A 144,179-nucleotide genomic window follows, 5' to 3' on the forward strand; every position below is an offset into this window, starting at 1 on the left:
TTTCCTAGGTCAAGCCGTCTTTTGCCTGTATGAAAACAATGACCTTATCTTTAGTTTCTTCTCATGGGCCACTCCAATCTATTTGCCACACTGCAGTATAAGTGATCTTTCAAAACTATTTCCTAGGCCCTGCACCCACCTCCCAGTAGTAACTTCCCTCTCCTCTCTTCTCAGTGGAGCAGAAAAATCTCTAATATGTACTTGCAATCTACATTTCCTGTTTCCCATCTCCTAATCATAATCGGCCCACTCCAAATGAGTTTCCACCTCCCAGTAATTCCCTCTCTTCTCCAATTCTTCCCAGTTAAACTAAAAAAAATAAAAATTGCTCATATAATTGCAGTCAACATTTTCTCAGGATAGTTCCCAATCTTCTAATCATGCATTAAACCATTCCAAGATGGCTTCCATCCACATTGCCTGCTGAGATGTTGCTAAATCCACAGGGGCATTTTAAAGTCCTCATCTTATTTAACCTCATAGCAGCATTCCAGAGTGTGGGTCTCTCCACTTCTCTTGAGATACTCTTCTTTTTTCTCTGTCAAGAGGTTTTAATCTTATATTTTAGAAGTTCCTTTTGTCTTCATAGACTCCTCATCTTTCACCCAACAATCACGTGTTAGAATTACCATAGACCCTTTCTTCCTTTTCAATTTTATCCATTGCATTTATTTTAAATGACAGTATATGTATAACATACACTAAATTCACATCTCTAGCTCATGCTTTTTCTCTTATCTTCAGACAGATATATGCATGTGGCTACTTATATCTCATCTTGAATAGCTCAAGAGAACCTAAAACTCAACATCTTCAAAACCAAACTTACGAGCTCACTCCCGAAACCTTGTGTATTTTTATTGTTCTTTGTCAGTGAACGGCACCACTAGTCTTTGAAGTTTGCAAGTCAGAATCTTAGCAACATTTTACTGTCCTCAATTGTTAATTCAGTCCTGCATCAGGTCAGCTCAATATAACCTTCTGCATATCTCCTTAAATAATATTTTCTTTCGCAAGGCATCAGCAACTCACTCCCCTGCCTAGAATAATTCCCTGAAAACTTTTGACCCTTATGATAAATTTCAATATCCTTATCACGGCAGGCTTTTGCATGACCTGGGTCCTGACGGTCTTTCTGATCTCATATTGTATTACCCCCTTCTTGCTCATTTCTCTCTAACCACAATGACCTCTTTTCCTCTGCCTTGAATGCAATAAGGTTTTTCAGTTTCTGGGCTTTCACAATTTCCCAATGAGGTCTCTCTCTTTGCATATCTAAGACTCACTCATCTTCTAGGTCTTGAGTTAATGTCTAGTCCTCAGAGAATTCTAAACGACTAGAATAGAGTTTCTTTGTTATATATTTTCACTGCATAATTTACATTTCTTTTGTAACTCTCATTACATCTTTAATTAAATGATGATTTTAATAGTTAAATATTTATAATTATGTTTTTATATTTTTTATTAAGTGCTATGGACTGAATCCCATCCCCGCCCCTGCTCCAATTCATTTGTTGAAGTCTTAAGCCCCAGTGTGATGGTATTTGGAGATAGGGCCTTTGGGAAATAATTAGGTTTAGATAAGGTCATGAGGTTGGGCCCTCATGATGAGATTCATGCCCTTAGAAAAGAGACACCAGAGAGCTGGCTCTTTCTCTCCCACCATGTGAGGACATAGTGAGAAGGAGACCCTCTGCAAGCCAGGAAGAGGGTTCTCACCAGAAACTGAATCAGCAGCATCTTGATTCAGTCTCCAGAACTTCCAGCCCCCACAACTGTGAGAAATAAATTTCTATTGTTTAAGCCACCAGTCTGTGGTATTTTATTATGGCCGTTTGAGCAAACTAATACAATAAATCATTAAATATTATTAATTAAATAATTTTAAAATAAGATTTGCATTCACATCTTAGATATCATGAGAGCAGGGACTATATCTGTCTTATTGTTTTATACCTGTTCCCTACACCAGTGATGAGCTCATAATAGGTACTCAATAGATATTTGCTGAACAAATGATGATTTAATCTTTATAAACTGCTGTATCTTATTTGCTTGATTCCAGTTATTCTGAGAATTCCAAAATTGTCCACAAGTCTTGAACTCTAACTAGTTTTTAAGCCCTGGGTTTATTTTTTTTAATTTTTTGCGGTATGCGGGCCTCTCACTGTTGTGGCCTCTCCCATTGCGGAGCACAGGCTCCGGACGCGCAGGCCCAGCGGCCATGGCTCACGGGCCCAGCCACTCCGCGGCATGTGGGATCCTCCTGGACCAGGGCACGAACCCGCGTCCCCTGCATCAGCAGGCGGACTCTCAACCACTGCGCCACCAGGGAAGCCCCCTGGGTTTATTTTGTGATGCTGAACCTTAATCCATTGCTATTTTAGACCTACCGTCTCTTGCTGGAGTTCTGGACAGAGAATAGGAGTATAACCAGAAAAGCACTGGACCAAGAGCAGGGAGGCTGGTTCAGAGCCTGACACTGACCTAGTTAGCTTCTGAGACTTTAGTATGAGTGTTACACCAAATGAGGACCTCGCAAGTTTATTAGCATAAACTCATCCAGCTAAATGTTTTTCCTTTACTTCAAAGACTTTGTACAAAAAAATAAAAATAAATCCAGTCAGTAGTTTTGTAGATTTAGTTATATATGATCTATTCATCTGATCAAGGAATATCTTCCTTCTGGTTTTCTCAGAGAGAACAGAGCCTTTCTTCCACACAATTTTGAGTTGTGTCCTTAGTTAGCATGTGCAGCATAAGTAATCAAGGACAACTGCTCAGAAACATAAGAGGAGTTTAAAGATTTTCTCTCAGGAGCCCAGAGCAGGTAAACATTGTTTAGAGACATAAAGGCTTGAGAAGAGTGATCTTTCCAAACAGATTTGGAGTCAATAGAGGGGAAGTATTATTTGGTCTTTTGGGGAAACAAGAAAACAAAGTTACTGTAGAATTCCCTCACTGAGGCTTAGTGATTATCTATGCAAATTACAATGTTGAATGTAGAGAATGTCTGTTCTGTTCTCTAAAGTATGAAAAGCCAAGACAGCCTCTGTGTGTGTGTGTGTGTGTGCGTGTGTGCGTGTGTGTGTGTGTGTGTGTGTGTGTTAGAGAGAAAGAGAGAGAGAGAGAATGAAAATGAAAAACAGAGAACTGGTACAGTTTCATGCTACCTGTACAGATTTAGAGACATTTTCCCAGAACCATATTATTTTTTAGTTGAATATTTTAGACATTTTAACGTCTTCCATTTAGCTCCTCCAGGAAGGACAAGAAAAAGATTTTGTGGGAACTGAAGCTTATAAAAAGTGATAGTTATTTTTAAGGAAAGGATATAAGGTATGAAGGCAATTATTCATTTAGAATGAGAGGAAAAAAGCACAACTGATGATGTATTTAAAAAGCCAACAAGTATCACAAAAGTCACAAAAAACACAGTTCTGTAATACTTATTTTCTACATATTTTGGCTTTGTAATATTTGATCACTTCCTCATATGACAAAAATTTTGTAAAATCATTTTCTACAGGGAGAAGAGAAAGATAATCATTCTTTCTCTAGCTGGGTTGAACAAAATTTGTTCTAGGTTACTTATAGTTTAGACGTCTAAACCTGTGACTGCACACATATATACTTGCTACTTCTGCTACTAATCTAAGAGATACTGGCAACGTGATAAATTCTATTTCTCATGATTCTTATCAAAAAAGAAAAAAATTACATTGCATTTTTATGTGAATATGTGGCATTTGTTGTTTTCCTGACAGAAGGGAACAAAAGGAACCATATGTTCAGCATGTAATTTGGTGCATCTCACGATTAGAATTATTCACAAACTACCATTTGACTCCATACATTTCAAATATTATTTTGCTTCCACAGTCCACAAAATTCCAGTTCCAAGAGCTATCAAATGCATTCATATCATAATCAGACACATGCCTATCCATGTACAGCGCAAGGCCTGTCAGTGCAGTGACCAGTGAAGACATTCCTGAAAGGCAGTAGTGCGTTGAAGCAACTAGCAACTTAATAATACATAGAAGTGACTGTAAACCACAAAAAATAACCTGTCACCAAATCCTAACTAAATTCCCAACTCAATTTCCCCTAAGCCATAGCCTCATAATATCCATTCCAATGCTACCCAGCAGAAGAGGAAGGGAGACAAGGGAGAGAGAGAGACAATAATCCTAACTGATTTCAGCTAAAGCATCTTCCTTTTATAAAGTTTATAGCAAAAACATATAACTACATGAAAACTTTGCTAAGTCCCACCTAGATAACCTTGATATTAGTATATGCAAGTGAAAGTCTCTGAAACATACGTTTCATTAGCTTTGTGATAAATCTGCTTTTGCCCCCAGATCTGTCTCTGGTGGAAGTTTCGTTCATCAATGTATGGTGTTTCATGCAGAACGAAGACTGTGGAAAGGACAGTAGGTGGAGAGGAAGCCTGGCCTCCTGCAGAGTAGAGGTTCCACGTGGCCTCTTAAAGGGCCATTAGTCCTGAGCCTCATATTTTGTCTTCTACATCTTTGTCTCTTGGAACATCAAAGGGGAAAAATATGTTTAGTATAGCAGGAGCTTCCATTTTTCATTATTTTCATCATGAAGAAAATCAACCAAAGGAATAGGCACTGCTTTTCCAGTGATGCCCAGGCAGGACTGTCATAGAGGGAATACGTGGTCGGGCCACAATGGATCAGTATCTAGCATTCAGTTTTGTAGACCCAGAAACTCAAACTTGTTGAATCTGGAGAATTAAACCAAGCTAGTTACACTCAAAGAAGCTGGTTGGAGAAAAACACAAATGCTAATTTAGTAATTTAATAGAACATAATTACTGCTAAGGAGCTGAGACATTTGCCCTATGGGTCGATATGTTTTTTGGTTGTTTTTGGTTTTTGTTTTTTCCCAAGAGAATTCTACTTGGGTTGCAAAGGTGTTATTAGAAGATTATTTGGGCAGCACAAAACAAAACATGGTATTATAAACTGATTAGATAGAATGCCCTTCTAATAGAATCACACCTTGGTCACCATGTCTCAAATTTGAGTGTTCACAAAAACACCTCGGCCAAACAGAAGGGAAAAAATCTAAAACCACTTTGAATATAACCATTACTTCACGAGTTGGCAGTATTTTATTCTTGTTCTATGAATCAGGATGCAAATATAATGAGATTTAAAAGGGGTTCATGAACAATTATTCAAGGCAGTTTGGAATGTTTGGGATTTAAGAGCTCAGAATCATAAAAACTAAATATGTCTTTCCACATGGCCACTTGAAAAGATCATGACAGGCTTAATTAGCTGTGAGGCTGACAATATAAATGGAATCAATGGAATTTATATTTTAATTTAAAGCAATAAAAACTCTGTAAAAGTGAGTTTCTGAGATATTGTTGCTGCTTTTTTATTTTTTATTTTTGCAGTATGCGGGCCTCTCACTGTTGTGGCTTCTCCCGTTGCAGAGCACAGGCTCCCGACGCGCAGGCTCAGCGGCCATGGCTCACGGGCCCAGCCGCTCCGCGGCATGTGGGATCTTCCCAGACCAGGGCACGAACCCGTGTCTCCTGCATCGGCAGGCGGACTCTCAACCACTGTGCCACCAGGGAAGCCCCACACATTTTTTTAAAGACTGTTTTTTTAATAATGATCTAAATCAGTAATTATTAACTGAGGGTGTCCATCAGAATCAACAGTATACATATATATATATATTTTTTTTCTCGTATGTATGCCTGGTCCCCACCCTGGACTTCCTAAAGAGAAACTTTATGGTTGAGGCTTAAGCATGTATGTTTTTGGAAAATTCCATAGGGTGATTCCAATATTAAGAGTTATGGATAAACGTGGAAAAATCTGCCAGTGGTATACTGTCAGGCCAAACCAGGATATAAGAATCTAAAAACTCCGAAGTCAGGAAGTTTGGATTCTGTGGTCGGAATTCTGCTCAGGAGCAGCGCTCGTCTGCTTGTGAAAGTCATTACTATGTCACTTCCTCTGACCAGAGTCTGGATTTGGAAGAATGGGTCGAATTATGTCCAGCTTTGTTGTTCATCCAAGGTATTTTTATCTTTAGTTATACAGGATGGGAAAATACTAAGCTAGTGCTAGTTTAATGAAGTTGAAAACATTTATAAACAATTTTATTTGGTGATGAAATGGAAGTGATTTATTCTGAGCAGCTTGGTGCAAAAACCATTTGCATTTTACTAAAATTGTTTGCATTCTGGCAAGGCAAGGCATTTAATAATGGCCAGATTCTTAATTATTCACACCCTCTTCCTAAAATTATTTGTATTACATTATGAAACATATTCTTAATTTTCAGAAAACTTTAAAAAATTGTATCTTACTTTCATATAGAAATGAATAAGTTTTAAAATACTTTCATTCAAATCGTCTTTAATTTTTAAAATCACCTGGACAGTTTCAGAACTAAGAACTATCTTTATCATATGAGTAACTAAGACTCAAAGAAAAAGTGATTTCTATCCTAGTGTCATGCAACAGGACTGGATGTGAGGAGTAGCAACTGCTTTGGATAATTTCTATATGTAAATCTCATGTATTATTTTGATAACCCCATGAGAAGATTATTTTTTCTACATTTTAAGGGTGAGAAAATGAGGATTAGAGGGCTTTATTAACTTGCCCTTAGCCACATGAGAAAATAAGAGAGTTAAGACTGTCTGCCCCCCAAAACCCATGTTCTAAGGATTTACTAACTCCTTTCAGTAAAACGAGGAAACCTACATAATCTCTAAGAACTATCTGGACCTCTTCCCTGCCCACCCACCTCTTGGGCCAGTCAATGAGCCTTCAATTGGATCAAGAAAGATTCCATTGCATTTAACTGCTGAAGGAAAAATGGAGCAGATAAATATGGAGGAGAAAACAGGACTCAGTACAAGGCCTTCCTAAAAGGTTAGGATCAGAGCTGAGAGATCAATCTAGTTGATAGAAAAACGTAATCATTTTGCATCAGGCACCATGTGTTAAAGACAAATGATGTGCCATTGAGAAGTTTACTATCTAGTACGGGAGGTGAACGATGTCTGAAAAGTGTGACCAATTTGGTCTTAATTCTATCAAATCAAGATTTCCCAAGAGAAGGTAATAAATAGAATCCTCTATTGTTCAGAATAAGCTTCAGTAACAAAATAAACTTGAAATCTCAGCGCCTTAATACAGTAAATGTTTATGTGCTGCTCATGCAAATTCAGAACAGCTCTATGGTGTTGGAGGTGGAAGGCTCTGCCCACACTGTCACCCACAGACTCAAACTCCTCCATCAGGGATACAAGGTTGTCATGGAAGGGAAATAAAAGCATAGAGGACTCATACCTGCTCTTCTATGCATTGTCCTAGAAGTGACGTATGTTACTTCCCCTTAAAGCCTCTGGCCAGAACTTGTCACATGAACCTACCTAATACAGGGATCCGGGCTTTCATTACGCATTAAAATCTTGACTGCAAATTTCAGCCAGTTTTTTTGTTTTTTTTTTTTTTTGCCATACGTGGGCCTCTCACTGTTGTGGCCTCTCCCGTTGCGGAGCACAGGCTCTGGACGCGCAGGCTCAGTGGCCATGGCTCACGGGCCCAGCCGCTCCGCGGCATGTGGGATCTTCCCGGACCGGGGCACGAACCCGTGTCCCCTGCATCGGCAGGCGGACTCTCAAGCACTGTGCCACCAGGGAAGCCCGTCAGCCAGTTTTGACAAGAGTCAGGGTGGGGTGTATGGAACATCATAATCTGGGAAGTCTCTCCACAGGTTAGTAAAATGTTGATATGGGATACAGCCAAGGGGAAACCAAACTGAAACATCAGTAGGTAGAGGCCGTTATGAAGGGCATCGACTGGATCCTGGGAGGGAATGACCAAAGAAGATTGGGAACAAAATAGACAAAGAGAGCAAACAGCAGTTTCTTGAATCCCCGGGGTAGTAGCCCAGGAGGCATTAGTAAGGTAACTCTTTCACTGAGTTATGTGTAAAGAGTGGTTTATTAAGAGGAATGAACCAGTACAGACACTCCATTTCTAACTTTAAGTTTATATGTTTCTATGAATACCAGAAAGCTGTGCCTGCAGTTGGCTTTCTTTATTTGGAAAAACAGAGAAAAAACAACCCAGTTTCTAGAGAATTAACTTCAACTTCCATTTGTCTGGAAGTTTGGAAGGGAGAAGTAAATAAATCACCTCATCATGCTTTTAAATTGTTTCAGATCTAGTCCTGTGAAAGATTCCTTTGAGTATTACGAAATGGCCACAGAGATGAACAATGCAAAAAGGGATGTGGGAAACAGAACAAGAACTGAAATGGGTAGAAAAAAGGAGTAAAATCTGAATAGGTAAATTAGTTAAGCTGGATGGAGTATATATGAAGTGAAAGCACTTAGCTGCCATTCAGTTATGTCACACTTTTGTATGAACGTATCTGTAAAAAATCCCTGGCATATACTACTCATTCAATTTTTATTAGGTATCATTTGACATAAGAAAAGAATATTTCCCTAAGATACTATTTCTAGCACACCAAAAATAAGACATCGGAGCAGAAATCTTGGACATAGGGTATGTGGTAACAGCTGAGCTAAATGGAAAGTTGAGTAAATAATGAAGCACTTTATATTTGCTTATTTATCAATATTTCTGAGTTCATTTACATATTACAGAACTCCAAGGAAGTAATCATACCTGTGCTTCATTAGATATAATTAAATGAATTATATTCTATCTTATTCCCCAAAAGTGCTTGTAAAAATCTCATTTCCTTATTAATATGATTAATGGAAAAAACCCTTAAGCTCAGTTTTGTACACAAAAAAAACAATTTATGACAATGATTTCCAAAGCTTCTTAAGGCAGATAAGGATGAGAAATGGTGATTGAACTTTTTAACAAGAAGCATAGCCCAACAGGAGAACTGCCTTACAGAGTAATGAGCCCCAGTCATTTCTACTTTTGACATGCAAGCTCATTCACCATTTGTCAAGGGGATTCCTGACAAATGAAAATGTTACTGAGAATTGTACTAAAGTAACTTTTTTGAATATCTTATCCGACTGTGCTTTTACAATTTTTCCATATTTATGCCCTTATATATCGAGACTTAGAGACTGAACCCTATAAGGTTAGGGAGTTAGTGTGAGGTGAGAGAATTCTCTTTGTATGTTGAGGTATAAAATTATAATGGACCACTGCAGAATGTAAAAGACAAGCTCTTTGGAAACTTCAAAAATCAGCTTACCGTGTCTTCTTTTAACTTGAGCAATAATGAAATAGCACTGGCCCTTGGCCACTGGGAGTTGATTATTAGAAATATAGTAAGTGAGGAAGATATTTTACTGACATAAGTTTGGCCAAATGGCTGGGCCCGCCCACTATTGATCCTCATAACCATTTTGGCTTTGCAGGAGGGGGACTTAATATCTCTAGGACCATGAGCCTGTTTGTCTTCAGCTCTGTTCCCAATACCTTCAGGAGATTCCCCAATTGCCGTTTCAGATAGACAAGTAACAAAAGGAATCTGTTAGGTTCTATCTCCACTGAAGAAAGGACCTGATATTTAAAGAAACTTAAAAGTGGAACATGGAATAAATTCCTAAAAATAAGATTTGGGAGTCTGTTTAATCTGCTGTCAACAATATTTTGGGACTCTTATCATCGGAATACTTCTTAGGAAACTGGTCAATCACTTTGGAATAATATGGTTTATTTAAAATCTGAACAACCTGAAAGCATACCATGGAACGAAGACAATCTATTTTAGCCTAAACTACAAGGTTAAGGTTTGTCTGTTTTTATATACAATTTTAGAAGACTTTCTGGAATCTCACTTAATTCTCTAAACACATTTGAAGTTTCCATGGTGATTATCCCCTTTTTTTCATGGGGAGACCAAGGCATAAAGAGGCCAGGTAATTCAGTTGAACCATGAAGGACCAAAAGAAGGAGGCAGGATTGAACACAGAGCTCATGCTCTTTGCTAGTTCATGATCCCCTTTTTTTTTTTTTTTTTGCGGTACGCGGGCCTCTCACTGTTGTGGCCTCTCCCGTTGCGGAGCACAGGCTTCGGACGCGCAGGCCTAGTGGCCTGCGCGCGGCATGTGGAATCGTCCCGGACTGGGGCACGAACCCGTGTCCCTCGCATCGGCAGGCGGACTCTTAACCACTGCGCCACCAGGGAAGCCCCATGATCACCTTTTGGCCTTCCCTACCATTTTAGGTGATTTTATTCAGTGACGCGCTAGGAGAGAGGAAGGAGGCAAGGATGGAGAGGAAGTTTAATTTGGGGCTCAGTAATGGTGCCGGCTGAATAATCTTCTCAGCACCACACAAGTTAAAGTATGCCCATCAGTGTTGGAGTCTTCACTATACAATTTCTTCAGTGTCAAAGATGTCAATTGCAAACCTTGAGATGTGCTGGGAAAGAGTTCTGAGATTGCTTTTGCACGGCCTCACAACAGCTTCTCTCTCAGATTCAACAAGAATACAGAGGACGAATTGTGAAAAAAACAAAAGCAAAAACATCTTTTCATTTCTCAGATTAGTTTGTAGTGGTTTAGTTCTCTTCACAGGTTTTCTTTTAATAAAGTGCTCTTAAATCACACACTTCCAAATAATGAAAACATTCAAGTAGGTTAGAATACAAAATGTTTGTATAAATATTCCCTCAAAATATTAAATTAAACAAAAAGTATCAGGTCAAAGAAAAGTTTTGTTTTGTTTTGTTTTATGATAGAGATAATATGTTTTGCTCTGAAAATCTTTTTAAGAAAAATAAAAAAATACAAGATAAAAACCATCCACAATTCGCTGTCAGAATATAAGCACTGTTAACATTTTCTGTTTTAAATACATGTATGTATTCACACATATGTATATATGCATATGTACATACAAATGCATAGATACATGCAACAAAATATCATGAAGGTGTTTCCACATCCGTAAAAAATTTTTTAATACTATTTTGTGGCAGAATATTCCATCTTATTCCCCAATAACTAATGTCCTTGACAAGTGTTTATAATAACATAAACTTTAATGAGCATCTTCCTTTTTAGAATAAGTTCCTAAACATATCATTGCAAGTTCAAAGAGTGTGGTTCTTTAACATAGATGTGTATTGTTTTGGTGTATCAATAACCTTGATGTATATTGTCAGGTCACACCCCCCTGAAAGGTCATACCCTAAGAATAAGACAGTAACTTTCCTTGAACATTAATTAAAACTGGGTATTGTCAGAAAATATACCTAATTATATTGGAAAGGCAAAAAAAAAAAATCTGTTATCTCAGTTCTTGAATATCCATGTGTTTAATTTCTACTGAGATAAATATACTTTTCCATTTTGCTGGCCTTCTGTTTCTTCTATGATGTTGTTATTTTCAGGTGCAAAGTCATTGTTTTATTATTGATTAGCAAAAGGTCTTTTCATATGAAGGATATCAAATCTGTATTACGTATTATTTTTTCATGAACTTTTACATTTGCCTTTTCATCTTGTGTGTTGGGCCAAAAATCTTTTAATTCCTATGAAAGAAAAAAGATCAAGTCTTTCTTTTATGTATTCTGCTTTTGGAGTTATGCATAAAATGTCCTCTCTACCCCAGTTATATGCAAATAGTCACCCATGTTCTCTTTTAGAATGTTATAATTTTGTTTTTTATGTTTAAATCTTTAACATATAAGAAATTTATTTTGGTATTTGAAGTAGATAGCTAACTTTAATTTTTTTAAGATGGTTAAAAACCTGTCAAAAATCACCTATTAAATAGTACATTCTACTCATCACATTTGCTGTATATTAAATTCATCTATATCTAACCTCTCCACACACACATATGGGCAAATATACCTATGTATACATGTAGATAGATATATATATTTCTGTGTCTGTACTTTCTATTTTATACCATTGATCTGTCTCTTCTTGCAGTCGCCACTGTTTCAATGAATTCTTTTACCTTAAAGATACCCCTGATCTATTAAGATAAAGCTGACCAAATGTATTACTCCTATTTTTCCTTTTTTTCTTTTGCCTAACCATTTAAAAATGCATTTCTCAGATTTTGTTTTTATTTTCTTCATCTACAGGTCTTATCTTTTAAATAGACATAATATTCTATTATCAAGCATTCTTGGAATAGGCATCTAATGTTTTTCACGGAAATGCCTAGCAGTCAGGCATCAGAATCAAAGAAATCAAAATGCTATTGAATTCCTGCAACAATGATTGTGACCAACATCAGGACTGACCATGTGTGCTGAAAACTCCCTAGTTAAAGCAGAGCAAGGAGCAGGAAGTGAGGTAATGTGAGTGGCTCCACTGTGAGTTCATGGCCACACCCCAATTTATTTCTGGAAAGTACATGTGACATCTATTCACATACATTGCTATCTTTATACTCTCCAGGATATGACAAATAAAGTAACAGCTCCAAAGGCAGTCTGTTTTAGAAAATTACTTAGAAGAGAGGGTAAAATTAGGTTTTATACACAAAATAGACACTTAGAGGCTCTTCTGAGACTTGGTATAACTTAGGATAAAACAACCTAGTTTTTGGGGTGTTTTGATCAATCAACTTGCTCTATCCACTCTCGGAATAAGTCCTTCCCTGCACCGTGCAGCAGTGAAATGTATGTCCTCCTTATAAACAGATAAAGGTATACTTTTGGAATAGTTTTCTTGGCGGAAAAGATGAATTAGTATTGACCCACTGACACTCTTTTGTCCAGGGGCTTCATGCCTAAAGGTATATAAAGGACGATTGGCTGAGTTTAGACGTGTAGCCCGTGGCTGGGGAGAAGTGTAGAATTACTTGGCGCACACACACAGGGATTTTAGTCAGGGCTGAGGCTGCATTAGCACCATGTTTTAATCAATTGCTATTAACATCAAAGAGATCCTTAATACACAGTGTATCTTGCCTGATTGGCATTCTGGTCCAAAGACTCCATCTCTCCCTATTTCATTGACTTGTTACAAGGGCATTCCATCCCAGTGCCATTCCCATCACATTTCCTAGAGAAGAGTATCCACAGGGTATTATAAGTGTTTTTTTCTTTTCCTTCATCGAATTCCAACAATAAGACCAGGAGTGAGCCGTGAGCACTCACGGGTCTTTACTTAATTCTATTAGAAATATCCTGAAAAACCTCCCTGGCCATCAGATAAGAAGTCTTTTCACTTACTCAAGTCAGAGCATGATCTACTTAATAAAGTTTTGCACTTATCTCCAGAAGGTGGTCTTTACTAATCTGGCTTTCAAGTTGGAAAGAGAGAAGAAAAGTTGATTCTTTGTGGATTCTGCTCTCAAATTTAACCCTCAGGCAATTAAAGCCTCTTTATCCAAACCAAGTCGTTGTTTAATAAGGCCCCTTTATAAACACTCCAAAACATACTTTCAAAACAAAAGTTAGAAAGCCTGTAAGATCCATTCTGAAGAAAGATCTCTTTCTGTTCAAAACCCGTCCTGACCTTTTTGTTGAAGAAGAACAAAATAATGTAGTAACAAAAACACAAGTGGCTGCCAAAGGAAGAGAAAAAAAAAAAGTTCCTGTAAGGGACTGAAACAATAAATCTCCTCTCTGCTGAACTCCCAAAGGGAGTGTGTGCATTTCCTCCTGTTCTTTATCAGAGCCCCCGAAATAAGTAGGCATGGGCAGTGGCTGTTCAAATCCAGCACACCTTTTCCATTTGCTAAGAAGGCCCTGCCAGGCTGGGAGGGAGTCGTCCCTGCCTGACTCTGGAGGGAAGAGCCACTGTGACGATCCACAGGCACCATGAAACTGCTTCAAGGGACCATACTTTGTCTTCTTCTGTCCAGTCTTTGTAGCGGTTTGGATGACGCAGGTACCCTTTTCTCTTATTGTTCTGACGGTGTGGATCAGAAATCACTAGTGGGCGGCTCTGAGCCTCAGTTTACCTTCAGGAAGCCTCCCCTGAGAGGTAGACGCAGTAGTGCATTTGCTGAGTTGAGTGTGTGTGCGTGGACGGGGGGCTGCGTGGAGAAGGCTCCGCAGAGAGGATGTTTGTTTTCATGAAGGAAAGTGTTTGCTGCTGCAGCGGCCTTGAAGTGTGTTCCATGGCATCGTAAAGGTACCGGGAATATACAATAGCCTTTTCAGAGAGTAACAATCTGGGGATCAAATGCTGGCTAAAAATGGACTATTTCTCAAAAATGTGCTCTTTTCAGACGTAAGTCTAGAAATAACAAGATTGTCGTGTACTGGTGAAAGGCTGTAATCAGAAACAGTGCTCTGCAGACGCTGGCCTATATTTGTCCCAACTATCTTTTGGCTCTGATAAATTGAGAGGTTGGATAAAACTGCCTGGGCAAGTGAATCTTAATATCTTGAGGGGTGAGGGTGAGAATGGAGGAGAGTCACTTGATTAAAGTTTATGGATGCTTGCTCTAGAAATTAACACAGATCTACACACATACGTACAATATTTTGCATAACGTTTCAGGGAATTTATAGACATAAAAACCCTACCCATTGACTGAAGGTTCTAAAACTTAGATAAAGGATATATATGCACCTACATAAGCCCTGACTATATTAATGACCAGTTGCAAGAAATTATTACATTTGACTTTTAACCCTTCCGGAGGGATTTACTGTAAGCAATTAGATTTAATCAATATTTATTAGGCTCTCACCATGTATTCAGCAGTGCAAGGAATACAAAAATGAGTTAAGACATTGTCCTTGCCCACAGTGGCAAATGCACTATCGGGAGAAATAAGCATGTAAATCTAACGTAAGACAGATTTAATAGGTGCGAAAACTAAAGTACAAACTATCATAAAAGAACACAGTTGGGACACATTGATTCTGGCTCTGAGGAGCCCTGGAAAAAACTCAATTCTAATTTTATTGTGCATGTGCTCTTTTCAAACTTCACTGCTTACAAAATTCCATTTGCAGTGATTAGGTAGGAAAAAATAAGCACACTCCTTCTTGAACAATATTTATCATTAATTTCTCAAAATACGTATATAAATTTAGTACAAATGCCCAAACACTGCAAAATCACATACGATTGATTACAATCCATCTGGGACTTTCCAGGGTTAAGCTGAAGTGGGTATAAGACCAGAAAATTTAACTTAGATGAGTTACAAAGTCCTGATTTTTTAAAAATAAAGAATATTTATGAGATGACACAGAAATCAATGCACTAGCTTATAAGTAACTCTTCAGTTTGCATGGGAGAGATAGATACGAATGGATTACTTGTACTTCAGAAAGCAAAGTGGAATAGAATCAATAGAAGCAGCCTACAAAACCTGACTGTAAGGAAGCTGGAAAGGTGAAGGATAACCCAGAGATGACCTGGCAGATTTTTCTATTATGATCATTGTAGGAATAAAACCAGCGTTCTTTAGCTCATTGGTAATGAGCCCAACCTCTCTAATAATAGTGTCTTCTTTCTAATGAACTATTAACCAAAGTAAGATAATTTCTTTTCTTTTTAATTTATTTTTTTATACAGCAGGTCCTTATTAGTTACCCATTTTATACATATTAGTGTATATATGTCAATAGTAAGATAATTTCTTATTTGAGCAGAGACAGCGGTTACATAATGACTATCGCTTTCAACCTCTGCCAGGGAGCCTTTGTTAATTTAAGGCAAGTGTCTGTAAAATCTACCCCATTTATCCTAGAAAAAGAAGTGCTGGCTCAGGAGCATAAATTGACCATCGGAGTGAGGCCTACAAGGAACTGGAAGAGATTTTCCCATCCACGTGTATGATTTTTTTTGCACCTGGTTCTGCCTGTTTTATGTTTTCCTTCCCAGATACGGTTCAGGAAATGAAGCATTTCCTAAGCTGATTTATTAAGTTCTTTTCCTAACCCCCTGTACCGGAAACACATTGATTTCAAAGCTTTATATGTTCCCCAAGCTTAGAATGCTTATCATATCTCATCAGCAGAGTTGATTATAGGAGTACAGAAGGAGGCATTTCATCTGCCTTAAATTCACAAGTTGTCAAGAAGATCCATGCTTTTTTGCATAGTAATTTATTCCTAAATAATGATCTTTTAGAGAAACTGACTTTTCTTTTTCTGTCTGTCTTTTTTGTCAGTTTCAGATTTAAATAAATACAATATAGTTTTTTGTGCTCTTCGTGAAAACCAAGGAAATCTTTCTGCGTGGCAGTGAGTGACTTTATTACTTGGTGAGCGGTACAATATTTTACAGTTTCCAATTTGGAAAGCTGTTCTATTGAAATATGTATGGGAGGTTCTTGAAAAGGAACTGTCATTCTTTCCCAAGGTTTTCTAAATTGTATTTAAAACTGAACAGACCCCTGCGTGGCTTTTAAGCTCCTTTGGCTTTTAAGTCTAGACCGATGAGCTTTAGACTGTCAGGACTGAGAAAAGTTAAACGAAGAAGGATTCCAAGAAAAAGGAGGCCCTGGAAGCAATTTACTTTTCAAGTGCCATTTGCTTTTTGAACTTTACATTAATTTAGGAAAGATTAAAATGTTTTAGCCATCTGCAAGCAGGAACACACGTCACTTTATTGGTGTCTGAAGAAGAATTTAATTGCTTGTTGAAATTCATTTGTTAGGGATTGAACGTTCGGTGTCATGGAAAAAAAAAAATGGATTGAACATCCTCTAAGACAAACACTGTGCTAGACGCTGTAGGTTTATAGCGATCACTGTGACTCAGCCCTTGTCCTAGAAGTGGTGGGGAGAGAGGAGCGCCAAATAATTACAAGTTTGATTCCATCGTAAGTCTTAAGTGGTAAATAAAGAATGCTGTGGAGAATTCACAACTAGCTTAGTTTTGGGTGTAGGAACATCAGAAAAGCCTTCATATAAAAGTGGAAATTATGATAAACTTTGAAACTTGAGAAACAGGTTGGATGGATGGAATTTCTTGAATAGGAACTTTAAAACTTCAGTATCTTCCAGTCTAGAAATGTAAGGAGGTCACAGATTGGACAGAGGTTAAGGGTTGGAAATATAGCTCAGGATATGTTGAATACCAGGATGAGTAATATTGACTCAGGTAGTTAATTATATTGGATTCTCTAAATGTGTTTGAGCATGGGAATTATCTGATTGGGACCATAAACTGAGAAGATTCATCTGTCAACAGGGTATAATTAGACTATTGCAGTCAGGAGAGAGAAAAGCTAAAGAAAATGGTTCAGATGTTATTCCAAGTCTGAAAGTCTGTCCATAAAATGAAAAGAAGGGTCTAGGGAAGAGCTTTAAAGAAATAGAAAGTTTGTGACGCCATATTATTGACTGGCTATGAGAGAGACAGCGACTGAGATGTAGAGTGTTATTTGAATAATAGAAGTAGGGAAATGGACTGGGACCAGACGTATGGAAAGATAGGAGGAGATGGTTTTGGGAGAAAGTGATGAACTTGATTTTGGACGTGGTGAGTTCGAAGTCTTAATAAGATATTCAAATAGAGATGTCCAATGGTAGGTTAAAATTGTCTGGTTGGTAGATGGAATGCCTCTGGAGGTGATGGTGGGGGATGAGCGTTCTTTACACTTGTCTGCCAAGAGATTTTAGTCCTGTCCTACTCACTGGAAGATTAATAACATAGCAAAGCAATTTATTTCTCTGCTGGACGCCCATATTTGTAACTCTCTTATGGCACTTATTTTCCAACTTTATCTTAGTTATTTGTGTGCATATCTTATCTCCTGTACCAGACTATAAGCACCATGAAAGTAAGGGTCATATTTATTATAGTCTGTATAGTAACAGTTCTAAGCACATAATAAGGATATAATAAGCTGAATGAATGCATAAATGAATGATATAGTTGCCTATCCATTTTTAATTTCTTCCTCTGATAATCACTTTTTGTTTACTACCTTATCCTTGTGAAAGAGTTGTGGACAGGTATGAATCACAGAACATAACATGAAAACAAGTGGAGTATTTTGATTCCTGTCTATGAAAGCGCGAGCCAAATATATGGAAAGGGGCTTCTTATCAAAGTAAGTCAATTCCCAAACTCCAGCAGAAGAGATGTTAGGGGTAGGTGGACAACCTAGTACCAGGTGACAGTAATTTACAGCAAACCTGGACGAATAAACTACTCTGACTATAATCATTGGGAGGAAGAATATCTAAATACAATTGATTCTACTTCTCCTTTTTTGGGTATCAAATACTTTATGTAATATCTTCTATGGTTATAAATATTCAAGGAGAAACCTTATTACCAACCAATTTCTCAAAAATACAAAATGGCTTTTTTTCTAAAAGCAAAGTTCACATAAGAGAAGTTGGAAAAAAATTAAATAAATATCGTACATCATTAATTCATGTGTTATTTTAAGTAACATATGTACTGCTTCAGAGCAGATTATCTTACTTGTTACTTCCTCTTAGCTTAGTCACTATCAATAGATCTTACCTGAAGTGGGTGATCTACTATAGAAAGAGTGAATCAGTGTAGAAACAAATTCAATGGGAAAAGTTTCCAAGCCTTTTATTTAGCATACTTTCCTTACTACTCCTTTTTTCTTCAATGATCTTTAAAAGTAGAAGTGATCATTCTAGAATTCTTATTTTTAAGAGATTCGTAACAGTTGTCACTGGCAAATTGGCAATTTTATCTTGCTGATTGTAATTATTCAGATATTGAGAAAAAAAGATGAACGTCTGAACGTTTCAAAAAGCTTCTAATTTACTGGATAGTTGCTCATCCTTTCCTTTTCATTGATGACATTATATTTCAAGCTCCAGGTAAATATTATAACTTGTGAATAATTATCTAGTCCAAGTTCCTTATATTCTTTTTTTCTTAGTCATCACTTTCCAACATCCTCTTTACCTCTGAGAACAATTTGAGATGTGTTTTTCTAAACCTTGAATGTCAAAGCAGGAATTTACTCTAAACGACATTCCATTCAATTCCTGTGTAGTAAATGTCTCCATTCCTGTTACTGAATTCCTGTGGGTCGTTATAGCTCTGTCAGGTTAGGATAATAATGCCTGTTGAGTGTTAAAAGAAGCTCTTTTAGTTAACAAGTAAGATCGTTTTTCCTTTTCTGCTGTTGCACACAATATCAATAGTAGCATGGGAAACATTAGTGGTGTCAATCACATCTAGAAGGGCCACTATATGATTCCCAAATTTCGGCAACCATAAAAAAAATAGCTTTCTAAACTTGAATAGAGGTTTTGTGTCTTGTAGAATGACATATCAGTGGAGATAATCATAACTAGTCTCTAAATAGAAGCAGCCACCTACATCCTCTCTGGATGCCTTTAATCTAACCATTGCTATGGCAACCTCTCAGGTGTAGCTTGACAGTATCTTGTCTCACGTGAATGAGTATCTCTTGCTTTCCTGTCTCCTGTTCTCATACTAAGGCATGCTTCACCTACAGAAACCCACCTGGCACTGTTGTGTATCTGAGCTAGAAGTGCAGGAGCCTTAGCACTCTATGAGACAGGCTTTGCCCAAAAGAAGAATGGGGCCAGTGAATAAATGCTTTCCTCTTCTATTGCTGCTCCATTTTCACTATTTTAGTTGTCTACTCCTTTTCTTGAGATCACTTTCCTTTACAAACTGCATACAAACCCTTGTCTCAGGCTCTGCTTTTTGGAGAAATTCAGGATTGATTATTTTCTGATGGGAACATTTTGGTTTGGATGATAATATATACATTATACCAGAGTTTCTCTGATATTCTAATTGATATTCACTACCTCTCTTCCTCTTCATTTCAAGAAAAAATTCGATAAAGCTTTTGTTGAATAAGTTAAACAATATTCTAAGCAGGTCCTTTCCTAAGGCAATCATTTGTCTGTATAGAGTCAATAAGGAACTATGTTGTGAGGCTGGCAGTCAAAAATGTCAATGCCATTGATTTCATTCTTAGTGTGCTGCTCATCTGAAATGTAAACTGATTTTTATTCTGTTTAATCAGTCATATTCTGGCCTAAACCTAAATTAGTTGTGTCAAAAAACAGAGAATGGAGACTTCCCTGGTGGTCCAGTGGTTAAGACTCCACACTTCCACTGCAGGGAGTGTGTGTTCCATCCCCAGCTGGGGAACTAAGATCCTGTAAGCTGCAGGGTGTGGCCAAAAAAAAAAAAAAAAAGAAAAGAAAAGAAAAATGGAGATCACAACTAGGTCTGGTCCAAGTTAACCAAGATATGTATTGTTACAACATCTACTGACATCTACCATGTGTTGTACCTGGCACTTTACACACATTACTTCCATCACAACATTTCAAGGCCAGCTTTGTCATTCCCATTTTACTGATTAGGACACCAAGGCTTGGAGATAGTGTAAAGTTATCCTAGAGTGACAGTGCTTAAAATCAAATCAGAGAATATTATTCTTCAAAATCTTCCCTTCTAGCTTGCTATCTTCCAGTGCAGTACAACTGCAATAAGTTGAGTTTTTCTGATCAAAAGAATAAGGGTAGAGACGTTCCACTTGAGTCGTCTGGAAGCACTGCTGCCTCTCATAGCCCCTTCAGCACCTCTAAATGGCAAACTAAGACCACAGTGCTATGAGTGACTTTCTCCTTAGTGCTAATTAGCCACTTAATATCCTGGATTCAATTAATTATTAGGGGATGGGTTAAAGGAGTTGTAGTCATTTCCCTACCTACTCACTGTTATGTTGGTTGGAAAAAAATAATGTTCTTGGCTCTGATACAGATGTCAGTGTAGCTAATATGGGACTTAGAAGAGAAGGAAAGAAGCAAAGAGGAAATAACTATTAGTGAAATAATTACTTAGTGTCACATCTATAATTCTTCTGGAGCCAGACTGTCTGGGTTCAAATTCCAGCTCTGCCACTTACTATCTGTGTGAACTCGGGCAAGTTACTTAACCTTCAGCTTTCTCAGCTATAAAATAGGGATGAGTACAGTCTTACCTCATAGGGGTATTGGGAGGATCGTGTGAGGTAATACACAAAAACACTGAGAACAGTGTCCAGCATATAATGACTCTATTATGTTTTGCTGAGTCTGGGAACTCAGAATCCTACAGATTGTAATATCCCATTCCTTAGACAAACTACTTTACTGCCAAATTGATTCCAATCTAGAATCAGCAAATATTTAAATAATTACAATGTTCATTCTCACAAAGAGAAAAACCAGCACATAATTTTTCACAATAGAATTGAAGTAGGAATGAAATACGATTGCCAGTTATGTTCTTAATCATAATATATACAGGCACAATTTGACATATACAGACTGGTATATTATCTAAGATGATTTTAGGTTTGTAAGTTATTTAACTCACCGTATAAACTAATCACTCAAATTAATAAGCAAAATTGTACTTGTGTTTAATGAAAATTCTAACATTTTAGTCTGAGAATAGTCAACAACCTCAAATATTATTTCTTATCTTAAAGTATTGAGCATTGCTTACTCTTAGAGGTGGGATAGGTTAGTGGAAGGAACTTTGTTCTTAATGTGAGAACCAACCAACTTTGGATCCAGCTTCTTAGTATGCTGAAGCCGGCCAAGACAATAAATGCTTGTTACCCTCAGTTTCTTTATCTAAAAATGAGAAAAATGATAATTGTTGACACAATATTGGTGTTAAATGATCATTGGAAAACCTATTTTAGATGCTCTGTAAGTCATAAATCACTATTAAAATTCAGTTATTAATATGCAACCTAACATTTAACTCACGGAATCAATAGATGAAGAGGAATGTACTTCATAATTTGAGAATTTTTCTTTACTGTCTGGGCCTTTAACTGCCAATCCATCATTGCGCTTTTAGCCATGTACCTTTACATATTTTTTTATGGCTGCTACACACTCAAGTTGCCATGTGTTGAAATTATGCCCAGGTTAAGAAAAACACACACACAAAACACAGAAAATCATTTGTATCACACATTGAACTTATGTTTTTTTCCCACATCTTTATTGGAGTATAAGTGCTTTACAATGTTGTGTTAGTTTCTGCTGTACAACAAAGTGAATCAGCTGTATGTATATATATATCCCCATATCCCCTCCCTCTTGAGCCTCCCTCCCACCCTCCCTATCCCACCCGCCTAGGTCTTCACAAAGCATCGAGTTGATCTCCTTGTGTTACGCAGCAGCTTCCCACTAGCTATCTATTTTATGTTTGGTAGTGTATATATGTCCATGCCACTCTCTCACTTCATCCCAGCTTCCCCTTCCCCCCCCGAACTTATTTTTAATTGAAGTGGGAAAAGGAACGATTTGTGTGTGTGTGTGTGTATGTGTGGTATGAACTGTGAAATCGTCCTCCTAGGGCATTCAGCAAGTATGAGGACATAAATTCTGAACTCTCACACACTTTCCCTAGGGAAGAGAGGCCACTCCTGCATTTGTCAGCTCAAGGCTATTCTGACAACTCCTCTGTCCAACAGTGAGACATCCCCCAGTTATCTCTCCCCTGCAAATCCAATTTTAAAAAGTGAGAATCACCTTTTTAAATGCACATAATTAACTAATTTAAAGGTTTATTAATGGTAATTGCATTATTGGGATTAAGATAATTAAATTATGTGAATCTATAAACTTTTTTTTTCTTTTTCATTTTCTGAAGGCCTCATTTGTTGGGTGCAAGTTTTATATCAATTAATGTTTAAAACTCTATAGACTTGCAAAGTAGAAGAAAAATGACAATGTTGTCAATCATTTAAAAAACCCTTATTAGAGTCCATTACAACCTAACTAAACATAAATCCCTTGGAAGCAAGGACAATGTATAATTGATCATTGTTTTCCCCATGACCTATCTTTGAACACATAGGTGATGCTTACCAACTGGCTCTTGCTTTAATTTGGAGAACTGTATTTCTTCAAAAGTCAGTAGAGTTGAAAATACCCCAAGGCATTCCTGGCTTTGTTTTCAGTGACTTGAGGACAATATTCATTCATTCATTCATTCATTCATTCATTCATTTATTTTGCGGTACACGGGCCTTTCACTGTTGTGGCCTCTCCCGTTGCGGAGCACAGGCTCCAGACACGCAGGCTCAGCGGCCATGGCTCACGGGCCCAGCCGCTCTGCGGCATGTGGGATCTTCCACGGACCGGGGCACGAACCCGTGTCCCCTGCATCGGCAGGCGGACTCTCAACCACTGCGCCACCAGGGAAGCCCACAATATTTATTTTTATCCTTGGCCTGGGTTGTGGAGAAGCTGTGAGTGTCATTCTCTTCATTGGCTGAACTTATTTGATTTGCTTTATGAGGTTGACCTGTCTTATATTTGTATGAATAGCAGAAACATTGTTTACATCAACTGTCCAAATCACACAAGAATGGCGTGATTATCTGAAGGCAAGTGTTGAATCATTCCTGTGTCTCGCTCACAAGAAAAAATTGGTATCCTTTTATTCCAGGCACTGAACGTTCATCAGGTAATCCTGAATCATTTAGCTCAGAATAATCCTTACCCCCACTAGAACAAAATGTAAAATTATGGAAATTCAAGACATGCTGATTACAGAAGTCACCTCTCTGTTCCTGAAGTCTTGGTTCAGAAGGTCGAATAAATAACTTTATCCTATCTAATCCTGTTCAGAAGTAAAGGTATCCAATAATTCAATTATTCCCAGGTTTTAAAATTGTCACTGATCAATAAATAATCAAAATGCCATCTGGGTAGTTGACATGGGACTAACAGCTTTTTCCTTTGTCAAATAAAAACACAAAAGTCCTACAACGCATGAACCATTTTACGATCGTATTACATAAAAGAAAACCTGCTGTAGCTCCTTCCATATATTTGGAATATAAGATGCTCTCTTCCCTTCTTTTCGCATTGAGCTCTGGCTGGTGTCACAGACCAACGCTGTGCACCCGTGTGGGGTGCGCCGTCCTCTGAGCCAAGACCCTTTGGCTTTCGTCACCAGCAGCCGCAAGCTTGCTGTGTGACTGAGCTAAGCAATTTTTTTTTAACCTCTCAGGACTTTCATTTCTCCATCTATAACATGATGTGGTTTGACTAATCGATATTGAAGTTTTCTCCTGGATCTACAATTGTATGATCTTCCTGGAGCGAGCAATTTCTGTACATTTCGCCCATTTCGCCTCAAGTTATCTTGCTTCATTTTCATTCTGTGATTCCTAAATATGTTCATTCTGGAGCAAGATGTTCAATTCTGTTCCCTAATGTTTACCTCCTTTGGGAATTTTCAGATAGGGCTGTTAGAACGGAACTTCTTTGCATGTGAAAAAGCCAATTCTCTGCCGTGAGCAACATTTCTCAGAGTACGTACCAATGAAAGATATTTTTTCCATTTTTCTACATGGCATTATTTGTATTTGGCTTGGCTGAGGGAGGGGTAGAAAAAAGGACTGAGAGAGAGAGAAGGAAATTTTCTGACATCAGAAAAAGATTGAGAGGAAAAATGAGGTTAAAAGAGATGGAGAAAGTGATGGAGGCTGATAGAGAGACAGGCTCTCTGAAGGGGCTGGGATGGAGAAAGGTCAAGAATGAAAAGTGGAGGAAGGCTGATAGAGAGATGGGGAGACATTCTTTTTCTTTTTAACATCCTTATTGGAGTATAACTGCTTTACAATGGTGTGTTATTTTCTGCTGTATAACAAAGTGAATGAGCTATACATATACATATGTTCCCCTATCTCCTCCCTCTTGCGTCTCCCTCCCACCCTCCCTATCCCACCCCTCTAGGTGGTCTCAAAGCACCAAGCTGATCTCCCTGTGCTATGTGGCTGCTTCCCACTAGCTATCTATTTTACATTTGGTAGTGTATATATGTCCATGCCACTCTCTCACTTCGTCCCAGCTTACCCTTCCCCCTCCTGTGTCCTCAAGTCCATTCTCTACTTCTGGGTCTTTATTACTGTCCTGCCCCTAGGTTCTTCAGAGCCATTTTTTTTTTTTTTTTTTAGATTCCATATACATGTGTTAGCATATGATATTTGTCTTTCTCTTTCTGACTTACTGCAGTCTGTATGACAGACTCTAGGTCCATCCACCTCACTACAAATAGATGGGGAGACATTCTAAATGCTCTAATGATTTGGGAGGAGCTTTCCCCATCTGCCCTCTAGCCACTTTTACAGATCCAATACCTTGTAGATTTCTTTCTTATCATTAAATCTCTTGCCAGTTCATTCCTCCATCCATTGCTTTGGCTGAATGCTGAATTTTTCAAAGCACTTTCACTGATCAAATATCTCATTTAATCCTTGACATTAGCCAGGGGATTGGCCAAGCTGGTGTTATCTGTGCTCATTATCAGAGGAGAAAATCCCAAGGACTCGCACTTAGTGACTCAAAGCAGTAGCCCTCAATGTTAAAATATCTATTAAAATATTTTTTCCCAGTGATCTCCAGGCCGCTCCCTTTCAGTAAAACCCAGAAAACTATTTTTCCAGCAGTTACTGCAGATAATTTTTATATATTTGTACATTGAAACACCCTCTGAGAAATCCTAGACTGGACTCAAGTTTGTGACTAGTCATCTGAGCTCTTTTCAGTGTCCCATACCTGCAAGATAACCAGAGGTGTCTGGAGGTGTTTATCTTTCAGAAAAGTGCTAGGGTGTAGTGCCTTCAGGGAAAATTTTGGTATTAATTCAGTATAACCTAATTTCTTCTTTTCTTTTTTACTTATACTAGTTTAGGATAATAGGAAACTTGATTTGGCCAAGACAAATATTAGTGGAAACGTTGAAATCTTCCTAGTCACATAGGCTTAAATTCCAGCTTTTTTTGACCATCTCTTTATAAGGAGAGAGTCTTTACTCCCTATTCATTGTAGATCTTATTGATTGCTTTCCATTCTGCTATTAATCTCCCTTCTGTTTTCATTAATACCAAAAGACCATGAGCCTCTGCTGTATAGGCTGCTCAAGAAAATTAGCCACCTTGAATAATGGATTGATTAGGGAAACAGCTATAGTAGTCCTATCAAAGTTTCAAGTGGGGTCAGGATGTGTTTGATAATCCAAACACAAGTATTTCTGGTTCCCAGAGAACTGTTAAGAGCCAGAGGAATTTGAGAAGGTAGGGAGGATTAAATGATTAGCATTTGAGCATGAAGAGAAATGGAGAAGCGGTGAAGTTATGAATCTGGGCAATATATACAGGAAAACCTCCAGTATTAGAAAATGACAAACAAATCTGTAAACTGGTCATTACCCTGCTATTTCTTAATAAACCAGGATAAGATAAGTTTTAGAAAGAAGTCAACAGCCTCTCTTCCAGAGTTTTACAAACTAGAAACCTCTGATATCTAACTGGCCAGAAGTATGTTGTTTGGCCACACAATGTTTTATGACTACAGGCTACTATTTAAAAATCAGCAAGTTTCACAAAACAACAACGGCGACAGAGAAAGAAAGAGAAAATCTTATTTTCAGCTCCTTTGGCAACTCTGGGTTTCATATTTCCTCACAGCAGCACTCGGTTAAACCTGAGTAATAAGTGCCCCCTTTAAATTGGGGAATGTTCTCATTCCTACAAAAGTATGTGCACTTCCACCCAATCTGACTCTCTCATTTGCTGCTTTGCAGATGTGGGCATAGGGTTAATCCCTTCACCTGTAGGATTTCATCTAAGCATTACGTGTGCAATTTGCAAAGCTATCGCCGTGTGCGTGGTGGTTCAATAGATTTTTGAAAGGACAGGGTTCTGGAACAATTTTCTACAACTAACTAGGCTTGCCAGCTCAATCTCAGAATTTTAAAGACATTCCAGTCACCATTTTCTTTTTTATGTTTCATAAAGATTAATGTTTTTATTACAATATGCTATAAATAATTAACTTAGCCCTGATTAGTACTCTTGTTTCACAGTCTTGAGAAAGCATAAAATTTAGAAAATAATTTAAAGAATTTAGAAACAACAAATCATAGCATACAATTAAAATGTTACTTTATTTTTCTTTCCCATCACCTCTTTACAATTTATTTGGTGAACATAAACTTCCTGCCCTTAATAAAAATATTGAAGCTCCATGACTTTTTGCTTACTCTTAAGAAATGGACAGTTCTGTGGACAACAAAATTTGCAGAGGCTATCAATTTAAAATTAGAATATATGATACAAAATCATAACTGAAAATTCTCTCCTGTAGCTCATACCTGTGTCAGATGGAATTCTACAAGTGGCTTCTTTACAAGCTCTCTATTTTCTGGTTCCCTATTCCCTCTCCAGCCCCTTTCTGACCACTCCACATTGGGAGCAGGGTAAGAGAGGAATGAGACAATTGAATGAAACTTATTACTTGACCTGGCACCATACGTAGTGCCCAGAGCCTGGAAGATGGTTAAAACCAATAACCAAATGGTGCATTTTCATGGGTTCCACAAAGGTGTGCTTTTGGACCTGTCTCCCCATGCAGCAACTTGGATCCTAGGATGGATCCTAGTCTGGGAGTTCAGTGGTTACTCCTTCCAAAGCACTGGTAATCCTGTGTTACCTCAGAGCTTCTTGATGCTAAAGTGTCCAACTCTCCACACAGTCCCAAGGAACAGGACTCAAAACAGCCCACTCTTTCATTCTCGCTCTTCATTTGGTCCACAGGAAACAGTCTTATATCTCTTTCTCTAACACTCCTTGCTCAGGTAGGCTTATTCTCAACATAGTAATAACCTTCCTGGTCCTACACCAAAGCAGCTAGGCAGCAATCCTTCATTCTCTTGATTTTCCTGGGGTAAATCAGATCCAAGGCCACTATGCCTTTCAGCTGTAGGGACCACATAGTAAGGTAGGTTTGAATTGCAGGGGGACAGACGAGCCTGGCTCCTTAGGGGTGAAGGAAGTTGGAATGGGATTCAAAAGAAGTATTTGGCAAAGATGACCTCTACTCAAATAATATGTATATATCTCTCCACACTTTTATTCTTTTTATGTTATACAGTGGGTAAAGAGATTCAAGGGTTCACAGACAGGTTTCGGATATTTTATTTGAACTTCTGCATACAATGATTTATCCCACCCCTTTGTAATTTTACCTATTTTGGTACCTGATTAAAACTTTAATGTTCACATACTGTGCCAGATGTCTTACACCAACATTTCCTTTGAAACAGCTAAAGATCTGGATGTGTATTTTCTCTGAGTTTATTGTAATCATGCTATAAACCAATATTATAATTAGAACAGTGAAATTTCTGTATGCTTAGAAATGAAGATATTCATTTATAAAAACCTATGGATATAGAGAAAAGAATCATGATAGAAATTAGAACAATATTTTGAATATGAAGGGAAATAAAATATTTTATAAGAGTATATGTATGATACAGCTAAACCAGTAATTAGAAGAAACTTTATAGTCTTAAATGCACACATTAGAAAGAAAATAATTTTTAAAAGGCTAAAGTAAACCCACATAAAGTATAAGGGAGAAAATAATAATAAAAGCAAAGTTAATGAAATAGAAAAGAAATATATAATGCAAAGAATTCATGTGTATATTAATAAGATTGCTAAACCTCTGCCAATACTAATCAAGCAAAAGGAGAAAAGAAGCAAATCAATAAAAATGAAAAATACAGGATCATCTGAACACATGCAGGGAACACACTTTTAAGAATTCAACATTTCTTCTTGATAAAAACATTTAGGAAACAAGACTATAGGGGATTTTCTTAATCTGATAGGGTACCTTCAAAAACGACAGCAATCATTATACATAATGGAGAAATGTTAGCTTTCGCTTGAGAATGAGAATGAAACAATCTTGCCCAGCAATGCTACTTTTATAAAACACTGTACTAAATATGCTAGCTAGTTCAGTAAAACAAGAAAAATAGATAAAAAGTAATCAGAAAGGAAAAATAAAAGCTGCTTATATCTGAATCACTTTGCTGTACACCTGAAACTAATATAATATTGTAAATCAACTGTATTTCAATAAATAAATAAATAACTATCTTTTGTAAATCATCCTTTCGAGTAAAAATGGTATTCTGCAGAAAAAAACAGGAAGTTCACTTTGTAACTCAAGCTGCATAGGTGCTTTTCCTCGAGACACCATTGTACTTGTTATGCTGCAGAAGTGTTTTATGAATACTTCTTGTTTTGTCACAGATAACAATTAAAAAGTGCATTCAAATAATATTTAATAACTTTTACTGTCATTAAAGAGATCCTAAGAGAAAAAAGAGGAAACCTTAAGAAATACCACGAAAAGTTATGGAGAGAAACGTGAGCAGCCTTCAGAAGCATTTTGTGACAAGAACAATCTTGTTTTAGCAAATCAATCCCTATTGTCATTAATCATACACTATTTGCAAGTTCCCCATTTCCCTCACATCTCTGGAACAAATCCCTTATGAATAGGGAAGATACTGTGTACTTTTTAAAGTTTTAATTTAGCTATTATTGATTTCCTCCCAGTCTCATTCTGTTATTCTCTTACTGCAGGTTGCCATTCACCTTTACTTACTTAGGGTCAGAAGCCTTTCACGTAAGACTTGCCTTTGCTCAGGTTTGTCCTCTTGCATTGAGGTAGCCTTTTGTAAGATGTTTCTACCTGGGATTATCTAGTAGTCAGAGGCATTCATCATATTTAATTTGAGTAGTTGATTTGTAAATCTGCCCCACTAGACTGAAGCCTGACCCTTATGTTAGTGTACCTCAAGATCTCTGGTCTCCACCAGGTCCTTACTGTGAGGCTAAGACCTGCCTTCTGAAGTCTAGATTGAAGCTTGCTTTGTATGCTTCTTGGTGTTTCAGATAGGCTGTCATGAGAAGGAGCAGTGTTTAATCCTCCTTAGGACTTTAATTTCATTCAGATTCGACTTTCTCCTATCTCCATCTAACTCAGGGTAAGAGAAGTACTTTAAAATTTTTTTACCATATTTAAAAACTGTTAAAACATTTATTAAAAGTACTTATAAGCAAAGCCATGTGCTTTGTTTTCTATAAAATCGTTTCAACAAAGTGGCACATCTGACTTTATAATTTAACAATAATGCCATATTTGCATATTAATTGAGATTTTACAAAGTACTTTTACATACATTATCTCTACAAAACCCTAAAATGCAGGCAAACTGGTATATGTTAACTATTTTCAATTTATAAATAGAGTTTTAAATACTTAAGGGAGTTTAATTAACCAAATATATAAATGGGATTAAATGTTAAAGAGACCCTAAGTGATTGCTAAACTTTCTATATTAATAAGTAGAATAATAACATTTGTAAACTGAACTTAAAAACTTGAGAAAAATAGACTTTTTATTACATGAATTAAAAAAAACCCTGAATATTAACTTCAAAACTAAATTAATCTCTACAAAACCTTTTCTGCACACAAAATATATACTTGGGGACATTAAAAAAAAAAGTAAAAACACATTTAACAACTTGAAGAATATACTTGCAAAACATATATTAAATATCAGTATCATAAATATAAGATATATAAGTGAATTATTTGGACTCGTAAGGGAAATAAATAATTAATTTTATGCCATCACCTAGCACAGTCCTAGAACATAGTAGGCATTCAGTTATCATCTGTGTTAGATGAATGAAAAGGGACTCATTAAATGTTCAATTGTGTGATTTAAGAATTGCATATTTAGAAATTCTGAGGAGAGGATAGTCACTGTAGATGCAACTAATAAATAAGGATTCATGCAGATACTACAGCTTCAGTTGAACTTTAAAGAAAAAAATTATCCATGTTCTATAAAAGTTTTATTAAATAAAGAAGAGGGAGGAACAACACGAACAAAGCTACAGAATAGGAAATAAAAACGCCATGTTTAAGGGATAGAAAACCAGATTATCTATTGGGGAGTAATGGGAAATTTGAGTGGGTAGATTCAGATTTTAAACAAAACTTTGAAGTTTCTTCCAGAATACAAAAATTTATTTTTTTTAAATTGAATAATCTTTGTACTTGAAAGTAATCTAACAAATTGTAAGTAATGTGGTAGCCAGTCTCCAAGATGGCCTCCAATGATCCTTTCCTCTTGGTATTTAAGCACTTGGGTGGGCCATTCTCACACTTACTTAGGACTGAATTGTGTGAATCCTGGAAGTCAGTGGAAGTGATGTGTGATTTCCAAAGCTAGGTAGTAAAAGACACATGGCTTCTACCGAGGTCTCTCAGATTGCTCTCTCTGAGGGAAGCCAGCCATCGTGTTACGTTGTGAGAACAGTCAGGCAGAGAGACCCAGTGGAAAATAACTGAGACCTTCCACTGACAGCCAGCACCAACTTGCCAGCAAGGGGAATGAGCCACCTTGTAAATGGATTTTCCAGACCCATCAAGCCCTGAGCTGACTGCAGAAACTGTGAGAGACAATAAATGATTATTGTTTTAAGACACATGCTTAGGAATAATTTGTTGTGCAGCAATAGATAGCTAATGCAAGTGTCATCACATAAAATTTGAAATACATTTGAGTTTTTGACACTCAGATGAACAGAACGAACATCTTGTATCAAGGGAATTTTTCTAGATTGCAAGGTAAATTCTTTTCTCTTAAACTATATCCACAGTAAATATTCGATTAATATTGGCAACATCCTTGCCTATTAAATTCATAAAGTTGAGAGCCTTAATTTACCATTGAAGAACTGGTGTAGATAGAACTAGAATGATGCTTTATTACCTTTTGTGTGATACTATATTACTACTACCAACAGTAATAAATTTTATAAGCATATAGTTTTTTCTGTTCTTCCAACATAGATAATTAAAAAGTTACACATTCTAATTATGGAAGTTATCATGTTATTTTCATGGCAGATATATTTTACTAATTAATTTGGTTTATAGTTACCATTTGCATTTCATGATATGCTTACATGAGAATTAATTTGTTAGTGAACTGTATTTGTCCATTTATTTTCTCTGCACATTAGTAAAATAATTACCGAATTTTTTCATCTAATGAAACAAAAGGGTGAAATTTTTAACTTTCATTCACGTATTGGGAAATTAAGGAGACAAATAATATTAAAGAAACAAATTTAGAGAGGATTAAATTAGTTTCAGATATTATTTCCTCAGATTAAAGAGTAAGTCATTCCAACTCCTTTTTCTTCTCCTCCTGGAATTCAATTTACCTCTTTACTCACATAAGTTTCTGTTCTTTGACAATTTTGCTCCTATTTGTTTAAACTGCAGAGATGTAAATTGAATTCATGTTATAATGAAAATCTAACCACTACTGAGCAAAACAGCAATAGTTACTTCTTAGTTGTATAGCACGATCTCGTCACACAGTTCCATTTGCAAGTATAATTTTATAAAATATATTTTATAATATGATAAGTATCATATTAATTATTCATTTCTTGCTTGGAGTTTCCTTTGCCTTTACACCTTTTTCTGATGTACTTATTTTTACCCTGTTTTACTAAATTTGCACATTTTTTGCATTTGCTCTTTTGTTGTTTACTTTATATTTATTCCTACTAAACTTCGTCCTGTAAATGAATAATAATTATTTTTATATTGCAAATTTCCTTACTATTATCCAAGATATTAAAAATGCAGCTCAACACACTCTCCTTTAAAAACCTGATTTAGATTCTAACTGGATTATTGTAGGTCATATGGCCCCTTTTTTTTATACAGTTGATCCTTGAACAACATGGGTTTGAACTGTGTGGGTCCACTTATAGGTGGATTTTTTTAAATAGTAAATACTACAGTACTATGCAATTGGAGGTTGGTTGAATCCATGGATGCAAAACCTCAAATACAGAGGATAAGGAAGAATTGTGGAGAAGGAGGGCAGACTATAAATTATGTGTAGACTGCACAGAGGGTCAGCACCCCTAGCCCCGATGTTGTTCAAGGATCAACTGTATAACATTTTCTCCACATAGGTATTTGAGACGTTAGATAATTATTGATCACCTATTCAGCCCTTAGTTTCTACCTGTATTATCAGTCCCTTAAACAATACTAAGCTTTGGGCTGCTTTGACCCTGATTGTTAAAGAAAGATGGGAATAACGCATAGTGGTATGAGATAAAAAGGGAAGGATAAAAACGGAGTTTGGGCTGACGTTCTGTCATATGGAGAAGCTAAAATTTAGGACATTACAAGGTACTTTAAAACTTACTGAGTGGGGACTTCCCTGGTGGTGTAGTGGTTAAGAATCTGCCGGCCAATGCAGGGGACACGGGTTCAAGCCCTGGTCCAGGAAGATCCCACATGCCACTGAGTAACTAAACCCATGTGCCACAACTACCTAGCCTGTGCCCTAGAGCCTGTGAGCCACAACTACTGAGCCCACAAGCCACAACAACTGAAGCCCACGCACCTAGAGCTCCATGAGAAGAGAAGCCACTGCAACAAGAGAAGCCACTGCAATGAGAAGCCCACAGACTGCAATGAAGAGTAGCCCCTGCTCGCCACAACTAGAGAAAGCCCATGCGCAGCAACGAAGACCCAACACAGCCAAAAATAAATAAATAAATATATATATATTTTAAAAAAAGACTGAGTGGCCTTAAAAGGCTCTCACCTAAAGCAGTATTTCCAGGGTGTGTAATGGGTACAACTGGTTGTACTTGAGATAATTTTAGGCATAAATGGAATTAAACAACATTGACTCAAATCTCTATGATACTTACAGTTATACAAGTGTATGTTTGGTGTTATGTCTTACTCTGCTATAACACTCATTAATTTCACTTTTCAACATAGGGAGAGCAGGACTCAAGCATGGAACAATCATAGTCAATGATATCTTTATAGAATATGAATTTTGTCATAGTATTTATTTATTTGCAGTACGTGGGCCTCTCACTGTTGTGGCCTCTCCCATTGCGGAGCACAGGCTCTCGACGGACAGGCTCAGCGGCCATGGCTCACGGGCCCAGCCGCTCCGTGGCATGTGGGATCCGCCCGGACCGGGGCACGAACCCGTGTCCCCTGCATCGTCAGGCGGACTCTCAACCACTGCGCCACCAGGGAAGCCCCTACAGTATTTATTTTTATAGTTAATTTTTTAAGTGAGTTGATTTTAAGAAAAAGAGTAAGGAACCAATAGCAGATAGAGTAGAGAATATGAATAAGCTCATAAAACTTGTACAGGAGTGAATGAAATTTTGGACACACTTTACTAGAGATTAAACCTTAGGAGGCTGCTATAACCAAATATGGCGTTTCCTTTTGCCAGCTTTTCTTTTCTCACTAGGAAGTTGCTAAAATGCACAAGAGTTTTAAAGACACTTTTATAGTTGGTAAGTGACTCTTCTGAATTTTAACAAACATATTTCACTTCAACCTTTATCACCCAGGAGAATAGGAAGTGTAATCCTTTCAAATGTTACAGAAGTCTCACTAGAAATAAGAAAAATGCCCAAAACATAGAAAATTCCCCATAAATTCTTCCCAGATTTTAAAGTGACCCATATATCAGGAAAAAATCATAAATCCAAGTTTATGCAGCATTCAACACTGTTGAGTTCACAAAAAAAGCAGAGAAATGTTTACAAATAGTAATAAAGCATAAAGGAATAATGATGCAGCAACAAATTTAAACTCAGAAATCTTATTTCAGTATGAAGTTTCAATAGTAGATCATACGTTCAATATAAATTCAACCCAAGTTTGTATTTTCTATTTTTAGTTTAAAGTGATAGATTAATTAAAATAGTTTGAAGATTCTGGCTATTCCAGTAAAACTTATATTTAGCATATAATAAACAGTTAATAAACACCTATTGTCAAGCACTAGTAATGGGAGATACACAGATAAATGTTAATGCTATTAGAATTGCTTGAAAATTGATTATTCTGGTATATTTTACATAATGATTCTAAACTAATAAAAATGTTTAGTTATCACTAATCAGTAGAGAAATGCAAACCAAAACTGCAATGAGTTATCACCTCACACCGGTCAGAATGGCCATCGTAAAAAATCTACAAACAATAAATGCTGGAGAGGGTGTGTGGAGAAAAGGGAACCCTCTTGCACTGTTGGTAGGAATGTAAATTGATACAGCCACTATGGAGAACAGTATGGAGGTTCCTTAAAAAACTAAAAATAGGGGCTTCCCTGGTGGCGCAGTGGTTGAGAGTCTGCCTGCCGATGCAAGGGACACGGGTTTGTGCCCCGGTCTGGGAAGATCCCACATGCCGCGGAGTGGCTCGGCCCGTGAGCCATGGCCGCTGAGCCTGCGCGTCCGGAGCCTGTGCTCCGCAACGGGAGAGGCCACAACAGTGAGAGGCCCGCGTACCGCAAACAACAACAACAACAACAACAAAAAACTACAAATAGAACTACCATAAGACCCAGCAATCCCACTACTGGGCATATACTCTGAGAAAACCATAATTCAAAAAGAGTCATGTACCACAACAATCATTGAAGCACTATTTACAATAGCCAGGACATGGAAGCAGCCTAAGTGTCCATCGACAGATGAATGGATAAAGAAGATGTGGCACATACATACAATGGAATATTACTCATCCATAAAAAGACGGAATTGAGTTATTTGTAGTGAGGTGGATGGACCTAGAGTCTGTCCTACAGAGTGAAGTAAGTCAGAAATAGAAAAACAAATACCCTATGCTAACACATATATATGGAATCTAAAAAAAAAAAAAAAGGTCCTCATGAACCTAGGGGCAGGAAAGGAATAAAGACCCAGACATAGAGAATGGACTTGAGGCCATGGAAAGGGGGAAGGGTAAGCTGGGATGAAATGAGAGAGTAGCATTGACATATATACACTACCAAATGTAAAATAGATAGCTAGTGGGAAGCAGCCGCATAGCACAGGGAGATCAGCTCAGTGCTTTGTGACCACCTAGAGGGGTGGGGTAGGGAGAGTGGGAGGGAGGGAGAGGCAAGAGGGAGGAGATATGGGGATATATGTATATGTATAGCTGATTCACTTTGTTATAAAGCCGAAACTAACACACCATTGTAAAGCAATTATACTATAATAAAGATGTTAAAAAAATGTTTAGTTATACAGAGCACCATGCTTCTCAGGCATACTGGATAAGAGAAACTAAGTATGTATCAATAATAATGCGAGATTACATCTATTGGTTTTCTCTCATTAATATCGCTGTTAGGAAAGTAAATTTAATTGTTCTGGCATGAATTCATCTTCAAAACCAGAAAAATCAGTTTACAGATAAATGTCAACTGCGATCTAATGGTAACCTTCACACTTAGAAAACACTTCATTACTTAATAATGGTGGTATCTCAGATTTAAGTAATTATCGCTGCTGCATTGAAGTGCTTGTCCTATAGCTCCGTAGTCTATTTGTTTTGATTACCCATCCTGCCATATTTGTGAAGCAAACAATTTATAGCCAACTCTGGAATAATTTGCTATAGAGCAAATTTACAATTATCTTCTGCAGCAAGCACGTAACTGTGACTCAGCCAATTTGATTCTGAGTCTGGTAAACAGCGTTTAATAAAATAAAAATAATTTTATATAATTCAGATAGCTACTGGATATCTCCACCTTTAATGTAAAAACATGTTCAGATTATAGACTTACTTGCTGCTCTGGGAAAAAGCCCAATGCGGCCCATTTCTTCAAATCTTTCGTGGTGGAGGGAGGATTGAGTTCTCATGTTCACCTTTCTTTCCACCTTCTTGCATCCTTCAAATTTTGTACTCCACTTGGTTTCTTGTGACATTTTCTTTAACTTTGCACTGGCAACAACCAAAATGTAGTTCTCCTTTCTTTCCTGCATGCCCAGAAAGATCCACTTAACTAAAGTCTTGCTGGGTATTTGCAGACTGCATGTGGAATAGGTGACTTTACCGAAGGAAGGGAGGTTTTACAACAGAGTGGTGCAAAGTTAAGAATGTGTTTTAGGTATCTCCGTTCTTGAAAGTCTTTTGGATGCTTTACCTTCTTTCTTGGTCTATTCTCTCTCCTCCTCCCCCAAATCTTCTGCTCTCTTACCCTCAAGGGTAAAAAACAACAGATCATTTCCATTTTCTTGGGCAGAACAATTCAGTTCTCTCGAGCTCTTTATCTTACATTTCTTATAGTTTTGGACATCCTTTTGAATTTCCAAAATCACTCTGACAAGTGTACACCTGACTGTTTGCTCTTAGATAAGAACAAATTTTCCATCCTAGTCGTCATCTTGGCATTTGGGAAGGGATTTTGGAATGGTTCTTTCTTCTAGTTAAATTTGAATGATATTATGCGAGAGGGCACTACTTTTAAATGATGAGGCAAATTTGAGTTGATTGAGAAATAAAAGTATACAGTCATCCTTCTCTTTAAATATGGATTTCCTGATTTCTTCCATTGTCAGCAGAGCTGAATGTATCAGAAAGATACTTTCCAACCAGGCTTTGAAAACATATTCTGTAAACATGTCTGTTGCCTACTATTAAATAACAAAAATCTGTTGCAATGTTCAGTGTAAGCTCTTTCTTTTTCCAAAGGCTGCATCTGTCCCACAACACGCAGAGTTATTTTTAAATGTGTTAGATTTAATTAACCCATCACAAGTGACTCTTTGATGGCATCCTAAAGGTATGTTCAAAATATTTTTAATTTGGAAAATATACCATATAAAAGCTAGTCTCCAAAATCAGAAAGTAGATACCATGACTTCTTCTCTGTTCTTATATAAATACATTATAGGCTTCTACTGGGCGTGTGGTTCCATCTGAGCAAAACAGCAGTTTTTCCATCTCCAGTGTGGAGAAACCGATTCACAGAAAGTAAAAGTATGCTTTTATTCTAGCACTTAGAGCCGGCACATATTGGAAACAAAGAGCTATAAATCCCCTTCTCTGTAAGTCGCTGCTTGTTTGTTTCTAATTAAAAAGTATGAGTCATGGGTGTTTAAAGACTGACCCTAATTATTTGCAGGGAATGGATAAGACAAGATATCAAATTCCGGCTCAGTTTGTGAGGCTATATAAAGTCATCAGTCAAATAAACAAAATTGTACTGTTATTGACATACTAAGATCCACAAAGGAGTGGTCCCCCAATGTTTTGAAGTACCTCATTTACATGGAAATTGTGAACCCCTACCCAGTAAGATAATAATTGCACCCACTAATTGAGAAGACAGAATGCTGCTAAATATTTAGCAATTTTTAAACATTTGTATTTCATTAATCACAATAGAAACTATATAAATTTTAAAATGGTAGCATATATGTGTGAATCATTTTTTTTCAATATGCAGACAATATTTACTTTGAATATAGATTCAGCGATCCCTGGTTGAAACTCTGTAGATCCCAATAGTACTATGCCCACCACATGGCAGCAACCATGGACCTATGGAACAGCAACATGGAAAACCTCTTTCTTCTACTACATGAAACTGACTTTCATGTTTTCTTTATTCTATCCTGGAATCTTTCTGTTCCATTATTATAATCACAATTTCTTAAAAGAAATGGTATAAGGATATCAGAAAAAGATAATACTAAAAATAATTTATAAAATCTGGCAAAGTTGTTGTCCAAGTTAGGATGTAATTGGGAGAATCAGGTTATGATTTAGGGAGGAGCTTACGTTTTATTTAGAAAGACTTTACTAGCTTGAACTTACTGACTGTGTTGGACATGGCACTGTACATAGTTAATCAAGTATTTAGGGACAGTATAAGCAAGAAACATCAATTTGTCTGACCTATTGGTAGAGCTCTAAAATGTATCTCATGTCATTGACTTTTTTTTTTTTTTTTTTTTTTTGGTACGCGGGACTCTCACTGTTGTGGCCTCTCCCGTTGCGGAGCACAGGCTCCGGACGCGCAGGCTCAGCGGCCATGGCTCACGGGCCCAGCCGCTCTGCGGCATGTGGGATCTTCCCGGACTGGGGCCCAAACCCATGTCCCCTGCATCGGCAGGCGGACTCTCAACCACTGCGCCACCAGGGAAGCCCGTCATCAACTTTTTAATCAGGATAAATTCAAGTGTAACCTAGATGTTAGCTGCATCTCTCAAGCTTTTATATATATTAATGTTTTGCTCTGCACAGAAACCCTATGTTTCTATAATTTTAAAAACAGAGGCTAAAGAGATTAAGTAATTTGCATAAGGTCACATAGCTGGTAAATTGTGGAGACCTGCGGTCACCTACTTCCTACACTACACTGCCCCTTGTTTTATTCTGTGCTAAGATATTTTTTTCATTTATTTAGTGTCTTTTCTTGCATTCACAGGAGACCCTGAATATATATGCTAAAAATAATTTGATGCAAATGAAATAAAGAAGGCAAAATAGTTCTTTGATGTGATCAATGTAAATTAATTGGTGATTTTGCTGTAAAAGTGAGACTGAACAATAATATATTCACTATTTCACTGTTGCTTTACCCCAAAACAAGAAAGGAAAAAAAATTTTTTTTTATCATTTCCCTAAATCCAGAGCTAACAAATAAAGGACACTGAAAAAAATCATGTCTTAGAAAGCCCTTCATAAATTTTCTGAGTCATATGATATTACAATAAAAGTTGACTTTCTTACTTTAAAATTTTTTAATAAAGTTGTTTCACACTAATATCCTATTGATGAACAAGATAAGATATAACTCTGAGTGAAGAGATTTTGCTCTGTTTTATTTAATAATCCCTGATGGATGATGTGACTGGTCAACAAAAACAAAAATTGGAGGTACTACTGATGACAAACGCTTTCTACTTTCAGTAATTTACCTTAATTAGTTTCATTTGTTTTCATAATTATTAGCAACAATATGAGAAAAACAATTGTGCTCTAAAGTACTCTAAATAATACCAAATAGTAGCACAGAAATACTGCAACCACAAACGTGACATTGCAGTTCTAAGACTAGCCAATGTAGAGGAAAAGCACATGAAAGATGGGATTAGAACATCTGAGTGTAAACAAGGCTCTAACATCTTCCGCTGCTGCAGAAGGTAATTGTAACTGTGACTCTTGGCAAGTCACAATCAGACCTCAGTTTCTTCATCTACGAAATGAAGATAACAGTATTGTCTGTTCTACTGTTCTATGAAATTGTTAAAATCAAATGATGTCAGTGAAAGCAATTATTGTTACGCATGTTTGCATTCTTGGAATGTCTGTCATTTATAAAGTTTTTTGTCACTTCAAATAATTCTTTTTAGGGCAAGAAAAGATTGTCTTTGACTTTTCAGAAGATAGAAATAACATTTTGTCCTTTTATTTTACCCCTTAATAACTGAAATTACCATCTTTCAACAGATACAAATTAAAAAGCATTTAAAATCAGAGAGTTTTTCTTTACACTTAGAGAAGACAAAAATAGAGTAGATGAGGTGATAAATATGACATCTCAAAGTCAGCCAAATATCATTTTCTAGCTTCAAATGCAATACTGTAGACTTTTTTACAAACTCAGCTGTCACTCATTAAATGTAGACATGAACACACACACACACACAGACCTACACATACACATTGCTGAGAAGGAGCTGTCTAGCTTATTGTATATGAGCTCTATTCATTCACGTAGATGCTAGTTTACCTATATAAAATATTTCATCATTTGTTCTGCTATGTAAAAGAAAAGTTTCAGGCTTCCCTGGTGGCACAGTGGTTGAGAGTCCGCCTGCGGATGCAAGGGACACGGTTTCGTGCCCGGTCCAGGAGGATCCCACATGCCGCGGAGCGGCTGGGTCTGTGAGCCATGGCCGCTGAGCCTGCGTGTCCGGAGCCTGTGCTCCGCGGCGGGAGAGGCCACAATAGTGGGAGGCCCGCATACCGCAAAAAAAAAAAAAAAAAAAAGTTTCAACACAAAGTATTCCAAATACCTATTCCAAACTTTGTCTTTCACATTTTCTCTATTTCTGGGTAGACTAACACCCTAAAGGGAAATACATTTTGTCCAGTTAACATTATCAGATTGCAAATAAACATAATCATTTTCTCCCTTGTAATACAGAATGCCTTTTGGGGCTTAGATTTCTCCCAGGTGATGAGTTTATAACTCTATAAAGCCTTTGTATATAACTGCTAAAGTACAAGCCTCCTTCTTGGTATGTAGAAACGCAACTTACGCTCAATTATTTGCCATAATGGATATTTACATTGTAATTTAATCTTACAGGTAATATAATTTTACAGTCGAAGAGATTTTGTTCAACAGACACTTTTCATAGAGAGGAAACTGAGGCCCCAAGTGGTGAAGTGGCCCACACAGCTACATAATTAGTTGATGTCACAATTGCCAAGGCTGTGTGTCCTTCCACCTCCCGTGGTGTCATTTCATGTGTGTCAATCACTCTTCTAATGTCACTGCTGGTGGAAAGTGTCTAGTGAGACCTTCCCTGTTCCTGAAGAAATGCCAGGAGAGCCTGTAGTGAAGACCCAGGATTTCAAGTGGCGACATTCTAAGCTCAGAGGAAAGCTGGGGGCGCCATTAGAGAGAGAAGAGGACCACCTTTTCCTCCGTTATCACTGCCCCTGTATGGAGCCCAGACAAGGGACAGAGCAGTGCTGTTCCTCCCAGGACTGAGAGGGCCCTTGATTGATCCTCTTCCTGAGACAAGCCCAAGAGACTTGCTTGTAAGGTTTGCTGGTGCCGACAAGAACCTGCAAAGCCTAAGCATCTTGTTTCCTGGGAAGATGCTTTTTGAGCCATAGAATCACAGCTCCTCTCTGGGGTCAGAGCAGAGCATGGTAGGAGGGATCTGAGGATGGTTGATCTAAGAGCCCAGGAGTATGGCCAGGTCACTCCTTTCCCCTAATACTCCCACTCCTATAAATATTAAATATAACCTTTGCTTTTTTATACCTCAAAGAGCTGAAACTTTCCAAACATGATACAGTATACAAAAAGTCCCCTTATAATAGAGTCCACAATCTCAAATATCTTGTTATTATGCAACCTGAGTTTTAAAGAATCACAATTATTTTGTGAAGGAAAAATACCTGCATTGCCCCATAATTTCAAACCTGACACGTGGGTGAGTGGAGGAAACTTGCCTTGGGAGGCTCCACCTGTGTGTCAGCCAGAACACCTTGGATTCTCAGGTCCATTTTGCAGATATTGTTGTTTTCTGTTTAAGAAACTCGCCAATGTACTGCTGCCTTCCCGTTCTCCCCAGAGGGGCCAGGTGGCTGAGACACCTGTCCATGCTCGAGCCTGCCAGGCCTGGCACTCCTTCCCCACCTCACAGATGGCTGGCAACCCGAGGAGATTCGTCTTTAAGGCATAGCTCTCTCCCACTTACCTGCATATTTTCCTCTCTGTGAGAGATGAGATCTTCTTCTTTTTATTTTTATTTTTTTAACATCTTTATTGGAGTATAATTGCTTTACAATGTTGCATTAGTTTCTGCTGTATAACAAAGTGAATCAGCTATACGTATACATATATCCCCATATCCCTTCCCTCTTGCGTCTCCCTCCCACCCTCCCTATCTCACCCCTCTAGGTGGTCACAAAACACCAAGCTGATCTCCCTGTGCTATGTGGCTGCTTCCCACTAGCTATCTATTTTACATTTGGTAGTGTATATATGTCCATGCCACTCTCTCACTTCGTCCCAGCTTACCCTTCCCCCTCCCCGTGTCCTCAAGTCCATTCTCTCCATCTTCGTCTTTATTCTAACTTATCCCCCAAATTCATTCCACCTAGGAAAGGTAAGCATTCTAAAACCTTTTGTGCTCACTACAGTATTTTGTTAGCTTTAATCGAAAAAGTAAACTTCAAATCCTTTTTTTTTTTGAGTTGCCACTAGCTCTGATGTCTTCATTGAAAATTAAATTTTTCTGTCTTCCTCTCCCCAAAGATTCTATTTTTAAGTGTCTAATATCCCCAAGGCCCCATTTCAGGCCTTATGTTATATAGCCTCTGTTTTATTTGGCACTATTGTCTTTGCCCTTCTCTTTGAATATCCTTTCTTCTTTTTCTACCATGAAGCATGATTTTTCTTTCCTTCTTGTGCTCATTTATCTGATTCCTTTTGAAATCTGTTCCACGGAGAAAATGATTCTCATTATCCTAGACACATAGAGAGACATCACCTTACTTTGATTTCACTTGTATAGAATGAGCTATGCATAGCATTAATTATACAGCACCATTTTTATATGGCACCTTAGCATAACCTTATAGGTGTTCCATGCATGTATAGCTTGAGTATCAAAATAAAGTCTAAGATCCTCTAGGAAAAACATATTTTTAATTTTTGCTTAGGTCTTATTGGAATAGATGCTTAGTAAACGTTTATTGAGGTATGTTACTCATTGGCTAGTAGTTTACTTATACATTTCATATAAGATATCATGAAATTTTTAGATCAATGCAAGTAGAAGTCATCAGGAATACATCATCATGTAATAATTATTGTTTTATTTTAATTGAGGAAAAAAATTAACTTCATTTAATTTGGTTGGCAATGAACCAAAGTGACCTGTGCTGTATAAAAGAGCAAGGATCACCATTAATGGAAAAACGTGTTGCTGTGACACTGATAGCCAAGAGGAGTTGGTGCCTTGTCTTTCACAAAGGCTCTCTTTTGATGGGAATATGAAAGTGGTATCATATTTCATTTATTTATTTTTATTATATTACTATAGAAATATATTTTACTTATATATAAATTTTGTATATTATGCTATGTAATTAACATTTTAATATATTTTTAATGGGTGAGGGAAAATTGAAATTTTCCACTTAAACTCTGCTAATTCTTTGCTACCTCTTTTCTAACAAAGAAGATATAGGGTATATGTTGAACAAAAATTATAATGCTAGCAACTACTGACAAAGTACTATGAAAAAGGACCTTCTCACTATTTATAATACCCCAATTTGTGCATTGCCATCACATACAAACGTTAAGAAGTGGATCTCTATTCACTATAAGCCATGATACATAGGGGAGAAGCAACCACAAATGACAACTGAAAATTGACAATTACTTTATTTCAAGATAAAATCTGTATAAAGTTCCTAAAAGCCTAAGGGGTGGCATATATGGGAGATGGCATTGCATGAAGACAATATGAAGTAGTAGAAATAGTATGTTGTAAGCTATTGAAACATAAAATTAGCTACTTTACCATCAATTCCATAGAGCAGCTGATCTAGGTGATGAGATTATTACCTAATAATGGTACTTTGAAGGTTTATAAGACCATTTAGTAGTTAGCATTTTGAATTTACTGTAATTATATATTTCTAAAGAAACCGTTCTTCTGTTTCCTTAAAGAACTTAAAACCTTCTTCTGAAATTGTGTTTATGGTTAAAACTAGCAAAATAAATATTTTCAAAGGGAAACTTCAGCACTGTCTCTGCCACAGTTGCATTCCATGTACCCAAATGGTAGAATTAGAAAAAAAATCAACTTTTTTACTAATTGGTGCTATGATCTTTTGAAACTACCTTAAACTCATACATTTTCTAAGCTATAAAATGTAGGACTTCTATTACATTAAGATCTTTTAGAAAAGTTCTTTCCAGATCTCAAGTTCTAGAATTCTAAGTTACTGTCACGCAGTGTTGGTGTTGATCTAGAAGAAGGAAGATCAATCTTCTTTAGTAGTGGATTTTCAGTGGACTTTAGAATTGGTAGGAAAAAGGAAGCTGGAGAAGCAATTGCTCCTTATGAGGATGGGTGAAATTCTAACTCTTAGAGACTATTCGTGAGTTACCTCTAAATGTAATTACAAAGCATGTCTGAGAAGACTGGAGTCGATGACTTGATCATTTGAAAACAGGAGAAAGTATGAATCTTGGTTTCTAGCCATAAACTGAATTCTCAAAGTTCTTATGATTTTTATAATTAAAATAGTTATTTTATTAAAATCCCAATAATGCTTCATCCTTTCATAGCATAGGAAACTGGTGCTATGGCATCCCTTGTGCTCTCTCAGTTGGAGTGTATGGATATAGGGTAGAGTCAGGATGAAATGCCATCTGTTTCTCCCAAAAGCAGCACTATCTGGTTTGGCACAAGCAAAGCTGTGAAGCACAGGTCTCCTTGTTAAATTATTATTTAATCACTTTGGAGATAAAGAGAGGGGAAATGCTACCTCACAGTGTCCTATGAAAACACTTCAGAATTAACCATTTTCCTCAATGGTTTATTATGAGATCAAATCAGACCTGGAAGAGATTTACAGATAACACAGTAAAAGCATAATTGATGGTTACTTGAATCCTGGTCAATAAAACCTTCAACAGTGGTAGTTACAGGGAATAATTCTTTTCCACCGTATGAGGAGAGAAAGTTTCTATTTGCAGAATTTTTTTAAACTCAGTAAATCTCTATTTTTATTTTTCAATTATAAATAGTTTTAAAAGATTGGAAATATTTTAAAGCTTTCAGTCTACCATGGAAACATTTTATATGTGTGTTTATGTATAGGTACACGACAGTATGAATGCTTGTTATTAAAAAAGAAAAAAAACAGTGAGGTGTTTTGTCTGTTTCCTCATCCTAGGCACGTAGAGGTAAAACATCGGTGCATCTAGTCACTTCCACATTTTTAATATCACACTCCGTCAAAGGCAGAAAGCAGGTGGGGCAGGGGCTTGGCATGGAGCCACCTTCCCATGGCCAGATGTGTGATGCTTCAGGGTATCTTCTCCGGAGTCAAAGGTGTCTGGATTCAAATTCCAACTGTATTACTTCCTATAATATGGACAAGTTGCTTACCATTTTTGATCCTCTTCTGTAAAATGGTGATCTAAGCGTATAAACATTGTAGGGTCTTAGAATTAAATGATATAATCCATGGAAAGTATTCACATACTACCTGGCGCATAGTGACGCTCAGTATTCTTAGGGGTTGTTTGTCAGTCCTTGCCAAAAGAGGGAATACTCTCTGTTGAACAATCTGAAGAACTAGTAATGGAGACATTGATGAGTGCTAATGGATTAAGGTTTTACTCAGGGAAATCCGTGGCCAAATGCGTAGAAGGGCGGTAAGGAGGAGAAGCCTTACAGCACATTTCAGCCTTACCACATAAGTAGCTAGAAATGTGTCTTGTTGTAGTTTGCCTCAAGTCATTGTATGGATGAGAACTCACTGATCTCACATGATGACTTCAAGAGGGCCGACCACATTGGTAAACATAAAAATGGCGGCTTTCAATTCTGTTCCACTGGTATCTTCTCATTCTCTGCCCCACTTATTTCCCCATTGTGTTTCCTACGGTTGAATTTCCATTTGGTCACTTCATATGTCTCCCCACAGACTCGCAGATAAAGTCCCAAGTCTCTGGCTTGGTGTTCAAAGTCCTTTACAATCTGGTCTCCAGAATTTTACCAGACACATCCACCATGTCCTGTCATAGTACACAGCAATCCAGCCAAACAGAGCTCTTTGCAGTGCCCTCAAATATGTCTCACTCTCCCACTTCAGACCTTTACTCATGCTCTTTCCTCTTCCTGTGTCACCATATTACGCACTCTTCAAGCTCCAGCTCCTACGTCAACTCTCTCATGAAGTATTCCTTGCTCATGCCAGCAGGGTGGTCATTTTTTTTTTTTTTTTTTTTAATTTTGCGGTACGTGGGCCTCTCACTGTTGTGGCCTCTCCCATTGCAGAGCACAGGCTCCGGACGCGCAGGCTCAGCGGCCATGGCTCACGGGCCCAGCCGCTCCGCGGCATGTGGGATCTTTCCGGACCGGGGCATGAACCCGTGTCCCCTGCATCGGCAGGCGGACTCTCAACCACTGCACCACCAGGGAAGCCCAGGGTGATCATTTTTTATCTTATAAATTCTTGCCCCAACTTTTTCTTGCCCCACAGTTTTCACATTTTTAGCTGGAATCACAGTAAGAGATACATTTTGCATTAACACACATTTCATTCTCAAACGCACACACACACAATGCTAAACTAAAGCTTCATGAAACAATACTTACCCTCATTATTTGCAGTATTAATCTAATATTGCCTCTTTTCTCTTTCATTTGGAAAAAAAAAGCTCTGGCTGCAATGTATTAAATAGACTTAAATTACTCTTTAATTGTATCATAATCTGAAGTTTGAAAAACACTGGTCTACACAACTCATACAGAATATTCTTTATTATTTATTGTGTATAGGCATTATGTTCCCTATCAGATTAAAAGCTACTCAAGGGTGATACTATGTGGTGCAACATAGAGTCTTTTGCAGTATCTAATCATGCTTTTCATATTAGTTCCCCAATAAGTATGTGTGGAGGCAAAAAAGGAAAGAAAAAAGTAAGGGAGGGAGGAAAGAAATATGAAAAATATCTCTGGAGTTGTTGATTATACTCAGAAATTAAGGTTGTTGCTATTTAGCAAGTCAACAGAGAGAGATCATTCAAGTTATTTACTGGTGAAATTTCCAGTCCATGGGGTATATGCCTCTTCAAATAACTTCTTCTTCAATCTCAGTTTAAACTTAGAACTTAATGTTACCTCATGGACTCTAGGACAGAAAGAAAAATAGTGAGAACAAAATGACTAATAGAGAAAAGGTAACCTCATACACGCTGTGTTCCTTTTCTCTGCTGAGTATTGAGGGGAAGGAGAGGATGGGAGTAAGACCAAGGGTGTGAAGTGTTTCTCCAGAGGTGAAAAAAGCTTTTGACTTGATTTCGGTAAAGCCCTTGAAAAAGCAGTTCTGTCATTCCTGTATATGCGGAACACATCGGTTACACATTGCATACATCAAGCAATTTCTGTGAGCTGTCTGTAAACAAAGTCAGCGCTAAGCACAAACACTCCCAAGGCCCTCAAGTCTATAAAATAAAACAGGAAGTACACTCTATCTCATGACATCTCAAATATTGCTTTTCAATGACTTGAAAGATTTTTGGGTTTTTTTTCTCAGATTCAAAGAGGAAAATTTTGGATGAAATTTAAATTTGAGAAGTCATACAAATGACATACAATTACTCTAATGACATACTCAGTTTGACTGGGATTTGAACATGAGTCTTTGTTATTCAAAGTCCATCCTCTCAACTACCTGTTGTACTGACTCTGTATACAACTGACCCTTAAATAGCATGAGTTTGTACTGCGTGGGTCCACTTATACACAGATTTTTTTCAATAGTAAATACTACAGTGCTAAAATCTGAAGTTGTTTGAATCTTTGGATGCAGAGAAACCTTGGATAGGAAGGGCCACATATAAGTTATACCTGGATTTTCTATCGCATGGAAGGTAGACACCCCTAACCCCCAAGATGTTAAAGGGTCAACTGTTCTGTATGCAAAGCAACAACATAAAAATAGTGCTTTCCATGAACAGGAATATTTTTTCCACATCCTTTGTAAACATTTGTTTGCTGTTTTTTGATCTGCAACATAACAGTAAGTATACAGAGGCCAGTCCAACAAATGCAGGATTAAAAAAGTATATAAATGTCAATAAGTTACAATAATATTATATGAAACAAATCTTTCCATAGATCACTGAGAATTAAATCCTACATACTTTACTTTTAAAAAATAACATTGCAATGGAAGTTTTAAGAATTATTGTAAGATATTGGCTTTCTATTGCCAAACAATAATTATTAAAAATAAATATAGGGCTTCCCTGGTGGCACAGTGGTTGAGAGCCCGCCTGCCGATGCAGGGGACACGGGTTTGTACCCCGGTCCGGGAAGATCCCACATGCCGCGGAGCGGCTGGGCCCGTGAGCCATGGCCGCTGAGCCTGCGCGTCCGGAGCCTGTGCTCCGCAACGCGAGATGCCACAACAGTGAGAGGCCCGCGTACTGAAAAAAAAAAAAAAAAAAAAAAAAAAAAAAAAAATATATATATACACACACATATATATATATGTATATAAAATATACATAACAATGTATTGTCTTCACTTCTGTGCCTTTGAGAGAAATAAGTCATTTGAAAAGGCAGATTTATGGTGGCTCTATTCCCAAGAATGTAGGCTTGTTGCAATTGTTGAATTTCTTTAAAATTTATTGTCTCTTTAGGATATATATGTAGTATATGGAGAGAGAGAGAGAAATGCTATGTACCAAAAAGAGAGGCACTAATACTGAGATTTTAGTACTTAGTAACTTTAACATGCTCTAAAACATTCAGTAAAATATCACTGCCCAGAGAATGCCTATTTAATGATTTCATCGGACAATGTTAGTTTAGTTGGATTAAAAATATTGTTAAGCTTCAAACTCATACATTTATTCCTCACTAGTTTTGTCAGATATTATTTTGTTTCAGAACCACAGACTGATTCTGCCAACCATCTTAAAAATTCACGCCATTGGTGAGAAGCAGATGGAGTTAGTGAATGAATACAGAAATCAAGGCTGAATTCATTACAATTAGAAAATTAATTCCAAAACCATAGCCGATGCAGTAGTATACATACAGTTTACTTTGTTTAAATATACTAGGCTGTTGATTGGCAAAATAAATGTAAATTTTAATGCAACTGCTTTAACACAATTTACTTTTTTCAGAAGTCAAAGATACAGCTGCTCCTGTATTATCATCAACTTCTGCAACAAAAACATCTGTACCAACATCAAACACAACGTCATCACCAAATGTTGCAGAGAAATCAACAGTTGAAATATCTGCTAAAGGTAGGATTAACTCTTCATGACACTTACCTTAACAAATTAAATTAGTAGCACCCATATAAATTAATCATAGGAAAATAATTTGGGAATCTCATATCTGTGTTATGAAGGTCTAGGTTATTTCACTATTTTGAAACTCATGTGTTATTTTGGGTTGAATACAGAACCGTGAGATCACAGTGGGCTTCTTCGATGATATCGCTTTGGGTCACTTCCTGTTTGGGAACGATACTATTGTGATGGTTACATATACAAAGTTTATTTTTAGAGAAGAAAAATTGTCATTTCTCAGTCATAAAAATATCTTTCTAAATATTCCGGTTCCCTACTTAAGCAGCACAGCTCACAAGGTGAAACTGTATTAATAACAGAGCTGCTTGTATATTTTGGAGATTAATCCTTCGTCAGTTGCTTCCTTTGTCAGTTGCTTTGCTTGCATAGCACAGGGAGATCAGCTGGATGCTTTGTGACAATTTAGAGGGGTGGGATAGCGAGGATGGGAGGGAGGCTCACGAGGGAGAGGATATGGGGATGTATGTATACACATAGCTGATTCACTTTGTTGTACAGCAGAAACTAAACACAACATTGTAAATCAATTATACTCCAATAAAGATATAAAAAAATAAAGTACTAGGTAAACTGTGCAGAGCCAAATATCTCCTCCCTCAAACATAGCATGTGTATATATAAGAACCAAGATGTTATGAATGTCACATAGTAAAAATAGAACCCTTGCCCTAATCACAAAAGGACATTCTAACATGTTTTAAGAGAAAAGGGAATGCTACCATGAGTAGCAAATCAGTAAGTTGTGTTCACGACTTAAAGCAGATCTTTATCCTTCTGTTGGTCCCCCTGTCCTGTATGAGCGCCATCTTATCTGAAACAACATTTACTACATGCTCACTCTACGCCAGGAATTATTCTTCATACGACGAAGATTAAAAAGATGACTAAGGGCCAGTCGGAGCGCGTGGCAACTGCAGGGAGCGGGGGAAGGGGCATGGGGAAAAGAGGTGACTAAGGGTTAGGTACTGCCCTCAGAAGCCTAGGAGAGGGCTTTGTGCAGAGTGGGAAGTCAATGCATTGTTTCATAAATGAAAAAAATTAATTAGTTACAGGAGTTTGCAAGTTCCTTTATTATTTATGTTTATTGGAAGTTTCAAAGCCACAACTAAATCAACAAAATGAAATCTTATTTTGGGAAAAAAAGGCACATTACTCCCAGGTCCTATTGACCAGGTAATTTTTCCCACTGGGAAAAATAAAATGATTTTAAATAATTCACTTTTAAAGAGACCTAAGTAACAATCTGCAGTAGAAATTTGCTTTTGGGACCCCTCATACAAAAGTGTGTGTGTGTGTTTATCGGGCCACCCAAGCATTCAGTACTTACATTCCTCACCTTGGACAAAAGAAGCTGGAAAATGGAAAAATAAAGATAGACAAAGGTTTACCCAGTACCTATAGAAGGATTTTAATTCACCTTCAGATTTGACTTACTTTTCTTTACTCCATGACAGGTGAGATGAAATTGTAATTAATAATAATGTCATATATCTAGGAGCTACCAGCAAGGAACCCTTAGAAACATCTCTGCTGTCAACACTGTCTTCAGTAACCACAGCAGTTAATGGTGAAGGTGAGTAATGTATCTGCTTTGCAACCATTTTTCTTTTATGTATATCATCATACCATACCATAATAGTCACCCTTTTAAAGTATTCAATTAAGTGGGTTTTAGCATATTCACAAGCTTCTGCACACATCTGGGACATCTTCATCACCCCCAAAAGAAACCCTACATCTATTACCAATCACTCCCCCATCCTTCCTCTAACCCCTGGCAACCACTACTTTCTGTTTCTATAAATTTACCTATTCTAGAAATTTCATATAAATGGAATCATATGATATATGATCTTTTGTGTCTGGCTTCTTTCACTTAGCATAATGTTCTTAGATTCACCCATGCTATAACATGTATCTGTAGTTTATTTTTTTCTATTACTGAATGATATTTCATTGTGTAGATAGACCACATTTTGTTTATCTGTTTATTAGTTGATGGACATTTGGGTTGTTTCTACTTTTTGCCTATTATAAATAATGATGCTAAGAACAATTATGTACATGTGTTTGTGTGGCCATGTGTTTTCATTTCTCTTGGGTATTCTCAAAAATTAATGAACAGAAACCTCAGTATTTTAAATAGAGTTGATGGGCCAGAAGAGGGAGCTCTCACACCCTGAGACAATAGCAGAGCCCAACAGGAAGCAGAGACTCTCTTCTTTCCTGGCAAGGACTCAATCAATGAAAAGTCAGGGACTCTTTGTTTACTATCGCCCTCCCCTATCGCCCTCCCCACTTCCTTTTCCCCTCTATAAAAATTTCTTCTTCCCTTGCCATGTGGGAACTTACACATGACTTGCCATGGTTGCAGACCCTGAATTGCAATTCTCTTCTGATCTCAAGTGCATCTTGGCTGGAGAAATATCTGTCAGTCCATTGGCTTCAGGTCAACAATGAATAGGAATTGTGGAGTCACATGGTAACTCTATGTTTAACTTTTTGAGGAACTGATTTCCAAAGCAGCTTCACTATATTACATTCCCACCAGAAAGGTATAAGGGTACCTTCTCTGTACTGATGAGTCTGTCTCCAGTAAAAGGAAAATTTATATCCTGCCTTTAGGCAGAAAAGGGAGGTATTTTTATGCATTTGCTACTTCTTAATTGCATTCAGTTTAAAATAATTTTATATCAAAGATGCATATTTTGGGGTGACATATTCTGGCTTCCTTTAGTAGTTTATGCAGTGGATCAAATCAGAGAAATACTTGCTCAACTCAAGATCACAAAGATTTAGACTGTTTTCTTCTAAGAAGTTGATACTTTCAGCTTTTAAAGTCTTTGATATAGTGTGAGTTAGATGTCCAGCTTCATTCTTTTGCATGTAGTCATCCAGTTGTCCTAACACCATTTGTTGAAAAGACTATTCTTTTCCCACTTGAATTATGGTAGAACCCTTGATAAAAGTCAGTTGGCCATAAAGGTATGTTTTTACTCCTGGACTTTCAATTCTAATCCATTTATCTATATATCTATTCTTATGCCAGAATCATACAGTCTTGGTTATCAAAGTTTTGCATTAAGTTTTGAAATTGGGAAATGTGAATCCTCCAACTTTTTCTTCTTTTTCTAGATTGTGTTGACTATTCTGGGTCACTTGAATTTCCATATGAATTTTAGGATAAACTTGTCCTAACTTTCTGCAAAAAGTCAGCTGGGATTGTGATAGGGATTGAGTTGAATCTATAGATCAATTTGGGAAGTACTGCCATCTTCACAGCTGTAAGTCTTCCAAATCATGAATACAGGATGCCTTTATTTAGGTCTTCTTTAATATCCTTTGATAATGTTTATAGTTTTCAGTGCAGAAGACATTCACTTCTTTTGTTCGATTTATTCCTAATATTTTATTCATTTTATTGCTACTGTAAATTGAATCATTTTCCTCCATTTTGTTTTTGGATTGTTCATTACTACTGTATAGAAATACAATTTATTTTCATATACTGATATTATATCCTTCCACCTTGTTGAACTCATTTATTGGTTCAAGTTGTGTGTGTGTGTGGTGTGTGTATTCCTTAGTATTTTCTATATATAAGATTTATCTGCAAGTGGAGATAGTTTTACTTTCCCCTTTCCAATATGGATGTCTTTTTATTTTCTTGCCTATTTGCCCTGACTAGAACTTCCAGTTCCATATTGAATAGAAGTGGTGAGAGAGGGCTCCTTTTCTTGTTCCCAATCTTAGGGGAATGCTTTCAGTATGTCACCATTAAGTATGATATTATTGTAGGTTTTTCAGAGATGCCCTTAATCAGGTTGAGGAAGTCGTCTTATATTACTAGTTTGCTGAGTGTTTTCATCATGCAAAAGTGTTAGATTTTGTTAAATGCTGTTCTTAGTGTATTAAGATTATTATGCGGTTTTTAATCCATGTTATTAATATGGTATATGACATTGATTTTCATATGTGGGACCAATCTTGCATTCCTGTGGTACATCCCACCTGGTGATGGTATATCATGCCTTTTATATGTTGCTAGATTTGTTGTCAATTATTTTGTTAAGAATTTTCATGTCTGTATTCATAAGAGATATAAGTTTGTAGTTTTCTTCTGTTGTCTTTGTCTGATTTTGGTATCGGGTTAATAATAGCCCCATAGGATGCACTGTGAAGTGTTTTTGTCTCTACTAATTTTTGGAAAAATTTGTAAACAGTTGATGGTAAATATTCTTTAAATGTTTGGTAGAAGGTACCAGTGAAAATCTGGGATTTTCTTTGTGGAAAGCTTTTGATTACTAATTCAATCTCTTTACTTGGTATAGGCCTTTTCAGATTTTCTATTTCTTCTTGACTCAGTTTTGGTAGTTGATGCAACTGGGGTGTTAAAGTCTTCTATTATTATTGTGTTATTGTCAATTCTCCCTTTATTTTTGTTAATATTTGCCTTATATATGTAGGTGCTGCTATGTTGGATGCATGTATATTTACAATTATTTGATCTTGTGGGTTGATCCCTTGATCATTATATAATGTCTTTCTTCATCTCTTGTTGCAGTCTTATTTTAAAGTCTATTTTGAGTAACTCAAAGTGGAGTAAATACTGCCAGAAGTTTACATTCAAGAGTTCAGAATGCTACTCCCACTGGAAGGGCTGTGTCCTGGCAAGCTGCCCTCTGCCTGACTTCCTAGAATGCTCTGGACGGTGCATTTTTCTGACCAACAGTCAGAATTAATTACTTTTTCAATTGCTAAAATGTGGGGGCCAGAGCTGTGTAGACTTAGATGAAAGGGAGGAAAATATTTCGATTTTGCAACTCCAGCCTGAATGGGCAATATTGCACGTTGCTCAGCTTGATTTGTTTGTTAATTCAATTAAGCTCAACAGCCCACCTACAGGGGTTTGGTTAAATAAATTATAATACGTGGATTTAAAAAGAAGTAAGTAGCTCTAAAATATACCATCATAAAAATGTGTCTAAGGTATGAAGTGTTTAATGCACTTTGAGCAATCATACCCCAATAAAGTGGTTTTTTAAAAATAAATTTAAAGAAAAGTCTAAATTGTCTGTTATGAGTACTGCTACCCCAGCTTTCTTTTCATTTGCATGGAATACCTTTTTCCATCCTCTCACATTCAGTCTATGTGTGTCTTTATATCTGAAGTGAGTCTTCTGTAGGCAGTGTATATATGGGTCTTGTTTTTCGTTTTGTTTTGTTTTTTTAATCTGTTCAGCCACTCTATGTCTTTTGACTGGAACAGTTAATTCACTTACATTTAAGGTAATTATTGATAGGTATGTATTTACTTTCATTTTGTTAATTGTTTTCTGGTTGTTTTGTACTTCTTTTCTGTTCCTTTCTTCTTTTGCTCTATTCCCTTATGATTTGATGACAATCTGTAGTGTTATGTTTGGATTTCTTTCTCTTTTTTGTGTGTCTCTATTATAGATTTTTGGTTTGTGATTATCATGAGATTTATATATAATTCTCTCTCTCTATATATATATATGTTTAATGTTTTTGACATCAACATTTACATCTTTTTGTTTTAGGTATCCCTTAAATACTTATTGTTGATCTAAATGGTTTTACTGCCTTGTCTTTTAACCTTCCTACTAGCTTTATGTGGTTGATCTACTACATTTACTGTATGTTTGCTTTTACCAATGAGATTTCTACTTTCATAATTTTCATATTTCTAGCTGTGGTCTTTTCTACTTCACTTAGGGAAATCCCTTTAACATTTCTTGTAGAGCTGGTTTAGTGGTGCTGAACTCTTTTAGCCTTTGCTTGCCTGTAAAACTCTTTATCTCTTCTTCAAATCTGAATGATATGTTTTCCAGTTAGATTATTCTTGGTTGTAGGTTTTTTCCTTTCATTACCTTGAATATATCATGCCACTCCCTTCCAGCTTACAAAGATTCTGCTGAAAATTCAGCTCATAGTCTTATGGGAGTTCTCTTGTATGTAACTAGTTGCTTTTCTCTTGGTGCTTTTAAGATTCTCTTCTTATCTTTAATATTTGTCATTTTAATTATGTTTCTTGCTGTAAACCACTTTAGGTTCATCTTGTCTGGAACTCTCTGTACTTTCCAGAAATAGATGCATGTTTCCTTTCCCAGCTTAGGGGAGTTTTCAGCTATTATTTCTTCAAATATGTTCTCTGCTTCTTTCTCTCTTTCTTCTCCTTCTAGGACCCCTTATAATGTGAATGTTAGTACGCTTGATCTTATCCCAGAGTTCTCTTACACTGTCCCCATCTTTTAAAATTCTTTTTTTCTTTTTTGCTCAGCTTGGGTGATTTTTCACTACTCAGTCTCCAGTTCACTGATCGTTCCTCTATATCATCTAATCTCCTGTTGATTCCTTCTACTGTATTTTTTATTTCAGTTATTGTATTCTTCAGCTCCGTTTGATTCTTTTTTATATTTTCTAACTCTTTATTAACTTCTCAACGTGATCATTCATTCTTCTCCCAAGTTCACTGAGCATTTTCATGATCATTACCTTGACCTCTTTATCATGTAGATTACTTATCTCCACTTCACTTAGTTCTTCTTCTTGGGTTTTGTCTTGTTCCTTCACCTGGAACATATTCTTTTGTCTCTTCATTTTGCCTATCTCTATACATTTATTTCTATGTATTATGTAGGTTGGTTATGTTTTCCAATCTTTGTGAAGTGGCCTTATGTAGGAGACATCCTATGGGGCTCAGCAGCCCACATCCTTCTGGTCACCAGAGCTGTATGCTCTAGGGGTGCCCCCTGTGTTGACTGTGTGGGCCCTTCTGTTGTGGTGGAACCAACTACTGTGGGCACACTGGTAGGCAGAGCTGGCCCCAGGCCAGTTGGCTGCCAAACTGTAACTCATATGGTGACTGCCAGCCCACTGGTAGGTAGGGCCAGGATCTGGTATGGCTGGCTGTGTGACCCAGCAGGTGCTGGAGCTGGTGCCTTCCTGTTGGTAGATAGGACCAGGTCCCAGTGTGGCTGCTGTGCAACCTGGGGAGTCCTAGGGCTGGTGACAGCGTGTTGGCAGGTGGGGCTGGGACCCGGAGCAGCTGGTGGCAGAGCCCCAGATCTCTAGGGACTGGTGCCTGCCTGCTGGTGGGTGGGTAAGCCCCTGGCACTTCAAGGCTGGAGGGAGGTTTCCAAAATTGTGCTTGTCATCGCCAGCATCCTCATGGTAGAACAAGCTCCCCAGAATGTTTGCTGCCAGCATCTATGTTCCCAGGGGGAATCCGCATTGCTTCCTCTCTCTCTGTGAGGCTCTCCAAGATCAGCAAATGAATCTGACGCAGGCTCCTTTCAGATTACTGCCTCTGTACTGGAACTCGGAGCATGTGAAACTTTGCGTGAGCCCTTTAAGAGTGGGGTCTCTGTTTCCTATAGCCCTCTGGCTCTCCCATTACACAAGCCCTACAGGCCTTCAAAGCCAGGTGTTCTGGGCACTCATTTTCCTGGGAGTGTAGGACATGCAGGTAGCGGGTCCCAATGTAGAATTCAGACCCCTCGCTCCTTGGGGAGAACCTCTGGAATTGTGATAATCCTCCCGTTTGTGTGTCACCTATCTGTGGGTGTGGGTCTTGACTCTACTACATCTCTACCCCTCCTACCTGTCCTGTTGTGGTTCCTTCTTTGTATCTTTAGTTGTGGAAAATCTTTTCTGCTAGTCTTCAGGTGACTTTCATAGACAGTTTTCCTGTAAATAGTTGTAATTTTGCTGCACCTGTGGGCAGAGTTAGCTCAGCGTCTTCCTACCCCATCATCTTGCCTACACCTCAGGATATATTATCATTTTTTAAAGATTATTTTAAAATTGTTCAAAAACCGAAAAACTGAGTTTCAGAGAGCTTAAATGACTTAACAAAAAAGCACAAAATTCATAATAACAATTTGGAATTTGAAAGTTGGCTCTTTAATTTTTCTCTCTATTGAACTAATTCATAATCAACTATTACTTAATGAGTATTACTATTTTAATCTCAACTATTTAGACTTCACTATTTAATAGTGAGCCCCTCAGGTTTTAACAGTGCTTATATAGCACTTTTCCTTCCTACACAAAATAGTCACAGAATTCTATAACTTTTTGCCTTTCTTTTCCCTTTTTGGTGCATGTTCTGGTTCTTTCCCTGCTTTTAGGCTATATTTTGGGTGAGATTGCCAGACTGCTATGAATGGTTATTTCTTTCAGGTTGCTCCTTTAAGTGGAAAACACATACACACATAAACACACACAACCAACTTGTTAGCATTGTGTTTTAAAAAGAGTAAATAAGTCCAAGTGAAAGGTGATATTCTTGAGCATAGTATAGAAACATTATTAGCACATGATTTTCACAATAACACAAGATCTTGTTATTTCTGCCTACTCTGTTGTTCATCTTACTTTCAGTGTGGTCAGATAATGTCTGATTTTAGGACCCTCATAATTAATGCAATTAGTTGTTGTCTAAAATTGTTTGTAATTAGCAGAAACGTTTCTCATAAAATCTTTTGCGAAAGTCCAAAATGTGAATATATCAGATAAATAGAAGTTGAACCTCCCAGTTTGAAGCAGTGTGGTGGTATGTGCAGGGTGGACTGCTAGCCATTTCTCTCTCTTACCACCAAGCCTGTGAGGCTTCCCTACTGAACCCTTAGGACTTTAGTAGTACAGTTAAAATTTACTGAAATAAGTCATTATTCTGTTTAGTTAAATTCTATTCATAGTAAAATAAGTAATGAATGTGTTCTACAACTGGAAAACAAACAAAGCAATTCTTTTGCACCCTCCATCTAAGCTGGGAATAACCTCATCTGTAATTGTTAATTACAGTTTTTCCAAAGGGGCAGCTCAAATGTTTGAGAAGCTTTTAATGTCCCCATAAGCACTGTTGCTGATTTTTCCTATGTAAGAATTTATGGGTAAATAGGATCAATTGATATGAGAAAATAAAGAAGAAGCTCCTACCAATATTTGCTCTGGCTCCAAGAAACACTGTTAAAATAGATTTTAAGGAAATAGAAAGTCAACATCTATTTGTTAGTGACGTCTCTAAGAAAGAACGAAGGGATTAAAAAACTACTACATTGCTCCGAGGGCACCAAATACCTCAACCCACTTGATTTGGGGGATATATAATGCAAAAAGCCACTCTAAGTACAGATATGTGTTTATTCATGACCTAGGATCAGTCCCAAGTTCCTATATGAGCTTACCTTGGTAAATTGGGTTAGAGAATTGATAAATCTGGAGACACCTAAACACCTTATTAGGCCAGGCCTAAACAGCAGGGAGCTCTCAGCAGTCTGCTGGGGCCTACTTTCCTGGGGTCATACTACACGGTACTTGATGGTTTTGCAAGAGGTAGGACATTGCTAAACACCCAATTCCAAGGGACCCTTAATGCCTACCTTAATCTACCCTCTAAATAATATGGAAAAGAAAAAGGAAATTTAAATCTATATAGAAATAAAACTTTCCCCTCTTCTTGTCTCCCACTGAAAGCTATAGTCCTACTTTACGTACATTCCTTCACCAGCACCATTTTGCGCTTCTCCAGAGCCTCTGGGGACACCGGGATAGTCTGGTTGCATGATCTGAGCTCCTCTTCCTCAGGAGTGAGTACTGGAGAGAACGACGTCTTACGTTCTCTTTGAATTGTTCAGGTATTTGGCCGACATTCCTTCACATCTTTTTCCCTTGGGTTTAGCATTTTAACTTATTTACATTCTGAGGTACTGCTTTTCACTCCAATGGAGGCGTTCAGAAGAATCTGAGCAAAACCTCAAGCAGCTTCTTTTCCATTCTTTGCCACTGCTTTGACACATCTTCCTAGGATCATTGGTATAAACATTTAGGCCCTTCACAGTCTTTCTATGGGCTCTTTAATATTACCTCAGAAGTCACTTAAATGAATCAGGATATTAAATAATTTTACCCCAGACTACCCTCATTGCTATGGGTACATAATTTCTATGAAGCACTAGCCCATAAAATGATGCCTGAAAATGGAGCTACTTGGGCAATTGTTTTAGAAAATACTACCCTCAGAGGGCTTTACAATGCACAATAACATCTGTAAAAATTCTCAGTAATCCTAACACAAAGACATTCATTTGATGTTTTTTCAGAAACTATGCAGCTCCAAATAATTTGACTATAAAAGTGTTTTTTAACATAAACAAAGTAACTTACCAAAGTACTAGTATTCTATAGCATATGTTTTAGTAAATGTTGATTTCGTCAAAAAGTCACTTATCCCATATTCTATTTTTGAAGACAAAGTGACCACACAAGAAGCTTTTGTTACGCATATTGGACAAAACAATACTGTAAGTCAAATTATGTAATTTCAAAGGAATAAAGCTGCTTAATCCCCTTTGCTTCGCAATTTAACTCCATAAATCCTCCCTTTCAAGTCAGTCCGTTGTAAACACGCCTTAAATTCCTAATATAATTAAAGTTCACATTTGTTGCTTACTCCCAAAAATTTAACCTCCCAAAACATACAACATGAATCTCACATTGATAATACCAAGACAAATTATAAAACAGCCCATATTCCTCATTCTGCTTAGTTCTAGCCAATGGTTCTAATTAAGGGCTCTGGTTGGAGTCAAAGTCTCTTCTCTGCATTTACACTCTGGTATCGATGAGACTTTCTCAAGCATCTCTTGTGTTTGATTCTTTATTTCAAGTTCAATATGGTTTAAAAATTCCTCATATTTTGTCTTTCATACATTCCACCTTCTTCTAAGACTTAAAAGAACATAAATTTCAAAAACACAAGTCCTAAAGGTAAAGCCACTATTATCTTGATGCTGTGATTTAAATTAGTATTGCTCAAGCAAAATAATGTTTGTCAAATCTAATACATATATTATTACCTAGACTTAACAGTGTGAGTCACACCTGTAGACCACTGCTGATATATAGTGTTTTCTGGGGGAAAATGGCCAGACAGAAAAACTGAAAGAGAGCAAACCATATAAGTTTAAAGAACAGCTTTGAGATTGGTTTCCTTTTGCTCTGAGGTGTCAATCACTTCTTGGCAGAAGTCCAGAATCTACTACCTGTGAACCTGAAGTGCAATTGGGAACATTTTCCCAAGAAGATGTTAATATAAGACTATGATTCTCATATTTTAATAAATGTAGGTTACTCATTTTCTTTTCTTCTGAGATTAGGATTTGAAATATTTAGTACACCAGTAAAGTTTGAAAGTTTATGCCTGTGGCAGCATCAGTCTCCACATTTTTCATTCTTTTCACTTTTCATTCAATACATCTTTCATTCTATTCTATTTTCATAGTCCACCAGGAATATTTCTAAATATTTGGATCACTTTCAAAACATTCCTGTCTCCTTCCATGGCCTAATTGACATGTGTAATTGACAACCTGTCCTGAATTGAGTGTGGGCTCTAATTCTATTCTCAATTGTGAAGTATATTCCACATTAATAATAAGCAATTCTCTAAATAAAATTTGGGGGGTTGTACCCCCAGCTACTCCGTTATTCTCCTTTTCTCTTTGTATTTTCGTAAACTGGCAGCTCCTCGCATCTTCCTTAGCTATACATTCTATTTTTTCCCATCACCGAGACTGTTGAGTCTGCTTTACACAAGGGAATTCTTTAGCCCATCAGGATAGCTTTTTCATGGTTTCCAATTTTAGCTCAGCAGAAGAATTCTTCTCTGAAGATTTCTGAAGAAGAACTCCTGTTCTGATGTTTTCAAAGCATATGTTCTTGGAGTTCCAGTGAGAAGCAAGATCTTTATCCCCACGTTCCTTCATCCTCAAGTGTTGAGTTTCTGTAACTTTCCCACTTCCATACTATTACAAAGATCAATTTCTGCTTTCCTTACATAATAAGACATTTCTTTTCTTCCTCAAGTATTTCCCTCTCAATTTAATCAAGATTCCTCTGAAGTTGGTGACCATTTTCACTCATTCTTTCTCATATGCAGTGTCAATCCTGTAGCCTCTATTCAAATTTATTCACTTTCTTTAGCATATCAATTTCTAAAGGCTTTTTGCCTGAAGACATATTTACCCACTGTCTATGAGGTCTTCCTGCAAACTATAAACTTCTCCAGCATGAATCTCTCAAGTGCACTAAGAATTTGCATTGCACTATAGATGCTTATTGCCATAGAATGAAAGCTCATTGGCACTTCTGGAAGGCACCAGCAGTTCAGGCTTCCAGACCTCTTTGTGGTAGGAGTCTATTAAACTGTCTTCCCCCCATCTCCAGCCAACATCGTATCTAGCTAACACTAAGTGTGCACTAACCAGCATGCCTATCTTTTCTTTACTAACTCAATGTTCCCCATGCTAGACTTTGAAAAGACTGAAGGTCATCAATCATTTTGTTTTATAATATTTGTGCAAATATAGATTATTTAAAGTAATCTTATTCCAATGCTATTTTTGAAAACTCAGCTTATTTTTTCTTTGTTGCTGAATTTCCTTTTTGCCCCCCCAAAATGAACTAAATACAATTAAAAGTTTATTCTGTTTACTTCTTGTTATCTCTCTCCTCCCTGCTATTCCACCTACCTGAAAATTCTCTCCTAGACAGCATGGGAATCATACTACCACTTTCAGCTACTACCACTGCCTTACCACCCCCTTTCTAGGGTAGCTGCTACGTTTTACATCAGAAAGGTTTGGCTCTCTGTGACTGTGGGAAAATTATATAACTTTTCAGAATCATACGTAAAATTGTGATAATTACTACTTAATTCATAGAATTACTGTTATGATCAAGTGAAACAACCTATATCAGACATGTAGGAGAGTCTAATGTCCCTCCACTTTTAAAAATGTAGTTAAATGACTCACCAAAAGACAGACATCAAAACACTGGATTTCTGTATCTTGATCAGAGGACTTTAAGTAACTAATCTTCAAGTTGTAACTGGATGTTTATGTTAATATTAATGATATGATCTAGTGATTGTTTGCACCCCTGATGGCTACTCATTCTTTTTTACATAATTAGGATCTACAGCCAAAGGTGCCACGAAGACTGAGTTCATCACTACAAGAACAACAGTGATAAATCTTCCACTTCCAAATGCTATTTCAACATTACAAAGTCCCCAATCCAAGAGTAAGTACAAGGATTTGTGCTGAAATGTTAAACTAGTATATTGGATAGAACTAAACTCAGAATGTTTTCCAGCCCACAGCTACCAAAGAACAATGCCTTACTTATATTCTCTCCTAGTCTCTACCAAATGGGACAACCATTTAGCGACATTGCTTTGTACAGTGATACTCTATCCCTCCATAGCCACAAATGAGTGGATGCCAAGGAGGATCAGTCCAAGCCTGAGCAATAACCCATGATATCACCTGGCACAAAAAGGTGAGCTTGGCCAAAAGATTAGACAACTTTGATGAAATGGAAAAATTCTTAGAAACAAATTGCTAAAACTGCCTCAAGAAGATAGGAAGACTGAAAAGACCTAAAGCAATTTAAGATTCTGCATTAGAAATTTAAAACGGGCCCATGGAGAAAACTCCAAGCAGGATGGCATCAAGTGTGGATTCTATCAAAATATTCACAAAAGAAGTAATACTAATTCTTCTCAAACTCTTTCATGATGTAGAGGAAACATCGCACAGATAATTATGTGAGACCAGTATTACCCTAACACCAAAGACAGAAAAGAATGAAAAGAAAACACAAATAAAGAAAGCTACAGACCAATATCCATCATGAACACAGATACAAATATCCTTAATAAAATATTACAAAAAAATCTGTAACATATGAAAAGTGATATAAAGAATGAACAAATGGAATTTATCCAGGAATGCAAGGTTGGTTTAACATATGAAAATCAAGTAATGTAATACACCATATTAGTAGACTCAGTAAATGCAGAAAAAGTATTTGACAAAATATAACACCCACTCATAATTAAAACTCAATTAAATATAAATAAAATGGAACTTCCTCAAACTGGTAAAGGATATCTATGAAAAATATACAGCAAACATCATACTTAACAGTGAAAGACTTAATACTTTATTCTTAAGATCTGGAACAAAACAAAGATTCCACTCTCCCCAATTCTATTCAAAATTATAACTAGAGGTTCTAGATAGTACAATAAGCTGATAGATAGATAGGTAGATAGATAAATAGATAGATAGATAGAATCATTCATTCAGATTGGAAAGGAGGAAATAAATGTGTTTCTCTCAGTAGACTGCATCATTATCTATGTAGAAAACCCAAAGATTTCACAGTAAAGCTACTAGAACTAACAAAGAGTATTCTATACCAGAGGATACAAGATATGCACAAATAAATCATACTTCTTTATGTTAGCAATGGCAATCCAAAAATAATGAAATAATTCCATTCATAATAGCAACAGAAAGAATAAAGTATTTAAGAGTAAATTTAACAATAGAAATGCAAGATTTGTACACTGAACTATAAAACACTTGTGTGAGAAATTAAATATATAAATGGAAATTTCTGAGTTGGTGAACATGTGAAGATTTGAGGAGAATGGTGCACTAGGAGAGGACATGGAAGCTCCACGTCCTTTCTCCATACCTTGTCCTGTGCATCTCTTCCATCTGGCTGTCCCTGAGTTATATCCTTTTATCATAAGCCAGTGATCTAATGAGGCAACGGAGTGAATTATCAAGAAAGATTTGTCCCCATCAGTAGGGCTAGTGAGTACCAGAATTAACACCTGGGCATATCTGATTCCTTGCCCTGTGTTCTCTTCTTTATTGCATGCTGCCACCTCCCTGAGTTTTTTGTCTTAAGGCAGATAGTCATATGAGTATAATTGAACTAAGTAGGACTAGTCAGTGATACCCTGGCACATCACCTGGAGGGGCTCTAGTGGGTGTCTGGGACCCTAAAAAGGACACATCATGGAGTTAGTTTCTAGGCAAGAGGAGCAAAAGAACTAAGGGACCCCCAAAGCCAAAGCAGAGCTGAGCCTATTCTGATCACATGCTCTGGACATTCACAATGTGGAGCCTGGTATCAGAGCACATCTGGGAGATGTGGCAGGTGTGAGCCAACAGGCCAGACACAGCAGAGCAGGGAGCGAAAGGCAATATATGCATTTTTAATGTAATGCACACACAATTTAAATAATACATTTATTTTAGTATTATGTGAAAAGACCACTTGTTAGTTTTAGTGATTCAGACAAGCCCACTAAGGATCAAAAATGAAAATTTTTCATTAGTACAATTACATCTGGTACTTGAGCAAAGAAATCAGACTTTAAAACATTACTGCCGGTGGGAAAGTGCTAGTGAGATGCAAAAATGACATCATTTTGATTCTGACTTTAGCCACATGAAGCCATTTCAAGGGTTCACAAGAAAGATGGAATCACGGGGGAAAGAAAAGTAGAATATGAGTGTGTTGCTTCTGTATGTTTAAAAAATTTTAAAAGCCAATGATGAATGTTTTGAACATTTGCTTCCTTAGGTTTTATACTGTAATAATCTACCACCAGTTTTCATAACAAATATATTTGTTTCTAAGTATATAACCATCAACAAAGACAGAAATAGCAAAAGTTAAATGCAAACAGAAACACTTTACCTAACCATATATAAAATTGTTAAAAAAGCGCACAAAAAGAATCCAAGTACTTTAAACAACGTAGTCTTAACTGCATACCCTCCTCAGTAGAACAGATAAAAAGGGGGAGAGAAAAGGAAAACACTGCAGAGAAATCCTGAAATTCACTTGATGAGTTTGTTTTACTGAAATGAATATAGTGAATCTAAATACTTGGTACTACAAGATTGAAAAAACATATAGATGTGTTCTCAATGTGAAAAGGGGAGATACAAATACAGAATGGGGGAAGGAAAAAAACACTGCATTATCATATCGAAACCAAAGGCATCAGCATAACCTCACGATTAAAATTCAAATACGTATTTAACATTGCAAAGAATAAATAAATAAATAGACAAACATTACATGTTTATGGATTGGAAGACTTGATATTTTAAGACGGCGGTTGCTTCCAAGTTGATCAATAATTGATAAAATAGTCAGTGCAATCCCTATTAGAATACCAGCAGGTTTTTTGCATAGAAATTGATAAACCAATCCTAAAATATATATGGAAATGAAAAGGACCTTGAATAGTCAAAACACTTTTGAAAAAGAACAACAAGATTGGAAGACTCGGACACAGCCAATTTCAAAACTTACTCTAAAGCTATAGTAATCAAAACAGGCTGTGGTTAATGTGTTAAGAATAGAATGATTCATAATAGTCAAACACTGAAAATAATCCAAATGTCCATTAACTGGCGAAATAGAATATCTCATTTGATTTTCCATTTGGAATTCATCTGTAATATTCCAAAACATGGGATATCTGTATAATAGAATACTATTCAGCAATTGAAAGGAACAAAATACTGATACATTCTGTAATAGCATGAATCTGAAAAACATCACACAGTGAAAGAAGTCTTTCTCAAAATACAACGTATATGATTCCGTTTCTGTGAAATATCCAGAAAGGATATTTTTATAGGGACAGAAAGCAGATAAGTGGCTGCCTACACCTGGAGATGGGCCTGGGGATTGACTGCAGAAAGACCCAAGGAAGTTTTTTGTGTTGAAGAAAAGGTTCTAAAATTGTAGTATAGTGATGGCCACACAACCCTATACATTTACTAAATATTATTGGGTTGTGTACTTAAAATGAGTGCATTAAGTGGTGAGTTTCCAAATAAAGATTTGTTTAAAAACAAAAAGAAAGAGAATGTTGATCTAGGCCAATAAATTCCCTTCTGGGTAATCTGAACTAGAAAACCCAAAGAAACCAAAAAGTCAGAGGAACTGTAGTGGCAAGGTTTTAGTAGAGTGAGTCTGAGACAGCCACGGTGATTGGTGTGTATGCCTGCGGCATAAGGAAGCAGGTACTATGAGTAAGCAGAGTTGGTAGAAGAAGAATGGAGAGAGACTATGTGCGGAAATAGAGAGACCCCGCGAGCAAGATGAAGTTGTTCAGGCGAGACAGAGAGAGTAGCAGTTCTGAGAGGTCCCCTGATTCCTGACAGTTTTCCAGTTCCAGTCCACATGTATCTTCACAACAAGGACTTTCCTTACTCTGGCCTCTGTGACTGGAAGTAATCAGTACTTTTAGTCAAACTATCCTGAGTAGAAAAGCTAGCAATCTTCTGTAAGAGCCTTATCAGATCCCGTTCATTATAAATACAGGATGTACTGTTGGCATACCCATAGTCCTTAAGACAAAGCAGCTACAGGTGACTCACAGTCTCCAAGTCTCTTCTTGGGAGACCTCTAGGGTAGAATGACACAGCAAGTGGGGACTGTGGACGCCCAAGGCCCACTGTTGTCTAGAAACACATCAAGAACCTCCATTTCCCCGCTTTTTTATTGTAATCATCTTAGGCACGACATAAAAAAGGTTATCTAGAAAAAGTTGAATTTCACACCATAATTGTAAACTAATCATTTTATTTAATTAGTCACCACATAAAGGAACTTAAAGAAGAGGGTAATTTTTCCTTCATAAGAAGAACATTTTTTTGTGGTAGTGTTTTGGGCTCTGATGAGTAGAACCTATTTTGTAGGCAATATATGTCTGAAAAGTACCTTTGGCAAACCAAAACCTCATCCATCTCATAATATGACTGCACCCAAGACAAACATGAATAAAAGTGAATACGCATCTGCAAAATGTGTAGCAGTTGAGGATTAAACTCAAATAATTTGTACTTTGCCCTGACACCCACCCAGGCAGTGCCTGATGTGGAAAATGTCATTCAAGAACCATGGTTTATTAAAATTAGCACTTAGAAGTCTGTGGTCAATCCCATGGGTCACTTGAGGTTCCTAATTCTGCCTTGATTCATGCAATAAAATGCCCTCTGCATCTCAGTTCTGGAGACTCCTGTATTTATTTAGCTTCTAAACACAGTCTGAAGTGGCTTTCTTCCAAGTAGTTTAAAAAATACACCCACAAAATCATTTCTTGAAAAATGAAACACCCTGGAAAGCAAGGTAATGAAAGAAGGGTACTTACTGCTTCCCTTTGCATTTGCCATTTGATTAACCAGTTCTATGTTAAGTCCTTTAGAAATTTTATTATAAAACTCATTCTTTGGGCAGCCATCCTCCCTAGATCGCTCTCATTCCTCAAGGTGCTTCCTGCTAAGCATGGACTCCACTTGATATAATGAGTTTGCACACATTTCCATCGGTGCCTGATGAGACCAGGAGTCTGCCCAGATTCCTGGTTAGCAGGGCAATGCTCCCTTTCCATCTCCACCCCTCACACACACAAGCATTCAAAATTAGTGGAACCAAGACAGAGAAACAGAAGGAGAACAAAACAATCTATAGGCAGGGGAAGGTTGAACACCTCTTAAACATATGGGCAATGGGTCCTCGCAGAGTGACTCTCAGATAAAGGCACTGTGGGTACATTATCTCAAATGCAGGCTTGTTTTAGAGTAGAGCTATTGAGGTCTGTTGCTTTACCCCCTAGAAAGGTGGAATGTAGATCAAAAAAGCATGTTCTCCAAACATTTCTAATCGTTTCCCATTCTCTTAAAGTTGTGTGCATTTCTCCTGTTTTATTCTTTTATTCTGTCTGTAGAAGACAAATTTCTAGAATACTAGGATTTTTAAGATAGAAATCCTCATTAATTCAGTGATCTGACTTTATAAAGAAACGTGGGCCCTTTGGATTAATTAGTAACTTAATTTATTCACTAAAAATCTTTTGGAGAGCATCGGTGACCTGACATGCCCCCTAGCTTCTGGAAATTGCCAGTAATTCTCTGCATTCCTTGGCTTAGAGATACATCACTCTAATCTCTGTCTCTGTCTTCACATTGTCTTTTTCCCTGTGTGTCTACATACGGCCTTCCCTTCTGTGTCTCCTCTTCTGTCTGTGTCTTCTTTTTTTATAGAGACAATTTCTTGGGATTTGGGGCCCACCCCAATCTGGAATGATTTCATCTCAAGATCCATAATTACACTGGCAAAGATCCTCTTTCTAATAAGGCTGTATTCACCGGTTCTAGGTACACATATCTTTCCAAGGAAGTCAGGGGGAGGGGGATGTCACCATTTAACCCACCCCAGACCATGTCCTGAATTTACCCTTGTTACGCCTAGATTTCAACATCCATGCATTTGTCACTGTCCATTGGTAGGGCTACCTCACGGGGCACTGAGGAGTGATTCAAAGAAATGTCAATCACAGGAGTCCCCATCCTCCAGTATCTAAACTGTGGGAAAATTGGACGTAAAACTCTGTTGTAAAATTACAAATCTTCTCTTTCTGAGTTCCCTGTTTCTGCCAGTGGCTTAAAAATGTGGCATCCTCTCTGACTCTTTTCATTTCCTTTGCATACCTGATGGTTTCTGAAGAGAGAATAGAGAAGTAAAAGGAAGATGGAGGGGAGAAAGCAAAATAGATGCTTTTCTTGCTGGAAACTTAGTCATTCAGATATCTATAACCAGATTTGAAAGCAGGTATAGTTCATACTGTAAGAGATTGACAGGGAAGGAGAGACCATTGCTCTTTCTCCCTTTAGTGGATTTTATCTTAGCTGAAGAGAGAATGTGGAATAAGGTTATAGGTAGAACACAAATTGAGATGGGCAAATGCCAGGACATAACTCTACTAAGGCAAGTGCGTGGATAAAAATACTTCTCAGGTTTTTGCCACTTAGAGCTTCTGCTACCACAGCATATACAATATTACAGACTGGAAATCTGAAGGGAAAAATCTGACTTTTGTTAAGTAAAAACGAGTAACATTTATAAGTAATCAGTAGGTTATTTAGTCAGAGTTAATAACATTTATATGTAACAAATAGTTTATCGTATAGGTTTCCTTTTTGCATAATTTATCCTAGTTTAGTATGGAGTTTGTTTAACACAAAAATCATATATAATTGTAGTAATCAAGTAGCCACTTCAGATATACTACTTGTTGAACATGAGGATGGCCTCTGCCCAAGCCTGTGCTTTTCAAGGCACCACAACCTTCTTAAAATTAAAAAAAAAAGGGGATCTACAATCATGCCAAGAGGAAGTTAGCTTATTGGTTACAAACAATGATTCTGAAATCAGATAGCTTAGGTTCAAATAATAGCACAACCATTTATTTGGACTGGGGCCTTTGGTAAGCTCCTTAACTTCTCAGTTTCCTCATCTGTAAAGCAGTTGTAATAAGACTACACCCTTACAGGATTCATGTGAAGATTAAAAGAGGTAAAAATATATAAAGCTTAAAACAGTGTCTGGAAAGTAAATAACACATTTTAGCTATTCTTTTATTAATGATAGTCCTTATAAAAGCCAGGCAAAGTTGGTATTTATGATACCAGTTTCACAAATAAGGAAACAGGTTCAGAAAGACTAAGTGACTTGGCCAAGGTTAAATTAAAAGATGAAATTCAGACCCTGTTTTTCTCGCCTCAAATCCCATAAAAGTCACTATACCACACTTGTTCTCATTACAACTGTTTTACGTAAGGTATCTGAAGGAATTAGACAACAACTAGCTTTTAATTGGGTGCATCATATGCTTGACGAGTAGGAGTTCAATCAATATGAGAGACTGACGGACTGACAGGCTGGTTGAATATAAACCTGTGATTCTCACCAGGGTGGTTCTCTTGCTGTTACCAGATTTATTCCTGACTGTAGTATTTGTTCATGCTGCCCTCCTCATCTGTATGGTCCTTCTTTCAACCCCTTGTCCTTCCTCCACTTACTTATTCAAATTCTACACAACTATCAAGAGCCTCTGCAAGACGCTACCTCAGTATTTCCCACAACTTAATGAGTGTTGCCAGATATGCGTACCATCTGCACTATTATTTATTTAGTACTTTCTTTCAATTGACGCACTTTTTATTCTTAAATTTGTTTGAAAAGTAAACCATCATAAATGAAAAACCAGTCTGACTTGGCATAAACAGAAGCTAGAAAGTCACTATGATGTAAGCAAAATAAAACAAAATTCTAGTTAGATTTTGTTGCTTGCCAAAGGCTCTGTTGCTTGTCCTTGTTTAAGAAAATAAATCAAATACTTACCTGGAAGGGGAGATACCAGGATCATGAAGGTGGTTTTCCCCCGTCGAGGCTTATCCATAGCACTCTGGATGTGCTGTGCTGACCCCTGTGATTTTCCCAAATGTGGAAAACTCCACTGAATAATTTGTGATTGTTGGGGACTGCATTCTTCCCGCTGTGGGGTGAAAAAAAAATGATAAGCACATGCTACGTATTAATGACATATTTGCATCAAATTAAAATTTTGAAACTTCGTCATTGAAACAAACAAAAAAGCTGAGAAGAAAATAACTTTCTCATTTAGTGTTTCAATCTTATTTAATGCCACTTTCCAGTACTGCCTCATAGAATCTCTCTTACAATGCTATGCATCTCATACTTTGGAAAACACTAATTTATCTGATCACCTATCCTCATTAGTTCTCTTGTGAATGTCACCATTTATCTATGACATTTATTTGGGAACTTAATTACAATGTTTCTTACATGATATTTAATTAGTTTGTATCATTTCATGTGGGCTGATAAAGGAGGAATACTCAGGATAACAAGGTCTTAGTCACAAGTCACAGTTTAGCCAAACCAGAACTCATCTCATGTACAGTGGCTCAGTCAATGCTTTGTTTGGAAGGGGGTGGGGGGTGGAAATAAGAAGGAAAATCTGAATTGGTCCTAGTAAATTATTTTTAAGCAAATCAGAAAAGAATTATATATGGGAATGGCTGTATATATTTTTTCTCCTGGGCCTGTTAATGATAAATCATGTTCTGTGTGTAATTATATACAGCTATATATAGCTGTAAATATAATGGCCTTCATAAGATAAGAATATTTAGCAAAGTTACTTGTTGTATTATTGCTTATTATTTCTGTTTTAAAAGCTGACAGTTTAAGCAAAGTTTAGCTTTGTATTAAATTGTGGATTAAAGTTTAGCATTTCAAAGTTCATTTGCATTTCATAAGACTTCAGTTTCATATTAGAGACAAACTCAACCAAGAAATTTTAAGTTGCCAGCCACCCTGATTAAGGATTTGGTTTTTACTAAACATCTAAGTTTGAGACTAGGTTACACACTTATTTGCTATTTGACTTCACCTACTTCCTTTTCTTAAAAACACATTTGCATTATGAAATTTATAAATAAAAAAAAAACAAGAATAATACTTTAGCCATATTCCATAGGATTCCTCTCTATTAAGATTTTATATCCACAGAACTGAATCCAAATTTGAAAATAGTATGCCATATGAAAACACTTTATTATCTTCAGAATAATACTTCCTTGATTTTAGGATAAAAAGGTATGTGTATTCCAGTATTGATTAAATATTTAAGATTTACAGAATTTTGTCCTTAGAATAATAATATATTCATTCATATATAAAAGTCTGGACCTCTTAAGATTCAATAAAAGGATTTTGAATTTTTTTAAAATAAATTTATTTATTTTTTCTTTGGCCACGTTTGGGTCTTTGTTGCTGCGCGCGGGCTTTTCTCTGTTTGCAGCGAGCAGGGGCTACTCTTCGTTGCTGGGAGTGGGCTTCTCTTGTTGCGGAGCACCGGCTCTAGGTGTGTGGGCTTCAGTAGTTGTGGCACACAGGCTCAGTAGTTGTGGCTCGCAGGCTCTAGAGCGCAGGCTCAGTAGTTGTGGTGCACCGGCTTAGTTACTCTGCAGCATGTGGGATCTCCCTGGACCAGGGTTTGAATCCGTGTCCCCTGCATTGGCAGGCAGATTCTTAACCACTGCGCCACCAGGGAAGGCCGGATTTTGAATTGTTATATGTTATTTTTTTAATATTCAGCTACATCTTTAAGGCACAGTTATTTTTCTTTTGCGTGATATGTCCCTCTAAAATCATTATGCATTTTTAAAAACATCTTTATTGGAGTATAATTGCTTTACAACAGTGAGTTAGTTTCTGCTGTATAAAAAGTGAATCAGCTATACGTATACATATATCCCCATATCCCCTCCCTCTTGCGTCTCCCTCCCAGCCTCCCTATCCCACCCCTCTAGGTGGTCACAAAGCACCGAGCTGATCTCCCTGTGCTACGCGGTTGCTTCCCACTAGCTATCTATTTTACAACTGGTACTGTATATATGTCCGTGCCACTCCCTCACTTGGTCCCAGCTTACCATTCCCCCTCCCTGTGTCCCCAAGTCCATTCTCTCATTATGCATTTTTGAGGGATGAAAAAAATGCAAAAAAGGCTAGTCAGAAGGTTTTGTCTGATATGAGTTTAAAAATTTTTCATTCTCTGTAAAGTCTATCAGCAAGAAGGTTATGACCTGATATTAAAAGCAGGAGGAACAAAAGGTTTGGATTTCATTTGTATTCTAATCCTCTGGCAGCTGATAAATATTTTAACTGCAACTTTCAAATACAACATTATGCCATGTCCAAAAGTATTTTAACTAGTTATCAAAAGTAGGAATTAATTACATAAGCTTTCCACTCAGAACAGTTTAGTGAAAGGAAAAGCTGTCTCTTTGAGTAAAAGAGAATGGACCTTAGAACCAACAGACCTGAATTATAATCACGGTCCTCCCTTTGAGAAAGCAGTTTCACTGCTTTCAACTAATATTTGCAGATCTGCAAAATGGAAATAATAATGTCTTTCTTGTAGACATCAGCAATTAATATATGGAACTGATCATAAGAGTTGCTTGAAAAATAGTAGCTGTGATTATCCAAGCAGGAATATTAAGTAAGGCATTCGTTTTCTCTTAAAAATTGAATTCAAAGAGGTAGAATTAGGTTTATTATTATTACTTTCTACTGTTATTCGTTCATTCCTTATATTTTTACCAGAGACCTGGTAGTAGGCTCTGCGATTACAGCTCTGAGTAAAACAAGAAATCTTTGTCCTCCTGGAGTTACATTCTAACTAACAACAAGCATATTTTTAAAGAATCAATGTCCCTGGAGTGATAAAAGTACTGTTGAGCAGATGAGGTAGAGTGGTGGACTAGAGTGGAGGGAAATGAGGCTTGTGCACCTGGGAGACAATTGTACCGTGCTTTGATCTAAGATGGTGAGGGCAGAGGTGGGTTTGAGGATGCTAGTCAAGAGTTATGAATGGGTAAAGAAGATGTGGTATATAGATACAATGGAATATTACTCAGCCATAAAAAAGAATGAAATACTGCCATTTGCAGCAACATGGATGGACCTAGAGATGATCATGCTAAGTGAAGTAAGTGAGACAGGGAAAGTCTAATATTATACTATTGCTTATATGTGGAATCTAAAACAAAAAGATACAGATGAACTTATTGACAGGAATAGACCCACAGGAATAGACCCACAGACATAGAGAACAAACTTGTGGCTACCAAAGATAAATTAGGAGTTTGGGATTAACATATACATATTACTGTATGTAAAATAGACAACCAACAGGGACTTACTATATAGCACAGGGAATTATACTCAATATTTTGTAATAACATATAAGGGGAAAAAATCTGAAAAAGAATATATATATTATATATATATATATATAAACTGAATTACTATCACTGTGCTGTACACCTGATATTAACACAACATTATAAATCAACTATACTTCAATAAAAAAGAGTTCTGTTTCAGGCATGTTAAATTTGAGATGCTGGTGAGACAGTCAAGTGAAAATACACAGGAAGCAAGTGAATATTTTTAAACTGTCATTATTGGGCTTCTATTTGTTTCAATTTTTTTCTATACTTTTTCATTTGGCAAATCTTGGTTCATGGTGCAAACACTCCAAGTTGTTGAAGTGATCTTTGATTATAATTCTCTCAGGTGATGTTATTTGTAGAAGCTCTTCTGAGCTATATTTACTTTAGAGGAATTCCCTAAGTTTCAGAGGAATCTGTATGAACCATTCTGAATCTTCCTCAGGTCAGGAGATGCACAATATCTTAGTAGGAATATGACACATGGCAGTGCCACTCATGAAGTACCTACCAAAGTTTCGTAGTTGTCTGTGTTATCTAGGCGTATTCAAGATGTGGGGTTGTACTAGGTGCTCCAAAAGAGGATTCAGCAAAATACAGCTCACAGGCCAATCCAGACCCACACCTGTTTTTGTAAATAAAGTTTAATGGGAATACAGCCATACATATTCTTTAGGTATTACGTATAGCTGCATTCACACTACGATGGCAAAGCTGAATAGTCACTAGAGACTTATGACCCACAAAGCTTAAAATACTATTTGGCCCTTTAAGAAAAAGTTGGCTGACCCCTGCTCTGAAGTTTCTTCTAATCAGGAAGCCTCTTGATTTTATGATTTGATGAAAGTAAGTCAGAAATGAGCTAAGATCTATATCTATTTACCCCCTGAAATAATTGTGAGAGTACATTTGATATTCAACATTTAATTTTAGCAATTTTCTTTTCTTTCCTCTAAAGCTGAGATTCAGAGTTCAATCAAAGCCACAGAAACACCAGGTAAGTTAATTTTCTTTCTCTGAAAATATTCCCGGGTAAAATCCCAAGAAAGAGACAAAGTAGATCAATCGGTCTGAGGACAGAGTGAAATAGCACAAAGGAAAACATTACATGGCAACTAAAATATTTAGGAAATCTTGTGTTAAAAAAATGCAGTCCCGGAGAATATACAATGATGTGCCTCAGTGCTCTGGGGCTGGGATGAGTGGAACCAGTTCTGGTAAATGCATAAAGCCTGTGGAATTTTCCTCTGCTCAGAACCTACTGTTCCTGGTCTGTTTCTGTGGTCAGCTTGCCCTCTCTCAGAAGTATAGAGTGTGTGTTTGCTGTCTTCTCTACTTTCTAACAAAGCCTGGTCCTGGCATCCAAAGAGATGATGTTATAAACCACAGTTAACAGCCTAAAATGTTATCACTTAAAGAAGTGCTCATGCTTTGCCATCCTTAGTTTTAAACTGAATAAATTTTGGATGCTGGAGCAACAGAAATTGAAAAAGATTATTGGGCAGAGGAAAATGATAATGTTGAATCTTCCTATTGTTTTGAAATTATAATTGTTTGGGGGATTTTTACCTTCCTACATCCTACCTGGTACTTATATACATGACAAATCTCTTAGGTTCTCAATAATAACCACCTTTGGTATATATAAAATGAGAAATACATGAAGTAAACTTGTAAGATCATGTAACTTTTTAAAAAATTGGAAAAATAAAGCCTTGAAAATTATGAGTGACTCTGATAACATTTTCACAGCAAATGTCCTAAATAATCATCATAGTTTACCTTCAAAGAATTAGAAATGAAAATTATTATGCTTTTAACTTTTCATCATTTATCTTCTACATAATAGATCAAATGAATAAAGAAGTTATTTTTATATTGTTAACTCTATTTCACCTTATCGCCATATTTTTTATTCTTATTTCCATCTACATAGTCTAGAAATGCAACAGAAAAAACATTGGGAAAAACAAAGCAAAACAAAGCATAAATATAGTACATCCAGGCAAAGAGGGTAGCTTTACATTGGCTGGTGCTTTGCACTGTTCTGGAGAAGTCCTGTCCCCCCGCTTCATGGATTGGTTATCAAGGAGAAGTTACAGATGAAAGACAATTGGGAAGCTGACAAAGTGTCAGCTCGTTTTAAGGGGAGACTGAAGCATCTTTTATTTTGTTTAAAATAATGGTATTAACATAATGCCAACTTTAGCTATAATTGATTTTTAAATGTAATAAAAAGCCCATTTAGACTTTAATTTTGAATTATAGAAACTAATGCTCCTAACACAAATAATAGACAAACCACTGATTTGAATAGCAGACTAGAAGGAAATGAGGCTGATTCTATCAGCTGTAGAAAAGTCAGTCTCAAACTTCAGATGTATGCTTTGGCTGAAGACTAAATCCAGATACACTCAAAAAAATTCACAAATATTCACCCATATGATCAAGGAGAGGCATCGTCCTTAAAATAATTAGCATTTTTCTTTTAGGTAAAGTTGAGGTAGACTTCTTGACCACAGAATTATTAGTACTGCTTCCTTCCATAAATATGAGTTAAATATACATTTAATTTTTGACTAGAACATACTGGGTTCTCATGTTTGATACCTTCTTTCAGATTATGCATCTGACTTTAATTTTCTTGAAAAATTATGTTTTTACCACTCTCTTCAAAAACTATTTTTAAGGATCTAGAAATTGTTGATTGTTTTATGTAGGATCTTTTTTTGGAATTCAGGATAAGTAAGGCAACTATATATAAAATGTGAATTATAAGCAACTATACATAGATATGACATTCAATTTTATGTAATAAAGATAAAAGAAAGATAGTCATAGTTAGATGGAAATGATCAGTCAAAGTCAGAAGAAATGTCCATTCATCCCATTCAACAGAGCAAAGGTAGTATGAATGGACAACCGAGTTTAACAATGCTAAGCATGAGGAATTCATGGCCAATATCTAAAGCATGTGGGAAAGTCTAACTTCACCTGACCACTGTAACATACCTGGTGAGACTCCAAATTTTGTATAATCTCCTGCCAAATATACAGAATGGTATATTCAATCAATCACCACTAACTGAGGCATTCAATAAATATTTGTTCTGTTCCATCACACATAGCACTAGCTAAGAGTTTGAGTGTTACATGGAGCCTGCCATTAGGGGTTACTAAAGACTAGTCAATATTATAAATAACTATAATCACTCCAGCAGTCATGTAGGTATAAAGTGATGTGTCATAGATGAGCCTCAGATAACCTTATGCTAAGATCAGAGGAGGAAGAGAGTTTTTTCCCTTTAGCTGCTTTTGTGGTATACATTGGGTGGGAAAAAGCAGGTTAAGAAAGATGAGGAAGGGGTTCATGAAAAAAGCGACCTTCTAGCTGCCAGATTTTTCTACCTACTCATTTTTTTAGCTCTGAATTCAGAGCTAATGAGGAGATAGAAAGACCCACTAAAAAGTGATGAAAAACTGTTTATTCCCCAGAGATATATGCAGCCATCATGTGGCCATTACAACAATTTAAAGCAATGATAGAATTCACTTTTCTTTAGCCTTATCATTTTCTCACAGACAGGCAGAGCTAATAATTTGTCCTTGAAAATGAACCTCTTGATTTCTCTGATAAGAGATCTCAGCTCCAGAGAAAAATGGAACAATATGCCTCAGAGTATTGGGAAAGGAATAAACCATCTGCCCTTAACTTTCTGAAAAGACAACTATATTTGTCAGGGTTTTCCAGAGAAACAGAACAAAAGGAATATATATATATATATATATATATATATATATATATATATAGTATTTGTATATATGCATGGAAATCTCTAAAGAGACTGATTATGAAGAATTGGCTCACGCATTACAGAGTCTGAGAAGTCCTAAGATCTCAGTTGGCAAACTAGAGGCCTGGAAAGGTAGGAGAATGGATGGTATAGTTCTAGTCCGTCCAAAGGGCTGGGGGCCAGGAGAGCAAATGGTGTAAGTTCCAGTCTGAAAGCTGGCAAGCTCAAGACCCAAGAAGAGTCGATATCTCAGTTCAAAGGCAAAGGAAACACTGATATCCCAGCTCAAGGCAATCTGGCAGAAAGAGTTCTTCTTACTCCAGGGAGCCTTTCTGTTCTATACAGACCTTCAACTGATTGGATAAGAGCCACCCTAATGGAGGGTAATCTATTTCACTCAGTCTACTGATCTGAATGTTAATCTCATCCAAAAACACATTCACAGGCACACCCAGAATAATGCTTGACCAAATATCTGAGAACCCCATGGCCAAGTCTAGTTGACACATAAAATATCTCACCACAACATTCTCATAGTCACCAGCACAGCTTGTGAAAGTTCTCATTGTACCCATCTTCTTGACTTTCTCAACTGTGTTTCAGGACCTCAATTGTATTGTAGACATTAATTTTGATGGAAAATCAGAAGCCAGCACAGATAAAAGTCCCATCAAAACTGACTCCTGGCCTTTGGAAAGGAGGGTGCTCTGTCTTGGTTCATTCATTATGCTTGACATCTTACATAATGCCTGGGATTGGTTACTCATCTCTCAGAATTCATATAATGTGAAGCATGAATTATTTTTATACAGAGGATTACTTACCTGAATGTTTGAACTTTGAATGACAGAATCTTTGTTCAGGTAGAACTTTGTTCGGGTAGAACTATTGACAGATACTATTGTTCACGTAGAACGTACTCAAACTAGAAATATACCCATAGCGAAGTGATATCCAGAGTTGTTTTTATTAACTTGGAAATTTTATGCTGTTTGAAAATTAGTTGAGAATAAAATAACTCAGTTATGGAAGGAAAAATATATCAATATTTATGTGATAGGGTCTGGCATAAACTTCCACTTAGGAAATTGTATGAATCTATAAATCTAGGTATGGCTATGTGGGTTCTTCTCTAGTTCAGGGATCTGATAACTCTCTAAGAAGTGCTCAGCCCTGTTCTTGTGGCTCTCTAGTCTACACTGAAAGGTCATAAAAACTCACAGTCTCAACTGATTAGCTAGCCAACACTCACTTTAAGAACCAACACATTTCAATGATATTGCTAAGGGTGTGAGCCCTTCCAATGAGCTCTACAATGTGCTTTATTTAATACACTAGGAATAATTCTGTCTGCTTGTATGTATATGCAGAGTCTGGTTTGGCCTATTGAAGGAAGGAGGTGTTTAGTTTACCTTGGTAGGAAGAATACCTTCTCAATTGGAGCCGAAATTGAAATAGATAATATTTCGTGTAACAAAAATAAGAGGCATGCACTTATAACTCATTCCGACTGAGGAGCAGAGGCCTAGGCAGCACAGAATTGTGGTTGACAGAACAGAGTCTAGAGTTTGCATTCAAACCCCAGCTCTGTGTGACTTTGAGCAAATTATTTATACTCTCTGGGCTTCAGTTTCCACTTTATGGAATGAAAATATTATTAATACAATAGTGAGTGTAAAACACTTAGAACGATGCCTGGCACACAGTGTCCCGTAACTTGAAAATAAAGTCCTTTTTAACATTTTCATGTCCGTGTTTTGGATCGCTTATGCTCACATTCTCAGAAAGCATACGGCACAGGAAGAGTTACACGTTGAAAAGCTTCTCAGTGTTTTCAGGTCGTACTATCCAAATTGTGAATTTCAGGTAAGATGATGTATATATTTTGGGAGAGAGACGAGAACATTCTAAAACTTTCAGAATGCTGAAAAAAAATTTCACTGGTCTCATTGATAATGATACCATTAACAAGTAAGATGAGCTCAACTCACTTGAAACCTGTTGGTTGCACGGCATAATGGAAAGGAAACAGATAGGGTTTTGAGTCATACTTGGCTTATGTCTTAGCCCTTCTATTTATTGCCAGACATGTTACCTTATCTCTCTGAGCCACAGTATCTCTCATCTTTAAAGCACATAATAAAAATGTTTAAGAATAAGGTGAGTTAGCACATATGGAAGTAATTAGCAGTGCCCCATTCATTCTTTGGGCGTTGTATATAATTTTCTGGAAATTAATAACTATTTATATTAAGTCACAAAAGAAAAATATGCCCTCCTTCTTCAACGTATATTTCTACAGAGTTACCTAAAGTAAACAAATCTCTAGTCACAGTTATTACTGGGTTAGAGGATGCTATTACTTCTGGTTAGTTATGCTGATGGCCCAAAGCAAAGTGAAAGAACTTTGAGATAAAAATTGTTTTTGCATAGTTTGAAGTGTACAACTAGGTCAGAAAGTTCAGGTCTGATGAGAGCAGAAATTAATTTTTATCATGTGAAGGCAGAAAAGTTTCCTTTTGTCATTTTGCTCATTAAGTAGATGAGGGGATCCCGTTAAAAGTGAAAATGCAGACTAGCTATAACAAAATCTGAATTGAAAGGAACCCTGACAAGAATCTAAATCTTAAAGCTAGAAGAGACCTCAGGGATCATACCAGCATCTTCCCCTCCCAAAACAGAGAATGGGACCAACCATACTCATAGCATTTATTGACTGGGCCGCTGATGTGCCACTTACTTATATAATAGACCATTTTCCACTCTGATAATGAAAGCCTAGAGTAAACCATGCTCCCTTTCCCTGAGTGTCAGGATGCTGAGAACCAATTCTTATGGCCAACACCAGCAACCATATTGATGCTTGGTATTAACTCTTAGAAGGAGCTTATTTGTTTCTTCCAGTTTCCTTTGTTCTGATTTCTCATTTTTATTTTATTCATCTTATGGCCTATATCATTGCTTAAGCACCTCTAATTCTTTCTGTTAAGAATTAATTTACAAGTAAAATTCAATTAACAATAACATGGTATCTCTTATCTTAATCCTTGACATACTGTTTGTTTTTTTCACATCAATCAACTTTGTGCTGTTCACCTTCCCTGTGAGAGCTCCTTAAATGAAATAACTATCTGATGTACTCTGTTGTATTTCCTTCAGCATCTACTGTTGGACCCAGAGTAGGTGTCTATTTTTTTCTATTACTTCAGAATGAATGAAAAAAATTAATGAGAATGATTTTAAATAAGTACCCATCCTAATATTAAGGCAAAAAAGGAAAACACATGAATTCACTTCCTCCTCAACAATAGTCGTGTCTGCTGCCAAAAAATTTGTTTGTCCGTTCAGCAAAACTTATGGTCGCTACTTGTACACACTCTCTAGCGTTTGGGAAATATCAGTGAGCAAAATAAAGATTCTTGCCCTTGAGGATCTTATATTCTAGTATAAGTATAGACAAACTATAATCAATACACGTATTAATTAACCAAATTATAAAGCAAGGTGGGAGGTGATAAGTGCTATGAGAAAGAGAAGATGTAGAACAGTGTAGAAGGGAGGGATTATGAGTGCCAGAGAGGTGGGGACCATTTTCAGTATTGAAAAAGTGGTCAAGATAAGTCATAAAAAAGGTTTGAGAAAATACAAGAAGGAAGTGAGCCACCTAATACGTGGGGGAAGAGCATCTAAACAGAGCTACAACTTGAGGAGAGGACTGGTGTGTTAAATAAACAGGGCAGGGAGAAAGGCAGGGGATACACCAGGCAGATTACCTAAGATTTGGTGGGTTATTTCAAGGACTGTGATTTTTTTCTGTAAATGGAATGGAAAAACACTGAGGATTTTAAACAGAGGGGTGACATGATCTGACTCATGTTTTATAAGTATAACTCTGATTGCTGAGGAGAGACTGTCAAATGAAGCAAGACTATCTTTTGCAAATTTTCGAGGAGAGAAATGATGGTAGCTTGGACCAGTGTGGTCATAGGGTCATAGGGTGGCATGCAATCTCCAAATTCCAAATATATTTTGGGGATGGAGCCTATACATATTCTTGATGACTGCATTTGGAATAGTATAGAAAGAGATGAATCAAAAATAACTCTGAGGCTTTTGGCCTGAGCAACTGGAAGGAATATCTGCCATCAGCTAAGATAGAAAGGCTGCAGATAGAGCAGAAATTCAAGTTTGGACATGTTGAGTTTCAGATTTCTATTATTTGCCATGATTATGAATCTGAAATTTAGGAAAGAGGTCTAGGCTGGAAGTATAAATTAGGAGATCATTTGCACTGATATCCTATTTAAACCTTGAAATTGACTGAAATCACCAATGAAATTAGTGTAGTTAGACATGAGGACAAAGGACTGCATTCTGGGGCCCTCCAAGACTGAGTCAGAAAGAAGAGACGAAACCAGCCAAGGAGACTGAGAAGAATAAGACATAAGGTAGGAGAAAAACCAGCAGTGTGTGCTCTACTGGAGCCACATGAAGAAAATGTGTTAAGGAGGAGTGAATGAGTTATTGTGACAAGTGCTGGAAAGTTCTTTTTAAAAGTGAGACATGAATCCATCAAATTGCAGTTAGAGACCAGTTCCAATTATTTATAAATAATGAGAAAAATGAATAAGCATTCCGTTCAATTGAATTTAGTCCCTCAAACACATATCAAATGCGTACATATCAAAAAGAAGAACAGGAAACATGGTGAAATGAAAATAGAACACACAGTTTTATTTTCTTTCTCACACTAGAATATTTTATCCTCTACGGCCTCTCACACTTTTTCTCCTGTTAATATCTGTGTATGGTATGCCTTCCTTTAAGGAAGGTTTGAGAAGGCCATCAGGGACTCCTCCAGCTCAAGTCCCTCCTCAGGGAAACCCACGGTTCCCAGGAGCAGACCTGCTTTCATATACTTGCCAGGCTCAATCACTGGCTGGGAGCAGCCCGCAGAAGGTATGGCATCAGCACAAACACAGTGATGGAATTCAGAGAGCAGGTGGGGAACCTCGGTCAATTACACTGTAGTTCGCCTTCCATGAGGTGCATTCTCATAACCACCAGAGGTACCCTGGGACATCAATAAGGTCTTCTGTCTTTAAAACTTCCAATGATTTACCTAGTAATTGGTTAACAGCAAGAGCCAAATGTGTTCCACTGTCAGATGGCAATAGGGTAAATTTGTTTTTTTTTTTTACTTTTTACTTTATATTGGAGTATAGCCAATTAACAATGTTGTGATAGTTTCAGGTGCACAGCAAAGGGACTCAGCCATACATATACATGTATCCATTCTCTCCCAAACTCCCCTCCCATCCAGGCTGCCACATAACATTGAGCAGAGTTCCCTGTGCCATACAGTAGGCCCTTGCTGGTTATCCATTTTAAATATAGCAGTGTGTACATGTCAATCCCAAACTCACTGACTATCCCTTTCCCCCATTTTCCCCCCGGTAACCATAAGTTCGTTCTCTAAGTCTGTTTCTGTTTTGTAAATAAGTTCATTTGTATCATTTCTTTTTAGATTCCGCATATAAGGGATATCACGATATTTCTCTTTCTCTGTCTGACTTACTTCACTCAGTATGAGAATCTCTAGGTCCCTCCATGTTGCTGTGAATGGCGTTGTTTTCATTCTTTTTAATGGCTGAGTAATATTCTTTTGTGTGTGTGTGTATGTGTGTGTGTGTGTGTATATATATACCACATCTTCTTTATGTATTCCTCTATCGAGGGGGATTTAGGTTGCTTCCATGTCTTGGCTATTGTAAACAGTGCTGCAATGAACATTGGGGTGCATGTATCCTTTTGGACCATGTTTTTCTCCAGATATATGCCCAAGAGTGGGATTGCATGGTCACATAGTAGCTCTATTTTTAGTTTTTTAAGAAACCTCCATACTGTTCTCCATAGTGGCTGTACCAATTTACATTCCCACCATCAGTGTAGGAGGGTTCCCTTCTCTCCACACCCTCTCCAGCATTTATTGTTTGTGGATTTTTTGATGATAGTCATTCTAACTGGTGTGAAGTGATACCTCATTGTAGTTTTGATTTGCATTTCTCTAATAATTAGTGGTGTTGACCATCTTTTCATGTGCCTTTTGGCCATCTGTATGTCCTCTTTGGAGAATTGTCTGTTTAGGTCTTTCCACTTTTTGATTGGGTTGTTTGTTTTGAGGATATTAAGCCTCATGAGCTGTTTGTAAATTTTGGAGACTAATCCATCAGGTAAATTTGGGTATACATTATTACAATAGACTTGGTTCTTCAAGTCTCTTTATTACAACAGACTTTATTCTGAGGTCTCTGCCTCAAACAGCCTACTCCAATTTCTGGCCTGAAGTTTGCAAATTAAATTTAAGTCATAACATACCATATCTGCAATTCAATCATCATTACAATCACCAAAAGTCAAGGTCTGAGAGCAAACTGATGTCATCTAAGAACACCATATACTCCAGTTTCTCCAGTTCCTGACTAGATCAAGGAAGCTTCTGAAAACATGTTAAGTGTCTGAAGAGTCATATAGCTTTACACTTAGAATACCTGAGAAAATTAGATAAATTGACTTTGGTGAAAGACACAACTCTCTATTGTAGGTGCCTAATCACAATATAACAATAGGATATTATTATAAAATAATATATAAATTAACATAATTTTATAGTAATTATATATATTATATCCATATCAGTATCCACACTTCTAAGCAATTTAAATTTATTTTTACTCATTTAATTTTCACAATACTATGATGTAGAAAAATTATAATCACCATTTGTAGATGTGGAAACTCAGACACAAAGAGTTTAAGTGCCTTAACTAAGATTCCACAGCAAATAAGTGCTAGAGTCAGATTTGAGCCCGCATACTCAGTCTTCAGAATCATGCTCTCAACCATCCACTGCACCTCTCCTGTACCTCCTCTGCCAATGCCGCCTTAGTAGAACGTGGCATAATACAGTCTCAGTGAAATCCACAGAAATCATAAGCTCTGAACATACCATGGCTCCATCTTAATTGCAGGAAGAAGTACATTAAACTCACAATTTATGAATTCAGCCAAGACCTGTAATTTCATCAATAATAGACAGGGTTTCTCAAACTGTAAGTTAATTCCCATTAGTGGGTCATGACTAGTATTTTTTAAAATGAAGTAAAAGAGACTAGAAAACACCAGAAATCATTCAATGTAATAGAGGTGAAGTGTGTGTATGTGTGTGTGTGTGTGCTGGTTTCAGAGGTGATTTATTAACTAAAGTTTGCGGTTAAAAGAAAAAAAATAAGTCTTTGTTCAAGGAGCCAACCAATCCTCTTTTAAGAAGGGTTAATTCTATTGCCTCCCTGTGGATCATTAGTAATAATGGCACTGGACAGTCAACACGTTTTAACCTTTTAAGGAGGAAAGCTTGGAGTTTCATCTGAACCAGATAGATTATACTCAGAACTGTAGCCGCCACTTAGCCTGTCTATGAGAAGGTAATAAGGTAGAATGTGGAGTCTTGAAAATTAACCCTTGGGAAATCCCACGGGAATTAATGCCATTGGTTATTTAATCAGCCATCTCATTCTCTACCAACACAACTAAAAGACCATTCATCCTCACTGGAACACTTGACACTGGAAAAAGCAACTAAGTACCGAGGTTTGAGCTAGTTCCCACTCTTGTATTTAAGATTCCTTTTTCTGCCTGCTCAGTGCACGAGCCTGACATTTTTCTTTGTTCTTACGGGCATATATCTAGCTTCCTCCCACAGATCTCTTGCCTGGCAAGAACAGAATCTTAACATTATTCTCCCCCCACAAATGTCAAAAATGCATAAGCATGCAGTGCGTGCTGGGCTGTGGGTGAAAAAGAGAGAAAGATACAAGGCAGTCATAGGCAATATCAATTTCTTTCATGCAATTATGCATGGCCTTCACACTCCTAAGGGGGCCATAACTGTAAGAGGTGCCTCTTAGTTTATCCAAGCAGTCAGCTACATCTTACTGCATACCCACTGTGGTCAGAGCTTCGTGCGGTGGATGGTGGGAATTACAGCCTTCACACTCCAGGAGCTTGCAATTCAGTGTAGAGACAAGGCAAACAGGTGTGATTAAAAGATATTACTTCATATTTCAAGAAAAAGAGAATTATTTTTCAAAAAATGTTCAAAATACAAATTACATTTTATTACAGATTCACAAGAATAAACGTTGTACACTTATAAAACATATAATTATCTATGTTTCCTTGAAATTTATGAGTTTTGAATAATAAATTTTTATTTATTATTTTTTTGTTTTAGTCCTCCTGACTAAAGATGGCAAATGTTGACTTATGCAAACAAATAATAATAATCAATTTAAAATTAACATTTGCCATGGTAAAAAGAGCATGGACAGTGGTCGAAATGCATCCAAGCAGCAGTTACTCTAGAAAAGGCATACAACTGTAAACCACTGCTGAGATAAAAAATGAAGGGATCTTCTATTATTGTTTTCCCCAGTTCTTCCAACCAAAGTCTCGATTGCAATCTTTCTCTTTGACCACTAAGAAACGTTATAAAATCTGAAGTCCTGGGTGTTTATGTCCATTTTAAGTATTTATAGTGAAAAGAATCACTATCACTCAAAGTTGTAATATCTAAACTGTGATTAGTGCTTCTGCATTGGTTTGCATTCTTATGGGAGGCAGAACTTCATGCAGTAGGTGATACAGTCTGTAGCCTAAGATGAGAAACTTGCTCACGTTTTTTTGGCCAGTTCTTGAAGGTATACTACTAACACCCAAGTTTTCTCATTCAAAATCTAATCATCTCTACAGGAGGAGATAGAATGAACTCATGATTTAATGTATAATTGTATGTATCCCATTATTCAACAATAAGCAGTTTTTTACAGATCATCAGAAATGCAAATTGTTTGAATCTGCAAAGAAATCCAGTAAGAAGAGCAAATACTATCATCTGACGCTACATTTATCATTTTCCTACAGTTAACACTCTACAACCAGATGCGTCACCTTCCAGAATCCCTACATTATCCTCAGTATCAGTAACAATTCTGGAAAACATCTCCCAGTCTCAAGGTATGACTTCTGTGTGTATGAGTGGAAGCTTGCTTCGCCTGACCCCTCCTCACCAAGAAAACCTCACCCATTTAAAAAACAGCTTATTGAGGTATAATTTATACACAACAAAACTACACATCCTCAAACAAGGGAGGGGACACGAGGAAACTTTTGGAGGTGATGACTCTGTCTAGTACCTTGACTGTGGGTATGGTTTCATGGGTATATGCATGTGTCCAAACTCATCAGATTGTATACATTAACTCCCTACCAATCTTGAGTCATGAAACAGAAATCTTTCAGAATGAGATAAAATGTTTTCACTCCAAGACTCATACCTATAAATCACAGAGGCTTACCTAAACGGGGAGTGGGGGAGGTGGGGGGAGGAGTGTGAGAATTGGCACACATTAACCAAAGGTGACTTTTTTTCTTTCTTAAAATAATAGGCACTGAGAACGCAAAAAATGCAAGCTCTTCTTCAACCAGCCCCTCTTATTCCAGTGAGTAATACGTGCGTCTTCATTCAAGGCAGTAGAACTGCAGAAAGTTTGAATGTTACCAATAAGGGAAGGGATTCAACTACAGACAGCCTTTTCTCAACTTTACTGAACCTGCAATCCCATTATAATCCTATATAATTGCCACCTGCTTTGAAAGTTTCCTCCCATTGAGTCTGGTTTTAATAAATACACTTTGGGGATTTTTTTTTTTTTTTCTCACCTTAGTGCTAAGCAGCTACCACCAGGGGTCAAGGTGAATTGATGGGACTAATCTCTGATAAGCCAAAGTGCATGGGCAGAGATTCCATAAAAATGAATTTTCACCTTTACAAAACTTTATCTTAATGTTAAAAATGGCCTTTTAAGAAAAGTTCCATTTTAGCAAAAACATATATATGTCAGCCACTGTTTATGCTAGGACTGAATAGAGAATATTCATTAATTGCCCTGAAAATTAAGAATAAGATGAATATATATGAAGCTGTGATAATAAAAGATTATCTTAGGCTTAGGTAAAGTCATTCCAGTCAATAAGTCAGTATTGCATTTATTGAGCTGCTGATTCATGCCATCTTCATTTTGGGAGGCACTAATGATCTCATGTAAGGTCTAATATGAACCCAGCAGAACTTACTTAAAACAAATATTTAACCATAACAGTGAAGTGTAACCCACCCTACAAATGAATCTCCTAGCTATTCTCAATCCCCCGGTAAATATAAGGAGTACATATGCCAGCAGATGAGAACACCTAACTAAATAGTAACTATAACATCTATATCTCTACTTACATCCCTATGACAGCTTTTTCCTTTCTTCACTCTTGTTTTAACCTGGGAAATGACTGTCAGAAAAGAAGGCAGATGCTAAAACAAACAAACAAACAACAAAACCCTTCTTTTGATGAGAACAGCAAAAACTCACCCTAGTTTACTGTAGCAACACCACTCCCCCAAGCAGACATTCACAAATACACACATGCTTATCTTTCTTGGACCATACTGTTCCACCATGATATCCATCAATATCCACTTATGTTATTGTATGCCTTTTTAGTCCTAAGATATTTTTACAGAAAGATATTAGTGATTTTTTTTTAAGAAGCCAGCTTTATGACTAGAGCATTTCCACTAGAACCAGTAGAGGATATATATTTCTTTTTCTTCCAGTTTTATTGAGATATAATTGACATACAGCACTGCATAAGTTTTAGGTGTACAGCATAATGATTTGACTTACATACATCATGAAACTTATCACAATAAGTTAGTGAACATCCATCACCTCATATGGATACAAAATTAAAGAAATAGAAAAATGTTTTTTCTTGTGATGAGAACTCTGGGGACTTGCTCTCTTAACAACTTTCATATGTAACATACAACAGAGTTAATTCTATTTATCATGTTATACATTAAAACCCTAGTTTTATTTATCTTATAATTGGAAGTTTGTGCCTTCTCAATGCCTTCATCCAAGCTATGTATTAGTAACTTCACTATAAACTAGTAAAGAATATAAAGTGTGAATATGGTTCTGACCATAGTGGACAGCTTCTTCCCGGCCAGTCTCCCACCTCCTCATTCCTTCAGTCACCAGGAAAGTGGGAACTGTCTTCCTTAGGTTTGGAGTTTTATTTCAGAAAGGCTACAAGACTGACATCAAGTGGATACATCAGAAATGACAACTAAGGCAAAACCCAGGAATCAGATAATTATCTTCTTTGCTTAAAAAAAAAAATCTTCTTTTAAATAAAATGATGTTTAAAGAAGAAAGGAAGCATACATGCTTCTCCTCAGTTCATGAATGATTTGTTGTGAAATTCAATAGCCACTCTAACTGACAATGTCTCCAATACTTTTTAGGTATCATTTTGCCTGTGGTTATTGCTTTGATTGCAATAACACTTTCAGTCTTTGCTTTGGTGGGTTTGTATCGAATGTGCTGGAAGACAGACCCAGGTAGGTAACAGTGTCTTGTTTCATTTTGTTTTCCTAAAAGGAGAATAAACATGCTCAGTCTAAACTTGAATTTAAACTCTTAAGAGGAGAGAGGCATTATACACAGAAACAAACTGCTGTATTGCTTGATCACAGAGGTAGAGGGAAAGGGGCAGAGAAATCCATTGAATGCCGGTGAAGGTAAGGAGTAGAAATTAGCTACTAATGGCAGATAATATCAAATATGGACACATTTTTTTAAAATGAAAAGGCCCTGGTTTTGTGGGTGGTCAGGGGAATACGGTAGTAAAGAAGGCATAAAGTGACATGCGTTAACTATAGCGAAGATTTGTTCCATTTCCGTGTAACAGAGAATAAAGGGAAGTATCGCTAAGAATTTCCCTTTGGGACCCATAATTTCAAGAAGAGTGTTTTGTGACTTTCTTCCCTCCTGGGAGGCACAGCTTCCTTCCTATGAAGGTGTCTTCCACAACTGTGTGTTCTGCTAATTGAATCAGTTCCTCAGGATTGAACGCTATTGCAATTTTTAGAGGGATTCTAGTCCAACAATTCTTTATTATCCTCCTTAATCTCTCCATTAGCTTTGGAAAGTCTTTCTTCTTTCATTTAAAATGACACTGCCTTGTTTTACATCCTCACTCTTTTTCTTCTTTTTGCTGCTTCATCTTCTTCCCGCTGCCTCTTGAATATTTATGATTCCCATAATGGCATTACATTTTAAAGTCTTTTTTAAAATAAACTTTTAAATCTTAGGATAGATTTAGATTTACAGAAAAGTTGTGAAGATAGGTAGAGAGTTCCCCTCTACCCTTATGATTAATATCTTACATTAGTATGGTATATTTGTCACAATTAATTGACCAAAATTGATACTAAAGTTATAACTTTAGTTATAAAGTCCCGACTTTATTGAGATTTCTTTTGGTCTTTATTCAGTCTTTTTTCTGTTCCAGGAACTTGAGGTCTCTTTTTATTTCATGCTTCCTCTGAATCCCCCTCCAGTTCCTGGGAACTCGCCTATGTTATCTTAAACTTCAATCTGTCTTTCCATTTCAGACACCTTCCTGGTTGTATAATGTAGTGCCATGTATTCTGCTTCATCCATGTTATTCCTTCCCTTGGAATGTTCAGCCCCCTGCTTAACTTTTATAACACACCTTAACTTTTATAACACACCTAATCTCCATCTTATCCATTAGGATCTAGCTTAAAAACAAACTTAATCCATATTTTTTCAACACCCCATCTCTTTAAGCAGAGTGGAGTGTTCTATTACTTCTAATTCCACAGAATTTAATGATAGTATTCATCACACTATAATATAGTTACTTCTCTATAAGCCTGCTTCCCCTGAAAGTCAAACATCTTATTCTGTCCAGGCTGCTGTAACAAAAATGCCATAGATCAGGTGGCTTAAACAACAAACATTTATTTCTCACAGTTCCCAAGGCTGACAAGTTCAACCAACACACCATCAGATTTGACGTCTGATGAGCGCACTCTTCCTGGTTTTCAGATCTGCCTGTGTCTTCTTGTGGCAGAGGGGACAAGAGAATTCTCTGGGGTCTCTTTCATAAGGGCACTAAGCCATTCCTAAGGACTCTGCCCTCCTGACCTAATCACTTTCCAAAGGCCCAGCATCCTAATACCATCACATTGGGCATTAAGATGTAACATATGAATTTTGAGGGGACACAAACATTCAGTCCATAACTTGAGGCAACCCCTCCAAGTCACAAACTACGTATGACTCACATGGCATTGTGCATAACAAATAGCAGAGAGAGCCTTATGTACGCTTGTTGAGTTAAATTTTGTAATTTTCAGTAAAATAGAACCTTTCTTTTCCTCACTTTAATTCTAAACAGTTCACTAACAGAACTCTACCTAAGTCTCATATACTGTTAAAAAGTAAAAATGAACCATTTTTATGAGCCACGCTCTTCTTTGTTTACCCCATGGACAATGTGCCCCCAGGACACTAATGGATGCTGTTCCTGAGGCCAATCCCTGACTGTGCAGGGCACGGACAGTTTGGCACCTGAGCAAGACAGTGCAAGGGAAAGTAACGATATGAAAACAGCAGTGTTCATTTTAGCTCTTGCTGTAAAATAAGAAGAAAACAAATCAACGTCTTTCCCTCTGGGAGTTAGTGAATAAACTTCTTAATAAAGTCTGAAATACGTTTCCTCACTCAGTTTCCAGAGGGGAAATAGCGTTTTTATAAATCAGTTTAATTTCTCTAAGTTTCTAAAGCACCAATCCTATCTTTTATGGGAACTCACCCAATCTAGTTGAAGCCAGTGGGTGTTGAGTATACAGGATAGGGAAAAAAACTGTGGGCTAAATCCATCAGTAAAAATACCCTGTAGTGAAAAACTGCTTTGCATAGGAAGATTTGCAAATAAGTTATTTGAAAAGTTGACACTTCCTATTAAGGGGGACTTTATAGGTGAACTGGATTGTTGTTAAAACCCTACTGATGGTAGGGAAGATGAAGTTAGATCTAGTTGGTGAACAGCATACCGTGCCATGAATTAAATTCTAGGGATTAAGATTCATGTTGGAGTAGCTTAGCCAAGGTGACAGAAATAGCCAAAATTTTCGTGGAAATCAACGTCTTTATAAAACAATGATGGTCAAAGTCAAGAGAATGATATCCAAAAGGCATATCCTGATACGAGCTACCTTAGAGATGAAAAGAAATCCAAGAGATGGGAGCCGAGCCATGGAATAAAATCACAGCAAAATCCGGAATAAAGCAAGGCCCTTAAGTGATTACATTAAATATTTTGCCTAATAGGCCACAGGTCAATGCATGGTTTGACCAGCATGATCTGCTCCCGAGAGGCCATGCTCTCGTGCAGAATGAATCACTCTGTGTTCTCACGAGCCCGGCTTGCTTTCTACCGACCTCGTGGAACAGCCTGGCAAAGCGGACAGAAGATTAGTTACAGTTAGTAGGCTCAGTGACATTTTGTAGGGCACTTCTGAGAAGCTGAAGCCGTGGGCTTCAGATGCAATTAGAAGCAATATCGGCATCGTGGCTCACCACAGATACAGAGATTTAGGTCCCCAGAGAGAGCAACATATAAAGAAAAGCCAAAAAGTCAATTCTTTGTTTTAAGAAGGTAATTCAATACTCTGAGAAGAATTTGTTTCCAGAGATACTGAAACCTTTTTTGGTGTCTGTGGGATGTACAATAATGGATAATAGTTCCACACAGTGATACGAAACTATAAGATTAAAATTAGTCCAGAGCTAAGTTCAGTGGAGTTGGCCTACTTGAGACTATACCATGAATGTATTAGCTGTGACTGAGGAATGAGTAGTCACCACGTCTGAGGAAATGGTCAGTGGGGCGGGGAATGGGGCGAGAGACTGAAAAGTTAAAAATTGGCTTTAGAGACATCTTTGAGCAGAAAGTGGCAGGGGTCTCAGGTTTTTTGCAGCTAAGCTCCTCACAGCTCTAATAACAATTCCCTCCTCTCCTAGGCACACCTGAAAATGGAAATGACCAGTAAGTAATGCTGCATCATTGTTTTCTTCTAGAAGCTCTGACCCTGTCATTTATATAGAGGAAAGTATTGATCCTCTACTCATACTTCTTCGGGTTTTTCAAGCATTTTGCAGAAGGCATAGTATATGGGGTTTGGCTACCTATTTGTCAGAGAGCTCTCAAGTATGAGAAATTCAACTGAGAAATTCCAACAACTGGCTCTTAAGCTTGGGTAAAGTGGTAAAATCAGAAATCAAAAGTTGCCAAAAAAATCATAGAAAAACATAGCTAGAGTTTTAAAATAGTTTTCCCATTGAAATTTTCAATATGCTTCTCACAATTAGGGAAAAATCATGCCTGCACCTTGAGACAGCTCTGAGTGGCTTTACTTTAACAACAGATGGTTATTTTGCTTCAACTTTACTAAAACAAACAAAGCAGTTGTTAGCAATCCTACCAACTGTTACAATCAAGGTGCTGCAAAGAGACAAACTTTTTTAATGTCAAAACCAAATTCTGTGGTTGTTTTCTGTGTTGACCTGACTTTGTAGCCTGCCTTTTTGTGGGTGTTTTTGTATATTCATTGGGATGTGAACTTTAAGAATAATGTCCCAGGCTTCCCTGGTGGCGCAGCGGTTGAGAGTCCGCCTGCTGATGGGGACACGGGTTTGTGCCCCGGTCCGGGAAGATCCCACATGCCGCGGAGCGGCTGGGCCCGTGAGCCATGGCCGCTGAGCCTGCGCATCCGGAGCCTGTGCTCCGCAACAGGAGAGGCCACAACAGTGAGAGGCCCGCGTACTGAAAAAAAAAAAAAAAAAAAAAAAAGAAAAGAATAATGTCCCTACACCACCTACCATTCTTAATTAAAAGTAGAGGTTCTTGAGATGTCCAAGGAGAGGAATTGGGGTTTGAAACTATTTTGAGTCTGAGAAGGGATAGGTGGGAACTCTTGTTGAAATAGACAGTTCAGACACTATACTGCAGTATCCACGACCTCATGAAAAGGAATTACCCAGAACTCAGATCAGTCCAAAAGGTTTGGAAACATTTCTATGTCTTCCCCTCACAATTAGGAAGTGGAAGCATGTGCAACATGGACCTCATGACAGGTGTGTGTTTTTTTTTTTTTTTTTTTCGGCTGTGTGCCGCTCGGCATGAGGGATGTTAGTTCTCCCACCAGGGATCGAACCTGTGCCCCCTGCATTGGGAGCGCGGAGTCTTAACCACTGGACTGCCAGGGAAGTCCCTACGTGACCCATCTTGATGTTTAATTTAGCTGATGATCATCACCATAACAGAATAACAGAGATTTATTGGCTTGATTCCAGAAATGAAAGTGCTATAAAAGTATATGTGTCTGTACATGAAGAAACACAAGTTTTGCCATAGAAACACTTAAAAATATATATGCACGTGTATCTTCTTCTTTCTGTTTGTATCATGTTTACTTTCCTTCACAGATACGTAATGCTAATTACTGTGGCGCTAACTTAATGTTTTCTGTTCCCAAATAGACCTCAGTCCGATAAAGAGAGTGTGAAGCTTCTCACTGTTAAGACAATTTCTCATGAGTCTGGTAAGCTCCCAGATTGTCGATTAGATGAAAAATGGTTATTTCAAAATCTAACTTGGATTTTGTTCATGTGAACATAACCAAAAAGCATAACTTCTCTAGAAAAACTCAATCATTAACTCCCAAGAAATACAAAATTCTCCTATGAAGGAAAGATGAGCCCTAGAAATATCATTTTTGGTAAGATTATTAGACCATCTGGCTTTTGGAGGTTGCATGCAGATGTGTTCTAAAGAATGGGTGGTGACTAGAGGCATTTTCTATTCTGCAGTAGTGGCAGAAAAAACACTAAGTATGCCGCAGGGTTTTTTTTAAAGTATTGCTGTTGTTTTGTTTCATTTTTGGTAATGGCTGTGTACAGTCAACTGGAACTAGGATTCATCAGTTAAAATGTATATCATATTTTATATCACTTCAAATACTTTAATTGAGCTTCTCAGTAAGGACAAAACACAATTTCCTACTGATAAAATTTACATTTCTTTTTTCTAGTTTCTTAGGTTTTGATTTTGTTTGGTTTGCAATCTAAAAAGATTTTCAAAATACAGATATGATTTGTATGAATTATATTTGTATCGAAAGCAATGAAAAATGAGATGCTAGTTTTTAAAAATTAAAAAAACACAGATTACGTTTTTGTTTTGAGTAAACAAAATATTTAAAACATCAATATGACAAAAAAATAAAAAGTAAATAAATAAAAATTATGAGTTTTATGAAACAATCTATGTGGCTCTAATTTAAATATCAAGTTACATCAAGATATTTACTATATTCAGTCCCCCCAATTTTACCTATACAAAATACTCCCACAATACATATGTTATGTGAAGTGAGAGCTATCAGATGATAAACATTATAAATATGTTGCAAAAACCGATTTTGTAAAACAAAAGGCTATAAATATAGTCCCAATTGAAGAGCAAGATATCAAAGGCTGAATAAGGTCCCCATTTCAGGTAGGAGATTCTAACTAGAACAAACTACAACAGATAAACAAAAGAGGTTGAAAAGCAAGGGCACCCAAAATCTGCAGCGACATGGCCAGATCCCTCGTGGGAGCCATTTTATTTTAAGAGAGACTTTCATTCTTGTATCTCTTACACATTTCTTTATTCCCACACTGTTCTATTGAAGGTAACCATATGAATGAATGAAAGAGTAAAATTCCTCCACAGGATAATTGGAAACCACTCACCAGTTTCTCCTGGCTGTTTACCAGCCTTGACTAAGTAGCTGAGCCTATTCTACTTGGTCAAGGAAAACCTCCAGGCAAGGAGACTAAACGTGAACCAGTCCTGAGTAAGGTTATGAAGGACCCGGAGTGCGACTACACCATTTATCAAGAAAAGTTCTCAGAATCTGCCTGTGACTTGTGAGCAGCATGACAACCTGTAATTTCATGCACACTCCTTTATCCCCTCGGGATTTAAACCGAACACTGGGCAGCTTCTAGGGGTCTCCAAGCTGTGGACCAGAAGCCTCCGTATAGGAGCCCTTGGCTCTCCTGGTGAGGAGGGGCCTGAGATCAGGATCACCTGTTCTGCTACCTGTTTCTACCAGGGAAATGACAACTGACACCAGAATCGCGGCTTTCAGGAGGGGGAATCCACAGAGAAACCTTGTGTTTCTTGGTTGCAAATTTGCTTTCTGATTCTTCTTCAAGGCCCAAGGATAATTCTGTGTAAGCTACTATCTCCCACCCTCATACTAACTGCAATAATAAGTGGGTAGATCACGGTGGGATAGTTAAGAAGACCCTTAACTACCCAAAGTTCCTTTGCTTCATAAGTAGCTTTTCAGGTCATAGGTCTAAGGAGGAAATATTAGTATGGAAATAATAAGATCTAGTCTCTGGTACTTTTATTTCTGCCAACCTCAAGTTAGGAAGCACACTTCTTTTAATAAAATAATCTCTCAAAAGTCAACCTAGCTGATTATAGAAAATATTTGGTAATGGGGAAAACTAAAATGGGTGACTCTGAGTTGATTTCAATAGCCTAGAACTGATAATCTAAAACAATGCCCTCCAAATTCTCTTTGTACTACCACAGTTTTTATTAAAGTCTGTCCACCATTAACAGGATTTGATGGTTCCTGAAACACCTGCAAACAAATCTCTTTCTACCTTCTTTCAAAACTTATTCAAATATGCTTTCGTTATAAAATTATGCTCACCACACTCAATAGAAATTACATTATTATAATTATTTTCACTTAAATATCTCTTCCCTAATAGTGACATCATTCTAAAATATAACTAGAATAGTCTGAAATGATTAGGTTTTATATAAGTTCACAGGTTTAGCCTAAATTTCCAGTATCTCCTATATAAAAATTTTTAAATAGTTAAAAAATACAGAAAAAGAATTTGATAGAATATGTGACTATTCACCACTCGGAACCGATGATTGTTACATATTTCATATTATGTGCTACATGGCCTAAGGGACATAGTATTAATTAATGCACCAGTGTGGGTAACAACATGAAATTTGAGATTCAATGGTCTTAAGAATTCATTGGATTGGTCAGTATGTCAATTTATAAACTCTGGTCTTATATCTCAAAATCAATTTTGCCATTTTAGAGGTCAATATATCATGTTTCCAAGGAAACAGAGCTCTGCAGCAACTCACCTTCAGGGGAATGCCAGTGGATGCTAAATTTTCTGGGTTTCTACAAGCCTCTATGTGTAATGGTTATTGTTCTGAGTATTTTCTCTGGATAAGACAGTTCCTTGCCTCAAGTCCTCCTCCTCTAATTGGCCATGGTGTTCATCCATCCACACTTCCTGCTTCTTCTAAATACGTTCTTTCTCAAGCAGGGTTCTTCCGTTGAAAATGTGGCCCATAACATTTAAAATTTGATTATTTCAATTGGGAGCTTTCTTTAATGTAAAAGAGAAAGCCTACTAGGGCATACACAAGAACGTGCTTTCAGAAAAAAATGAGCACCAAACATAGCAGATCACGGAGTCCTTTATGAGAACATATAAGATGCCACTCAGGTTTAGTAAGAAGTCTTCCAAGTTAAACATCCTCATGATTTACTACAAAATATACATGTGACATGATGCATTTTAAAGATGATTCCCACTTACACCACTCCTCAGAAAGTTAACGTACATTATCTCATTTTTAACATGTAAGGCTATACAAATATGAAGAAAATTGCCTAAATTAAGGAATACATGATTCCACAAAAGAAAGAAAATACTGTATCACTGAATTTAATTTCAAAGCATCACTTGGTTTTGAACTATTTGGAGGAAGAAAAAGCAGATCTGAATCCATTTATAATTTTCCTTTGCTTAGAAAACTCTGATAAGTTTTAATTACTTAAGATTAAGTTCCAACACTTTAGCACGTCTACAAGGCCTTTCATGATGTGCCAGATTTCACTTGCTCCAATTTTGAACCATTTAATAACATGTACTTCCCAGATGTCACTCATCTCCTATCCTCTGTGTTCCTCACTGAGCTCAAGCTCTTTTGAAGGAGGAGACAGCACCTTGGTCTCCTTTGTCACTCCCACCTCCCCTCCTACGCATTGTGGTAATTACATATTATTCATATATTATTAGTATACTAATACTAATTAGTATGTTATGGTAATTACTCATTAAATGTACAGTTACTTTTCTGTTTATTTATGTTTTACAAACGTTCATTAACAACTGGAAATGAACAACTGTAAAGATGAGGGAAAGATTCATAGATGTATAAAACCATACAGAGATTCGGCATCTGTCTTCACAGCCCTTCAATAGTTGTTGCGTCAATCTCTGCATTTACACCAAGACTTCCTTGACTGTCCCAGCTGTACGTGGTCTTTCTCTCCTCTAACTGTTGATTGGCAAGCATGCACTACTGCCTTGAATATCTCTTCGTGGCTTAAACTGCCATTTTAATATTTGACCACGTTATGCATAATGGAGAATGGGGGAAAATGGAGAATAGAAAAGAATTAAAAATTACTTATGAGAGAAAACCTTGATATGATCAGTATTGGCATTTGGTGTATTTCTTTCCAGTTGTTTTTTTCTAGGTGTATATGTACTTTGTTTGCTTTTACCGCATATATCATTATTGTAACTGTTATTTGATTCATATGGTTATTGAATCTTTCCACACTTTCTATTCCCAGTTAGACAGACTTTGGGAGGTATTAAGAATTGAAGTTTTTCATATGATTTGTTTTACATGACTCTGGCAGACAGTAGGGGTTCAATAAATGTTTCTTTTGTTTACTTCTTATTCCTGTACTTTATAGCCATGGATTCCAGGACATGCCGTGCTTTTTGTTAAATAAACAGTAGTGAGCAAAGGGTTGTAGTGGGGCAGGGGCTGTGAGGGCTGTTGCTCTGAGCCTGACATTTTTTGAAGCAGAAGACTTGAGGAACTCTTGAAGGGGAGCCCCAGGTTTGTTCTTCTTAGGTCTCTGGTACTATTTACTATCACCATGACAGTGCAGGTAATGGGTGACATCAATGGAGTCCCCAGAAGACTGGTTTCTTAGCTGGCAGATAAAAGCTGGAGCAAAACAATGACATTTGTTCTCAAAGCTGGACACTTGGACCCATACTGCTTTTATATAATGTGACTGCTGTTGTTACTTGAATGTACATGAAAGACACAGGTAATGTGAAATGCTTTGAACACAAATCCAAGAGCAAGTAAAAATGCTTGGGGGCTTCCCTGCTGGCGCAGTGGTTAAGAATCCACCTGCCAATGCAGGGGACACAGGTTCGAGCCCTGGGCCGGGAAGATCCCACATGCCACAGAGCAACTAAGCTCATGTGCCACAACTCCTGAGCCCGCGTGCCTAGAGCCCGTGCTCTGCAACAAGAGAAGCCACCGCAATGAGAAGCCTGAGTGAGCACCTCAATGAAGAGCAGCCCCTGCTCGCCGCAACTAAAGAAAGCCCCCGTGCAGCAACGACGACCAAAATTAAATTAAATAAATAAATTTTTTAAAAAAGTGCTTGGGGCCTCTCAGCTCCCCAACATCCTAAGTTAATATTTATCTTAACTTATTTATCTTTAAAATATTTATCTTTATATTGATGATGGAATAACATGGTTATTTTGAGCAATGTTCCCTGTGCTGCTTTGTATGTCACCAAAGTATTCATGTTGGCCTATAAATTCATTTTCACAAAACTCTCACTGAATTATCTAAACAAAGGACCCTAGAATGTTTTCCTGATAAAATGGCATTTTAAATATATGATGTAGTTTTGCTCAGGCAGAGCCAGCTTATGGAACAAGCAAAATTCAATAACTTACTCCCTAGGGCGCCTCTCTTGCTATCACCTCCCAACTCACACCCCCATCTGCAGGGAGTGAGTTAGCATTGCTCCTCTAGGGTAAAAATAAACAATGGCCGAATAAAGCTCATAAATCTTGGTGAACCATTTCCAGGCAATACCAAGAGGTAAGTTGTGGCTCTAATGACGTTCTTGAAGGGAAATTGGACTTTCCTTGAAAAACAGAAAACAAGCCAAAAAACTTTTATTTTCATCGTTATTCACTCTCTGAGCTTATAGATCAAAGCATATCTTCTGCTTTTAGGTGAGCACTCTGCACAAGGAAAAACCAAGAACTGACAGCTTGATGAATCCTCTCCACACCTGGGCGATAAATATGTAAGTTCCCTAATTCCACTCACTGAGATACTCGTTAATATCTGTTTCGTTAGCCTGCTGCAGCCCAGATTATTTTTAAAGACTTTTATAACCTGAAAAGTTAATAGCTTGTGTCAGTTAAACTATCATTTTCTGTTTGTCTAAAAACAAACTCTAAGAACACTTGCCAGAGAAATAAATGTCTGGGGGGCTGTAGAAGATTCTTCCAGTTGCCCTGCCTACCTCAGGAATGATACAATTCCTCCTTTCTGCCTGTTGGTAATGCTTCCTCATAGATGCAGTTTGCCTCTGCCTGGGTCAGCATATATATACTTAACAGTGGCAGTTAGACAGGGTTCTATTGCTAAGGAAGATTTGCAGGACCCAAAATGACAGTAAAAAAAAAAAATAGTATATGACATAGGAGCTGCATTAAGGTAAGAATGTGCATCACAGCCAAAGGCTGGCTCAGGGAGAGGGGTCCAGAGATTCCAGGTGGGAGGTCCAATTGTCCTCTCTCAGTAAGAACCGTACCCAGATGTACTTTCTCTCTGGAGCCAGGAACCATGGATGTGTGCACAAAGTACCTCAAACAAGGTGATCCAAAATGCACTCTCAGCTGGGGTGTCTTATACAGTAAGTTCCCCGCATATGAACCTTCAAGTTGCGAACTTTCCAAGACGCAAACATGCGTTCCATCAACGTCAGGCATGAGTGAAACTGCACTCTGTCTCCTATTCCTAACGACCTTTCAGCTCTACCATCTCCCACCTCCTCTCCCTCCTCCAGTCAGTAACTCCTCTTGCCTGTTCACTCGATGCCGGCCCCTGTAGGCCAGCTGTGGTCCTGTACTACTGTACTTTTCAAGGTACTGTACTGTAAGAGTAAAAATGTTTCCTTCATTTTTTGTTTTTTTTAATGTATTATTTGTGTGAAAAGTATTATAAACCTATGACAGTACAGTACTATACAGCTGATTGTGTTAGTTGGGTACCTAGGCTAACTTTGTTGGACTTACGAACAAACTGGACTTACGAACACACTCTTGGAACGGAACTCGTTAGTATATAGGGAACTTACAGTACCCAGATGGTCATGTAGGTACATTCTTGCTGTATAACTAGATGAGCAACAGAGCCCTCCAGGTGTCTCAATGAGACCAGATGCAAGGTGATCAATCTCATTACATTAATTGTTAATCAATGAATAACTGAAGCCTCTCAAAACTATGATCACAAGCAACTGCTATTCTGTGTGTTCCATTCTTTGACCAGGAGTCAGTGCAATGCAGGTACATGTCTTATTTCAGTAAAACAACTCAGCCCGATTTCAGGCCTGCTGGAATTAACCTTTCCAGCTTAGCATGGGACCGTCTTTTGCTTTTCTAGAATTGGGTAAGAAAAGTTTCTTTTGACTTATTTTTCACAAGCAGCATTGATTAAGTGCCCTCACAATTAGGGTTTGATAATTTTTAGAACCTGCAGAGAAATTTACCCTTTAGCAACTAATAGTAAAAAAGCAAAAGAACAGATTAATAGGTGTATGCCCAGAATTGGCCTACACACGATGGTAGTCACTCTGGGTAGCGTCCGGGGGGAATATCATTGTTATGCCCACTACCTATGTCTACTTCCCAGCACAAAGACAGTGCTGTTATGGATACTCAGCCAGTGTTTATTGAATAAATGATGCCAGCCATGCTTCTCTGGCCAGGAGCAGGAGACGTAAACAAAGGAGTGTCATCCAGACATGCATCAGTGTCAGAATTTCATCCTTGTCTAGCCAGCAAGGGGTGGGTTAGGATGAGAGCAATCTGGGCCTTTGCCTATCCTTTTGCAATGCACTCTTTCAGATGCAAGATTCAAGAACCTGAGAAGTGTGAGAAATTTGTGGAGACGTGGTCCAGCCCTCTCTAGTATATGGCAAGCTTCCTTCCGTACAAGCTATGGTTTCTTTGCAATCCTGTGGCTAGTAAAAGGATGCTTTCCAGATTGTTAAAATGCTCAAATCTTAGTGACTAATTGTCCAGTTTGGAGGAAGAAGAAGTCTTCTGTTCAGTTGGAAAGAGAAAGAAAGAAAAAGTCTCTATGCAGGAGACAGTCTCTATACAGAAGAAAAGGAAGAGTACTGACCCAAACAAGCTCAACAAAATGAATTATTATCCAACTCCCATTCCTTTCAATTTTTGTACTTGAAAAAATATTCCTAGCCTCTAATCTCATGTCTTTTGATTTGCAGAGGTAAATAGCTTCTGTTGACTTTCTGAGTAATTGTGGAATTACATAACAATGTTCTGAAGAGTAAAGATGAAAGTAATGGGAAGAAACATATTTGAAATTGGTCAGTTCTATTGTCTATTTGTCTTACTCTTTTTCAATATATTTCTATTAGCAACCATTGTACTTTAAATGTAGTAACCGCTGAGTACTTGCTTTCTCCTAGAAATCAGATATCACCTAGAAATAAGATATCAACTCGGAAATTCAGGATAAATAGGAATGCATTTATCAGAACTAGAAGTTGAGAAAAGAAATTGAGAAGTCTTTGGATTGGTATGCAACCGCAAACACTGATATGGAAACATTCACTCATGTTAAAATTTTTCACCTCAGGATACATTTCTAGATGTATTTAATGCTGCTGCTTCGTATAAAGATCATCTATTTTGTGCTGACTGTTATATTTAATGGAATTCCAAAATACCTTTAATCTATGACCCTTGCCCTCTCTGCAAAGCTTTGTCTAGTGAGAACATGAAATCGCACATAAGAAATAAGAAAATAGAGAAAAAAATTAAAAAGCTATATGGGCATGATTGATACAATTGATCAATTCAATCTAGTTCTAAAATCTCTTAAGACTTTTATGTCAACAAGAGGAAGGTTGATAGGAGTTTCAAAAACTATTATCTTTCACTGCAGATTTATTGCTATATTTAGGGACCATAATTTATTTAGAATAAGAAAATGATTATTTTAGTTTAAACTTTCCCTGTATAATTCATTTTCCTCCCAGCTATTAGCTGATACCTCCCTCAAAATGGTTATTAGTACAAAAGTAACTTGGGGTAAGTTTTGAAGGCCGCTGGAATCAAAGATTAGAGATACATTAGCTGTATGTACTTCTATACATATTTGTGCTCACTTGTAATGCAAATATGCTCTGTTATCTTCTTCTGAGATTAATTCTTTTATGACAAGAGATTAATTATTTTATGACAAAGTGACAAGGGATTGATTTGCTGTTACATAGGACTTCTGCTAAGGCCAGAATTTTTATGCCAAAATGTAGAGCAGGAAAGCACATCCTTTTCTTACTGATGCCAACAAATGGTCTGAACAAATTGGTTAATAATGAGTGTGAAGGGACATTAGCTAATAATATCTATATGGGGAAAATATATTAAAAAACTAAATGTAAAAAAAAGAAGAAAAATTTGTTAGGTTGTGTTATGTGTCTGATTAAGAATTTTCAGACCAGGAAACAATATAACACAATGGAAATAATAGGAATTCTACTACATCATGACTTAAAATTTCCAAACATAAAAATTATCATAAAGAAAACTATAAATTATAAATTGGGAATCTGTTTGTCATAAATATGAGACCAATTCATTAGTATTTTAAATATACAAAGACAGTTATACACATCAGAAATTTTTTAAATGAGCAAAGGCCAGGAACAGGCAATTCACAGAGGAGGAAATAAAAATGGTAATATAAAATGATAGAAGAGTTCCTGTACTATTACTAATCAAAAATGGAATTAAGACCAAAAAAATTATAACCTTCAATTACTTGAGTTTTCCTTCTTCTAATTTTTAAAAATCATACTGGTGAAGCAAATAGTACATGCTGCATTTGACAGTATAAATTGGATTAACTGGATTAATCTTTCCAAAGAGCAGTTTGGTAATATTCACTAAGAGACTTAAAATATTCACATTTGTCACCTAGTAATTTCACTTTTAGGAAATTTTCAAAAGGAAATTATCTGAAATGTGATTAAAGATTAATATACAAAGAATGGTAGCAAACATTTAGAAACAGCATGTCCAGTGGTATGGAAATTTCAGATAAATTAGGTATGATCCAATCAATGACATTATACAACTAGCAAAAGTGATTATCAAGACAATTTTTAAATTGCATGTAGACATGTCCAAGATATATCTTAAATGAGGGGAAAAACAATTTTAGAACTGAAAAGAAAGTCTTTTGATTGTTCTGAGAGCAATCCTGTGCTTTAGAAGGGAGGAGACCTACTGCCACCTGGCCGCTCCCTCTCCAGTAGGTCTCCTGTCCGTTCTGTTCCAAGCCACCTGCCAGTTTAAGAAGTGAGGGGGAGTTTCAGATCAACGAAGAACCAAGGGGCAGCAAGACCAATAACTTGTATGAAAGATCCTCAACAAAGTGGAATGTTACCCATTTCTATTTTTCTTGCAGATGCAATTCACTGTACTTCTGTACTTTTCTAAATGATACCCTTGATAATCTAAAAGCATCTTGGTGAACTTCCAGAAAAGCTTAACATGTTCTTCAATTATTTTTCTTACATTTTAAAATGAAGAATGAGGGCTAAAAAGAAAACATCACAAGTAAAGCAAGATTTATTTTCTGATCCTAGTCTATGGCCTTCAACAAATTTCTTTATAATGCTTTGCAGTAGGTTCCACATCTATAAAACCAGGATAGAATGACCTTTGCTCCTAGAACCATTGTGCTTCTTTGCTTATAAAGTGTTGTCAATATGATTAAAGAATCTATCATGGGGGCTTCCCTGGTGGCGCAGTGGTTGAGAGCCAGCCTGCCAATGCAGGGGACACGGATTCGTGCCCCGGTCCGGGAGGATCCCACATGCCGCGGAGCGGCTGGGCCCGTGAGCCATGGCCGCTGAGCCTGCGCGTCCGGAGCCTGTGCTCCGCAACGGGAGAGGCCACAACAGTGAGAGGCCCACGTACCGCAAAAAAAAATAAAAAATAAAAAAAATAAAGAAAAAAGAAATGCCCTGCTTTACAGTCCTTTCCACAGACTAAGGCTTGATCTGGATCCTATGTCCACTCTCTGTTCTTCCAACTGTCCCGCAAGACACAGTAACCAGTGTCCGGCTCCCGCACTGCAAGGCAGCAACGCAACCGTCCCTAGCAAAGGTCCTGCCTCACCGACCATGCCATGAGGGAGCAAGATGCAGGTCTCCACGCTGGTCCACTGCCCACCCTCACCCCCACCATATCATCCTCCTCCCAGACTCCAGCAAACCACCAGCACTGCCATCAGCAGCACGACAGCACCTACCCCGCCATGCCGGGCATGTGCCCCTTTCCCAGTTAAAGCACAGAAGCTTCCATCTCCTGCTGTTTCGGGGCGCCAATAAAGTTCTTTCTGTACCGCAAACAAGAAAACCCAAAGTAATAAACCAAAGCCCTGACTCTCCTTTCTGTGAAGGAGAAGTGCAGAGTTGCCTCTTCACTCTTCTCCCTGATAAGTACACGGAAGCAAAGCATGAAAGTTGCCAATCAATTCCTTAATTACTCACATTGTTACCGCAAGCAACAGACCTCAAACGATGTCGCGTTAGTGATAGGGTGCGGTGAAGTGCTTTAATCAGAAGAGGAATACGATGAGATTTGTGCTTGAGACACATCACTCAGTGTTCAGTGTGGAAGATTAATTCAACAGGAGTAAGACTGGAAGGGGAGAGGTCAGAGGGCTATTCCAGTATTCCCCGGGAAAAGAACAAGGGCTTCACCAGGTCTGCAGATACAGTAGGGATACAGAGGAAGAGGCAGAATAGAATAAAGAATTGTCTGGAAGGTGACATTCTCCAGAGGTAGGGATTGTGTGAATGTAGGCATTGGGGAAGGAGAACTATTAGGGGTATAGATTATGCCCACACATCTAGCATGAGTGCCCGGATGGATCATGAAGGTAAGAGCAAAGATTGGAATTACGGAGCGAGAGGGAATAGGTTTGGGAGGCAGTCTAGTGGGTTTCCTTTCAGACTTGTTGAGGTTGAAGTGCTTATGAGACATTCCAGTGACTCTACTGGGTGGAAAAACTCAGCTGGTCGCTAACATTTCTTACCAAGGGATGGTGTCCCCAGCATCTCTACGTCTTCACTTTCTTGGAATCTGACCTTTTTTGTTTCCCCCTTTCCCACCCCACAGGCTTACTCTTCAGCTTCTGTGTTCCTCGGTTAGAAAGGGAGAAAGCCCTGTGGATTCAATCCTGACCTCCAATCCTGCTCGCCAGTATGCACCTGTCCCAATAAAGTGATGTCCAGATGACACGCAATAATCTAAGAGAACTGGAAACCATCCTGGGCCTCTCCTGTCCTTTAAGATGTGAAAAAACACATTACCACATTTTATAGGAACATTCCTAGGGGAGGGAATTTTAGGAGGGGCATCTGTGAGCAGGTAACCTGACAGCCCAGGCAGGTGCCTTCACTGATGAAATGACTGTCCCTTGAGTTTAGAGTTTTCAGAACTAACATTTCTTATCCACGGAGACTTTCCTACTTTCTCAGTGTTCTTTTATTACCTAACGTTTGTATTTATTGTTTTCTACTATGTTAATGCAGGGAAAATTTGCAAGTGTATTATTAAATATTGGGTCAAAATCCTGCCATGCCACTTTGTACATAAAGATATTTTATTCATACTTACATGTGTTACTTTTCATGAATAATTGCTGTACTCAACACACTAAAAATATGATAATATGACTGTGAAAATGGCAATGATATTGTCTTCCCATAATTATGAGTATTTTTGGATTGATTATTAGACTATGAGAGCTCACTAATGAAAGGCATCTAATAAGTGAGAAAGGGACAAAGGATTCACGTATCAGACCCTGTTCAAGGGAAGTCAATTTACCATTTCTTTGGTCTTTCTCTTTGTAATTCACACTATGTGACAAGGATGTAAGGGCATTTATGACACTGTACTGCATTCATTATGAAGATAACAGGACTGTGATTTTTCATAATCGATTTGATTGACACTATCTCTGTGCATTTTTATTTTCTTTTAGAAATGTATTGATTTGTTCTAGCAATCATTCTTAAATCTCCAGTTTGTAGAAACCAACATTTCATAAATACATAATTGTGATATTATTTTTCAGTGTATCACTTTCCTAAAAATACCATATGATTATAGCTGCCGCTCCATCAGGGTCAAATTCTTCTGTTGAAGGCTGAATGATAAACCTTGACCACTCCTTGGACACAAGGGATCAAGACATCATGATGGCTGAAGTTCTGTGGAAAGTTTTGGAACGAAAACGCTGCCTGGGGCAGCTCTTTAACTTTTATGATTGCCTAAGCTGACTTCAGTGCTAAATTATCCTAGTGATACGAGGACAATGTAGTAGAGACAGAGGGTACATTTAAAACTACCTTTTACAATTTATTTTGTTGCAGTGTATTTTAAAATGTTCAGCGTTGAGGATTATGTGAATAATCACTTTGGTTTTTGCTCCCTGATGTCTGCACGACTTCTAATCAAGGACACCAAACAAGAATACTTATATTTTTTACTGGTGCCTCTTTATGTTTCTTTGAGAAGAAAAATGGGGAATAAAAAAGAAAAAGAACAACAATAGGGTATAGAAAAAGGCTAGGATCTCCAGTACCTACACTTTCCCTTGAGGGATGCTTTGCCCATGCTTAACTCTAACCTAGAAGTCTTTAAATGGGTGCAGCAGTGGCTAGAGCATGCCAACCATGGAGCATTTGTCTTCAAAAGAAAAATATTCCAACACCCCCAGAATACTTTACAGAGCAAAAGCATTGTTACACAGAATGTAGTAAAGATACAAACTCTTCTGCAATTTAAATTACTACAAGTGATATGCTATTTTGACTTCTAGAAAAACCATTTTCTTGACCTTTAATAAATATTGTTCGAAGGGAGTTTATAAGGATCAGGAAGAAGGAAAGCTTTTTAAACATAATGAAAGAATGAAATTCACTCTAGTTCAAGAATTATACATAAGGAATATGCTTTATACTTACAACTATAGCATTAAATCTTTAAAAAGTCAAAGTGATAAGAGGATTGAGATATTTGCAGAGATATTCATGGCATTTTGTAAAGTCAATCTCAAAGGTAATGTCTGCATTTTTATAAGTCAACTTGAATGTCTGTTGAAATAAGGCACTTGGTTTTCAAGCCAAAATTATCATTAATCAGATGTTTTTTAAATTATCTGATTTAGATGATTTACTTTTTTTTGCAGCGCCCCCCTCCCACCCCGCCCCCGCCCCTACTATTTTTATGCCTGATTTCTTAGAAGTTTTTTATTCTGATATACAGTTCAAATGTCACTGCAGCCAAGGAAAAAATGTATTTAGATCAAAGGCAAACCTTTCTGTGTGTTTGTTCTGCATGACAATATGAATATAATTTAAGTCTATCAATAGTCAAAACATAAACAAGAGCTAATTAACTGTTGTCATCTAAGAATAAGCGGATGTTGCTGTCTGACACACTGGCTGTGATCAGTCAGCAGAGAAAGACTTCTAAATTCCCCTTGCTGAGCTGAAATATTCCCTTACATATCTGACAAATCTGTATCTTATTTCTCATCTACCTGCCAAACTTAAGTTCTTGAGGATCAACTTAGGACACCGACAAACCTTCAACAATGAGCAGGCTAGCTCTTCCGCCTGATTTTTCTCCATCGAGAATTTATGGGGTTCTAAAAAGTCCTTTAAAAGCTATTTTTTGAGTGGTAGTCTCAAGACTGTGAATTTGTTAATTATTGCCTAATATTGAAGATATCCGTCATTGTGATTAACTAACTAATAAGTACCTTGAGCTGAGAATATGTCATGGATTATCTACAGAACTTCTGGTCAAAATTTCCCCACAAATGCAAACAAGACTTCTCATGTTCCTTTAAATGAGTATACTTTGTCTTTTCTTCAAGGGGATTTATCCTATGGGCCTGAACACCTTTTTCTTGTTCTGGATACTTTTTAAAGGAAAAACAGTTTTGATAAATAATGAAAAAACCTCTATCTTGTTCATCAATATTACATTCCTGAACTTAAAGTCAGAATTCTACCAAAGCGATTACGGATAATATCATTGGTTAGTGACACTGTGTCTGAGGCACTGTTTCCAGGCACTGTGCTAAAACCTTCAAATCTGTCATCTCAGTTAATAAGAAAACAATGATAAGATACAACTTCTAATATTACATTATATTTGTTTTATTATTTTTCTCAGCAGCAGCATATTCATTTTAGATATATGGAAACCAAGACAGAAAATTAAATAACTTATCCAAGGTGGTACAACTAGTAAGCAGTAAAAATTTGGATTCCAACCTAAACCCCAAATCCCTGCTCTTCATCACTTTATTACTTAGTCTTTCTAATCTCAGTTTACCTATATATAAAAACGGGTTAACAATTATGTTCCTGGCTATAGTTAGTGGTAAAAGGACCACTTTACCATCCCATTATAAACAAAGGTGACAAAGTCATGCATTAATCCTATGAAATCTCCAAAAAACCTACCAAAATTAATAAATTGATTTGTAATAGTTGAAGAATATAAGATCAATATACAGAATCAACTGATTTCTTTTATTTAGTAACCAAAAAATGAAAATTAAAAAAATATATATACCATTTACAATTATGCCAGTATATATATAAAATTCTGAGGGATAAATTTTACAAGGTATGTTCACTCCCTGTACACTTAAAAACTGTCAAACTTCTAAGAGAAATTAAAGAATACTAAATCATGCATTAAAAGACTCAGTATTATTAAGATGTCAGTTCTATACGAATTGATCTACAGATTTATTACAGTTTCAGGCCAAATTTAATTTTCTTCTTTGTAGAAATTGTTAAGATGATTCCAATGTTTATATGGAAATAAAATGGACTTAGAATAGCTAAAACATTTTCTTAAAAGCCTAAATTTGGAGGACTCACAATACTGGATTTAAAAACTTACTTTAAATCGAGACAGTTCAGAACTGACCTAAGAAGAGAATTTAATCAATGAAATAAAATAGAGATTACAGAAAGAATCAAATGTATGCTTTTCTCCTATATACACATGAATATATGGTCAACTGATTTTTGACAAGGGTGCCACAATAATTCAATGGGGAAAGGACAGTCCTCTCAACAAATTGTTCTGGAACTCACGTGATGAAAAAGCAAAGCTCAACACTTACCTCAGACCACACACAAAACTGACTCTAAAGTGTCATAACCTTAAACGTTAAATCCAGATCTATAACATTTGCCTTCCTTAATGTCAGTAAAGATTTCCTAGATAAGGCCCAAAAGACCAAAATTAAAGACAACATCAGTCGAACTTTAAACTAAAAATTCTGCTCTCCAAATGAGCATTAATAAACTGAAAATGCAAAGCCAAAGGATAGGAGAAAATATTTACATTATATATATCTGACATGGCTTAGATCTAGGACATATAAGGAGCTCAAAAAGCTTAAAAATAAGAAGTCAATCCACTGAAAAACAGAAAAAAATTAGAAAAGACAATTCACTAAAGGGGATGTATGATTTTCTGATAAGCACATGAAAAGACACTCAATATCAGTTATTCATCAGGAAAATGCAAATTTAAAACTACAGTGAGATACCACTACATATCCACAGGAGTGGCTAAAATTATAAAGGCCAACAATGCCAAGTGTTGATGGAAATATGGAGAAACTAGAACTCTCATACATTGCTAGTGGGAATGTAAAATCATTCAACAATTTGAAAAACAATTTAGCAGATTCTTCCTGGGATAAAATTTAAAAAGTTAAATATATACTTCTTATATGACACACCATCTCCACTCATATGTATTTACCCAAGACAAATGAAAACACATGTCATGGCTATACAAAGACCTGTAACCAAAGGTTCATATTAGCTTTATTCATAATAGCCAAATGTTACTAAACAAATTGTGGTATAGTCACACAATGGAATACCACTCAGAAAAAAAATAGAAAAAACTACTAATACACCCAACAAAATGAATCTAAAAAACATTATGCTGCAAAAAAGAAGCCAGACATAGTGGAATGCATATTTTATGACTTCATTTATATGAAGCACTAGGAAAGAAATCAGCCCAGTGGCTGTCTTGAGCCAGGATATAAGGGGAATGCCAAAAGAGAGGGAATTTTTTGAGTTGATAGAAATTTCTGTAGTTTGAGTATGGCATTGATTACAGAGGTGTACATATTTGCCAAAACTCATGCTGTAGACTCAAAATGGGTATATTTTTATATGTAAAATATACCTTAATAAAATTGACTTTAAAGGTATTTTTAATAATTAGTGATGTTGAGCATCTTTTCATGTGCTTTTTGGCCATCTGTATTTCTTTGGAGAAATGTCTGTTTAGATCTTCTGCCCATTTATAGATTGGGTTGTTTTTGGTTTTTTTGATATTGAGCTGCATGACCTGTTTGTATATTTTGGAGATTAGCCCATTGTCAGTTGCATCGTTTGCAAATATTTTCTCCCATTCTGTGGGTTGTTTATGATTTCCTTTGCTGTGCAAAAGCTTTTACGTTTGATTAGATTTTGAGCACCCTTCTCTAGTATCAGGTGTTTGTGATATCTGTGTACGCCCTTGCTCACAAACAGAAACCAAGCCTGTGTGTGTGTGTGTGTGTGTGTGTGTGTGTGTGTGTGTGTGAGATAAACTCTGATAAAGGACAGAGTGTCTTTGGCATGCTGGCAATATATTATTAGAGAGCTTCTCCTGCTGCTGTTACAGTACAGTATAATAATGCTGTGTGCATTTAAATTATAAATGTAAGTACAGTACATTATTTATAGCATTTTGCTTGGAACTAAAACTAAAGCAAATGAAAGCATTTAAAACAAAAACTGTCAGCCATTACATTGCTGTTCCCATTGGATTGCCATTTAATGATCTCAAAGAGCTTAGATGAGTTGATAGATTGGAGGAGGCACAGATGAGGTTTTCGCGGGATTTGCAGTGAAACCCACTTATTTGCTGAGTGCGGTACCACTGTTTGTGATATGTGTGCTACAAGAGGCAGGTTTTAACTAATTAGTTTTAATAATTAGTTCTATTAGTTAAGAACCATGATTCAGAAAAGTATTGAACTCTACTTTGACATCCGCGACAGATGAGCCCAGTCTCAACTCCGTCTTGTTGTTGGGATATGGCCACTCCCTGGGATTGCCATGAATTTTTATTTCAAAAGAAGACTAGTTCCTCTAAAATCCTGCTAGCTGAGCTTCCCACTCTGTGGAGGTTTAGAATGTGGAGTATAGAAATGAAGTTGAACTGTCTGGATAGAGAAATGTGGGAAGTTTTCAAAGGTTGAAGTTTTAAAAAATGTGTGTGGGAAGGGAATAGAAATTGAAATCATCTATTAATACCACATTCTAATAGTTATCAACATCATCATCATCATCCTCAATAAAGTTTTATTACCTCCTACTAGCCCAGGGTATTGTTTTAGACACAGCAGTAACCAAAAGACACCGTAAGTGCTAATTCCCTCTAGGAGCTTATTATATAGAAGATAATACATATAGTTTAAGAGGAGGGCTCTTTGTGACTTAGTGCTAACATGGGCAAGTGAGGTGAAGTGATTAAATGGAAAACTAAATGTTATAGGGCATTGCTTGTTCTCCAAGCTGCGTGCACTGGGCACAGAGCACAGGCATGGAATTAACGATGAGCTCTGAGTTAGAGATGAGCTAGGTTCCATCAGTTTTCCTCTCAATTCTGAGATGGTGATATTAAGGTTTTGAGAAGATTAAGTAAAATAATGCATGCAAATCATTTAGCACAATGACTAGCATATAAACCAAGCATGAAAAACAATGACTTCAAAACAAAATTAAATGTAGCAGAGGCCTGATACAGACAAATAGTTAAGTATACAAGTTTCGAGCATAAATAGAAGCCACATCCTGGAAAAGTTTTGCCTCTCTTTCTATAGGTGCTGAAGAAACTCTACATGTATTTCAGCCAAGTAGACTCTTATGGAGGCAAGAAATAGTTAAAGGATGATGCCACAGCAGATCTTTTTTGTTTTGCTTTTAAATTAATGTTAATGCAGAAAGGAAGGAAAAGGGCAGAGTCAAAAATATTTCCAAAAGAATATGTGTGATTTTGATGCTGAGAATAGCTCCTTTGAGTGGCACAATGTAATGCCACGGGATTATATTTCCTTCTCTCGGTCTATTTTAGGGGATAGTTTGGGCCAAAGATCAAGAAAGACTCCCTTCTCCTTGCTGAACCCAATTAATTAATAAGGTACTTTACTAAAGCAGTGAAAGGGTCACACCCTTAAGATACAAACATTCATCTAAAATTTCCAGAAAAGATCCCTTTATTTGCTGCTCAACTCAGTATTAATTAATAATCAACAATTACCCACACTGGATTTTCAAACTGCAGCCACATGAGTCTCTCTCCTGAATTGTTTCAAAGGCCTGAGATTTTCTGTGACTCACCCCACTCTATCCCCATCTTAAAAGGTATGGATTTTTAAAAATTGATTCATCCAGGATCAAGGTCAACAGATCACTGGATCTGTCCTTTGAGGTAACCTGCCAGCTTCTTTTATCCCAAGATGATGAACAGCAATAATAACCAATTACAATTTATACTGTCCAATTATGGGCATTGGGAAGCAGGTTTCCATTATTCTGTAAAAGACATTGCAAAGTTTCATGTAGGCAAAAATCCTCATGAAAGTGCAAGCTATGACAACTTAAGCACATCTTGTACTGTGTCATCTTATACATAAACTTGCCATAATAACCTTGTGGGTGGGTTGGGTTGCTATTATCAATTTTCCCCTTTTTATATATATGGAAACATATGGTTGGCTCCCAGCAAAACAATTTATTACTAACGAATATGCAGACTGTTTATAAATGGCCAAGAAAGCTTTGGCTATAATCCAGGTCTTCTGACTTCTAGTTCAAAGCCATTTCCATCAGAGAAGCTGAAATTTATCTTTCCCTAGACTTGAAAGATCAGTTAGCCTACTGACCTTGCCCAGAATGTAATCGTGACTGCTAGATTACCAAAACTGTCATTATTGTCAACAAGAAGTTATTCAGCCAAAGACTTAAAGAGAAAATTCTCTTAACACCTTAGCTTCATGAAGAAAAAAAAGAATTTAATAGGTACTTATTTGGAGACACTTATTATCAGAATGTTTTGGGCTAACAGAATGATTAAAGCTTACATATTCACTGATATCTAAGCAAATTATATCACTAGACTCACAATCCTATGACAACTTTTCTATAGTCTAAAGCAATTCTATTCAATAGAAATGTAATGTGAGCCACATATGTAATTTAAAGTTTTCTAGTAGTCACATTAAAAAATAGAAACAGATGAAATTAATTATTTCAATATATATATACATTAACTATGAAAGAAATATGTTCTTTTTTCAAAACTAAGTCTTTGAAATCAGTTGTGCATTTTACACTTACAGCCCATCTCAATTCAGACTTGCCCACATTTCAAATGTTCAATAGCTACAATGTTTCAAGACTACCATATTGGACAGCACATGTCCACGGAGTCTAGGACCCCCCAATCCTGATATCTAGTAACTCTAATACCCAAAACTAAAAAGAGGGAGCAGGGAGACAAAAATACTTTAAAATATCAAATAGTTCAGAACCAGTGCTTAGTGATAGAATCAAATACTTGTCAAGCTATACAATTAATTCTTCAAAATAAAGTGTTGTCTATATGATTTTTATAAAGGAAAACTGTGTTAAATTATAAATCAGTTGCCCTACTAGATACTCCCATTCTCCAGTTTTCTTCTCAAAAAAGACTACAACTAGGTTTTTAAATCTAATATACTGCACGTGGACCCAGCAGATATTTCGGCTTGGTATCAATAGTGAGATAACTATTAAGAATATAGTTAGAGATAAGGTAAGATCATTTTCAATTTTATCAACCACTCAGCATGTTGCAAATTGGTAAAGAGGAACCACCTGTGAACCAACAGGGGGCTTATCATTCTCTATCTCTTACACTATAATGTTTCCTTGAGGCATTCACTCATCTGCGTATTCTGTATTCAATTAGTTGTATCTACCTTGAATCTGTGACTCTTTTGTCAGGACATAAACACGATTAGGCAAAGCAAAAAATCTTCCCCAGTCATTATCACTTTGGTTTATGGTCCACCACCCTTCTGAATCTAGTACCGTCCATGAATTCTAGGTTAAAGTTATCCTCAGTGATCCATGGGTAACTGCATTTTCAAAACCCTTCCAGTTATTTTCCACCCTCTTATTTCGATCACGATTAACTACACACAAATCCCTGACTATTCCAGACCCTAGGTATTACTACCTTCCCCAGAAATGCTCTTCCTCTTAGACCGCCATCCTCCATAACTCTTAGACTTTATAGCTTTCTCTAAAGACCCACAACAGAATTCAAATGTCACTCCTTCTGTGTCTCATTGTACATTTTATATAACTCTATTATATCTCACAATTGATTGCAATGATTTTAATATAAAAATATATTTGTATATTTAACCTGTGCTCTTTGTATTTACATAGCCACTTCCAAATCCTCATTCCCATGGGGCTGGAAAGAATTCTACCACAGCATAGAGCCAACCTTAATAGGCACTCAATGCATGCATGTGGAATGAACGAGTGACCTTAATACAATTTCTGGCATATCAAAGTTTCCAAATCAAGTCATTAGCCTATGTTATAGCTATAGCCACATTACTAGGTGGGAAGGAAATAAAATTGGCCCTGAAATTTTAACAAAACCTACCTTAATAGGAAAGCCTAGTTTAAAATTTCTTCTGGCTAACTGTCCTTGATACATTTTTTCCTAATACCCTAGTAATATAACAATGGTGACATACATCAATTTATTAGATGAATTAGTTATTGGGAACCTAGGTTGTTCCAAACACTGTCACTATGTCAGAAGTAAAATGGCAAGACAGACATAGCTATTGCCCACTTAGAGGTCAGAGAAAAAGATGAAAACATACATTTGCCTAAAACTAAAATTAAAACGATGAAATGCAACTGGAAAAGGCCCCACAAATACTTTGCTTCTGAAAAGAGAGCAAACCTGTTTCTCTGAAAAGCAAGATAATGGAAAGGAACATGTCTTTTTATTTCCTCACTGTTTGCCCACTCAAAAAGAGGATATGACCTAACTAAAACATTGAGCATGAATCCTGCGGCTGCGTGGATTCTATTTTTTGAGGCGAGCAAGATGATATTCTCATGCTTCTTCATCCCCAAGACACCCTACCTCTCTTTCTATAATACCTCTCTATTCTCCATGTAGAGACTGCAACACTCAGAAAACAACAGGCTAGAAAGTAGGAACAGGTCTTAAGCACAGGCACAAAAAGAGTCCTAGGAATAGAATATTCGGAGTATTCTTTTTCATCTAGCGTGCTGATTCAAATTGTTACAGAAGGAAGTCGGGGACGGGGAGCTGAAGAAGGGGTGTCACATGATTGAACCTCAACAGGGTTTATCAGGTGAAAGGCTGCCAAACTCCAGAAATGGAAATGGAAACTGTGTAGCAATTTGTTCTCTTGTCATGCATATGATATTGAACAAACACTCAAGTGGATGGTGAGTGAGATCAAGGCAATCTATATATTGTATGTGTTTATAAACACCAGGTCTAGATCCATTTCCTTCAAGGAAGAGTAAACAAGCTAGTAAAATACAGCCTATGAAGAAAAGCTGCAGTACAGGAGAAGAGAACAAGATAAGGAAGACTCAGAAGGAGAGCATAGGTCTGAAACCGATTTATCATAAGAATCATCGCATAAGCTTGGAAAAGAGCATGACCCCTATGACACAAAGAAACCAACATTAAGAGCACAGGTTAAGAGGCAATGGCAGCATGTGAGCACAAGCGTTTTGAAGATTCCAAGGGAACCAGATACAGTAGAATTAAAATTCTCTTTTGAAACTAAAAATAGAACTACCATACGACCCAGCAATCCCACTACTGGGCATATACCCTGAGAAAACCAGAATTCAAAAAGAGTCATGTACCACAATGTTCATTGCAGCTCTATTTACAATAGCCAGGACATGAAAGCAACCTAAGTGTCCGTCAACAGATGAATGGATAAAGAAGATGTGGCACATATATACAATGGAATATTACTCAGCCATAAAAAGAAACAAAATTGAGTCATTTGTAGTGAGATGGATGGATCTAGAGTCTGTCATACAGAGTGAAGTAAGTCAGAAAGAGAAAAACAAATACCCTATGCTAACACATATATATGGAATCTAAAAAAAAAGAAACGAAAATGTTCTGAAGAACCTAGGGGCAGGACAGGAATAAAGATGCAGACGTACAGAATGGACTTGAAGACACAGGGAGGGGGAAATGGTAAGCTGGGACGAAGTGAGAGAGTGGTGTGGACATATACACACTACCAAATGTAAAATAGATAGCTAGTGGGAAGCAGCTGCATAGCACAGGGAGATCAGCTCAGTGTTTTGTGACCACCTCAGGGGATGGGATAGGGAGGGTGGGAGGGAGGGAGACGCAAGAGGGAAGAGATATGGGGATATATGTATATGTATAGCTGATTCACTTTGTTATAAAGCAGAAACTAACACACCATTGTAAAGCAATTACACTCCAATAACGATGTTTAAAAAAAAATTCTCTTTTGAGGCAATAAAGAGTAGGGAAGAAAAAGGAGGGAAAAGACAAACAAGGAATGAGAAAAGGTCTGTAATAAATATAGAAAATGTATTTTTTATTAGAAAAGAAAAATCTGTACAATTTTGTACTAATATGTTTAAAAATTTTAATGAAATTGATGACTTTATGGGGAAATAGAAATAGCACAGATTTACTCAACAATAAATTTAAAAAGCTGAAACTGCCGAGAATGGCATTTTCTTCTCTTCTGTGTACATTCCTCCTGCATAACCAACTGGAGGCTAAAACTGGTGTGAAGTCAGGGTACGGAGAGAAGGCCACCTTCTGTTCCCCAGCCCAGCAAACCAGAGTTCTCTCATGGAATTCGACACCTACCCCTGCTCACTACAAAGTGTGGCAGTCTTGCCTTTGATCCATGTCTTCCATATTTTCCTTGAGTGCCTTGGGAAGAAGAGTGCTGTGATATGATGGAAGATTTAGTTTCTCCTGGGACTCCTTGGACAACACTCTCTAATAGCCCAATCTTGCTGTAAGTTATTAAAACATTCGTGTGCACTCCTCCCTCATTTGTAATAATCTTTCTGAATCCCCTCTTCTCTTCCCTCACTAAGATGTTGTATTAGTTTGCTAGGGCTGTCATAACAAAATACCATACACAGGAAGGTTTAAACAACAGGAGTTTCTTTTCTCACAGTTCTGGAGGCTAGACGTCTAAGATGAAGTTGTCAGCAGGGTTAGTTTCCTCTGAAGCTTCTCTACTTGGCTTGTAGATGGTTGCCTTCTTGCTGCATCCCTGGTGTCTCTTTCTGTATGTCTTAACCTCTGCCTTATAAAGACACCACACTGCTGTTTTTTAAATAGATAACCAACACGGACCTACTGTAAAATAATAATAATAAATAAATTTAAAAAGGCACCCATCAGATTAAACTAGGGTCCACCTAACAGCCTCATTTTAACCATAATTACCTCTTTAAAGACCCTATCTCCAAATACAGTTACATTCTGAGGTACTAGGTGTTAGGACTTCAACATATGAATTTTGAAGGAACACAACTTAGCCCATAACAGATGCTTTCAAACAATGTAAGTATTATGAGTTTAGGCTTCCCAGGCACTTAGCCTATGACCTTTCACTGGAGCATCTACTCAGTTTTCTCTGATCTATATTTGTCCACACGTAAGTATGAACAATTTTCCCCTTACCCCTATGGATATCAGATTTCCTCTTCTATAAAATAAAGGGATTTGACTAGATACAATTTATGGTGTCCTCAAACCTTAACAAAATCAGGATCCTAAGTCACTGTGTATAAATTCAGTCAGAGAATGAGAAGGCAAGAGGCTGGTGTGAAAAGGACCAAAGTTCAAAAGAAAGATATAGCCAAGTTTCCTCCTTGTGAGTGAAAGCTCCAGCCCTCTCCTCCCTCCAGCCCTACAGAGGCAGGAAGCAGGAAAAAGACGAGGGAGCAACTCTCCTGCCTTGACCTCTAAACCTCTCAAGGAGGCCTGTCTATACCCAATCAGATGTGGCCTCCTCATTTTTTACAGACATATTGAGCACAAAATGTCATTGCTACCTACCAACCTACATATATACGTGCATAGAACTTCTTACCTATATTTGTAGACTTTACAGTATTTATTTGGCAAATGCCATGTTTGTTGTTTCACTTTTTTTCACTTTCAACAACTCCAGAAATAGGATGCATCTTAAAATCACTTTGGCCTAGCAGCAGTCATGATGGAGGTGTCATTGCCTGGACATGTGTATATAAATTCTTGAGGTATTGTCTCAGAGACAATAGTTGATCATCTTTTTAAGATGTGCCATCACCAATGTGCTTGATGGCACAGAGGATATTTTGAGGGTGGGGGGATGGGGCAGAGGAAAAAAAAACACTTAAACTAAGTGTTAAAAAGTAAATCTCACAACAATGGGAATGTATTTAATGCCACTGAACTGTGCACTTTAAATGGTTAAGATGTTAAATTTTATGTGATGTATAGTTAACCACAATGAAAAATAAAATGATCAGAAGAGTCAGGTTCCGAATATGAAGATGTTTAGGACATGCACTTACAAATTTATTCCACTTTTTCCTTTCATATAAGTACGAGTGATAAGTGATAAAAATCTATACCCACACAAGACTAAACAATGTCTTCTATTAAATACAGAATAAAAATGCTAAATGGTGGGACTTCCCTGGTGGTCCAGCGGTTAAGACTTCACCTTCCAATACAGGGAGTATAGGTTTGATCCCTGGTCGGGAAGCTAAGATCCCACATGCCTCGCGGCCAAAAAACCAAAAAACAGAAGCAATATTGTAACAAATTCAATAAAGACTTTAAAAATGGTTCACATCAAAAACAAATCTTTAAAAAAATGCTAAATGGTAAAAAAAAGTATGATGTCATAGTTTAATTGGAAGTTTTTTTCTTCCTATAGGTAGATGAAATACTGGTGTGTCTTACAATCAATGCATCTTAGATTCAACCAAAGAGTATTTAATGAGGTCCTACTATGTGTCAGGCACTGTGGTAAGAATGGAGAATATGGAATGAATGCAGGCCCTGCCCTTCAGGAGTTTACATGGTCTTAGTACATATAGTCACTAAAATATGAAGTAAGAAAAATAATTAAGGGAGATGGGTGCTATAACACTGGAAAATAGTGCTCTTGGAGTGTACATCAGAGAGGTTTAATCTTGCCTGGGGGATCATGGAAACCCCCTTGGAAAAATGATAGCTAAACTAGGACAGAAAAATGAGAAGGAGTTAGGCAGGAGTGAGGACATAATGTTCTTCACAGAAAGGAGTAGAAGGTGCAAAGCCCTGAAAGCGAGCACAAGCACAGCTAACTATGGAACTAAGAAAAGTCGAACATCAATGAAGGAGAGAAAGGGGGAGGAGACATAGATAGAGCTGGAGAGGTAGGCAGGGGCTGTATCACACACAGGCCCAGGTCTTCCCGGGTTACACAGACTGAAGCTCTACGTGTTCATAGGGGCAGCTTGAGGGGAGTTATGTTCTGCACCTGCTGCTTTGCTCATAGGTTGTAAGAATTTCCTCTGGGTCTTTTTTAGTAAACCATCTGTGACATTTCACAATTTCCCCTCACAGGCAAAGGTGCTTTGTCTGGCAAGAACTCTGCCTTAATTTCGCAGTTTTAAAAGTCTGCTGTCCAATCGATGCCTTAAAATTCCAACACTTAAGACGGGTCCTAATTATTTTTATACAGTGGTCAGTTTTGAGTCTACCGTCTTTTAAATCGAGCCATTATTCTTAAGTTGTCTGATGCCTGAACAAGATGTTTCTCTATAAGAAGAAATGTCCTTAAAATGTAGTTGAAATTATTTTGTCAGCCAAACAGATTAATCTTTGAGTAACGTGTGTGTGCTCCTAGGAAATTTAAAATATTATGCACGTCACCCACATTAGCCATTTATACTTGTCTATATTTCAATGTCGACATGGTGGATCATTCTGCATAGATTTCAGCTCCACAAAAGAAGATAATACAATAACAATAAAAATAACCATATTAGCTTGGATGGTTAATTGTATGCAGCAACTTGACTGGGCCACTGGGTGCCCAGATATCTGGTTAAACATCGTCTTCGTCCATTTGGGCTGTTATAACAAAATAGCATAAACTGAGTGGCTTATGGACAACAGAAATGTACTTCTCACAGTTCTGGAGGCTGGAGTCCAAGATAAAGACACCAGTAGATTCAGTGTCTGTTGGGGGCCCACAGCTGTCTTTTCCCTGTTACCTCACATGGTAGGGATCTTTCTAGGGTCTCCCTTATAAAGGGCACTAAACCATAAGGGCTCTACCCTCACGACCACATCACATTTCAAAGACTCCCACCTCCTAATACTATTTCCTTGAGGTTTGGGATTTCAACGAATAAATTTTAGAGGGACATAAACATTCAGTCCATTACAGACATTATTTCTGAGTGTGTCTGGGAGGGTGTTTCTGAATGAGATTAACACTTGAACTGGTAGCCTGAATAAAACAGATCACCCTTCGCGATGTGGATGGGGTTCATTGAAGACCTGAATAGCATAAAAGGCTGATAAAGAACAAATGCTTTCTGCTTGACTGTCTTTGAGCTGGGACCTTGATCTTCTGCCTTTAGACTCAGATTCAGATTGAGGTCCACACCATTGTCTCCCCTGGGTATCCAGGTGGCTGACTGCAGATCATGGACTTACTTCTCAGCCTCCACAGCTGTATAAGGCAACTCCTTATAGTTTAAAATATATTATATTATATTATATTATATATTTATATGATTTGTTCTGTTTCTCTAGAGAACTCAGACTAGTTCAATAGCTAACAAAAATAGAGCCCTTAATAGTCCCAGATACTGTAATGAGGTACTTAACGTTAAGTCCAATTAGGCGTGTAAATAACAGTAAGGTAGAAACCATTATTATCTCCATTTTGCAGATAAATAGAAACTGAGGCTTAGAGAGGTCAGGTAGATCTCCTTATGTCAGCTAACTTATTCAAATTCTCAGAACCAGTGTGGTATCATTATTTATTTTACAAACACTAATAATAGTAAGTATGCTGAACGTGGTTCTAAGTATTATCCAAATACTACTCAGTTAATCCTCCTAACAGCCTTGCGGGGCAGACACGGAGGTTGAGTAACTTACTATGAACCAGTAGAACCAGGATTCAAACCCAGATCATCTGACTTCAAAGTTCTGAGCCTAACCATTTTCTCAGTCGTTAGAGGCCAGACTAGCCAAAAATGTCCACTTTATGAATTATCAGCTTTATGCCCTTGGTAGAATCGTTTAATCAGAATTAAACTCTGAGCCTAAATTTTCTAATCTTTAAAATGCCAACTACACGAGATGATGTATACATCAAATGAGATGACACACATTTCATTATGATTTTAGTAGTCATTGTGATCCTGCTTAGTCTATCACTTTATAACTATTATTATTGTCACTAATGATTTATATTAATTATATGTTATCACTAATTAAATGATTAATCCTCACAACTATGGGTGCTTCATTACAAGTATTGCAGACTGTTACCATTATTATTATTATTTTTTTTTTTTTTTTGTGGTACACGGGCCTCTCACTGTTGTGGCCTTTCCCGTTGTGGAGCACAGGCTCCGGAAGTGCAGGCCCAGCGGCCATGGCTCACAGGACCAGACGCTCCGCGGCATGTGGGATCTTCCCGGACCAGGGCACGAACCCGTGTCCCCTGCATCGGCAGGCGGACTGTCAACCACTGCGCCACCAGGGAAGACCCAGACTGTTACCATTTTTAAGAGGCTCTGTGTAAATGAAGTTTTATCGTCTATTACTTATTGCTGGCTGGGCTCTGTCTCAGTCCTCAACAAGAACGAAGAGGGAGGGAAAGACAACGGGATCAGGGTGAAGTGCCAAGAGACAAAAGGATATGGCTTGGAAATCCATTCTGAGTCACGGATCTCTCTCAAGAGGGAGAGTCAATGTTTATATTGCCACCATCCCAGTTCTTTTTCCAAGTATTGAGGCCATTTTCTGCCATTCTGTCTTGAAGTTTGGAACAAGTGCCAAAGACAATCCAAATGGTTCCAGTGCCCTCTGCTAAATCCTTTCTTCGAGAATAGTAAATTCCAAGTATAATATCTGAGCAAGGATATGAATAAAGTGACTTCAAGCATACAAAATATGAATCACAAAGTACCAAAATTCACCACCAATGAAGCATAATCAGGGAAGTAAAACCTTCCCATCTCACTTGCAACGGCAGAATACCTGGCCACTTGATTGACTCACCTCCTACCTGGCTTTGTTCTCAGCCATGGGACCTTCCTCAGCTCTACTTCCTTTTTCCCAATCCCTACACATCTGGGGAGACTTCAAGGTATTTTTTCTAGTTAAAGTCAAAACCTCAGTTGGCTGCATGCAACATTTTCTTTTCCTCATCAGCTCCCACTCCAAAATGCCTTAATCCAAAAACATTTGTGTTGCCATGGTGACTCCTATTGTAGTTGCTAGAAGCTTTTGTAAGACGCAGTCAGCGTCTTGCTATATTTCAGTTTTAAAATTTCCAGCAACAAGAAAAATGAAGTTTCCTTTGTTAGAATAGGAAGTGGAGTGTTTAGCAAGTTTATAAGCAAAGGACAGAGATCTGGGAGCACATAAGACACCGGATCCCCAGGAAAGAGGGCCTTGAATGCTGACTACAGGGTGAGGTATCTCTAAGGGAGAAGATACCAATGCAAAACACAGAGCCTCCTGTTCTTTTTAGCTTTAAATGGTCTTCTCAGTTTCTAGGGGCCTAAATAAGTGATTGAATAATTCAGCCAAAGGAAATTTCCAATGTGAACTTGAAAGACCAGGGGTCCACAAACTATGGCCCACAGGCCAAACACGCCCTACCACCTGTTTTTTTTTTAAATAAAGTTTTACTGGAACACAGCCATGTCCACTCTTTTAGGTGTTGCCTCTGGGTACTTTTACTCTACAATAGCAGAGTTTTGTAGTTGCAGCAGACACCATGTCACTCATAAGCATAAAACATTTACTATCTTGCTCTTTAACGAAAAGTTGACCAACCCCTGCTATGGGCTGGGAAGAAGCAAAACAGTTAAAGGAGAGAGAGGGTGACCAAGCACAGTTTGGAATTTCATTAGAATATCTGCATTTTGTCCCTTAGTTTTTCCCTAATACATTATTCACATCAAATTTAGAGCTCTAAAGTGTGGGAGAAAATCTCTTTCCCTTTTGTTTCAGCTCAGGTCCTCTGAGGAGCAGTTGCCGACACAGTATCAGACCTGCAAGAGATTCATTGGAACAAGTATGTGAGTCCTGCCCTCACAGGAGCAGCCCTGCCCAAAGCAAGCCCCGTACAAACACAAGGGAGGACTTGGAAGGCATCATTGGGACCACCCATCAATTACGTTCCCCACGTTAGATCCAAGTGGAGCGTTTTCATGGCCCTCACCCTGCCCCATCCTATTATTTCAAATTTATCATATTTCCAACCTGCCCATGATTGTTGAGAGGCCGATGTGCATACAGAGCACTTCATTAAGTATTGTGATGGGGAAGAAGAATACAAAGGATAAAAAAAATCACTAAGCTCTGAGCAGCGGAAAGATCACTTCAGAACTGCTGGACAAGGCAATGATCTCTGACTTTCCCTGGCAGTTGTTTGTTAAGTTCTCAGAGCATCTGAAAAACTCTCTTCCTGACTTTGTTCCGAGCCCTCTGACACTCTGGACCACAGAACAAAGGGTCTGTATTATGCTGATTCTCTGATGGCTGTGCTCTGGGCTTCTCTTCTCTGTTGTCTAGATAGAGTGCATGCTGGTGGAGGAGAGATATTAGACACATGAAGTGGAACAGATGTCAAACTGCTTTCAAGTTCCCAATTATTATTCCTGCTTTACAATGGAAACAAGCAGAGATGAGAAAGGGATTTCAAAAAAATGAATCCCTATAATGTTATTTCACAAGGCAAATGCTTGGCAGTCTTCATGTCTTTTCTTGCTTTCTCTGCCCAACCTCCTTTTGTCAAAATCTGACTGAAGAGTCGCTATGACCACCAGTTGAACACTGAAAATGATGCAGTCCAGAATCACTCCAAGAGTGCCAAGTTATTGTTAAATAAATATATTAGTGGACTGGGATTGATATTTACAGTGTATTATTGCTCTCTCTTCAAGCAACTTAAAAGGATGACCTGGAGTCTCAAGAACTTGTTAACTATTGTTTTAAAAAGCAGAATCCTTCTAGAATGCACTTTAGTTTCAGAGTTAAATGACACCTTTCTTCCACGAAGGAAAGTCGGCAAGTCAGCCTTCTTTCATTGTTTTCTTACCGATACCTTGGAAATCAAGCCAACAGACCCAGATATTTGTTCATCTCAAACCTTTGTCACCCTTCTCACTGTCGTTTCACAGAGCCCTGTCACCTTTCATCCTTCTCCCTCCAATTCTAATTGGGATTAGGAAGAAAACAGAGAAAACGACAAAGAGCTTTCTGTCCCCTGAAAGTTAAAAGCCTGGTAGCTTTCAAAGGCTCCTATCTCTGCTTTATGATTTTCTTGCCTTGACAACAACTTTCCTAATAATAAGCTGCTGGTAGAAATTCATGCTAATTCTATAATAGAAAGAAAGACACCTAAGTGTCCAGACTCTAGTTTATCAACCATTATACAAAAAGTAGTAAGAACTACTTTAATGAGATTCATATTAGCAGATATATTTTTAAGGTCAATCACTCATACCTTAAGACCCAGAACTTACTGATGAGAGCAATTTGGTAAAAATGCATTCTAAATTTGGGTCTCCCACAGTCTTATCACCCACATCACCCATCCCGGGCAAAGTAAGGGTGTGGAATTCAAATTTACTGAAGATAATAAAACATGAATAATTTTAGAAGATCATAATTAAAATTAATAATGGTTACAGCTGTCAATATATAGAGAATTCTCTCCTTAATTAATAGGTTTGATGTTCTTTCTTCTGTCCTATTTTAGAACAATATACATATCCGTGCCCATATATACATATAGATGCTGCTATTAATAAGTTATTGATTAAAGGGAAATCAACAGATACTTCTCCTGTGCTGAATTCTATCTCATTTGAGGTCAATGGTTGCCAGAATTTTGAGTTGCCACAGGCCCTTGGAATTATTTTTCTTCTATGTGTTCCATGTTTTGAAACAGTCTACCAATCAAATGACCAGACTTAATTAAATAGAAATTCATTTTTTCCATTTCTATTCACCAAGGAATATGTAAGTATTCATCAGAGCTTGCGCAGAGCTTGCGATAGTTCGCTTATCACCATGAGTTGATATAATTTTAGCCCATAGAGGAGAGACAAGGTTTTATCCAGCAGCTGAAGCAGCTTTATTGTCAGTACGTTTACAGTTTCCACAAGGTTGTTTTAAAAAATAATGAACACTGCCTGCAGGTCTCCGTTACTAACTTCGTAAATCCCCAAAGAGCTTGGGACACTGTCGTTAAGCATTGTCCCAAGACAGAAGAGCTTCTTCTCAACCTTTGTCCCACTCCAGTATCCAGAAGCCACAGCCCACTCTTACAAGTAACTATTGATCACAGTGACAGATTACAGCCATGCTGCCCAGGGGTAGGGATTCCCTAGAATCTCAGGGAGAAATGGAGTCTGTCGAGAGGAGAGAACATATGAGTTGAAAAAGTGTCACAAGTGACTCTGATACAACCTTCACGTTCCCTCCTTAGCTGAAAACGACTTCTAGAAGTGATGTAATTCCTCAATAGAAAGGGCATTTGTATATTCAGTTATGAAAATTAAACCCTTTTCTATGAATCCTGGATGTAGCTAGATTACTGGGGAAATTCTCATGATCTGAAATACTTTTATTAGTTTCTCTGTATTTTCGAACCGGGAAGTAATATCTTTTGTCACTCCTGAAGACTGATCACTCTGGGAAGAAAACAGTATGGCTCCAGAATCCCTAGAGGCCGAGTTTGGTGCACAGAACATCTATCCCATTATAAGCACTCAAATATTACTCAACACTCTTTTAAAAACACAGGAAAGGGGGCTTTCAGGGACTGCAGCCAAATTTCACCACAAATTCCTCCACACGCTCCTCTCATTCCAGCTCCTGGGTGGCCTTCTGCTTTGGAGGAAGCTACTTTGAACTTCCGATGCTAAGAGACAACAGCATCAGGACACATACTGAAGGTGGGGGGCAAAGCTCTTGTCCCCTTCCCTGTGATTATGAAAAATGCCTCCCATGCTCGCAAAGTTAACATTCCAAATGAAATGGTAAACCTGCAATCCAGCAATCTATTTTGGAAACCGTAGTCTCGGATGTGCGTGAAGTTGATTCTGTTGAACTTTGATAATCTGCCAATGTCTTCATCATATTTTCCAGGGAGCTTATTATTAGCTGTACTCACAGTCCATGCACACCTTGAATACATTAGAGTAATCCCCATAGCTTTATCTTTCAAAAGATTTTGAACTAGAGCTTTGGCTACTTTTATTCTCCAGTGGAAGTCCAAACCTGCCAAGGACTCACAAGTGGAAGTATGCCCAAAACCGAGCCTATTTCTTTTCAATATATTATCTTTCTCAGCAGAGTTTTGACACACATAAGAATTGTGCAAGGTTTTAAGCTTGTAGCTTATGAATTAAGTTTCAGGTAGTCAATACTTTGCATTCATGGGGATGGGGATAAGAAAGATATAGCACAGAAGAAGCTAAAGACATAAAGAGAAGGTAGCATAAACAAACTGACTTCCAAATTGAACAAGTAGGTAAGTTTACATCTAAATAACAAAAGGGCTATTACTGAAATATCCTATGTCCCCTGGACATTTTTGTTTACATTGAAATTCCCTGCATAGACAACATAGTTATACAGAAATGTATTAGAATAATAGACTCACTAAACAGGATACACAGGGCACTGAAGCTTCATTAATCTGAAACTCTGATTTCACACAGGAGGAAACTGCTAAGACACTGCATGTTTAAATGCGTATTTCGGGTCACACAATGGCAGATCCAGACCGTTTGGGTTTGATTTTTTTCCATTACAATATCTAATTACACATGAAGCTCCAAAATGTATTTGATTTTTGATCAAAAAGTATAAGAGTGGAATTAGGAGTAGTAAATCTGGGCTGTGGAGAACACTGAATAACATAGAAAGTAATGATATAGTCGAGATGAACTATTTATTATATGCGCTGTGGTTGTGCTATTGTGTGACTTCTCAGACTCCTCAGTCTGGGAGAACTTGTTGAACTAAATCTCATTAAAACAAAATATCAATTATTAGTTGTCAATAAAAGATTGACTCCATGTGTTATGTTACGGAATGAAAAATGACATTGGCCACTCTGAGTCTGCCTGACGTTCTTCCTCCACTTTGGAAAGACAGAATTGAGAAGAATTTTCTTTAAAATCTCAGACATTTTTGATGCAATGCCAAGTTCTCGATATGGTTACATTTTAGAAATTTACTAAAATCTTATAAAGTTTATTTCATTTTTTGGCATGTGACATAAATCAACTTAATTCAAATGTCAGCACAATTGTGATAATTTGTGACAATTAATCCTCCAATGAATGATGCTTCATTAAAATATAAAAAAGGGTAAACCTCTGATACTCTTAAAGGAGGCTAGCACTTACTGCATTGTACTGAAATTGGGTTTTATTAGAACATCTTCTCTATGTATTCCCTGAAGAGCCTAACAATATCTTATTTACTATTAATATTCACAGACTCTACAGTTGCCCTGCAACAACCTTAGATCCCTATAGTATTTAGTACAAAAATTTGTGTCACATTGAACTGAACAGAATCCTTTTTATTTCTAAATGAAGGCAGAGAACTAGACTAGATCAGATGTGTGCATTCCAATGCAGAAATGATCAGAAAAAAACACATCAAAAGGGGATCTGTTGCTATTTTCTGATGGCACACGTGGAGGAGAGTTAACTGCCCACTAAAATCTGCCAGAGTACAAAGGTGACATTGAGAAGTGGCTTCATAGGCACGGCTTACATTTCCCAGCCTCCGCTGCAGGTAGGTGGGAGCATATGATTAATCCTCACTGGATTTCTGTACGTGTGAGAAATAACTTCCCTTGTGTAGAGCGACTGAATTTTGGTGCTTTCAACTATTGCAGCAGCTACTCTGAACCTAATAGAAACCACAAAATATCTCTATGCCTACTAGTCCCTTTTATGAAACTTTATACACAAATATCGTTTTCTCCTGGATACGCTGAGCTGGTGAGGTTAACAGTATGTCATTCAGGAGTTGCGACACTGCTTTTGAAGTACGGTATTATGCAACAGGATGTGATACTTTCAGCTGAATTCATTATCAAAGCGACTCCGCTGACTTTTCTGCTGGTGGCAGATTTTTGAGGAGCTTATTCCAATCTTTAGAAAATCATCATTATTTTTCTCCTCAATCAAGCACAGGTAGATATTTCCTCACTTTCCTCTCTTCCTCCTCTTTCATTCTCCTTCTGTCACCCATGCCTACTTAGATTCGCTAAATACTTATACAAATTTCTTTTTCTAACCAAAAGGCCTAATTTTAACTGCCTTTGTTATAATCATAAAATCGTTATTTTCCATATCTGATGAATAATTAACAATTGAAGAAGTAGGTATTTGCTTGGATTTTACTTACGACTATGTTGAATTCTCCACTGAATTTGAAATAAGGAAATGCAGACCTGTCAATGATATCACCTATTGGAAAATATTACTGTGGTGCTAATCCTTTAATGAGACAGTAAGTAGGCCGCCTTTGGAAACTGGAGTAACTCTTTTATGTTATAAAGATGTACAAATCAAATTTATTTTGCGCATATTCAGCACACGTTCAGATTTATGCCTTTAATAAAGCACAGCAGTGATCTGGTTGCATATATGAACACTGACGTTATGCAGTAGAATTCTCCCAGTGGGTGCTATTTGCCCACAAGCCATACGAGGAGAAGGCTGCGTGGTCCCCATAGGGTCAAAACATTTTCCAAAATCCTGCTGGGTAAGTCAACAGTGAAATGGACTTCTAATGAGAAACTGGGTAGTTAGAAATTCTGTAATCATTTAGTGATCATTTTATCTGCAAACATTTGAGGTTGACTAAGTGCTCTCACACTTCAAGAAATGATACTATCTTTATTATTTGAAGGAAATCTGGCTCCCTTTATACTCTTGAATTCTATCCAGTAAAGAGTTCCCACCTAGCTCTTCTAATTAGTGAGCTGTGCCTAGCACCCACAGCTATAGTACTAGTAGTGGGATCTAAGGCCCCAAACATCTCAAGGTGGATTATAAGACCCTGTGTAATTTAGGTAAAGTTTGCCTTTCCAGTTCTATCTCTCATAACACATGCTTCCCCAGCATCCCTCTACTTTAGCACACGGACATGTGCAAACACCTACTCTCCAACCTTGTGAGCTGTCGGTACCCACTGTATATATTCTTAAACAGAATTACTTTAGTTCCAGGCTGAATGTCCTTTCCTCCAGAAAGCCTTATCTCATAGGTTTCATTCTCTGAGAAGAAGAATGACACAGAGGTTACTCTGCCAGAAGATTTTTAAAGAGTCCTCTTAGGATCAATATCTGATGGAAGAAAGGGAAGAAAACAAGATTGGACAGAAGGGGAAGTATAGCTGTGATGAAATATCAGAAGAAACCTGAGCTGACTCCAGAGGGAGTTTTGAAGCTGACCCTTAAGTGCTGTCCTAAGTTGGGAGACAGGGTGGGGAATTTGGAGCCCAGATCAACCAGGCACTGGGTGCAGAGTACCCGAGACAGGAGGCATAACCTTGAGTGAGGCAGCTCTTATCAGTCAAGGCAGTACGTGAAGGGTGCCTAGAGCGGAAGGCTTTCTGCCTGGAGGATTCTCAGTAATTGATGGGATCCGCTATTCCCTTCTGAAGGGTGATAAGGAAGCACATCACAGCACTCAACACACACCTCCTCGCGCTCCACTCAGATCTACTTCTTTAAATGAAAATACTTCATACCAAAATTCATAGGATGCAACTAAACCACCAAGTAGAGAAAACTGTGTAGTCTTAAATAAATGAGATAAGAATCCAGGACAAGAATTTGGAAGACAAATAATATCAAAGAAAGAGGAGTGAAGAGAAGGTAATAAGAAAAATGGAAAACAAATACACAATGGAGAGGTTCGACAAAGTCACAATTGAATGAAAAGACCATTAGGACTTTGCTGGCGGTCCAGTGGTTAAGACTCTGCACTTCCACTGCAGGGGGCACAGGTTCGATCTCTGGATGGGGAACGAAGATCCCACATACTGCGTGGCGCAGCTAAGAATTTTTAAAAAATAAAAAGTTCAAAAAAGATTATTAAAATTAATAGGCTGATGGAGAGAGAGAGAAATAACCAGTTTAGTCGTGAAAAAGCTGATATCATTACAGATTTTACAGACAAAAATGCTTTAATTTGTAAGAGATAAATAAATTCTTAAAATATTTTAATATTGAATTACTCAGGTCAATAATTTAAAGTTTTCTACCTCAAAAACTCCAGGTCCAGATTGTTTCCCTGCTGAGTTCTACTAAACATTAAGGGTGAATAATTCTAATGTACACAGACTCTTCCAAAGAATTAAAAATATGTTTCAATTCTCAACTGATTCTAAGAATTAGCATTGTCTGGATAGCAAATCCCAGTAATGTCAGTAAAAGAGAAGAAAGTGACAGGCAATCTCACTCATAAACAACGATACAAAAAATCCTAAAGTTTTCACAACTCAGAAACAGCAATATATGAAAAGAACACTACATCATGACAAAAGTGGATTTATGTTAATCCTAAATTTGGTTTAACATTGGAAAATCAGTCAATGTAAGTTTGTTAAGATAAGTAACCAGCAAAGATACAATTCATAACTTCTAAACTAGCTGAAGCAAATAAGAGAACTTTAAAAATCTTGATAAATTGAAGATGACAGAAAAGGACGGAGTAAGGTATAAGCATTGGACTAAAAGAAACACAAAGTAAGACTGTGGAAATCATTTCAAATACACCAGTAATCATTCCATACACAAAAGCACTAACTTGCCAGGTAAAATAGAGAGTCTGTCAGGTTAGAAACACTGATAAATAAAGAAATAGTAGTACCAGCACATTATTTAAGTATATAGAATAAGAACTGAAAATAAAAGCAATACTAGTTGTCGCTTCTGAGCAGCTGACTAAGGAGCAGTGGAGCAAGGAATTGCCTTCCAATTTAAATTTTTTTACAAAATGTTTAGAAATAGCTACATATCAATACTATTCCTTATCAATACTTAGGTATCATCTACTTCCAGGTATTCCAAATATTTTCTCATTTTAAGAGATGCTTAAACGTTTTTATTTGTCTTTTTTTTTCATTATTATTATTATTTTTTGCAGTATGCAGGCCTCTCACCGCTGTGGCCCCTCCCGTTGCGGAGCACAGGCTCCTGACACGCAGGCCCAGAGGCCACGGCTCACGGGCCCAACCACTCCGTGGCACGCGGGATCCTCCCGGACTGGGGCACGAACCCGTGTCCCCTGCATCAGCAGGCGGACTCTCAATCACTGTGCCACCAGGGAAGCCCTTATTTTGAGTTTTTTAAGGAACCTTCATACAGTTCTCCATAGTGGCTGTATCACTTTACATTCCCAACAACAGTGTAAGAGGGTTCCCTTTTCTCCACACCCTCTCCAGCATTTATTGTTTGTAGATTTTTTTGACGATGGCCATTCTGACTGGTGTGAGGTGATACCTCATTGTAGTTTTGATTTGCATTTCTCTAATGATTAGTGATGCTGAGCATCCTTTCAAGTGTTTGTTGGCAATCTGTACATCTTCTTTGAAGAAATATCTATTTAGGTCTTCTGCTCATTTTTGGATTGGGTGTTTTGTTTTTTGATATTGAGCTGCATGAGCTGCTTGTAAATTTTGGAGATTAATCCTTTGTCAGTTGCTTCATTTGAAAATATTTTCTCCCATGCTGAGGCTTGTCTTTTCATCTTGTTTATGATTTCCTTTGCTGTGCAAAAGCTTTCAAGTTTCATTAGGTCCCACTTTTTATTTCTGTTTTTATTTCCATTTCTCTAGGAGGTGGGTCAAAAAGGATCTCGCTGTGATTTATGTCATAGAATGTTCTGCCTATATTTTCCTCTAAGTGTTTAACAGTGTCTGGCCTTACATTTAGGTCTTTAATCCATTTTGAGTTTATTTCTGTGTATGGTGTTAGGGAGCGTTCTAATATCATTCTTTTACATGTAGCTGTCCAGTTTTCCCAGCAGCACTTATTGAAGAGGCTGTCCTTTCTCCATTGTATATTCTTGCCTCTTTTATCAAAAATAAGGTGACCATGTGTGCGTGGGTTTATCTCTGGACTTTCTTTCCTGTTCCATTGATCTGTATTTCTGTTTTTGTGCCAGTACCATACTGCCTTGATTACTGTAGCTTTGTAGTAGAGTCTGAAGTCTGGGATCCTGATTCCTCCAGCTCCATTTTTCTTTCTCAAGATTGCTTTGGCTATTCGGGGTCTTTTGTGTTTCCATACAAATTGAGAAATTTTTTGTTCTAGTTCTGTGAAAAATGCCATTGGTAGTTTGATAGGGATTGCATTGAATCTGTAGATTGCTTTGGGTAGTAGAGTCATTTTCACAATGTTAATTCTTCTAATCCAAGAACATGGTATATCTCTCCAGCTGTTTGGATCATCTTTAATTTCCTTCAACAGTGTCTTATAGTTTTCTGCATACAGGTCTTTTGTCTTCTTAGGTAGGTTTATTCCTAGGTATTTTATTCTTTTTGTTGCAGTGGTAAATGGGAGTGTTTCCTTAATATCTCTTTCAGATTTTTCATCATTAGTGTATAGGAATGCAAGAGATTTCTGTGCATTAACTGTGTATCCTGCTACTTTACCAAATTCATTGATTAGCTCTAGTACTTTTCTGGTAGCATCATTAGGATTCTCTAGGTATAGTATCATGTCATCTGCAAACAGGGACAGTTTTACTTCTTCTTTTCCTATTTGAATTCTTTTCTTTTTCTTCTCTGATTGCTGTGGCTAAAACTTCCAAAACTATGTTGAATAATAGTGGTGAGAGTTGACAACCTTGTCTTGTTCCTGATCTAGGAGGAAATCGTTTCAGTTTTTCACCATTGAGAATAATGTTGACTGTGGGTTTGTCATCTATGGCCTTTATTATGTTGAGGAAAGTTCCCTTTATGTCTACTTTCTAGAGGGCTTTTATCATAAATGGGTGTTGAATTTTGTCAAAAGCTTTTCCTGCATCTATTGAGATGGTCATATGGTTTTACACATTCAATTTGTTAATATGATTAATCACATTGATTGATTTGCATGTATTGAAGAGTCCTTGCATTCCTGGGATAAACCCCGCTTAATTATGGTGTAGGATCCTTTTAATGTGCTGTTGGATTCTGTTTGCTGGTATTTTGTTGAGGATTTTTGCATCTATGTTCATCAGTGATATTGGCCTGTAGTTTTCTTTCTTTGTGACATCTTTGTCTGCTTTTGGTATCAGGGTGATGGTGGCCTCATAGAATGAGTTTGGGAGTGTTCCTCCCTCTGCTATATTTTGGAAGAGTTTGAGAAGGATAGGTGTTAGCTCTTCTCTAAATGTTTGATAGAATTTGCTTGTGAAGTCATCTGGTCCTCAGCTTTTGTTTGTTGGAAGATTTTAAATCACAGTCTCAATTTCAGTGCTTGTGATTGGTCCGTTTAAATTTTCTATTTCTTCCTGGTTCAGTCTCAGAAAGTTGTGCTTCTCTAAGAATTTGTCCTTTTCTTCCAGGTTGTCCATTTTATTGGCATACGGTTGCTTGTAGTAATCTTTTATGATCCTTTGTATTTCTGCAGTGTCAGTTGTTCCTTCTTTTTCATTTCTAAATCTATTGATTTGAGTCTTCTCCCTTTTTTTCTTGATGAGTCTGGCTAATGCTTTATCAATTCAGTTTATCTTCTCAAAGAAACAGCTTTGAGTTTTATTGATCTTTGCTATTGTTTCCTTCATTTCTTTTTCATTTATTTCTGATCTGATCTTTATGATTTCTTCCCTTCTGCTAACTTTGGGATTTTTTGTTCTTCTTTCTCTAATTGCTTTAGGTGTAAGGTTAGGTTGTTTATCTGAGATGTTTCTTGTTTCTTGAGGTAGGATTGTATTGCTATAAACTTCCCCCTTAGAACTGCTTTTGCTTCATCCCATAGGCTTTAGGTCATTGTGTTTTCATGTACTTTGTTTCTAGGTATTTTTAGGTTTCCTCTTTGATTTCTGTTGTGATCTCTTGATTATTAAGCAATGCGTTGTTTAGCCTCCATGTGTTTGTAGTTTTTACAGATATTTTTCCTGTAATTGATATCTAGTCTCATAGCGTTGTGGTCAGAAAAGTTACCTGATATGATTTCAATTTTATTAAATTTACCAAGGCTTGATTTGTGACCCAAGATATGATCTATCCTGGAGAATGTTCCATGAGTACTTGAGAAGAAAGTGTGTTCTGTTGTTTTTGGATGGAATGTCTTATAAATATCAATTAAGTCAATCTTGCTTAATGTATAATTTAAATCTTGTGTTTCATTATTTATTTTCATTTTGGATGATCTATCCATTGGTGAAAGTCAGTGTTAAAGTCCCCTACTGTGATTGTATTACTGTTGATATCCCCTTTTATGGCTGTTAGCATCTGCCTTATGTATTGAGGTGCTTCTATGTTGGGGGCATAAATATTTACAATTGTATCTTCTTCTTGGATTGATCCTTTGATCATTATGTAGGGTCCTTCTTTGTCTCCTGTAATAGTCTTTATTTTAAAGTCTATTTTGTCTGATATGAGAATTGCTACTCCAGCTTTCTTTTGATTTCCATTTTCATGCAATATCTTTTTCCATCCCCTCACTTTCAGTCTGTATGTGTCCCTAGGTCTGAAGTGGGTCTCTTGTAGACAGCGTATGTATGGGTCTTGTTTTTGCATCCATTCAGCCAGTCTATGTCTTTTGGTTGGAGCAATTAATTCATTTACATTTAAGGTAATTATCTATATGTATGTTCCTATTACCATTTTATTAATTGTTTTGAGTTTGTTTTTGTAGGTCTTTTCTTTCTCTTGTGTTTCCGGCCTAGAGAAGTTCCTTTAGCATTTGTTGTAAAGCTGTATTGGTGGTGCTGAATTCTATTAACTTTTGCTTATCTGTAACGTTTTTAATTTCTCTGTGGAATCTGAATGAGATCCTTGCTGGGTAGAGTAACCTTGTTTGTACGTTTTTCCTTTTCATCACTTTAAGTATGTCCTGCCACTCCCTTCTGGCTTGCAGAGTTTCTGCTGAAAGATCAGCTGTTAACCTTATGGGGATTCCCTTGTGTGTTATTTGTTGTTTTTCCCTTGCTGCTTTTTATGTTTTTTCTTTGTATTAATTTTTGATAGTTTGATTAATATGTGTCTTGGCATGTTTCTTCTTGGGTTTATCCTGTATGGGACCCTCTGTGCTTCTTGGACTTGATTGACTATTTCCTTTCCCATATTAGGGAAGTTTTCAACTATAATCTCTTCAAATATTTTCTCAGTCCCTTTCTTTTTCTCTTCTTCTTCTGGGACCCCTATAATTCAAATGTTAGTGCGTGTAATGTTGTCCCAGAAGTCTCTGAGACTGTCCTCAATTCTTTTCATTCTTTTATCTTTATTCTTCTCTGTGGTAGTTATCTCCAATATTTTATCTTCCAGGTCACTTGTCCATTCTTCTGCCTCAGTTATTCTGCTATTGATTCCTTTTAGAGAATTCTTAATTTCATTTATTGTGTTGTTCATCATTGTTTGTTTGCTCTTTAGTTCTTCTAACTCCTTGTTAAACGTTTCTTGTAGTTTCTCCATTCTATTTCCAAGATTTTTGCGTCATCTCTACTATCATTACTCTGAATTCTTTTTCAGATAGGCTGCCTATTTCCTCCTCATTTGTTTGGTTTGATGGGTTTTTACCTTGCTCCTCCATCTGCTGTGTGTTTCTCTTCTCATTTTGCTTAACTTACTGTGTTTGGGGTCTCCTTTTCACAGGCTGCAGGTTCATAATTCCCACTGTTTTTGGTGTCTGCCCTCAGTGGCTAAGGGTGGTTCAGTGAGTTGTGTAGGCTTCCTGGTAGAGGGGACTGGTTCCTGTGTTCTGGTGGTGAGGCTGGATCTTGTCTTTCTGGTACGCAGGACCACATCTGGTGGTGTGTTTTGGGGTGCCTGTGACCTTATTATGACTTCAGGCAGCCTCTCTGCTAATGGGTGGGGTTGTGTTCCTGTCTTGCTAGTTGCTTGGCATAGGGTGCCCAGCACTGTAGCTTGCTGATTGTTGAGTGGAGCTGAGTCTTCGTGTTGAGATGGAGATCTCTAGGAGAGCTTTTGCCGTTTGATATTACGTGGAACCAGGAGGTCTCTGGTGAACCAATGTCCTGAACTCTGCTCTCCCACCTCAGGGCACAGGCCTGACTCCCGACTGGAGCACCAAGACCCTGTCAGCCACACAGCTCAGAAGGAAAGGGAGAAAGAAAGAAAGAAAGAGAGAAAGAAAGAAAGAAAGGAAGGAAGGAAGGAAGGAAGGAAGGAGAAAGGAGGGAGGGAGGGAGGGAGGGAGGAAGGAAGGAAAGAGAGAGAGAGAGAAAGAAAGGAAGGAAAGAAGGAAGAAAGAAAGAAAGGAAAATAAAGTTATTAAAATAAAAATTTTTTTAATTTATTAAAAAGAAAAAAAATTAAAAGTAATAAAAAAAGAAAGAAGAGAGCAACCAAACCAAGAAAATCTACTAATGATAACAAGCTCTAAAAAGTATACAAAAACAAGAAACAAAAACGGACAGACAGAACCCTAGGACCAATGGTAAAAGCAAAGCTATACAGACAAAATCACACAAAGAAGCATACACATACACACTCACAAAAAGAGAAAAAGGAAAAACATATATATATATATATATATATATATATATATATATAAAGGAAGACAGCAACCAAATCAATAAGCAAATCTACCAATGATAATAAACTCTAAATACTAAAAACTAAGATAAACATAAAACCAGAGACAAATTAGATACTGAAAGCAAACCCCAAGCCTACAGTTGCTCCCAAAGTCCACCACCTCAATTTTGGGATGATTCGTTGTCTATTCATGTATTCCACAGATACAGGGCACATAAAGTTGACTGTGGAGCTTTAATCCGCTGCTTCTGAGGCTGCTGGGAGAGATTTCCCTTTCTCTTCTTTGTTCTCACAGCTCCCAGGGGTTCAGTTTTGGATTTGGCCCCGCCTCTGTGTGTAGGTCGCCGGAGGGCATCTCTTCTTCGTTCAGGCAGGACGGCGTTAAAGGAGCCGCTGATTCGGGGGCTCTGGCTCACTCAGGCCGTGGGGAGGGAGGGGCACGGAGTGCGGGGCAGGCCTGCGTCGGCAGAGGCCAGCGTGACGTTGCACCAGCCTCAGGCGTGCCTTGCGTTCTCCCAGGGAAGTTGTCCCTGGATCCCGGGACCCTGACAGTGACGGGCTGCACAGGCTCCCCGGAAGGGGGATGTGGATAGTGACCTGTGCTCGCACACAGGCTTCTTGGTGGCAGCAGCAGCAGCCTTAGCATCTCCTGCCCGTCTCTGGAGCTCCTTTAAGCAGCGCTCTTAATCCCCTCTCCTCGCGCACCAGGAAACGAAGAGGGAAGAAAAAGTCCCTTGCCTCTTCAGCAGGTCCAGACTTTTCCCCGGACTCCCTCCCGGCTAGCCGCAGTGCACTAACCCCTTCAGGCTGTGCTCACGCTGCCAACCCCAGTCCTCTCCCCTGGATCCGACCGAAGCCCGAGCCTCAGCTCCCAGCCCCGCCCGGCCCGACGGGTGAGCAGACAAGCCTCTCGGGCTGGTGAGTGCCGGTCGGCCCTGATCCTCTGTGTGGGAATCTCTCCGCTTTGCCCTCTGCACCCCTGTAGCTGCGCTCTCCTCCGCGGTGCCGAAGCTTCCCTCCTCCGCCACCCGCAGTCTCCGCCCGCGAAGGGGCTTCCTAGTGTGTGGAAACCTTTCCTCCTTCCCCACTCCCTCCCACTGGCGATGGCCCGTCCCTATTCCTTTGTCTCTGTTTATTCTTTTTTCTTTTGCCCTACCCAGGTACGCGAGGAGTTTCTTGCCTTTTGGGAGGTCTGAGGTCTTCTGCCAGCGTTCAGTAGGTGTTCTGTAGGGGTTGTTCCACGTGTAGATGTATTTCTGATGTATTTGTGGAGAGGAAGATGATCACCACGTCTTGCTCCCCCGACATCTTGAAGGTCTCCCCAAGAAATGAACTTTTATACTCATTAAATTTAGAAAGAAAATCTGGATATTTCTATCCATAGATATCAATATTATAGATGAAACAACACACATTATTTTCAACAATGATAAATGGCAAACACTTACATAAAGCTTGCCAGATGCCATATCCTCTGATCTAAGAGATTTTATATGTAATTCATTAAATCTTGACAACCTATGAAGAAGTCACTAAAATTATACCCATTTTATAAATGAGCAAACTGACAGGAGGGGTTAATAACTTTTTCAAATTCACCCAGGTGTTGAGAAGCGGAGCCAGGTTTGAACACAGGCATATGGCTGCAAAGTTTGTACTCTTAGCCCCTGTGATATAAAGGTAACACATAAACATTATGGAAAGTAAGAATAGTAAAGGGAAAAGGCACCCAGAATCCTTATATAACTATTGTAAACTGTAGAGTCTTTTTCTATTCTACGTCATGATTTTGTATCATGATTATTATAGTACATATTCTGAACTTGGGTTTCATCAGTTAACATATTAAAACTATTTTTCAATGTTTTTGTGTAATTATTACAATTTGGTTTACGTCTTCATATTATTCAATCCTATGGATGAAATAATCCACTTAACTGCTCTATTATTGGACATCAGGCTGCATCCAGTATTTTCCTATTGTATGTGTATATAAACCTACTTCAATGTCTTCATGAATGCAGTTTTTACCATGCTTCTAATGATTTCCTTAGGAAATATATCCAGATGTGGAATTATTGAGTAATTAAGAGTGAGTTCTATAATCTGCTTTTTAAAAAAAAAATCTAAAATGTTTCTAATTTTTCTCCAATCACTGTGTTACTAGGTTGTTAATCCTTCAAATCAGTGATAAACTAAATCCCACCTTTTTAATTCTCCCTTGCCATAAGTTACTGTCAAATACCCAACAGCCATATGGCGCTAACAGATTAGAAGTTCCAGTTTGTACCCTTATTAAAAATCACTAATCTTATTTTTTTGAATCTGGCAATAATGTTATCAAGTTACTTTATTTGTCACATAGACTATTTTACGGAAGAACACAATTTCTACCAGCACAACAGAGTCCTTTTGTTTTGCCAAGGAAGTCTGAAACTCATGATTTTTATCATTTCAAGTAGATTCTGTGGAGAGGTTTCCTAGCCACAGCTGGATCAAGCAAAGCCACTATGGAACTATTCCCATTTTAATTGCATTTGTTCTGCCCTAAAAGCTGAAAAGCTAAAACTCCAGAAAGCTAGGTATTTTAACTACTTTTTTTTTAATGTACTGAATTATTGAACCAACATATAATCACAGAATAAATATCTTTTTGCTCTGGGTCTGGTATATCACAAAATTATAGAGAAGACAATTTTAGAACTGGAAAAGAACTTAGAAATATTCATTTTGTCCAACTCCTTATTTTATAGATGAAGAAAATGAGGCTCAATAAGTTTAAAATGAGATTTTTTAGATTTAAAAATTAATGGCAAAGTGAGACTAGAACTAAGTCTCCTCACTCCTATTTCCCCTCTAGGACTATTTTTGCAATTTGAGAAATGGTACAATGAAGTCCAAAGACTAAATCCAGAAAAACGAAGGACCTTTAATCATAGGAATCAGGCCCCATTTATATCAAGAATATATGATATTAAACAAAAATTTCAGTAAAGGAGGAAAAGTAGGCTAATAAACTTGTTGATATGTCCTGGTCATCATATGGCCAAGATGATATGGCCATGATGCTAATTTAGGTCACAGAATATATGGTGAGGATGACCTAGTATACAGTTAGTGATAATTGGTCTTTCTCAAATATGTAAGGTAGAGCCTATGATTAAACTGTTTTTAAGTAATATTTTCTTCTCAAAAGAACAATTAATTAATGTAGGCATAGGATGAATCTAAGTTTTTTTGTTTTTATTTTTTTGTACGTGGGCCTCTCACTGTTGTGGCCTCTCCCTTTGCGGAGCACAGGCTCCGGACACGCAGGCTCAGAGGCCATGGCTCACGGGCCCAGCTGCTCCGTGGCATGTGGGATCTTCCACGGACCAGGGCACGAACCCATGTCCCCTGCATTGGCAGGCGGACTCTCAACCACTGCACCACCAGGGAAGCCCTGAATCTAAGTTTTTAATTACTAAAATTAGACGATATTATCAGAGGTGAAGACCTGTCTGAAAGTTTAGAGAGGCTGTACCATCACCATAATACAGTTTAACTGAGTGTAGCCCACGGACCAATGACATCAGCTTCACCTGGGAGCTTGTTAAAAACACAAAAATCAGCCCCACCTAGACCTATCTGCAAGTGGAGCCAAAGAATTCATACTTTAGCAAGCTCTCCAGGTGATTCCCATGCATGCTAAAGTTTAAGAAGCATTGCTCTAACCGCATCATCTTCAACCTTTTGCACATTGGGATGATGTAGGAACCTTTAAAAATACTTATGCCTGGGCTTCCCTGGTGGCGCAGTGGTTGAGAGTCCGCCTGCCGATGCAGGGGACACGGGTTCGTGCCCTGGTCCGTGGAATATCCCACATGCCGCGGAGCGGCTGGGCCTGTGAGCCATGGCCGCTGAGCCTGCGCGTCTGGAGCCTGTACTCCACAACGGGAGAGACCACAATAGTGAGAGGCTCGCGTACTACAAAAAAACAAAAACAAAAAATAACTTATGCCTGAGTCCCATCCTAGATTCATATTTAATTAGGCTGGGTATTATCATGGTTGAGAATCAACACTCCAATAATTTATTTGGAGCATTTGTGTTAGTTCTTTTATATAACATTATTGAAAATAGACCTCAGCCAACCCAGCTCCCCCAAGGTTTAGAACAGGGGTCTGCAAAGTGAGTGGATACAAATGACCATTGGAAGATAGGTATAAAATATTAGAAACTCCATTTTAATTTATTTTAAATTTCAATGCTTTAACATCTATTTTGCCTATGTTTATCATCTCTGTAAGATTTTAATATAGTGACACACTTGTAAAATTTATAAATATCATTATAACTAAGAGGATGCATGCTAAATAGCTTTAGTTATCAAAGTTCATGATATAGAATGATGGTTTTCAAACTTAAGTGTGCACAAAAACTACCTAGAGAGCTTGTCAAAATACAGATAAATTCAATTATCCTGAATCTGGGTTCAGGAATCTACACTACAAGATATACCCCAGATGATTCTTATGGAAATGCTCCATAGACTACTCTTTAAGAAACATTCATTTACAGCCAGACTTCGTTTTTCAGTTAGAGCAAAAATGGAGAGAGTTATCTGGAAAGGCAGAACACCCATTCAGGGCCTCGAAGGGTGGCAGGACCTCAGTGGGGTCATCATGTTTAAAGGCATGAACCTCAGTTCTGAAAGGATATCAGCACACTCAAAAGGAATAGTTTCCTGGGGCCAACCCTGGTTACAAAGACAGCTGTGTAACCAGGAATATCAATGAATGGATTGACAATTAGAAATATAACTCTTAGGCAGACTACAGTGGTTCTTACTGGTTGCATTATAGTCCTGCAGAAAACCAATCGAATGAAAAATTCTAAGTATAAATTTGCCTCTGTAGCCTAGAATCAGAGTAAGGAGAAATAATCATAATGTGAAGTTTTAATAATTGCTGCCTTCAAAATATGATAGGTGATATACTGCCAAGAAGAGGGGAAGAATTAGATCAAATATAAATGATATAAAAGCCACAATTAAAAGACAGAGATTGTCAAATTATACATAAACAAAACCAACTATATGCTTCCTACAGGAAACACACTTACAAATAAGAAAAAGACATAATAAGATGTACATATTAATACTAATCAAAAGAAAGCTGGAGTTGGATGGTGTTGGAACACTAGATTGCTATAAGCAAAACGATGAACCTGTATCTTTATAATACATCATATACATATAACTCAAAATGGATTATAGATGTAAACATAATGGATAAAATTTTTTAAATTCCAAAATAAAATATAGAAAACAAATCTTTGTGACCTGGAAGTAGGAAAAGATTTGATAGAATATAAAAAGTATGAAATGTTTTTTTAAATGATAACTTATATCATTAAATTAAATATTTTTCCTCTTCAAGAAGTATCATTAAGATGAAAAGACAAACCACAGACTTGGAGAAAATATGTGCAAAACCTGTATCTGATAAAGAGGTTGCATTCTGAATATAGAGAGAATACTTAAAAGTTAATAACTGAAAGACATATGACACAATCTTTAAAAGAAGAAAAGATTTAAAAGGAAATTTCACCAAATAAATATATTGTAAGATGCTTAGCATCACTAGTCATTAGGGAAATGCGATGAGAACCACAGGCTAGATATAGAACACACAGTACAATAGCTGAAATTTAAAAGATTGACAATACCAAGTACTATGGGCAAAGATGTGCAGCAACTGAAATTCTCATATATCACTGGTTAGAAGGAAAAAAAAGTACAACTTTGGAAAACAGTCCAGCAGTTTCACATAAAATTAAATACATATTACATGACCCAGAAGTCCCACTCCTAGGTTTTCCTCCCCTGCCAAAAAAAA

General features: G+C 37.4%; 1 protein-coding gene and 1 non-coding gene across 3 annotated transcripts; both read left to right on the top strand.

The window, feature by feature from the left end:
• The first annotated feature begins 13,643 nt into the window (after positions 1-13,643).
• Positions 13,644-107,203, top strand: EMCN (endomucin). 2 transcript variants are annotated; one of them, XR_004350148.1, is made up of 13 exons: positions 13,644-13,873; positions 49,345-49,470; positions 51,035-51,112; positions 62,542-62,652; positions 75,019-75,057; positions 86,837-86,929; positions 87,361-87,414; positions 89,280-89,375; positions 92,872-92,896; positions 94,390-94,451; positions 100,024-100,097; positions 102,315-102,416; positions 106,246-107,203. XR_004350148.1 is itself a non-coding variant. In XM_032633602.1 (12 exons), the coding sequence occupies exons 1-11, from the start codon at positions 13,804-13,806 to the stop codon at positions 100,056-100,058; spliced, it is 789 nt and encodes a 262-aa protein (XP_032489493.1). In that variant the 5' UTR covers positions 13,645-13,803; the 3' UTR covers positions 100,059-100,097; positions 106,246-107,203. The 2 variants fall into 2 exon arrangements, 1 of the variants encoding a protein (XP_032489493.1); XM_032633602.1 differs by lacking the exon at positions 102,315-102,416 and having other exon boundaries at positions 13,645-13,873.
• Positions 70,631-70,793, top strand: LOC116754876. The gene has a single exon (XR_004350205.1). It is a non-coding gene; the product is annotated as a U1 spliceosomal RNA (small nuclear RNA).
• Positions 107,204-144,179: the final 36,976 nt, after the last annotated feature.

The sequence above is a fragment of the Phocoena sinus genome, chromosome 5 (genome assembly GCF_008692025.1).
Source record: "Phocoena sinus isolate mPhoSin1 chromosome 5, mPhoSin1.pri, whole genome shotgun sequence".
Taxonomy (NCBI): domain Eukaryota; kingdom Metazoa; phylum Chordata; class Mammalia; order Artiodactyla; family Phocoenidae; genus Phocoena; species Phocoena sinus.

Coding starts and splice junctions, on each gene's coding strand:
- EMCN (XM_032633602.1), top strand. CDS start 13,804: ATGAAACTGCTTCAAGGGACCATACTTTGTCTTCTTCTGTCCAGTCTT. Junction 87,415..89,279: donor AACCAGCCCCTCTTATTCCA/GTGAGTAATACG, acceptor AATACTTTTTAG/GTATCATTTTGCCTGTGGTT. Junction 89,376..92,871: donor GTGCTGGAAGACAGACCCAG/GTAGGTAACAGT, acceptor CTCCTCTCCTAG/GCACACCTGAAAATGGAAAT.